This window comes from Myotis lucifugus, unplaced genomic scaffold (assembly GCF_000147115.1).
Source record: "Myotis lucifugus unplaced genomic scaffold, Myoluc2.0 scaffold_10, whole genome shotgun sequence".
Classification (NCBI taxonomy): domain Eukaryota; kingdom Metazoa; phylum Chordata; class Mammalia; order Chiroptera; family Vespertilionidae; genus Myotis; species Myotis lucifugus.
This window is the reverse complement of record NW_005871058.1, coordinates 3058439-3170628: the sequence shown is the minus strand read 5'-3', so window position 1 is coordinate 3170628 and position 112190 is coordinate 3058439. Positions and strand designations below refer to the sequence as shown.

The following is a 112190-nucleotide window of genomic DNA, read 5'->3' as shown; positions in this document are numbered from 1 at the left end:
AACTTGGGGCCGGCCCGGGGGCCTGCGGGCCCGGGGGGGGGGCCCGGGGGAAAGTTTTCCGGGGGGGGCCCTGGGTCCCCAAATTTAAGGGGCCCCCAGGCCGCCGGCTGGGTGGGGGCCCGAACCGGACCCCCCAAAAGGGCCCGCGGGGGGGGCACCCCGCACGCCCCCCCGGGCCGAAGCCCAGCGCCCCACTTTTCCTTCCCAAGGCGCCGGTCCCTGCAAGAAGCTGGGAACCTTTCCAGACTGCCCCTGCGCGGTGGTCCCGGGGTGCGGGGGCGGAACCCAACCCGGACGCAAGCAGGGGCGGGGGCTGGGAGCGCGGGGCCTTGCGCTGCGCAGTGCGCCCTTTCAGAAGTAAAGTGCAGAGGTACTGAGGCGCACGTGGAAGGGCTGGCAACTGAGGACGCGGCGCACGTGGAAAGGGCTGGCAGCTGAGGACGCGGTTGTCTTTTTCAATCAGGAGGGAGTCTCAAGCTCCTGACTGCTCTGAACTCCAGTTCCGGGTAAGTCTCTGGGGACCCAGACTCATATGGCGAGAAACTGGACTGTCTGGCATCGGGCAGAACTTGAGGGTGGCTTTCTCTCAGAGGTGCTTGCAGCGATTACCGGGACAGTGAGACACGGGGCCTCTTAGGGTAGGACTGAGGAGCAGCCATAGCTGCTTGCTCCGCCCTGTTGATCCCCTGAGACCCCACCCCACCCAAGCTGTGCATAGAGGCTTTTGCATATGAAAGGCCTGGCCCTTTGCAACCTGAAAATTACCTAACAAACTGCAGCTGAATCAGAGAGACCCAGAACTTCCAAAAGAAGGTCCAAGGCCCCACAGCAGCTTGCGTTGCTTCACAGCTGGGCCTCATATGGGTACTTCCAAACCCCAAACAAAGAAGAGGAATCTCTCCATAGCTCCTGCTGGGTAGCCTCAGGCAGAGGTTAAATTAGCACCTCCTTAGAGATCCAAGAGCCAGTGTACCCAGTGGTCAGAGTGGGACCATCCAATTACAACTCCTCAGATCCATAAGGGACACACTCAGGGGGCAGACTCAGTGAGCACCAAAGCCCCACTGAAGCAAGTCTTGCCCCATAAGGGTGTCTCCAGCACAAAAGTTCTCCCACCGTAGACAAAGCTGATTCTCACAGCCAATTGGCCTGGAGGTCAATTCCTCCCAGTGATACCTACAACAATCAAGGCTTAACTACAACAAGACTGTGCACAAATCCCACATGGGGTGCACCAAGAATGTCCACCTCAGGTAATTGGGGAGGCAGAGCCACTGGGCACTATAGGACACCTAGCACAGAAAGCCACTCTATCAACACAGGGAAGCATAAAAAATGCAGAGACAAAGAAACAGGTCACAAATGACAGAAATGGAGGAAAGCAAACTACTGGATATAGAGTTCAAAACCACACTTTTAAGGTTTTTCAAGAATTTTCTAGAAACCGCCGATAAATTTAGTGAGACCCTCAAAGTTATGAAAAAGGACCAACTAGAAATTAAGCATACACTGACTGAAATAAAGGATATTATGCAGAGTTCCAACAGCAGACTAGAGGATCGCAAAAATCAAGTCAAAGATTTGAAATACGAAGAAGAAAAAAACACCCAACCGGGAAAACAAAAAGAAAAAAGAATCCAAAAATATGAAGATAGTGTAAGGAGCCTCTGGGACAACTTCAAGTGTACCAACATCCGAATTATGGGGGTGCCAGAAGAAGAGAGAGAGCAAGATATTGAAAACCTATTTGAAGAAATCATGACAGAAAACTTCCCCAACTGGTAGAAGAAATAGACTTACAAGTCCAGGAAGCACAGAGAACCCCAAACAAAAGGAATCCAAAGAGGACCACACCAAGACACATCATAATTAAAATGCCAAGAGCAAAAGACAAAGAGAGAATCTTAAAAGCAGCAAGAGAAAGACAGTCAGTTACCTACAAGGGAGTACCCATACGACTGTCAGCTGATTTCTCAACAGAAACTTTGCAGGCCAGAAGGGAATGGCAAGAAATATTCAAAGTGCTGAATACCAAGAACCTACAACCTAGATTACTTTACCCAGCAAAGCTATCATTCAGATTTGAAGGTCAGATAAAGAGCTTCACAGATAAGAAAAAGCTAAAGGAGTTCATCACCACCAAACCAGTATTATATGAAACGCTGAAAGGTATCCTTTAAGAAGAGAAAGAAGAAGAAAAAGGTAAAGATACAAATTATGAACAAATACACATCTATCAACAATTGAATATAAAAATCAAGTGAATAAATAATCTGATGAACAGAATAAACTGGTGAATATAATAAAATCAGGGACATAGAAAGGGAGTGGACTGACTATTCTCGTGGGGGAAAGGGGTGTGGGGGGTGTGGGAAGAGACTGGACAAAAATTGTACACCTATGGATGAGAACAGTGGGTGGTGGGGGTAAGGGCAGAGGGTGGGGTAGTAACTGGGTGGAGGGGAGCTATGGGGGGGAGGGGGGAAGAGGAACAACTGTAATAATCTGAACAAGAACGATTTAATTTTAAAAAACCCTAAATAAGTAAACCATGGCTTTTTTTTTCATGTCTAGGTATACTTTATGGATCAATGAATAGAAATGGGAATTAGTTGCATGAAACAACATGAAAACAAAGCTAAGCTGAATATGAAAAATTAAATCGTTAATTCTAACTATAACTGTCCAGCTTACATATGCTTTTTAATTCTCTTACGCTAACAAAGAAACATGTGCAACTAATTATTTATTTGCCACAATCCAAAGTCCTCCCACCTTCCATATTCATGGGCCAGCTTCTTCCTGTCACCCAGCTGAGGTCCAAGCCTGCCAACTGGGGGACCAAGCTGGGCTGGATTTGCAGCCAAGAACAGAAGGGGAGTAATTTTTTCCTGGACTCAGTTGCTAACATCATCTGTCTAAATGGATGTGTCATCTTCTACATTGGTATCTAAGTGCTTTCCAAAGCACTCTTTCCATTATACCATAAATTATGGTTTTGTAAAAGAAAAGGCACTAGCATTGTGTTCAGAAGACCTGGTTTGCAATCCTTGTGTGACCTCATTTTAGCTTAGGAAACTTCTAGAAGCCATCAGTGTCAACTCGGAAGTGTAACACACACCTTTATAAGTATATCAGTAACACAGTACCACAGACTGGGTGGCTTCAACAATTAAAATGTATTTCCTCACAGTTCTGGAGGCTGTAAGTCTGACATCAAGGTGTCAGCAGGGTTGTGTTTTTTAAGGCCTCTCTCCTTGGCTTGTAGATGGCCATCTTCTCCCGATGTCCTCACCTAGTCTTAGTCTTTGCTTTATGTGCGTATGTCCTAATTTTCTCTTCTTCTTAGGACATCAGTTACATTGGATTAAGGCCCATTCTAATGACCTCGTTTTAACTTAATTGCCTCTTTAAAGACCTTGTCTCCAAATACAATCACATTCTTAGCTATTAGGGGTAATAAAGGCTAATAACGTCAACATATGTATTGGGGGAGGATACAATTCAGTTCGTAACAACAGGGTTGATTGATGTTTTGAGAATCACATTAAATGAGACTAAAGAAGTGAAGGCATGAAGAGAATAGCTGAAGAACATATCTGCATAGCCCATGGACACAGACAACAGTGTGGTGAAGGCCAGGGGACGGGGAGTGGAGATGGGCAAAGGTGGGGGAAATGGGGACATCTGTAATAGTGTCAACAATTAAAAAAAATAAAAAAAATAAGTGAAGGCATTTGATTTACTAAATTTTAGATAATCATATACTTGACAAAGCGTTCCCTCCAATATTACAAGTACCACATACATAGTAATTACAATATTATTGACTATATTCCCTGTGCTTTGCTTTGTATCACCATGACTATTTTGTAACTACCAATTAGTACTTCTTAATCCCTTCACCTTTTTCACCCAGCCCCTCAAACTCCCTCCCTTCTGGCATCCATTAGTCTGTTCTCTGTATCTATAAGTCTGTTTCTATTTTGTTTGTTCTTTAGATTCCACATACAAGTGAAATCATATGGTATTTGTCTTTTTCTGTTTGGCTTTATTTGTTAATATCTCATAATACCAGGTCCATCCATGCTATTGCAAATGGTAAGATTTTATTTTTTTATGGTCGAGTAATATTCCATTGTATATATGTACAACTTTTTATAGACTTGTCTAGTGATGGGCACTTTGGCTTACTTCCATATCTTGCCTATTGTAAATAATGCTGAATGAATATGAGTGCATATATTTTTTCAAATTAGTGTTCTGGGTTTCTACAGAATATACCCAGAAGTTGGATCACTGGGTCATCAGGCACTTTCATCTTTAATTTTTTTAGGAAACTCCTGTTTTGTAGCTGCACCAATCTGCATTCCCACCAACAGAGCATGAGGGTTCCCTTTTCTCTACATCCTCACCAACACTTGTTTGTTGATTTATTGATGACAGCCATTCTGACAGGTGTGAGGTGATATCTCATTGTGGTTTTAATTTGCATTTCTCTGATGATTAATGATGATGAGCATCTTTTTTCTTTTAGGACAAAAGAGATGTATGTATTTCATCTTCCCAACTTCCTCCCATCATCTTCCTAATTCTTTCTTTGTTTTATACTTTTATTTAGAGACAAATGTCTTCTCTCAAGACAATACTCATAGAAAAAATGACATTTTGAAGGTAAGATTTAACTTCAAATTAATCTGTTATATTTAGTTAAATTGGAGGAAAGGTTTATATATATATAGCTCTGTAATTTGTTATATTAAATCTTAAATTTGTTACTTTCCTCTTCAATGATTGTTACTGTAATAAACTATTATACCAGAAAAACATTTGTGAATTACATTATTGACAGTTGGCAATATGTTCATTTCTTTGTCAACAGAAATGCTATTCTTTTTGACTGCTCCTAAAGTCTTAAGATTAGAAGTTTTGGTCCAAAATCAGAATAAGTAAAAAAAAAAATGTATTCTTCTTCTAATAATAGATTATAAAAGTGGTGGCAAAGATTATGAAAAATAATAAATAGCTAAATATTGATTTATTCATTTATACATTTTTATTCCCTGTGTAAACTGTTCTATTCATTTTTGGCAAATAATATATTTTTCACAGTGACTTGACCAACACTTACCTTTAAAATGTTTAAAATTTATTTATATATATATATATATATATATATATATTTACTTTTATATGGCCTCTGATCATAAATATAGACATTGTGATCTCAAAATCAGCTATAAAATATATTTTTTATTATTTATACATTCCTGAATTTGTTACAGACAGCTGAACTTCAAATAAATGGAGTGTTACTGAAAACTTTACAATTATGTTAAATTTATAATCTCACAATTCTATAACTCAAATCATGATTGCTATCAAATTATTTATAATATGATTAGGATTTTTAAATATTATAACTGTACTGAACAAAGACAATTATGTTTTGTACAAAATGGATTGTTAGGCTTTTTAAACTAATGTTCATCAGCAACAATTTATTTGCTAAATAGAAATCCTTTTTTTATTTTAAGAGAAACCACCTTGCCCGCGGCCACCGTGGCTCAGTGGTTGAGCGTCAACCTATGAACCAAGAGGTCATGGTTTGATTCCCAGTTGGGGCATATGAAATCAATAAAAATATATTTTTTTAAAAGAGAGAGAAACCACCTTCAGGTTTAATGGACACACCTTTAAAACCATTATTGAAGCATACTTATATAACATCAAATTCACCCACTTTAAGTGGTTGTATGAGTTTTAGTAAATATACAAGGTTGTGCAACCACTACTGGAATCATGTCTTAGAATACTTTAATCACACTCAAAATTCCCTGTTTCCCATCAAGCCGCCCTTCATCCGCAGCCACAAAGCAAGCACCGAACTGCTTTCTACTGTTATATTTTTGGGGTTTTTTTCAGAATTTTATATTCATTTCATGTGTTTTGTGTCTGATTTCTTTCACTTACCATTATGCTTTTGAAATTCTTCCTCATTGTTCTGTATACCAATAGTTTACTCTGTTACATTTGCTAGATTGTATTATATTGAATGCATTTGCCACATTTTATTTATACATTGACCAGCTGATGGATATTTGGGTTGTTTCTATTGTTATTATGAATAATGCTGCTATGGATATTTGTGTACAAATCTTTGTGTGGATGTGTATTTTCATTGATGGGTAAACACCTAGGAGTGGCATTGCTGGGTCATGTAGAAGGGGTTTGTTTCCATTTTTAAGACACTGACAAATTGTTATCTCTAAGGATAATACTTAGAGATAAACCACCATGTTGAATGGCTTCCATTGAAGCATACAATTTATCAAAATTTAAATACAGTAATAGGCAAACAAGGATGATTAATATTTCTTAAAATTTATTCTTTACTATACAGTTTAAAGCAAAATAAGATCATTTCAGATTTTTTTAACTGGTTTTGAAAAAAATTCGAAGGAAAAGCCTATTGCTTGAGGTAGTAAACTATTATAAATATTGTGTTGCTTATACTCATTACATTCAAATTTAAGAGGGTTAGTCCTGGCCAGTGTACTCAATGATTAGAGGTTGGCTGCCACATCTTTACCAACACTTGGCATTTCAGTCTTTCTAAGCTATTCTAATAGGTATGTATCTCATTATGGTTTTAATATGCATTTTCCTAATAACCAATGATGTTGAGCTTTTTTTGTTAAATACCAACCAATACAGATATTTTTTCTGTTTCTTCCTATTGAGTTATCTTACTATTATGTTGCAAAAGTTCTTTTGTTGTTGCTAATCCTCACCCGAGGATATTTTTCCATTGATTTTAGAAAGAGTGGAAGGGAAGGGAATAGAGCCAGGGGTGGGCAAACTTTTTGACTCGAGGGCCACAATGGGTTCTTAAACTGGACCGGAGGGCCGGAACAAAAGCATGGATGGAGTGTTTGTGTGAACTAATATAAATTCAAAGTAAACATCATTACATAAAAGGGTACTGTCTTTTTTTTTTTAGTTTTATTCATTTCATCCGGGCCCGGCCTGCGGGCCGTAGTTTGCCCAAGGCTGGAATAGACAGACAGAAAGATCAGCATGAGAGATACACATCACATCAATTGGTTGCCTCCTGCATATGCCCCAACCAGGGCCAGGGATCAAGCCTGCAACTGAGGTACATGCCTTTGACTGAAATCAAACCCGGACTCTTCAGTCCTCGGGCCAACGGTCTATCCACTGAGCCAAACTGGCTAGAGCTGTTGCAAAAGTTCTTAATCACATTTGGATATGTCTTTTGTCAGATATACTATGTTTTGCAAATATTTTTTCCCAAGCTGAAGTTTGTCTTTTCATTTTCTTAATGGTTTCAACAAACAAAAGATTTTAATTTTTTAAAAAACTCTTATCAGTTTTTCCATTCATGGTTCATGCTTTTTCGTATCTTATCCCAGGGTTACAAGGATTTTTCTTCTATGCTTTGTTCCATAGAAAGTACGTGTTTTTGCTCTTGCATTTAGGTCTATGATTGTTTTTGAATTAATTTTAGTGTATTGTATAAAGAAAGATCAAAGTTTATTTTTTTCTATGTGGATAAATGGTATCCCAAAAACATTTCTTGTAAAGACTATACTCTTTTTTAAAAATTCTATAAGTCCTAGCTGGTTTGGCTCGGTGGATAGAGCGTCAGCCTGCGGACTGAAGAGTTCCAGGTTCGATTCTGGTCAAGGGCACATGCCCGGGTTGCAGGCTCTATCCCCAGTGGAGGGCATGCAGGAAGCAGCCAGTCAATGATTCTCTCTCATCATTGATGTTTCTATCTCTCTCTCCCTCTTCCTTCCTCTCTGAAATCAATAAAAATACATTAAAAAAATCTTTTCTATTAAATTTCTGTGACACCTTTACTGAAAATCAATTCACCACATAAGTGTGGATCCATTTCTGGATTCTTAATTCTGTTTCATTGATCTATATGTCTATCCTTATAAATCCTTTCATTTTAATCTTGCATCCCAGGATAACACTTAGGGAAAAATAACCATGTTCACTGCCTTCCATTGAAGCAGACAATTTATCAAAATTTAAATACAGTAATAGGCAAACAAGGATGATTAATATTTCTTAAAATTTATTCTTTACTACACAGTTTAAAGCAAAAGTCATAATTAGATCATTTCAGACATTTTATTTAACTGGTTCTGAAAAAAATTAGAAGGAAAAGCCTATTGCTTGAGGTAGTAAACTATTATTAAATACTGTGTTGCTTATACTCATTACATTCAAATTTAAGAGGGTTAGGCCTGGCCAGTATGCTCAGTGATTAGAACATCAGCCCTTGCACCAAAGGGTCACAGGTTCGATTCCCTGACAAAGGCACATACCTGGGTTGCAGGTGAGGATTAACAACAACAAAAAAAATTTAAGAAGGTTTAAGAAACATGATTATTAGACAACTAAAGCACAGCTTAAGAATACACATAGTTCTGTTAAACTGGTTAAGTGTTCAGCCACAGATGACTTGCATCCATGACTATAAAACATAATAATACTAGGTGATGTAATGATAGAATCATTGTCACTAATTTTGAGAAATGGAGAACGCAAGAGTTCCAGAAGACTGAAGATGGCCCTAGCCGGTTTGGCTCAGTGAGTAGAGCGTCGGCCTGCAAACTGAAGGGTCCCAGGATCGATTCCGGCCAAGGGCACATGCCTGGGTTGCGGGCTCAATCCCCAGTGTGGGGCGTGCAGGAGGCAGCCAATCAATGATTCTCTCTCATCATTGATGTTTCTATCTCTCTCTCCCTCTCCCTTCCTTTCTGAAATCAATAAAAATATATTTTTTTAAAAGACTGAAGCTGCACAGATGTTTACATTTTCAAAACATAAAAAAAACAGATTCCAGAAACTAAATACTAATAAGCATGACATTGAAAGCTGGCAAAATTATAGAACAGATGAAGCACATAAAGCACAGGGTTTATCAAGATCTTTTCAGGTGATCACTAGATGATAGATGTTTTTCACCAAACTAAATTACTTAAATTATACACCTGAAAATGACTAACATAGATCCTGATTTATTGTGAATAATATTTTTTAAATAAAGCAACCTCAAACCTTTCTCTGAGAAACATAATATATAATAGAAAGAAATAAAGAAAATGAAGTAAAAAACAAAGGAAACTAAACAAAATTATTTTTAAAATATCATGTATAATCTACACGTAAAACATAGAAAATTTATAAAATAGACTCATCTCAAACGATTAAAATCGATGCCCCTCCTCTGTGCTTGGCCAGTCTAGTGACACCAAGAATAAACTGAGAAAGACCCAGGTGGGAGTCAAGTATATGAGTTTGAGTCCAAGTAAGGAGTCAGAGCTGAAAATATGAATATGGGAATAGTCAATGTGTCTGTGGGATTTAAAGCGGGACTGGAAGAGATCTCCTAGGAAATAAGTATGGACAGGGAAGAGCCAAACCTGAGTCTTGGGACACTTAGGAATATAAGGAGAACTCATTAAAAAAAGATTGAGGAGGGGCAACCAGTGAGGTAGGGGGAGAACACAGGCTAGTGAGTCCTGAAAACCAAATGAAGCAAGTGTTTCAAAAGCAGGAAATGATCAACTGTGTTGATTGGTCCTGAGAGGTCAGATATGATGAGTACTGAGACCTGAAGCAAAGTGGAGATAGAACAGTTTCAGTGGATAGTAGGGACAAACCTGATTGCAGTTGGTTCAAGAATAAAATGGGGACAAAAGAGAGAGAGGGGCATGGAGGCAGACAGTACTTTGAAGAGCTTTTCTCTAGAGAGGAGCAGAAAAAAATAGAAGCTGAAGGGGAAGGTATGGATGTTTCTAACTCTCTATCTCTCTCCCTTCCTCTCTGTAAAATATCAATAAAATATATTTAAAAAAAAAATACTACTATAGGAAAAGATATATGATGTAGGAGAGAGAGGAAAACAGAGAAGAAAAAGCCTCGAATGATTTAGAAGCAATAATATTCATGCAAAGTGAGGATTTGGCTTGAGTTAGCAGTCCACACATTTCACTTATGCAAGGCACAGACATTGTTAGGCCAATCAATTTAAGGAGTGTTTCAGGTTCAGAGGGTATGTAAGTTTTCCAAGAAGCAGACACTGAGGCAGGGTGAGGAGCCTAAAATGGTGACTGGGAAATGACGCCTATGAAAGGAAAAGACCTGGGTCAGGGGAGCCATCACATTACGACGTAGACTTCTGCAATGCTGTCCTAACAATCTATGCCAGCCCACGTGCAGGGGCAAGACTGCATTATAGCAGCCCCGTCTTGAATGAAAATGGATATATCCTTGCACACCACCTTGCTCTGTCATTGTCTGGGGGCCTTTCAAGAAGCCATGGCTTCAGCTTGAAAGCTGAAGTGGACGCTGAAGGCATTAATAGCTGGAAGCTGTCAGCCAAGCACACACCTAGCAACTGGGCAACCAGTCCTTTCTTGAAGGGGTGTCTGAGTGGGTACACATCTTCATATCTGACACAGGGTAAGAAGATGTAGAAATTCTCTTTTATTTCCATCATCACAGTGAAACAAGCAGTCCTGGACTTGAGTGGGAGAAGAGAAGGAATGTTAAAGGTTTGTGGAAAGAAGAGAAATCATGACATAGTTGACTTGAAGAGGATAACTGAATATAGAGGGAGTATGAGGCAGCCCTGATGATTTAGTAATGCTTGTCATTAATTTAAAGCAAAGTCATCAAAAGAAGGATCAGGAGAAAACAGAATTATTGAAAAAAAATGAAGAAAACTTTTAGTATCTGACTTGAATCTGCAAATTTAAAGGCCAAGAATAAAGAAAAATAGAGACCAACGGTTATACATGCTACAAAGTTTTTTTAAAAAATATATTTTTTAATTGATATCAGAGAGGAAGGGAGAGGGAAAGAGAGATAGAAACATCAATGATGAGAGAGAATCATTGATTGCCTGCCTCCCGCACACCCCACACTGGGAATTAAGCCTGCAACCCGGTCATGTGCCCTGTCTGGGAATTGAACTGTGACCTCCTGGCTCATAGGTTGATGCTCAACCACTAAGCCACCCCAGCTGGGCAAAGATTTATTATTTTATTTTAAATATTTATTTTTAAATATTGCTAGCAATCAGTTGACAAAAACAACTGATATATAAAGGAACAAGAATCATGCTGTCCTTATATTTCCCCAGGGAAGCAAGGAACAACATATAGAATTACAAGTTGTGTACCAGGAGATTTTTAGTTCCAAGAAATAGAAAACCCAGCACAACTATAAGTATAAGCAGTAAAGCAAATTTAGTATCTCACATAAGAACTCCTAAATTGACGCTCAGACTAGTTAAGTTAGTGGCTCAAGGACCTGAGTTCCTTCCATCATTCTGCTTTGCCAAGCTCAGGGGACCAGTCTTGTCCTGAGCTACTCATTAATTTATTCATAAGATGGTACCACAGTTCCAGACATTACAAGTAGACATTATAATATCAAGCAGAAGAAAGATCTCACTGGCCAGGCTTGTGTCACATGCCCATTCTTAAACCAATCACTTTTAAAGAGAATGCAACTGGCTTAGTATAGTGCATGGCTGGGTAGAGAAGGATGGATTATCCAAACAAAACCAGAGTTCTTATAATAAGAATGGGAAGTGGCTGTTGGGTAGGCAACCAACAGTGTTGCTTTCATGAGAGGACATAAATATTGTGACCTGAAAATAAAAAGCCATTAAACTGTTTTGTTTTGTTGTTGTTATTTTAATTAGGACACATTCTTGGACATAAAATGTTTAGAAAAAATATATCACTGCTGGGCCAATGTGGCTCAGTGGTTGAGCATTGATCTATGAACCAGGAGGCCATGGTTTCATTCCCAGTCAAGGCACATGCCCAGGTTGCAGGCTCGATCCCCAGTGTGGGGTGAGTGGGAGGCAGGCGATCAAAGATTCTCATCATTGATGTTTCTCTCCCTTCCTCTCTGGAATCAATATATATCTATATCTATATCTATCTATCTATAGATATAGATATATTAAAGAGCTAGTCTTGAATATATCACCCATTTATCCTTCCTGAAAATTTTTCTTGAAAATATTACAGATGACTGAAAAGAGAATCAAAACAACTCCAAAAGGGGAAGTCATGTTATAAAAGAGCTGGTAGTAATCAATGAATCCAGCAAAACAAAGTAAAGTCTACTTGTCTTTAATAAGTGTATCTGCATATTATATTAAAAGCCAAACACTTAAATGGCATTTAAGTGGGGACTTGAAAACTGAGAAGTAAACTGGTAAAGAAATGGGAAAAGGGCATTACAGACAGAAGGAACAACATGTGAGCATTTCCTTAAGCTGGAGTGGAGATAAGCACAAGATAGATTAGTCAGAAGTCAGATCATGCTGAGCCTTGTGAGACATGTTAGGGATTTGGAGTTCTATTTTAAGTATATTGAAAATCAATGCTGTATTTTGAATAGAGGAGTGATGTATCTGTATTGTTTCAAGATCATTCTGGTTTCTCTTTAAAAAGATAGATGGGAGGTGTGCAAGGATGAAGTTGAGACGATATTGAAGGTAAGAAATTATGTTACTTGGACTGGGAAGGAGTGTGAAAATGGTGAGCAATTCTTATATTGGAAATATGTGTAGAGACTAAACAGGACAAGCTGATGGATTGCATGTATATGAGGAAAAGTTGAGAGAAATTATAGAAACGAAGATCCAAGCTTTTGGCTGTGTGAATGGTAGTGCCATTTACTAAAATGAGAAATATGCAAAGATTCTCATCTTGAATGTTAACATGGGAAGAGGAGAGGGGAAAGTGGGACCAAGAGCTCTATTTTGAACATTTTAAGTGTGAGATTTGTGACACATCTGAGTGAAGATGTTATAAGGAGGCAGTTTGAGTTCAGACAGTAGTCTGAGCTAGAAATATATTTTTGGAAGTCTTGGCACATAGAAGATACCTAGAAACCACAGGAAATGAATAAGATTACCTAAAAAAAAAGAAAAAGGCAGGGAATCCCAGCATATAAAGGTTGGATAGAGAAGAAAATAAAGGGGATGGAAAAGGAATAGGCATGAATTAAGAGGAAAACCAAAAGTGTTGGAATCTTGGAAGCCAAGAACAAGAAGTATTTATTTGTGTCAAAAAACTCCAGAGTCTAGTAAGGTGAGGACATGTGCATTTTCATTAGAAATGGCGACATAAAGGGTGATGGTACAAAAGCAGTTTCAGTTGAATGGTGGTGGTGAGGTGGAACTTCAGACTGCAATGGAACCCTACCCTATATAATAAAAGCCTAATATGCAAATTGTCCCCTTGACCAGGAGTTCCACCAGGGGGTGGGGCAGGCCTGCTGGCAGCAGCGGCAGCAGGCGGCCGGGGGAAGGGAGGCCCCGACCGGCAGCTGGTCACTAGGGACCCTACTCATGCACGAATTTCATGCACTGGGCCTCTAGCTGAGAATAGAGTATGTGAAGATATGGAGACTGTTTTGGATAACTCTTCTGAGTTTGGCCATGAAGATTGGAGCAATATCTGGATAGAAATAAAAACTCAAGGGGAATTTTTTTTATATTGTTATTGATTTCAGAGATAGATGGGGGAGAGAGAGAGAGAGAGAGAGAGAGAGAGAGAGAGAGAGAGAGAGAATTGATTGGCTGCCTGCCTCCTGCATGCCCCACACTGGGGATGGAGCCCCAAACCTGGGCATGTGCCCTGACTGGGAATTGAACTGTGACCTCCTGGTTCATAGGTTGATACTAAAACCACAGAGCCACGCTGGCTGGGCAAATTTGTTTGTTCTTAAAGATGGGAAATATTATATTTGAATGCAGATAAATGATCTGATAGGTTGAAGATAGGGAGATGGAGTTGAAGATTGTACAGTGAGGCCCTCCAGAACTCAAAGTCAGTCATCAGCAAAATCTATTTCCTTAACGTCTCCCTTATTCCTTTTACCTACTTTATCTAACTGAAGCCTGTCTCTCCCCTAAGGGCCTTGCTTCTCCTACAGCTCTCTCAAGGAGTGGCAGTTTTTCCTCCCACATCATTCCTATCACAGGGCCTGAGGTGGGATAGGTGTTTTTCTTGCACTTTATTAATGTTTCAAGAACATTTCCCCTCCCAGGTCTCTTCAAAAACAGTCATCTTTGAATCTTGTACCATCAAACCATAGCACCCATTACTCATTCTTGTTGAAGTTATCTTCCAACACCATAGCTAACTCCTTGGTCCATGAACATTTTACTCTCTGGATCACTTCACTCTCTCTAATACTCCTTTTGTCATTATTCTTGGGGATTTCAAGATCCTCACTGTGGAAGCCATCGACACCCTGGACTCAGTTTTCTTGGTCTCCCTTTCTTCAATGAGGTTGTCCTTCACTCTTTGTTAGCTACTCACTCCTAATGTCATTCTAGATCTTTCACTACCATTAATAACCCTTACATAATCTCAATTTCAAACATCCTATCCTTCAATCTCTACCTTATTTCTAGATTCCCAACTCCAAGCACCCTTCAATACCACTGGGGTCTATAATCTATTGATTCTACCACTATTTCATTATCTCTTATCCCCATCTAGTCCTTCTTTTTAAAAATATTTTTATTGTATTTTTAGAGAGAGAAGAAGGGAAGATAGAAATATCAATCCTGCACAACTACCGGGGATCGAGCCCACAACTTGGGTACGTGCCCTGACCAGGAATTGAACCAGCAACCCTTCAGTGCATGGGATGATGCTCAACCAAGTCACAACTGGCCAGGGCATGCTTACTTCTTTTTACTCAGGTGTTATGAGTTGACCTGTGTCCTCCCATAATATATGTTGAAGTTCTTGTACCTGCATCCAGTATTCCCCAGTACCTATGAATGTGACCTTTGAATATAGGAGCTTTGCAGATGTAGTCAAGATGAGGGTGGGCCTTAATTTGATATGACTGGCATCCTTACAAAAAGAGAAAAAAATGGATAACCATATGAAGACAGGTAAAGATCTGAATTCTGCTACCACAGCCAAGGAATGAATGCTTGGGGTTACTAGAAGCTGGAAGAGGCAAGGAAGGGTCCTCCTCTTAAGCTTCAGAGGGAGCATGGCCCTGCCAGCACCATGACTGCTGACATCTCACCTCCAGACTGTGAAACAAATTCCTATTGTTTTAAACTAGTTTGTGGCACTTTGCTACAGCAGCCCTATGAAACTAATATACCAGGTTAAATTACATATGGCCAAATACAATAATCATTAGTGAAATGATAAAATCATTCCCTTGCATACACTCTGAATCCCCTTGCTTTCTCTTCAATGTACTAAATAAACCCTGATTAAACTCCGTGTTCAGCTCTGACTACACCTGCAGTGAAACCTGGCTTGAAAAACACACACAACCACGTTGATTGGTCTCACTTGAACACATGACTAAATGCAATTGGACTCTAATGGTGCTTGGCAACCATATCGAATCTATCTACTCCATTCATTCACTTCTATAAAACTATTTCATATCTTCTCTTCTAAAACCTTTGGTAACTCCTCCCTAATCCTCACTCTCAGCTAATGACCTCACTACCTATTTCAATGAGAAAATACCTTTCTAAGAAAAGTTCCACGAGCTCCCATGACATCACCTTCCTACCTGCATTTGTCCCCGTATTTTTTGCCTTCTAGCTGTGCCCCTGGCTAACCAGCCATTCCACATGTGCACCATATACTACCCCCTCTTGGTTACTCAAAGACATTGCTACAAACATTGTTCTCCTCCATCATAAATCTTTCCCTCTCTTCCAGAGATCATCCCTATTGCCTGTTATTTCTCCTTTCTTAAAAAAAAGTAACCAATTCATCCAGCGAATCCTCTCTCTTTCATAAAATGACATTTGTTGTGACAGTTAGTTTATACTTGATTAAATTTTGGGTTAATTACTATTTTTAAATGTTTTGTTGATTTTTTACAGAGAGGAAGGGAGAGGGATAGAGAGTCAGAAACATCAATGAGAGAGAAATATCGATCAGCTGCCTCCTGCACGCCTCCCACTAGGGATGTGCCCGCAACCAAGGTACATGCCCTTAACCGGAATTGAACCTGGGACCCTTCAGTCCGCAGGCCGACGCTCTATCCACTGGGCCAAACCAGTCAGGGCAAATTTTAGCTTAATTATTAATGGTGCCCTTTGCAAACATGTTCCAGTTTGGATTGTAAATTATGTGGTTAGCTTACCTTTTAATAGAAAACTCCTTGAAAGTGGTGTCTATGTTCCTTCTCTCCAGTTTTTCACCTTTTATTCTCTCCTGTGCCCCACTTCAAACAGGTCTTGATCCTATTTGCACTGAAACTGTTTTCAAATTCACCAAACACGTCATTATTGTTAAATCTAATTGTCAATTGTCACTCATCTTTTTTTACCTTTGAGCAACATCTGACATAGCCAATCATTTCCCCTTTTAAAACAATTTTCCCGCCCCTCTTTCAGGGCACACACTGTCCTGATTGTCCTCCTGTCACTGCTTCTGGGTATCCTGTCCTGGTTCTTCCTCACCTGTCTGACCTATGAACACTGGAGTGGCAAAGAGGTGTGTCTAAACCTCTTCTGCTTTTTATCTAATTGTTCTACTTAGGGAAGGAGCTAGAATCCATCATACTTACACACATACATAGTTACACAAAAGAGATGTGCTCAAGTAAGAATAGATAGCTCCCAACTTTGTCTAAGAAGTTACCTGCAGGGATTTTGTTTGCTGAAGGCGGTGTGCAATCACTGCACAGTTGCTCAGGTCAGAAACATACATCAATCCTAGTCTTATCTTTTACACAACCAATCCAAATCCTCAACAAATGCACCTTCAAAATGTATCAGGTTCCAACCACTTCTCACTTCTGCTCCTTTAACAGCTCCATCCCTACTCTTTTCAGTTGTTAATGTCACACAAAAGTACATCTTTATATGTTTTGTCCAAAAACATAAACTAGTAATTTTTAATGCCTTAGCCTCTTAAATTATATAGAAAATAAAATATGTAGTTACAAGTAACAATACTAGCTTTCAGACTAGCAGTTTTTAAAAAATGTATCTCAAATCTTGTAGAAGAAGTGGAGTTACACAACCATTGCCACCTATTATAACTGCTTATGCATTTACTGACATTTTTACTTCTTCATATGACTCTGAGTTACTGTCTAATGTCCTTGCATTTCAACCTTTGTTTACTTTGTTCTTATGATGATATTCACTACTGGTGACAGTGCTTCTGAGGATACAAACTTCGCTGAAGCCTTCTGGAAAGCAGTTCCAATCAGGAAATTCATGACCTTTGATGGAGTTATTCTACTTTTGGGAATCTATCTTAATAATCCACCATGTAAATAATCTTTTGGCACAAAAAGTGTTCATTACAGTTATTTGTAATAGTAAAACATTGGGAAATCCCAAATGATTAATACACCAATTATTAAATTTTAGTAATCTACTCAATGAAATATTATACAATAAGATGACAAAGAACTCATAGTGATATGGTGAAGTAAATGTGCATGGTATAGCAACAAGGAAAAGTATTTCATGATTACATAAATGCAAATGCCAAGTAATTTGTATAACTAGAAAATGAGAAGTAACATTAACAACAAAAATACTTAGAATGCTCATGAGATATATTAAGATATTTTAGAACTAGTGGACAATCCAAGCAATTATACTAAGGAAATAAAAAATGGAACCAAGAGTACAAGAAGGTTGTGGTAAGTGGAATAATGGTACCCACCTCCATCCCCAGCACATTCTATGTTGTTTTACATGACAAAAGGGACTTTTGCAGTGTATATTTTTATATTATTTGTGCTTCAGTTTCTAAAATTGGTCACATTATAATGGCCACCAGATATAATGGAACTACACAAAAAGGTAGATCAAAAGGAAGTCAAAGATGAAGCTACTCAGTCAATATATTAACAAGAAACTGAATTCTGAAGGCAAAAGGGAGGGAGGGGACTTATTGAAGACTAGAGACCCGATGCACGAAATTCATGTAAGAGTAGGCGTTCCTTCCCACGGATGCCGGCACCGGCTTCCCTCTGGCACCCGGGACCTGGGCTTCCCTCACAGCCCCGGCTTCATCCAGGTCATCTGGTCTAATTAGCATATTACACTTTTATTATTATAGATACAGGGGGAAATGGCAAAGTATTAACTAGACTCCCACTAGACTACAGATAAGGCTTAAATACATTACAGTAATTCTCAAATATGTATGTTAACACAAGACCCTATCACTTTTAATATACTTGGCTTTTACATGTTTTTATATTGATATGATAATATGGGACTGTCGTTAAGTTCTGGAAATTTATAGAAATAGGATATTAAAAAGTTGCTTTATTTGCTCATTTTTTATCCCTCTTTAAAACTCTTTTGCCTTCAGAGCTCTAATATTTACTATAGAAAAATCTTGTTTGACTGCAAGGAATGGAGAAAGTAAAACCAGAGAAGCACCAAATCATTATCATATCTATGCTAATTATACTAATAAGAGTTATGAGGTAAATATCATGAATTCAGATAAATGCTAAGATGCCACATTAGTTTTATACAAATAAAATGTCTCCAATAGCAATGAGTGCCCTATTAATATCAAAATTGGAATCAAGATTTCAATAAAAAATTTTAAATCTTCACCCAAGGACATTTTTATTGATTCTTAGAGAGAGGGGAAGGGAGATAGTTAGATAGACAGACAGACAGACTGATAAACATCGACTGGTTGCCTCTAGTACATGCCCTGTCCCCAAAAGTTCTGCAATGTTTGGGACCATGCTCCTACCAATTGAGCCACACAGGGCAGAACTCAACAGATATACTTTTTGGGCATATCATTATTTATAAAAATTCTGAATGTGCCCATTTTTGCATATTAAGTTGGAGAATTTCTGTATCTATTTTTTGCTTAAGGCTTTAATTCATTATGATACACCAAGTGAATTTTTTATCATAGATCTTTCTCAAGTGTTTAATTATTATAATTTTGTTGAACATATTTCCTTGCACAAGATTTATTCAGTGGTTACTTTTTAATGTTCCTGCTCTGATTTTACTGTATATCTATTCTAATTGGAGTGATTTTTAAATATTGTGAAAGATGGACTTTGATCATACCCTATAAATTTATTTCACCCATATCCTACAGGGATTCTTTTAATCTCTACTTATTTAAACCTTTATTCACATGCCTGTCTTTAAAAATATTCTCATTTATTCTTGATGACATTTATGATGCAGTATTTGAGTTCTTTATCATACCAACAAAAACAATTCTGCTCAATGATCACAAGAAAAAGTTTAATCACCTCACTGTACTCTCCTAACCACCACCCAGCAAGTATTTCTTCACCTAAACTATCAATTTCTGCACATAAAAATTAATAAAGTCAAGAATGAGAAATTTTACTTACCATTCAACCAGTTAAGTATAACATGTAAAGAATGAATTGACTTTTGATTAGTGATGCAAATTGAAAATAAAATATAATTTATAAGTGTTGCTTTTTTTGTCCAAATATTTTTTCACAAGTTTTTTAAATCCAGATTACTCTTCTTGGTGATTTAGATACCTTTTTTATTCTAAGATCAAAAAATTATCATACATGTTTTATTATATAAATAGAAAAAAAGACATTAAGTTTATTTCATATTTTTCTATTAAAAGAGTTTCAAACTCTGAAACCTGCCAAGACTACGTAGAAGTGTTGGTAATAGATAAGCTGAATTTCAATATTGTAACATGAATTTCCTTCCACTTTATGATAATCCATTAGGTTAATATCTAATGGTTTATAAAAACCATCATGCTTACTTTATTTGCTTCATATTACCATAATTTTTGTACTTCTCAATAAAAACTGAAAAACATTTATAAGAATTTATAATTCAATGAATTAGTGTTTTAAAGGCATTACTATATTAGTGCTTTTATGTCCTGTGTGATTTCAACTTTCAATATCTTATGTATTCTAAAAGGAAACTGAAACAAGTTCAAAATCTACACTTTACTTTAGGCGTAAGCTAAAATGAGATAGTTTGCACTTTAAGGAATTACACACTACAGATCCTGTGTATCAGTCAATTTCTCAAAATCAAAAACTTTCAGCCATTACTCTCTGGGCCTTGTTTCCAATCTGTTTAGCTGATGGGACAGGCACATTTTGACAGCCACAACACCATATGCTACTATCAAAGCCAGATGACATTCTGGCACTGTAGTAGTTTTATCAAGTGATATGCTAATTTTGTTTTGTGATGGCTTGCGATAAATTAACCAGCTATTCAAAATTCTGAAGAACACAATAGGGCAAATTTCTCCATCCCCCACTTTTCCCCCCAAGGACTCAAAGAGACTGTTCCTTTTAATAACCACCACCTACTTTTCTGCCTACGTTCCATCTCCCCTCAGTCCAACTGAGAGGAAGAACTCAATACCTGAAAACATCCTTGATACCTCATCCATTTTATTCAACAAACTTATTGAGCACCTACTATGTGCCAGGCACTGTATGAGGCATAAGGAATACAAAGTTCAACAATGACAACAACAAAAACATAATTTCTGTCCTCACTGAGTTTACAATCTTCTAGAGGATCTACATTAATCAAATACATATAAAATTACAAAAGTGTTCAATGCTAACTGGAGGTATGTGTTCATGTGACAATATGTCCCAGCAGTTTTACTTTGTTATAGAAATTAGGGAATGAGCTGAGATATGAAAGACAAATAGGAGTTACATGAGTAGGGAAAGGTATTTCAAGCCAAAGGAATAGCATGAGCAAAGTTTCCAATGTGGAAGAAGTACTCTATTTTCACTTATCCCAGAGACTTAAGTAGAACACAAAGTAACTGAAACATGGTACACAATGAGGCTAACTAAACAGTAGTAACAATAACTAGCTCCTACTGAGTGCTTTTTAAGGTGACGTGTCAGCCACTGTTTTAATTTTATGAGACATTACCTCTTCTAATGCTCAGAGTTACTCTATAAAGTAAATGATAGACCTAATATATGTGACCTCATAGGTCACAACATATTTTTGTTTTCATCTTAAGAGCAATGAAAAGTCATTGAAGTGGCTTAAGCTGGGGGTAAGAATGAGTAGGTTGCCTTATATCCTGTGTGATTTCAAAAACGAGAACTCTGCCTGGATATAGAGAATGAATCGTAGTAGGTTCAGAGTAGCTGTAAGAAGACCAGTTAGGAGGCCATTCAAGTAATGCAGGCCAAATATGCTGATGGTAGCTTAGATTTAAAAGGTGGTGAGAAGCGAAGACAAGTGGACAAGTTTGAGAGATGTTTGCAAGGTAAAATGACAGGCAATAAATTGACAGGGAGGGAGGGAAGGCGGGGGGGAAGAGAAGAAGGGGGGAGAGAGAGGGAGAAGGGAGAAGGAGGGGGGAGAGAGAGGGAGAGGAGGAAGAGAGAGAGAGAGAGAGAGAGAGAGAGAGAGAGAGAGAGAATATGAATGAATTAGAGAGAAGACAGTGTCTAAGATGAATTCTAGGTTACCAGTTTGGGAACCAGGGTGATGGTGTTGCCATTTACTGAAATAGGATGATGCTTTGAATAAACTGGAAGTTAATAAAAACTTGTTAAAGAGGAAATTATAACTCCTGTATTGGCAAGTATCGAATAATAATAACTACAATAAAAACCCACATATATTTGCCTGCAATCATACACTGCCATACTAACCTGCCTTAAATAAAAAATAATGCTTCAGGCCCTAACTGGTTTGGCTCAGTGGATAAAGCGTCAGCCTGTGGACTCAAGGGTCCCAGGTTCGATTCCGGTAAAGGGCATGTACCTTGGTTGCGGGCACATCCCTAGAAGGGAGTGTGCAGGAGGCAGCTGATCGATGTTTCTCTCTCATTGATGTTTCTAACTCTCTATCCCTCTCCCTTCTTCTCTGTAAAAAATCAATAAAATATATTAAAATTAAAATAAAGTTTCTATCTTAAGCCTGTTTCACTTTATTTAAAAAAAAGGCTCTTATTTAAAAAATAATAATAATAATAATGTTTCAGCCCTGGTCGGTGTGGCTCAGTTAGTTGGAGCATCATCCTGTGCACATAAAGGCTGTGGGTTCGATTCACAGTCAGAGACACATACCTAGGTTGCAAGTTCAATCCCCAAACAGGGCACAAACATGAGGCAACCATCTATGTTTCTCTCTCACATTGAGGTCTCTCTCTCTTCCCCTCTCTCTAAAATCAATAAGCATGTTCTCCAGTGAGAGTTAATAATAATGGTGATGATGCTTTATAGTGTCACGAGGTGGTCTTTTGAAATTCTAGGATAAAATATGAGAAAAGGGAAAAAAAATACAAGACACCAAGAAAATGTTTTTTGACATACACAAAATTAAAATGCAAAACATGATTACAATTTCCTTCCCCTGATCAGTAAAGTCTGACAGAGATTTAGAAAAAATTTTTTTTCAAGATATGGCAACTTTATTTCTAATATGTGGTTTACTTCTATACTTTTCAACCACCAAAAAGGATGGGATTCACTTAATCAATCAAAAATCCTCCCACTATCTTATACATAGTTTGCATAATACATCTCTCTTTCTCTCTCTTCCTCTCTCTCTCTCTCAGACACACACACACACATAATTAAAAGTATTATATTTATCTTTAAAAGAAAAACAGATAAGACAGTGATTCTCCCCACCCCTGGCAAAATCTGCGAATTAATGACCAAAGTAAAATAAAAGCATATAACTGGGATTCAAGTCAAAAGAGCAAGTTATTAACTATGATTTCAGTAAAGTCACTTGTCCCTTCTGAGCCTTAGTGTTTTTATTTAACTTCTAAAATGTGAATAATACTCAGGTTTTCTTGTGGGAATTACATGAGATAGTGAATTTTAAATCTTTATAAAAACACTATTCACTATAAATTTTTTAAAAATCATTGCAAGTAGAATGCTCAGATCCACATTAATTATCATATATACTGTTTGTATGGCTTTCTTAAGATGGCCAATAAAAAGGAATAAGACAAACATTTGGCTTCCATAACACTAAACAACTGTAATATGCCACAAATTTAAAATTTCTATAGAGCAAATCGGTCAATCCTGAGAAACACTATCAGCTCTGAAGAAGTTAATGTCCCATCAAATCTGTTTTTCTATATGAGAGACTGCATTCGTTGAATATATACTTATAAATCAAAAGTACTCTACAAAGGATATTAGCTATAATTTTAAATATTGAATAAGACCTTTGTTTTTAATCTAAGACTATTACATAGTTTTAGATTAACACAGTTTAACATAATTTTTAAATACTTTGAGGTAAAATATTCACAATTTAAATCTATTCTTTGCTGTAGCCTCAGCTCCCAAAACAAGGCCTGTATTAAAGTCATGTCAATGAAAATGGATGTTACAGAAGAAAAGACCAGTACTGTTCTAAATAAAATCCAAGTCACTCCAACACTTAAGTAAATGAAACCTGTATTCTCCTCCAAGTACTCAGACATAGGGATGGCTGTACGTCATGCCAACAAGCAAAGCACCATAAAGTGTCGTAACGTGGTTTAAAATTTTCAAGTACCTTACAGAAAAAGTAGTCCAGCTGTTTCATGTTCTATCTTGGATATATTTATATTTAAGAATGCAAATTTTAAAATAGACTATCTATTTAAGTCTGTCTGTTTAATTATATCACAAATATACTTTAAGTCTTCAAAAGCCTCTCTTGCTTAAACACTAGGAACTTTTATTTCATAATGCATGAAAGAGATTCTCTCTCATGTTGGTTTCAACCTCAACAATTCCTAGAAAATAGAATTCAAAATTTACCAGTCATTCTTATTATAGAAGACAGTATATATATCACAAAGAACTTTAATCAAAACTAGCTATATAAACTGGATATGTGCAAACATCCACCTAATCTGATACTTTAAGAATGGTATGAAATTTTTTTTGTATGTATAAAGAAAATACTCTGAAAATTTTACTCTTAAATAGAGAAAAGATAAAGGTAAAGAAATAATATAAATCGTATTAATTAAAATTCGTAGTTACAAATGCTGCCAAATTTAGCTGGTTACTCTTTTACTTCTAACAAGAAATGTTTCAAAGAATGTACAAGTAATGCTTTTTAAATCAGTTGGCCATATACTCTAATGCAGTGGTTCTCAACCTTCTGGCCCTTTAAATACAGTTCCTCATGTTGTGACCCAACTATAAAATTATTTTCATTGCTACTTTATAACTGTAATGTTGCTACTGTTATGAATCGTAATATAAATATGCAGGATGGTCTTAGGTGACCCCTGTAAAAGGGTCGTTCGACCGCCAAAGGGCTCGCAACCCACAGATTGAGAACCGCTGCTCTAATGTTTTGCTTTTTTATAGTTTGTGCTTTTTATTTTTACACTTGTACCATTTTTTGTTGCAAATTATGCCTCAATTTATACAGTTTACCCATCATTTAAAATGATTTCTTTTTCACATTTCCAAGTTACTTTATAAGTTCAGTAGGGTGATTTGCCAGAATTTTCAAACCCAAAATTATATAATTTATTGTTTGATTGGACTTTTTACAGTAATTAAATACTTATAGATTTAAGTACATTATTTTAAAACATTTAAAATGTAAGCCTTTTATTTTACATTAGCCCTAAAAGTATTTGAATCTTTGTAAATCATAGTAATCATTAACAGAGAGTGATAAATTCAATAATCTGAGGAACACAATAGGTTTTCATTTTTCTTTTTAAAAAAATGCCTATAGTGTGATATCAAAATTAGGAAATGACATCTTCATTAGGCATGAAATTACTTTACAGTATGTGTTGACTTCCCTATATCAGACCAGTTTAAAAGAGGGTTAACAAACACAAAACAACCAAAAGATTGTAATGCCCATACCTAATACTTCCTAAACTGGCTTTGGACTAGTCACCACTTCATCACATACTATTTAATTTTATTGTCTTTTCATTAAAAGGAAATTCTCCCACTCGTTGGTAACATCACATTATAAATATAACCTCCCGACTGCAGAGCTATAATTTGAATTTTGACTGCCACTCCTGCTATTCAACTGTCATCTTCTTTATATGATGAAGAAGAGCATCTTTCTCCAGGTGAGCTTCTGCAAGAGCCATTTTAGCTTTAGCCAATTCCTGCTTAAGAGATTCATTCTCTTCCATGAGCTGAAATGATAAATTTGAAAAATCAGAGAATTTAATCATTTTCAGAAAATATAGACAATTTATATATCAGCTAAAGGTGTGACACTTGGAACAGAAAAATAACCAATGCTGGCAAAGGTACACTTATGCTGAAAACTGCTTTGAGAAGCTATTTGGAAATACATATCAAGCCCTTAAAAATGTTCATAAGTACTGACCCAGCAATTCAAAACACTAATTAAAGCCTACTTTCGAAATCTAGCAGTGAATTAGTCTAACTTTAATTTCCCTGGACCTCTCTGTGGCTTTAGACACTGCGGACCTCTCTTCTCCTTCCTACGTGTCTCTCTTCTCTGCCTTTTCTGCCACAGCTCTTTCATGCTTATCCCTCCCACATATGGACTTTTTATCCTCTCCTCCACTATGTAGGAACCCTTAAATTTTAATGTTCTGTTAGCTTCCATAATTGGTCATCTTCCTTTATCACTGAGTCACTCTCTTAGGTCATCTCATGTACTCCTGTGGCCTGATCCACTATCAACCACTCTTGAGCTTCAGACCCACATTCTGAATATCTTATTAGACATTTTTATCTAGATGGCTAATAGGTCTCCCCTCCTCATTAAGACTCCGTTCAAGTATTTTATCTTCTTAGGACTGTTTCTTAACCCCTACTTATGAAGATTTGATAAAACTAAGTACTTTCTCCCCAGAAAAATGCATTTACTAATATGTGAAAAATTTGCATTTAATTTCAAACAGTTCTCAGATTTCTTTTGATACAGCTTAAGAATTCCTGCCTTATAAACCAAGCTGGGTACTTGACTGTCTATCCTTAATTGCTAGTATAGCATTACACAGTACATGGTAACCAAAATTCGCACACCCCTGTCTTCCCCACTAGTCTTTGAGTTTTTCAATAGAGAAGAGTGGTATACTGTCTAATTCTATATCCTAGCTCAGAGCTGACATCCAACAAATCCTGTTGAACAGATGAAATAGCTCATTCTGTGGTTATATCATAGAAATTAAACTTCTACTGGACATTTTATTTATAGTGGCAAAAAATAAGAAGCGACTCAAATGTTAACAAATGTTAAGAGGAAGGTTTAGAAATGACAGTACATCTGCATCCATATTACTCTGTCATTAAAATAAATATGAAGCATAAGTAGCAATATCCAAAAATAATTGTTAAAAAATGTTAAGTAAAAAAAAATACAATATATACACTAGAATAACAACTGTTTAGGAAAATTATGGAAAAGAACCTAGGAAGAAAATAAAGTAGTATTAATAGCACTGTAGGAGGTTAGAATATATTTAAGTTGTTTTAAATATTTTTATGAAATATTATAACACGTTTGCAACTTAAAAATAAGACATCAAAATGAATACGTCGTCCAGGAAGTGTTCCTGGATTCCAGAAACCAGAACTCTTTCCACATTTACTCCTCTATCTCCCCATTAGACTACAACCCCTCTGAAGGCTGGGCCTGTCCCTATCTTGCTCAACAGTGTAACCCTCACTACATGGGGGTTCATGACAGGTACTCAGTAAACATTACTTAGATAAGTAAATAACTTCTTAATTATTTAGTATCGAACGTTTATTTTAATTACTGACACTGAATGAGAATGAATTAGTTTTCCCCATTACCTGTTCCCGAGTGAAGTTAAAGGAGCGCTCAGGAGAGTGAACTGACTGAGAAGGCCAAGGTGTCTCTGGACTTGTCTGAGTGGCTTGAGTGACACTGTGCTGTTCCTTCAGATCATACTTTCCACTGGAAAGCTGCACTGATTCACTTGTGACATTTTCTTTCAAATCATTCCCAGTGTTAGGCATCTGAGAATCTGAACAAGTAAAATGCTCAGGTAAAACATTTTCAAATACTTGATAAATCTTAATTTTTAATGTGAAAGACGAATTTTAAAATGAATATATATCTATTAGTATGAAGACATTATTATGAAATAGAAAAAACAATAAAGTCAATAAACCAAAAGCTCATTCATTGTAAAGATGAACAAAATTGACAAAACTTTAGTTAGACTGACCATAAAAAGAGAAAAGAAATATTAGAATTAGAAATAAAACATGGGACATTACTACCAGCCTTAATGAAATAAAAATGATTATAAAGGAATACTATGAACAACTGTATTCCAATAAAGATAACTTAGATGAAATAAAAAAATTCCTAGGAAGACAAACTACCAAAATAGACTATAGAAGAACTAGACAATGTGAATAGACATATAACAGTTAGAGATTGGATCAGTGATTTAAAAAAAAAAAAAACTACCGATAAAGAAAAGCTTTCAAGTGAAGTCTACCAGACATTTAAAGAAGAATGAATACCAAATCTTTACAAACTCTACCAAAAAATAGGAGAAACATTTCTCAGTTCATGCTATGAAGCCAGTATTACTGATTGTAAAATCAGACAAAACTAAAATCAAAATGTTCATAAATATAAACACAAAAATCCTCCACAAAATATTAGCAAATCCATATATATAAAAGCCAAGCAACCAGAACGATGGAATGACCAGTTGCTATGACTCTCACTGCAGCGGCCAACCAGTCCTATCAGGGCCCTTCCCCCAAGCCGGCCTGCCCCCGCCCCTCCTTCGCCTCCCCCAGCCCATGGCCCCTCATCCGACCAGCCCTGCCCCCAATCGGCCCCTCCCCAGCCCCCATCGGGGGCAGAGCCGGCTGGCCAACTGCCTGCGGCCCTTCTCCCCCCCAGCCCAGCCCAATCAACCCCCATTGGGGCGGCTGGCCAGACCCCACATGTGCACAAATTCGTGCACCGGGCCGCTAGTATAAAAATAATTGTACACCATGGCCAAGTGGGATTTATCTCAGGAATGCAAGTTTGACTTACTATCCAAAAGCAATTAGCGTAACACATCACATTAATAGAATAAAACAAATCACATGATTATCTCAATAAATGCAGGAAAAACATCTGATAAAATCCAACGCTTTCTCATGATAAAAACACTCAGAACTAGGAATAGAATTTCTCAATCTGATAAAGGCTAGCTACAAAAAACCCACAGCGAATATCCCTCTACTTAATGGTATAAGACTAAATGCTATTCTCCTAAGATCAGAAATAAAACGTTTGCTCTCACCACTTTTATTTAACAACTAGTAGCTCTCACCACTTTTATTTAACAACTAGTAGCCCTGTGCACGAATCTGTGCGCCAGTAGCTCGCTGCCGCCCTCCTGTAGCTCTCTGCCAGCTCCCCTACCCCCACTCATAGCTTGCTGCCCTGCCCACTCCTGTAGCTCTCTGCCTCCCGCTTGTAGCTCGCTGCCCCACCCTCCTGCTGATCTGGTCATGATGCAGTCGGTCATTATGCTTCATAGCATGACGACCATTTGCATATTATATCTTTAATATATAGGATGTCCTAAAGGTTTTAGGTAAGACAATTAGGCAAGAAAAAGAAATAAAAGGCTCTCCCTTCCCCTGTCTAAAATCAATAAAATATAAATAAAATAAAATAAAAAGAATTTCTGACCCACTAATGGTACTTATAGTTCTTTTGCAGTATTGTTATAACTTTATTCTTCTTTTAACATATTTTATGTCATTTGATGAGATTTTGGTAGGCAATGAATGCATGCACATATCAGTCCCTCATATTTCACTCTGAAGTAGCTACTAACAATTAAGGAATAGAACACCTAAGTCTATGGACTCAAGCTCTTTCTACTACTCCACACTACCTTATAAGATATAATCCTTACATTAGAGACCTTAAAAATCTTGCTAGAATGAATATAGACATTAAAGCAGAACTAAACACATGGCAATATACCATAAGTAAAAAGGGAAGCTACAGATAATCTTGGAAGAAAATTAACAGTTCTATTGAGGAATAACAAGCAATAAGATTATAGAGGTGGGAAAGTGGAAGACAAATTCCTATACAGGGAGTATAACAGGTCGGTCGAGCAAATATACAAAAATAGTGGGAAATAAAGCTAGGAAAGAGATCAAATAAGAGACCCAAGCAAGATCAAGAAAGATGTAGGACCATAAAAACTCTCTTGCTTCATTCAAAACACATTTGTAGGATAGGTACTAAATCAACTGTAGATGAGTTATTTCTGAAGTAGAGATCTGCACATAGGTACTATTTTATTACAATGTATGGAAAGTGTCTCTCAATCATCTACTCCTACATATGTGCACACATATAATGGTAGTAGGGGTGAAAAGAAACAATCAGCATGTAAATAATTTAATTCCAAATTTCAGTAGGTATTCACTTAAATTGTTTTTCATATATACCTCTGATATGAAAAGAGCCATCGTCATTTCTCTCTACCACAAGATGATCAATATGAATGGCTACAGGAGCTGGTTCAAGGGGTATTGTACTACTACGAGGACTGTCATCCTATAGGAAAGAAAAATAGTATCAGCATGTTGTTATCAAAGTAAATGATAAAATCAAGATTATCATTTTCTTAACACATATTACTTCAGTCAATATTTTTAATGAGTTAGAAATGTATCTTTTAGTTAATACAGAGAAAACTGCCTATTCTATTTTTATATTTTCTAATTTCTATGAAGGATCTCCACATCATTCACTAAAAACACCAACATATTCATTTCAGTGCTGGTAAAGTATATATTACAGGGAAGGCATATTCTCAGGCATGAATCCAAAAGTTCAGGTAGGCAAAGTTAACATGTATAACATGAAAATGTGAAAATATTTATTGACATACTTTTAAATTTATTTTTGTATTAGAAACTTGTATCTTCATTGGCATCACTGTTGCAACAGTATCATCTTCCAAAAAATGTTGAATATTCATAAGAGAAGATGTAAGAAACTCAGTGCTAAAGTTTTCTATATGGCATTGCAGAAATCCATTTTTTTCTGCAAGCAAAGAGTGCATTACAGCACCAGGCCCACTTTCAAATCTCAGAGTAATCTCAGGAGAGGATTTGGAATGAATAACAGCTTTATGATCAGAACCTACGGAAAAAGAACATGTAAAAATTGTAACTTGCAGTACTACTCAAAAATGTCACTCTCGTATGTCATTAGAGGTTACAATCATTTTGTACAATGGGAAAGCAGTAATCAGGTTTAATAGTCATCCTTAATTTAAGTGATAGTTACAGTACTTATACAACACTAGTGGTCCAGTGCACAGATTCGTGCACATTGAAAGGAAATTAATTAGAAGAAAGATTCGTGCGGTAATTATATTACTGCAAAACGTTACACATCAAAATAGTATATATAATACAGTATTATAAAATTAAAACACGCATGTGATTGGCGCCAGCATGAGCTTTATATGTATCGACGCCGGTCGGTTGATGAATAAATCGTGATGTGGTTCATGTTGAATGTCAACAAAAACAACTAAATTCACAATCAACAATGACAGATTGAAACACATGCGTGCGAATGACGCCAGCGAGAGCTTTATATGTATCACGCATGCACGAGTCAACATTTATTTATTTAGTTAGTTAGTTTTTTAGAAGAAAATGTCTTTATGTCTCCGGAATAGGAAAGTGTTTCTTTTTATTATTATTATTTTTTTCTTTATTGATTAAAGTATTACATATGTGTCCTTATCCCCCCATTAGCCCCTTACCCCCCCTCAACATTTATTTTTAAATTGCCAGTACGCGTCTTATGTACCAGCCAGTTGGTAGGTCCGACGGTCGTACAGTCAGTCATTTAGCCTTTTATATATATAGATACCATATATAACCCTCACATCCTATTTTATAGATAATTTTATACTGCAATAATGTTCATTTGTCTCTATTTTCTACTTTTTGGTAACATGAAACAACATACATATAAATCTGATATCATATAGACATATATAATACTTTCAACAATAAAGATTTCAAAAAAAGAAAAGAAACATAAATCTGGTATCATGCATACCTCAGATACTTAAGAGTGTATCTGGATATGTACCTATCTACAAATTTGTAATATAATGGACGATGGTCATGCAGAAACAGTCATGGCATTTAAAGTAAGTGACTACTAAGACATTTCTCAAGAAGTAACGAAGTGGCTTTGCACCTTCCTCATTAAAACGGGGTATTAAATATTTACATTTATTAAGCCTTGGCCTTATTCAAAAAATTTTTAGGTAGCTTACAGACATATAAATACTTGAGTTCAAAAACAAATTTTAAAACTTTAATAAAGTACATAAACAATATCCAACTTGCCCTAACGGGTTTGGCTCAGTGGATAGAGCGTCAGCCTGCGGACTGAGGGTCCCTAGTTCGATTCCAGTCAGGGGCATGTACCTTGGTTGCGGGCACATCCCCAGTGGGGGGTGTGCAGGAGGCAGCTGATCGATGTTTCTAATTCTCTATCACTCTCCCTTCCTCTCTGTAAAAAATCAATAAAAAAAAAAATATATATATATATATATAAAAAGAATATCCAACTAAAAAAAGAAAAGTTTCTAGTGGAACCACTGAAGTGAATTGACCCTTCTGGTAACTACGTTGTTTATTTTACTTTACCCAGCTCTAAAAAGAACAGGAGGAAACATGCACATGGCATAATCAGATAAAAAGTAAGTGATAAAAAAATAAGAACAGAAGGGAAAAGGAAAAAATAGGTAGGAAAGTTAATAACTCAAAATACATTATTTAAGTTTCTGTATCAAAGGTAGACCAAAAATGAGCTTTCCAGCAACAAAAAGAAAAATAAAATCCATTTCACAATTCATAAAACCCATGAGTTAAAAACAAACTAATTGTTCTGGAAAGGCAAAGAGGTATCAATTGTTGAGGAACCAAAGTTATCTGTACCATGGGTCCGCATAAGAAACTCCACTAATTAAATTCATGAAAATGTTTATTTTCCCTCAGCATAAGTGTGAATATGTACTTAGATATGTTAGTATTTCCTATATCAAGAAAAAATAAGTTAATTAACTTGTCTATTCTATATAATAAAAGCCTAATACGCAAATTGACCAAATGCCATAACGACTGGTGGAATGACCGGTTGCTATGATGTGCACTGACCACCAGGGGGCAGCCACTCAACGCAGGATCTGCCCCCAGCCCACAAGCCCCAGGCCAGTCAAGGTGGGTGCTACTGGGGCCTCCCGATCACCCCGCCGGTCGCCCTTCAGAGGGAGGCGACCGGCAGCAGCGGTGGGGAAATCAAGGTGTGGGGCTGGCTGGCAAGCAGACTGGCGCCAACCCCCAGTCACTCTGTCAGTCGCCCCACAGATCGCCCTGATTGCCAGCCAGGCCTAGTGACCCTACCCATGCATGAATTTCGTGCATCGGGCCTATAGTTTAAAAATAAGAGCAATTAGAAACAACTTGGTATGTGTGATTTCATAGTATATTTTAATGATCTGTACATCTACATATCTATGTCTACACATACACACACACACACCAGATACATACTCCAGGGAGCTGAGAGCTAGAAATAATTATCTTCATTAGTCAAATACCATTCCTCCCTACTATCACTTATGCCATGAAACTATTACAGTAAGGTCTTCCTATTAAAGGAATCCAAAATCCACACATTATAGAAAAACAAAAACAAGCAAACAAAAGCAACCAAATACAATCTTTGTTCATATGTTAATAATGTCTGAAATGTTAAAGCTAATTTTTTTAAAATCTTTTTTAAACCTTTCCCCATCCTTTTCCTCTTTCTCTCTCCTTGATTTGTTTGTTTGTTTGTTTATTTGGTGTGTGTGTGTGTGTGTGTGTGTGTGTGTGTGTGTGTTTATCCTTCTAGCAACCAGCTGAGTGAGACAGTTCAGAAAAATTAAGGTATTAGATAGCACTGACTATATAACCCATACATACAAGGCATTTCAAATGGACTTCTTCATTTAAGAACAACAGGAACAAAAGTAATAAGGTATGATACTAAGTGAAGTATAAGAAAATAATTGTGCAACTGGAAATAATCTATGAATGTACAATTAGAAAAGTGGTTGAGTTCTATATAGAACACGGTCTAGGTTCTGAAATTTTATGTTCAAACTTTTTTTAATTTTTGTCCATTGTAAAACCTTTCCAACAATATACTTAGTTTCTTTCTTTTTGCATGTTATTGGAATTTTACACTTGCTAATATAAAATTCTTGACTTTTTTTTTTTTAGCAGATACATTGTAAACTGCAAGGCGTACACACAGAAAAAAGCCAGGAGCCAATTTTTTCCATAATGGTTTATAGGAAAACTAGAGGCCTGATGCACAAAATTCACACATGGGTAGGGTCCCTAGGCCTGGCCAGCAATCAGGGCTGATCTGTGGGGTGACCGGCAGGGCAACCAGGGGGCCCCCCCGGCACCCGCCCCCAGCAGGGTGATCAGGAGGTGGCGCCAGCCTGCTGTCACCAGTCGCCTCCCTCTGTGGGGCGGCCGGTGGGGTGACCGGGGGGCCCCACTGGCACCTGCCTTGGCTGGCCTGGGGCCTGCGGGCTGGGGGCAGCTCATGCATTGAGTGTCTGCCCCCTGGTGGTCAGTGCACATCACAGCAACCTGTCGTTCCTCCATTCTGTCAATTTGCATATTAGGCTTCTATTATATAGGATGGCAAATTTATCTGCAATTCCCATGATGTGAAGTGATAGCATACTTATTTGATATCATGTAGGACTATATGTATTTCAACATATTATATATCAGATACAGCATTCTATATATATGGCAAAGAAAAACATTACAGGGCTGTGATTTTTTAAAACATTTTAAAACTTAAATATTGTCATTTTAAATTCTTATTATAACTAGTCTATTAAATCATTTCTTCAAATGACTAAAAACCATAAATATCTTTATTTAAACTTTGAAAAAGGGATTGCTTCCTCTTCATACCCTGCATGTTTTTTTGTCTATATCCCTCTATGTCCAAGGGAGAGTGTTGATCTTAGAATACAGAACCACAAGAACAGGATACGTGATTTTTCCAAATACCAAGTATTTGGAAATGTTTGCTTATAAACAAAACTATGGAATATAGAAATTGACATTTATTCTAGTATGGACCTAAATTTGACCTTCTAGGATTACTATATCACTCTTTTCATATAGAAAGAACTCAGTTTTCTCAGACCCTTATATCCTCAACAGATTATATTTCTAAATCAACATGAAAATAAACTGACGTAAAACAAGTCTCTAATGTAAACGTAATTTTTATTGAATTCATTTATATGGTAACTAGTGACCCGGTCCATGGATTTGTGCACATTAAAAAGAAATTAATAAGAAGGTGGCCAGTGGGGCAGTACTTGGTAAGACTTGGTAAGACAGGCCGGACACGCCCTGGAGCCAACCTCCCACAGTCCCTCTCCAGCCGGTCGCACCTGGGGTGGCACTGTGGCTCAAAGGGCGTCTGCAGAGTCAGCAGGGTGGGGTCCCTTGGCCTGGCCTGCAGGGATTGGGCCGAAGCCGGCTCTCCAACATCCCCCAAGGGGTTCTAGAGTGCAGGAGGGCACTCTGCAAAGTTGCTATCGTACAGGGTGTGAAACGCAAATGCAAGTATGCAGTAAACCAGATTCAGGGCCGACAGTGCCCCAGCAACAACATAACCCACGGCTGAAGGTGGAATCACACGGCCCCACGAGGAATCGGGCTCCCTCCTCTCTGGTTTTGGGGTGCATTACCCAAGAACTGCCACTGCAAAGTCACTGCCGCTTGGCAGCTCCTGCATTGAGTGCCTGCCCCCCTGGTGGTCAGTATGCATCATAGCAACCAGTTGGACGGGCAGAGGGACACTTAGCATATTAACCTTTTATATATATAGATGAGTCACAGGTATTAAAAAAAAAAAGTTTAAGTCATATTAAAATCTCACCTACTGAACGATTGGAAAGGTAATTCCGAACACTGATATTGCCTAATTGATCCGGTGTCACTTGGTCCACTTGAAGACAGATTTCTGTATCTTCCCCTCGGATGTGAATTTCCCCATTAACACCAGTAATTTTAAACATCACGACTGACATCTAACAATGATTACATAAATAATATTAGTATACCAAGTAATTAAAACAAAAATTTTAAAAAATAACTCAGGAAACTACAATCTCTAAAAATACAACTTAGGCCTAATAAACCAAATATATACTTGTGATCAAAAGAATGTGGTTACTACATTATTGTCATAAATTTCAGCCCCCTTTCTTCTTACTCAGTCAAGAGAAGAATTTTTTGAACACAAAGACTAATTACATGACATTTCCATGTGAAATTATTTTCATTAAAAGCTGAACGTATTTTCCAAATCATCCACAGAATATCTCACTGGGTGAAGAGGCTTAAATAAACCAGTAATATATTTCTTTTGTAGAAAGCCCCTCATAGGAACTATCAACCTTATCATCAAACTATTTCAAAGTATATTTAAATTGAAACTAAAATAAAGGTGAAAAATAAAAGATGAAAAAATATAGAACCTCCCCTCAATACAAAAAAACAAAATTTTTAAGTGAAATTCAGAGAAAAACAATTCAGTAAGATGAATTTTCAAGAACAGAAAATGAGTTTTCAAGAGAGAACAAAGTGAATCACCCACAATCTAATCATTTTATATATTAATGTCTTAACATGTGAACACATTAAGTTGGCATTTCTCTTCATAGAATCTCTGAAATGATTACCAGGTCATTATGGTTTTCTTGAGCACCCTCTGAATTCGTACTGATGGCATCTGGAGAGGTTTCACCATAATTCTGTAGGTTTGCAGTCGCATTTGCACTATTTGCTGGGTTCTGATCATTCGTACTTGAGTTCTTTTTAATAACTGAAATAATACAAAATAAACTAATAAAATCAGTTTTACCAATAATCCAAAAATGTTATATTTATCTAACCAAAATGGGCTATCCCTTTAACTTTTTCCTAAGCATAGCCTTGTTTAAAAGACAATAAACAAAGAAAAATTAAATTGTGATTAGTTAGGAAATAATAACTTCTCACAATAAAATGTTAGAGATACTTAAGCCCTAAACTTAGTCTGAAATCTACCACAGCTGACTTCAGCTTGTGTTCTCCATGCAGGCACGGTGCTTCTGTAACTAGCAGGTTCGTGGTCAGCCAGCGTGGCCCGCTTTACTCTGTTCTACATTGGATAATTCCAGTCTGACCACTTAATTTTTCTTTTTAGTACCCTACAGTAGCCTCTAATGATCACTACCATCAATGTAATCATTCTCCACTCTTATCTACCTGCCATACTTTCTCAATGTGCTGTATTATTTCCATATTTCTCAAATTCTCTGAGGTAAAAGACAATTTTTTTAAGTGTCTGTCACAGATCAATTATTAGAAAATTACTAGAAAAATTAGTAAATTACTAGAAAGATTAGAAAAGTCAAAGACATACAAAACATGGTCTCAATGTTTTTATTATATTTACTACCATATAATAAGCTTCCATGAGCAAATCCTGCTATGGGACTAAGTAGATACAGTCTGGACTCCTGTCCTAGGACCACATACTTAAGAATCATCATGCTAATTAAGGTCACCTAATCAACATTTCACATATAGAAGTCTCTGTAAGAGCGCTAGTAGCCTTAATGCTATTCTGCTTTATGATCTACTAGAGGCCCGGTGCATGAATTCATGCATGGGTGGGGTCGAGCCAGCCCGCCTGATCGAGGCTGATCAGGCAGGACCAGTCGGGGGGAGGGGATGCGGCCGGCCGGGAGGGGCCGCAGGCAGTTGGCCGGCCAGCCCTGCCCCCTGGTCGAACTCCGGGTTGAGGGGACAATTTGCATATTAGCCTTTCATTATATAGGACATACAAATAAATGCTAGATGTCAGCCACACAAAAAAAGAGAAATACCTGGTTAAAAGAAGCACATATAAGATACATATATATAATATAAATGCTTTATTGTGTTGTTTTACCTTTTTCCAAAAAACTATCACTTCCATCACTTTCTAACAACTGTTCTTCCAATATCATGCTGTCAAGTGAAATGGTATCCAATGAGGTTTGTGAGGAGCTTCTTTTTATGTTCTTATAAGATGTACAGTGTGGAACCAGGTTCGGTGGGCAGTGTTCCTTAGGCTTCCCACTGTTAACAAACAAAATTATTAGAAGATCATCACATATTAGGTAAAAAAGTCTTTCTAAAAAATACCTCTAACAAAATAAAAATATGTATACAGTATCCACAAATTTATAATTTATATTTTATAAATATAACCTTAAAGTATTTTCATGTTTTGAAAAACCTGCTCTTCCATGTGTTAACTCTAACAATGCCATATTTTGCCATGCGATTTCAGGTCCAAAATCAAAATACGCTCATATACAAACTCCCCGGCCCCCTCCCAATAGCACACTGTTACCTTAAAGATGACTGTGATTTAAGTGTTCTCACTGTGGGTGCTTCTTCTTTACTGAATTCCAGGTTCTCAGTGAGCGAAGCTGTTTCTGGCAACAAATCTTCAGCTTTAAAGATCGACTTTATGGTTTCATTTCTTTTACTAGTTAAACTACTTGAAAGCACATTTTGATTACCATCATTATCAAATGACAGCATGTCTGAATGTTCTCTGTAGTTTAAGACACTATTTGAATCTGTATGAGATAAATTCCTTTTGTCCCTTGTTTCTAATCCAATTTCTTCTGAGCCACTTTTGCAAAGAATTCCACTACTTTCATCTTCACTTATTCTCTCTAAATTTTTATCTGACAAATAATCCAGAAAAGAAATGCCTTTTTGCAGATTTGTATCACTAGCTGATTTAAAAAGCAAAGGATCCTTCAAAGAGACATGGCTAAGGTCAACACTCATAGATCTGTTCTCTGACATATGATTAACAGTTACACTTCTAATTTGATTGATACCATTACTAACTTGTTTCCTTTTTGAAGATAAGAATTCTCTGTTTTCTGTAGGCAAATAATCAGGAACTATTGGGTTGACACCTCCAGAAATAGGAGACTTAAGAGTATTTGCTTGTTCTACTGGATGTAGTAAAAGAGCCACTTCTGCACTTTTAAGTAAAATTCCAATGCAAACGGATGTCTGACTAGCAGGACTGCCAGTCACCGCTTCTACATCATTCCTTAAGTTCTCTGAAAGCAGGATAAGTGATTCATGAAGGAAAAGCAAGAAGAGATACTGGTAGTGATTGATCTGCATACTGACATGTTTATGAACATGAACCAGGACGTGAATATCTGCATCTGATGAAGAGGAAAATCTTAAAAATGTATCGGAAGATTTCTGCCTACCGTTTGTTAAGGGCTCAGACTCTGTACTGTAATACTCCTTCAAGAGCTTTTTCCGCTTCAATCGGCCAGTCAGATCACTAGATTCACTTTGTGATGTATTTAGAGATATTTGATTACAAGTCTGAAGCTCTTTTTGAGACAGTGCATACCTTGTTGGCTGACAAATCCAGAAGGAAAGAGGGAAAGAGTCTACAAAACTTAGTGGTCGTCCTTTTCCGCTTTTCATCCCTTCATAATCTATCCAAAATTGAGAAAAGTACACAGCCCAAACATCTGTGGCAGCAGAAGTTTTAAGAGTGTGTTTATTCAACTTGGGAGTAATATTTCCTTTATAAACTTCATGCATTTTGGTATCTTGTTCATGAGCATGTCTCTGGAAGATTGGATGTAGAAGATTAAAACTGTCACCTGACTTGGGGAAGCTAGTATATGTCTTACTGAAAAAGTCACAATCTTTAAAGTCTTGAAACAAGGCTTCTAGGTCAGAATGTCGACAGTTTGGACAGTGCCTTGTATTTGTGGCAATCATTTCAGAACTCTGAATAGAAATTGCATGTGGTTGATCTTGATGACATTCAGATTTCATTTCAGAAGGAATAACAACCTAGAAAAGAGAAAATATTTAAAAAAATAAAAATATATTACAAATCCATATAAGATAAAATAATCAAGAACATGACTTAGCTCAGGAATTCTTTTTGATATTACCCCTCAAAATACTAGTTTCCTATCCAGACATAAAATACTCTCCCCCCCAAAATCTTTTTATTAAACTGAGTAAAAAAGATTTAAGTGATTTACCACTAAGAAACGCTTGAAAAACAAACATAAGTAATGAATAATGTGCATAGCATACAAATATATTTGCATATAACATATCACAAAGTTAAAAATTTTTAAATTAAATCAGTACTATTAAATGCTTACTATGCCCTGTGTACATATAAGAAAGTGCCAAGTTTAAAAAAGGAAAAATTTTAAAGATATTTGAGGTTCAAGGAATTTGGAGGATGGATAGATGAGTACATGAAATGACTTGATAGATGTTAATCACTTTTCTGGGAGAAAACAATTAAGAAAATAAACTTAAGTGTATAGGTGCAACTATTTACTAAAATAATTTTCCAGAGATGATTAATCCCAGTGCTTAAAATACATCAAAAAATTCAAAGTGATTGTTTTTAAAACTTTTCATACTCAGAAAATGTAAAGATCATTATATAATTGTATCTTAAATTATAAATATCACAAAATGTGTTTCTTTATATTGAATATTATAAGATCTTTGAAACATTTCTGCACTGTAATTGTTAAGTATTATTAACCTCATTTTACAGAGAATTAAAGGTACATAAATTTAGTCTTCCATCAACACTGAAATTTTCATCCATGCCCAAGTCTTATTCTATTTACTATACTAAACTGTTATTCTTTTTTTAATTTTCCTTCCTTTAAAGTTTAAATATCCATGGAATTCAGACTACCAGTTACCTGGCTATAATATAAAGCAACTTTCTATTACCTTTGGTATTCATAATAGAATAAGTATGAATAAATAATACTTAGATATAATTTTAAAGCTTCATTGTATTATTCACTCTCCTTAAAACAAAATTTTATCAGCTCTGGTGAGAAGTATGAAAAAAATGACTGACTTAAACTTCTACTGATTACCTCCAAATGGATAAGCAATGAAAAATAAATAAAAGAAAGATAAAGAAGCAGGAAAAAGTCTCTTAAAGCTTCTATAACAAAATCAAAATTAAAACAAATTTCAAAATCAAAATTAAGATCGCAATGAAGCTGATTTAAATTGAGCACCCCTCTTAAATTCTGGAAATTAAAATGGTGTTAACTTTTCTTCTATAAGAATGGTTATGTTCTCATAGCCACTTGTTTATATGGTACCTTTAGCATTAAGCCATCAACTCGAATATCAACATGCTCATCAGATTTTGAATTGTCATTCAACTTGTATATAGCCATAAATTGACTAAGGCTCTGTTTTAAATCCAATAGAAATTGATTTAACCACAGAATACTTCTTTCATCCACAGTAAACTGTAGTGCATTCAGCTGGCTATAAAGGTTGGGAGATGGAACTGTGGAGAAAAAAAATTTTTAAAGATTTTTAATAAACAGATAGTTCTTAACCTTCCCTGAGAACAGAAAAGACATTTTTAACAAGTTTTATTCTTTTTCAATTTAGGTAAAAAGATTTTCAGATGTTCTTTCCAAAATTGAAGTGACACGTGTGGACTGATAGCAAACACGTTTAGATAGATAAAAACAATTTTTTGTTTCACTAACTAAAAAATATGTAATTTAATCTAAAACTAGCTATATAAATGGGAAATACTGTTTACATCTATTTTCCTAATGTGATAGTACCAATTAGCAAACTTCAAAAAACCTTACCTTTTTAATGAATTATGACACCAAAGTTGTGATCATTAATCCCTTATTTCTATAAGGACTTTTACTACCTGAATCTGAATATGAATCCTCCACTATGAAAGAACCAAGTCTTAATGATTAATCTCATGAAAGTGGTAAACCAGGCGAATCTTTTTGACAGGAGGGACCACGTGCAGTTTTACTCTCCCCTTAATCCTAAACCTACCATAGTGCTTGGTGCAAAGTGAAAACTCAATTATCCCTTAAATGATCAAATGAATACTCTTTTTCATAGCTTCCCAAAATAGAAGAATGCCTAGGAGTTGATAAATGTTTTAGTGCCAATATATGTTCAAGTAATATTTATAATTAGAGTGTATAGCACTTCCTGAAATCCACATATATTTGCATCATAAAAGCCAATATTATTTTCAGATCATTTTGATGAAGATATTTTATTCTCAATATTCAGACCTATTTAATATATATATATATATATATATATATATAAATTTTAAACTATATTAACTTAAGGAAAATAGGCTCAAGTGGTGGGATACCAGTAAAGATAGCATTATAACAATGTCCTGAATAGGATTTATTTGCCTGCTTTCCTTCCTCCCTCCCTCCCTCCCTCCCTCCCTCCCTCCCTCCCTCCCTCCCTCCTTCCTTCCCTCTCTCTTCTCTCTCTCTCTCTCTCTCTCATTTACTTTCTTTTAGCAAAGATTCACTGAATGGTAACTAATTTTGTGAATTGTGTTAACACAAAGAATTAATTTTTAAAAATAGGGCATGGTCCCTTTCTTAAAAAGTTCATAGACTATTACACGAGACAGACATGAAAAAAGCAAAATTATAATTCAAGTCCAACAGAGACATTCAATTGGGATGTAGAGGTGCTTGTCATTAGAAATAGCAAGGAAGTGGGATGCTGAGAAAGGGAAGAAAGGAGAAGGAATCTCAAGTATATATTAAGTGATGATGACAGCCACAGAAAAGACTAGACAGCAAATGTGGTCCTCAAGGCTAGAGCACAAAAGGAAATGACCCTGACTGAGATCTGGGACAGAGGAAGAAACCTGGTGCTCTAAGCAGCAGAAAAATCTACATGCAGTTTCTAATGGGGGTCTACTTCGGAAATAGATTATTATATACCTATTAAAGTATTTAAAATGAACTTGGAGAAACCTGGGATATGCTCATATAATTAAGAGAAATGAACAGGATGTAAATCAAATATGTAAAAGAAGCATGCATTAAAAACAGAACAATACTCTACTTCTTGTTATGGTTTGAACTATGTCCCCTCAAAATTGATATGCTGAAGTTCTAATCTCCAGTACCTCAGAATATGAATGTATATGTAGATAAGGCTTTTAAAGAGACAATCCTATATAATAAAAGGCTAATATGCAAATAGACCGAACAGCAGAACAACCAAACAACTGGTCACTATGACATGCGCTGACCACCAGGGACCAGACCAAGGCAGGGCGCCAGTTGCTGTCATTGGGGCAAGCCTCTGGTGGTTACTGAAAATTCTTTGCTCCCGCACACCGTGGTCCCACCCGGCACTCACACCCACTGCCAGCGCCAGAGCCTCTGCTCTGTTGTTTAAACCACTCAGTGTGTGCTTCTTTGTTATGGCAGTGCTATCACACTAATACGCTTAGGTATTAGAAGAAGTTGCTCTAAATTGTAGGCTATTTTTTAAATTTTGGCAGTTTATAAATATATAATAAACATATTATTTATAATTATTTTAAAAGTTGTATGTTTTTTTTGTTGTTTTTTAAATATATTTTATTGATTTTTTACAGAGAGGAAGGGAGAGGGATAGAGAGTTAGAAACATCAATGAGAGAGAAACATCGATTGGAGATATGCCCGCAACCAAGGCACACGCCCTTGACCGGAATCGAACCTGGGACCTTTGAGTCCGCAGGTCGACGCTCTATCAACCAAGCCAAACCGGTTAGGGCAAAAGTTGTATGTTTTTAAAGTTAGATAGCTTATCAGAGAAATGAAACATAAGGAATGAAAGTGGATCCCTATACATGGGAATTCAGTATACTACCCTCTTAACATTTAAGTGTGTTTGAAAATTTTCCATAATAAAAACAGTTAAAACATAACCTAGCAATTCCACTACTACATATCTAGGGGTCTAGGATTTAAATTGCTGGGGGAAAATTTATACTTGTATCAGAAAAAATGTATAGGTTACAGAATGAGATTTTAATTCCTTTGGCACATGTTAATAAAACTGATAGAAATAAATCTAGATTAGAAGCTAGAAATCCTGGAAACTAGCCTTCACTCTGAAGAAAAATTACTAGTTCAATGATGCATTACTTAAGGAAAACAATTTTGGGAGGTGTGGGAGAGGGCTGGAAACAATAGGATTACCCAATAATAGACAAATGGCTGTGAATGCCTGGGGAAACCAGTGGGGAGAAACGAATTTCGATTTAGAAGACCCATGCTTGAGTTTCAGCTATGCCACTCTACTGTTTATAAGGTGCTGAGCAAATATCTTTATCTTAATTTTCTCATCATTTTAGTCAGGAAGGTAGAAGAAACAAACAAATGAAAAACACACAAGACTGTTGAAAAACATAAAGCGGTGAGGATTAGATCCCAAAATCTGGCACAAACAAAAATTAAAGTGATAAAATAGTTCTGTTTGTTTCTCCAAAGTAATTTCCAGGCTACCCCCTTTTGTTTTTAAATATTTTCAAGGAAGTGGGATGCTGAGAAAGGGAAGAAAGGAGAAGGAATCTCAAGTATATATTAAGTGATGATGACAGCCACAGAAAAGACTAGACAGCAAATGTGGTCCTCAAGGCTAGAGCACAAAAGGAAAGGACCCTGACTGAGATCTGGGACAGAGGAAGAAACCTGGTGCTCTAAGCAGCAGAAAGATCTACATGCAGTTTCTAATGGGGGTCTACTTCTGAAATAGATTATTATGTACCTATTAAAGTACATAATACTTTTTTAAATTGATTTTTAGAGAGAGAAATATTGATGTGAAAGCAAAACACTGATCAGCTGCCTCCTGCACACCCCCAGCCAGGAATCTAGCCCACAACCAGGGCATGTGCCCTGACTGGGAATTGAACCAGCAACCTTTCGTGGCACGGAATGATGCCCAGCTGAGCCACACTGCCCAGGGCAGGCTACCTTCCTTTTATGTAACAACAAAGGCATGAGATCAGAAATCCCCTTTGAAACTAAGAACCTATATTAAGTCAATATTAAACAAATGGGCAAAGTAGGTCAAACTATTTTGGAATCCCACTTTTAAAGAGAGGACGTAAAAAAAATTTTCCCCAATAACATAACCTATTTCATTTAAACGCTTCTATTCAACTACAATTTTTAACTGTAATAATGAAAAAGGTACCACATAAACAAGGCAAAGTTTAGTTTGAAGGACTCCTAGATCAATGGAGACAAACAAAACAGAATTTTAACATTCAAAGAACACAAATGTAGAATCATTTTAACTTTAAGCAGCGAAAGTAGGTTACAAATAAAAATTCATGTAATATATGTTTAACTAAAGACAAATGCCAAAAGTTGTCCAAGGTGTGTGTGTGTATGTATGTGTGTGTGTGTGTGTGTGTGTGTGTGTGTGTGTGTAACACATTAAAACCAGGCCAAAAAATTCTGTGTAACTAAAAGGATAACTTCATTATTTATTTTTTCCAATTAAATACAGTTTTATATTTATGTAGCAGAAATATCAATGGAGTTTGACTAAAGGGAAAAAATCATCTTATTCTATAAATAGCCTAACTGTCATTAAACAGTCACCAAGTATAAAAATAAGTAAAAATTAAAGGATAAAATGAAGCACGAATACTACATAATTCCTGACATCAAGTATCCTACAAGCTAGTGAGGGAAAAGAACATATGAACAAATAATAATATATAAAAAGGCTATACTAGAATCGTATACTACACACAATGATAACAAGATTAAAGAACAATGGACCTTTGCTTCTTTTTTCACATTTATAAAACTAAAAAACTTAGCAAGAAAAAAAACAACTTCCCAAGTCTTGAACAAATGATAACAAAATAGGAAACCCTCTTACTTGGAAAATCCTTTCCATCTGGATAGTAATATTCTGTGAATTCTATATAGACAGCTGACATTTCTTGTGGAAGATACAGGGATTTTTTATTGCAAGAAATCATACTTTTGGGGGAAGAACGACATTGTTCTGCTGTAGAGACCTAAAAAAATAATTAAATTTCCTAAAGTAACACTGAATATCAAAGCCCTTATGCAGCATAAACATCACTTCAAACTCTTAAAACTGCTTCCAATAATTTATGAATGGTTAATTTCCAAAGAAAATTTTATTATATAATTAACTTCACATTAAGTTATTTTAAAATCAACTATTCAGAAAACTATAATCTCTTTGGAATATTATCAATTACAAAATCAACTTGTACAACATTCCTTGCAAACTTATTATTTTGAGCCTTAAGATAACAGACAGAATATTTCTACAAGATAATACAAATAAGTCAATGGCAGGGTCTGGACATAGTTCTAAGTCCACAAGATTAAAAAGCTTCTCTAATATATACTTTATAATAATTCTCTACTCAAATTTCTTTATTAAGAAAAGTATTATATACAGTTTTAGTTTGAGATGATAAAAAATTATGAAGATAAACAGTGGTGATAGTTGTACAACAATGTGAATATACTTAATGCCAATGAACTCCACACTTAAAAATGATTAAGATGATAATTTTTATGTTACATATATTTTACAATAAAAATAATACAACTATGCTTCTCAAATCCTTTAAATTATTAAAAATACACTATTAGTTTTAAGGTTCTCATTATACTCACCCCAAAACTGATGATTTATAATTATATTAAAAATGAATATACTAATTTCCCCAAAGTTCAACCAATAGAGTTTTATCAATTTCACTTATTTATGCTTACTTAGTATACTAGAGATGTATCTACAAGTAATTTTTTTCATTCATTCAACAAACATGTATATTTCTCACAACGTGAAATGCTTTTTCAATAGTTTTCTCCTATGTAAGTTACTAATCAATCCTTTTGATTATTTGTAGTCTATAAATTTAAGTCAGTTCTTTATATGATCTAATTAAGAAGCTTTTCTCTGCATATATGAAAATAAATCCTTTTCAAGTCAAAGTGTCAAGTTATTTTATAGTCAATGGTTTATTCCCCCTTTTCCTTTAATAGTTAGAAAGTTATTAAAAATGGAATGAACATTCCATTTTATTTTCTTCCAGTTGCTGTTGTTTTGTTTTCATGTATTTGTATTTGTATATGTGGAATTTCTTTACCATATTTCACCTTCAACCATTTGAGATTATGGATAATTCATTACCATTTAAATTTATCAAATCTCCTTCCTACTTTAAAGTCTGTTTCAAATGAAATGCACTATATATAGAATGTAAAGAAAGAAGCAATTGCACAATAAAAAAAAAAAAACACAACTCTTAAATCAAGATTTCCCAAAATTAGCACCATTTAGGGCCAGATAATTCTTTGTTGTGGGGGCCATCCAGTACATTGTACAATGTTAAGCAGAATCACTGGTCTCTACCCACTAATGTCAGTAGCAACCTCCTCCTCCAACTGTAACAACCAAAAATGTCCTCAGGCAATGCCAAATATCCCCTAGGGAGCAAAATTGGCCTCAACTAAAAACCAATGAGTGAAATGAAAACTTTTCAGATAAAACTAAGTTCAAAGTCATAGGCTTATCAAAATAAATGAGAACATTTCATAATTGCTAATACACATCTGAAATACTTCCTTTTATTTTTAAAAAATACATCACATATTCTATTGTGTTGGTCTCAAGGACTGTGAAGTTAGACCATGTTGTGAGATCATAGCCCGAATAATATTTTTAGTGGAAATAGGATATAGAGTTCTTAGCTATAAAATTATGTGCACTATATAGATAATACTTGATAGTTCAATAAAGCAAAAAGGTATTTTAGTTTCTTCCACTAAGACAATTGTGTAATAAGGAACCTGGACTACAGAGAAAGGTCTGGCCTCTGTCCCTGCCCCTGGGAGACAATTCTAAGCTACTGGAATTTCCTATTCATGGTGGATGACCCCGGGACCACAACATGATAGTTTATGCCCACAAGATGTCTCAGAGTAGGACTGGCCACATTTTGATTGCCTTAGTAGTGCCTAGAGGGTGGACACCTTGGGTCACGGGGTATCAGTATACCTAGAGACTGAATTCAACTACGAGGGCAATATTTCATGCATACTGGTACATGTCCATGTCAGGAGGCTAAGGTGTCCTGAGGAAAAAAGCAAGTTCTGAATTTAGAACCGTCCCAGGCTCCATGTTATGCTTCTCGTATGGCTGATTCTAATTTGTATTCTTTCCCCTGTAATAAATGTGACTCTGACTATAGTAATTGATTTCAGCAAGTTCTGTGAATTTTTCCAGTGAATTCTCCAATCAGTGGGCAGTTTATTGAAACTCCTGAACTTGCAGTTGCTATCAGAAGTCTGGTGCAGAGTTGGCAATTTAAAGGACTTCAAGCTTAACCACACACTGTGCCTAACCCTGGGAAACTATACACACAGAAATTAATGAACTAATATTTTCTATCCTATCTAATTTAGTCACTTCACAAAACTAGTCAAGATGTTTTAAAACAAAATGGTGGCATTAGTTTAGAAAAGTTGCTTGCAGAAGATACTAAACGTATTTATTAGAAGATTTAATTTAAAAAGTGAAACATACCTGATATATATTGAAATCTGCAAGTCTAACCACAACAGAACTAGACATTAACTTAGCTTTGGACTGTTGAGAAAATACTGAAGGTATTCTGGAAGTCCCTTTCACAGCTGAGTCTTTCTCTGTGGGAAAAAAAATCCTTTCAGTTTACTGCAAATTTTTTTTCTAACAGTCACTCTTTTACTGTTATGAAAGCTACTAGAAATAAAGGTAAACTCTGATTTCTCAAATGAGATAATATATGTGGAAATACTTTACTAGTATATGTAAATTGATATAAAAATGTTAAGTTATTGTGATTATTTTTTCATGTTGATTAGCCCTTAACTAGGAATCACATCACATTTAAGGTACTCTCATGTGATAACTTTTGGCTGAAGTATTTATTAAGAGAAGTCTAAACATTTAAGAGTCAAATATTCTATCTGGGTATTAGCCTTATATATTTTTTAAAAGTGCTTTGTTCCATACACCTATGGTCTGAATGAGATGCAGGATATTCATACACTAATTAAACACAATACTTATTCAAAGAAACCATCATTTTATGAAAACACACGCACACACACACACACATAACAGGGTAATGCCATAAATACAATATCAGGGGAATGCCATAATGTTGTTATAAGTAAAATACCTGTTTGTGTGTGCTGGGGAGAGGCATGTGTTGGGGATTTAGGAGGTGAACCTACATTATGATCCTTTATAGCCTGTTTAAGCATTTCGACGTTGCACTTAAATTCATGTAACAACTCGTCGGCCCATCCATTTTTTGTCTTGGTTGCATCACTAAAATACATCCAATGATTACAACTATCTCCTGAAAAATGAATAACAAGAAATTGCACTGAAAAGTTCACCATTTTCATTTATTCTCGTATGCTTTTAGTGAGATTTATTCATATTCAAGGGATTCTTCAATTTCCCAATAAATTGATAGCCTTTGCCTACTATAGATTTTAATATTCCTAGAAAATATGAGCAAACAGTTGGAATAGAGGGAAAGAAGATCAAAAGGAAATAATCTAGGAGGGTTTCCACCTAGAAGTAACCCTTGCTAAAATGTCACTCAAAGTTTCCAATGGAAGCAGCACTGCTGGTGTACCTGCACTGAATGCTCCACCACCTGGCATAGCTCCACCAGACAGAATCCCAGAGAACAACAGCAAAGAAAATAGTCGTTTCATCAAAGATCCGTTGAAAAGTGATTAACAAAAACTTATCCATAAAAATGATGAGGATTATTAAAAAACTGAAGAAACTGATAAAAATTCCCAAGATAGACATCAGTCATAAAGATATCTATACTAATAAAAGGATAATATGCTAATTACACCGGACGTCTTCCAGACCACCTTCCGGATGTCCTTCCTGACACAGCCAGCCAGGGCAAAGCCGCCCATGGTCCCAGGTGCCTGTGCCTGGCCAGAAGCAAACCCACCCACCCCTGGTCCCAGGTGCCAGTCCGAGAAGGGGAGCCTGGGTCCCGGGTGCGGGGCCAAGGAAGAGGCAGTTAGGGGTGATCAGGCCGGCAGGGGAGCAATTAGGGGCGATCAGGCTGGCAGGGGAGCAGATAGGAATGATCAGGCAGGAAGGCAGAGGTGGTTAGGGGCGATCAGGCAGGCAAGCAGAGGGGTTAGGGGCGATCAGGCAGGCAAGCAGAGGGGTTAGGGGCGATCAGGCAGGCAAGCAGTTAGGAGCCAGCGGTCCCAAATGTGAGAGGGATGTCCCAAATTGGAGAGGGTGCAGGCCAGGCTGAGAGACAATACCACCACCACCCCCCACACACACAACCCCCGGCCGTGCACGAATTTCTAGTATCTATATAGAAGTTTTTTACAGAAATAATTTAAAAATCGGGATTATGTTTCTCTGTAGCAACTAATGAAAGAAATCTACACTAATAAAAGACAAAGATGCTAATTGACCATACCTTCGCTATGCCCAAGCCACACCCAACAACCAGTCAGAGCGACTATATGCAAATTAACCCAACCAAGATGGCGGCCGGCAGCCACGGAGCTGGAGCAAGCCAGAGGTTTGGTTGCCCTGGCGATGGAGGAAGCTAAGCTTCCCGCCTGCCCTGGCCGGCTGTGGCCTCCGCAAAGGCAACAAAGTTTCAATTATAGAAGCTAAATAAATCCCAGATACCTGCTTCCAGCCAGCCTCCACTGGGAACGTGGGTGGCTGTGGGCTGTGGCCAGCCAGCAAACAGCCATCAGCCCCTCACCCAGGATGGCCACACCCTCATGGGGTGAGGGTCCCTGGTCGGGGGCTTGGCCAGCCTGCAAATAGCCATCAGCCCCTCACTCAGGCTGGCCAGGCACCCCAGCAGGACCCCCCACCCTGAATGGGGTGTGGCCAGCCTGAAAATAGCCCTCAGCCCCTAACCCAGGCTGGCCAGGCACCCCAGCAAGACTCACACCCTGATCCGGAACACCCTTCAGGGCAAACTAGCCAGTCCCCATCCATGTACCAGGCCTCTATCCTATATAGTAAAAGGGTAATATGCAAACTGACACTAACAGCAGAGCAACTGGGAATCATTGGTCACTATGACACACACTGACCACCAGGGGGCAGACGCTCAATGCAGGAGCTGCCCTCTGGTGGTCAGTGTGCTCCCACAGGGGGAGCTCTGCTCAGCCACAAACCAGGCTGATGGCTGCCAGCACAGCGGTGGTGGTGGGAGCCTCTCCTGCCTCCTCAGCAGCGCTAAGGATGTCCGACTGCAGCTAGGCCTGCTCCCCGCTGGCAAGTGGACATCCCCTGAGGGCTCCAGGTATGCCAGAGGGATGTCTGACTGCCAGCTTAGGCCCAATCCCCCGGGGAGCGGGCCTAAGCCAACAGGTGGTCATCCCCCGAGGGGTCCCAGACTGTGAGAGGGCACAGGCTGGGCTGAGGGACCTTCCCGAGTGCTCAAATTTTTGTGCACCGGGCCTCTAGTATGTATATAAAAGGGTTAAGAAAATAAAATCTACATTATAACTAAAAGTTTTACCTCAGAATATGAATGATTTCTACTGTTAAAAATATTTTAGGTATATGTAGCTAACTTATGAATCTGGAGAAATAAAATATTAGAAAAAGCCCCTCTAACAAAAATCAAAACAAATAGTACAATCTTTAAAAGCTGTCAGGTAGTGATATAGAAAGGACAAACAATGGGAGATAACAAACTGTAAACAGAAAAATGTTATCACTTTTTAAAATCCTAGAAAACTCAGTTATTTGTGTGAATTAAAAACAACAAACCACATACCACCAAAATGCAGAGATGTGCATAAGGTCAAATTACTTAATTTGGCCATAAACATACATTCTTTTGCTTTTATAAATTATTTGAGGTGAGGAACCTATCAATATTTGATTATTAAGGAACCTAATTAACTCTTATTTACTAACAAAATTTCAAAAACAGAGAAATATTTTTTGTAATGTACCTGGACTTCTATGACTTAGCTAAAATCTTTGTTATCCTTTTGCTTTAAATTCTTTTTTTGATTTTTTAAATACAGTGGGGCCTTGACTTACAAGTTTAGTTCGTTCCGTGATGGAGCTCGTAACTCAAATTACTCATATGTCAAATCAACAGTGAACGAGTGAGACACGTGATGCTGGGCTGATGTTGTGGCGTTCACTGTGACGTTCGCTGCACCAACTAGCGGTGGGGTATCTGAAGCTGGCTCGTAACCCGAATTTTAGCTCGCAACTTAAAGCAAAAAATCGGCTGAGAGACGGCTCGTATCTCAAAAAACTCATTAGTCGGGACACTCGTAAGTCAAGGCCCCACTGTATGTAAAAATATCATTAAAAAATTCAAACATATTGATTAATAAACTTTTTGTGTAACAACAGAATAGCACAAATATGTATCCTCTGTATTATGATTTTTTTAAAAGTTTTAAATTAGTTATTTAGATTATTGCCAATGTCTAATAATTATACTTTCTAATAATCTACATAAACCTCAATATAAAATGCATGAATATTTCCTATGGCAATTATATTTTCTTGGTAGGATACTATAGAGGGAAAAAAAAACAAATGCCTTGATTTCCTTTTGCTTTAAAAATTACATTAGCTCTCTAAGTGTGAAGAAGAGAGCACTCCATCAGCAGAGGCCCTGCCACACAAGGAGGAATGAAAGGGCGGACTTTGTTTTTCTAGTGCAGTTTGGAGAAAAATAGATAGGATGGAGCTCAGTCTGAAAAGAGCAGAAACATGAATAAGCAAATTTAGGCCTTTGTCTTCATTTGAATTCTAAAGAAAAGAATGCAATGAAGAGTTCTATCAGGGGAGAGGAATAAACTGGAATTACAACTGAAATACGGAAAGGCTTCCTGAATAATCAACGGAAAACTCACAGGAGAGAACCCTGATACCCAAGGACCAAAGGTGGAGACCACATAGAAACTGGTAGGAGGGGCGGAGGTGCCAAAGGGCCGGGCAGGCACCCACAGATGGCAAGTGAAGTCCCAGAGAGATATCTCAGCTGTGGTGGGGGGAAGTGGGGGGAGTGCCACTGAGAACTCTGGTATCTAATCCAGAAGCTGGGCTCCCAAGCAGAGAACACCAAACTGCGGAAGGTAGCCAGATAACATCTAGCTGTGAAAAGCAGTGGGGTGCTTTCTGCCAGGGAGTGGCAGATGGAAGTTCGGGCACCCTCTTAAAGGGCCAATGCACAAAATTTCCCTGTGGAGCCACCCACCTTGTGCTCTGGCAGAGGGAGGGTGAAGTGGACTGGAGCTGTGAGAGCAGAACCCAGGACAGGGGACTCGGAGGACAGAGCTCAGAAGGCAGACACCCCAAGTTTCCTGGGCTGAATCATTTCCTCACACAGCAGAGGACACCTTTCCCACATAGACATCCGCCTTGCCTGGGAAAAGACAGTTGACACATCCTATTGGAAAACATCTTGCCCTGGGGCCACTTAAGAGATAAAAAATAACAATTAGCTTCCAGGCAGAAGCAACTATTCCACCCTGCTGAAAAAACTCTCCCTACACCTGAGGATGATTGCCTCGGGGCAATTCAAGTCAGAATCCTATTAGTCTGTAGACAGAGGCGGCATCTGGTGGCTTTGAGTCTTTGCCTGATCCAAGTAGTCAGAAACAGCCTTTAACACTGCCCTGCTCTAGAGATTGAGAGGTGAGGAGGATCTACCTAATACATAGTCACAAACTCAAACAGACAACCAAAATGAGGAAATAAAAACAACCCCCAAATGAAAGAACTAGTGAATTCTCCAGAAGAGATAAATGAAGCAGAGATAAGAAATTTATCTGAAACAGAGTTCAGAGTAATCATGTTAAAAACACTCAACAGGAGAAATCAAGATGGCGGCATAGGTAAACAACTGAAATTGCTGCCTCGCACAACCACTTCAAAAATACAACTAAAAGACAAAACGGACATCATCCAGAACCACAGGAAGGCTGGGTGAGTGGAAATTCTACAACTAGAAGGAAAGAGAAAAGCACACTGAGACTCAGAGGAGGTGCGGAAGTAAAGTGCAGAGGTACGGAGGCGCACGTGGAAAGGGCTGGCAACTGAGTTGTCTTTTTCAATTGGGAGGGAGTCACAAGCTCCCAACGGCTCTGAACTCCAGTTCTGGGTGAGACTCTGGGGACCCAGACTCATATGGGGAGAAACTGGACTGTCTGGCATCGGGCAGAACTCGAGGGCGGCTTTCTCTCAGAGGTACTTGCAGTGATTACCGGGGGACACTGAGACCCGGGGCCTCTTAGGGCACGGCTGAGGATCAGCCATAGCTGTTGCTCTGCCCTATTGATTCCCTGAGACCCCAACCCACCCAAGCTGTGCGCAAAGGCTTTTAAAATTACCTAACAAACTGCAACTGGGTCAGAGAGACCCAGAACATCCAAAAGAAGGCCCAAGGCCCCGCAGCAGATTGCATTGCTTCACAGCTGGGCCTCATCTGGGCACCTCCAAAACCCAAACAAAGAAGAGGAATCTGCAGATCTCTCTGTAGCTCCTGCTGGGTAGCCTCAGGTAGAGGTTAAATTAGCACCTCCTTAGAGATCCAAGAGCCAGTGTACCCAGTGGTCAGAGTGGGACCATCCTATTACAACTCCTCAGATCCATAAGGGACACACTCAGGGGGCAGACTCAGTGAGCACCAAAGCCCCACTGAAGCAAGTCTTGCCCCAGAAGGGTGTCTCCAGCACAGAAGTTCTCCCACCGTAGACACAGCTGATTCTCACAGCCAATTGGCCTGGAGGTCAATTCCTCCCAGTGATACCTACAACAATCAAGGCTTAACTACAACAAGACTGTGCACAAATCCCACATGGGGTGCACCAAGAATGTCCACCTCAGGTGATTGGGGAGGCTGAGCCACTGGACCCTATAGGACACCTTGCATAGAAAGTCACTCTAGCAACACAGGGAAGCAGCCAAAATGCAGAGACAAAGAAACAGGTCACAAATGACAGAAATGGAGGAAAGCAAACGACTGGATATAGAGTTCAAAACCACACTTTTAAGGTTTTTCAAGAACTTTCTAGAAACCACCGATAAATTTAGTGAGACCCTCAAGAAATCTAGTGAGACCCTCGAAGTTATGAAAAAGGACCAACTAGAAATTAAGCATACACTGACTGAAATAAAGGATATTATGCAGAGTTCCAACAGCAAACTAGAGGATCGCAAGAATCAAGTCAAAGATTTGAAATACGAAGAAGAAAAAAACACCCAACTGGAAAAGCAAAAAGAAAAAAGAATCCAAAAATATGAAGATAGTGTAAGGAGCCTCTGGGACAACTTCAAGCGCACCAACATCCGAATGATGGGGGTGCCAGAAGAAGAGAGAGAGCAAGATATTGAAAACCTATTTGAAGAAATAATGACAGAAAACTTCCCCTACCTGGTAGAAGAAATAGACTTACAAGTCCAGGAAGCGCAGAGAACCCCAAACAAAAGAAATCCAAAGAGGACCACACCAAGACACATCATAATTAAAATGCCAAGAGCAAAAGACAAAGAAAGAATCTTAAAAGCAGCAAGAGAAAAACAGTCAGTTACCTACAAGGGAGTACCCATAGGACTGTCAGCTGATTTCTCAACAGAAACTATGCAGGCCAGAAGGAAGTGGCAAGAAATATTCAAAGTGATGAATAGCAAGAACCTACAACCAAGATTACTTTACCCAGCAAAGCTATCATCCAAAATAGACAGTCAAATAAAGAGCTTCCCAGTCAAAAAAAAAAAAAAGGCTAAAGGAGTTCATCACCAACAAGCCAGCATTATAAGAAATGCTAAAGGGATTTGTTGTAAGGGATTGCCGAGAAGAAACAGAGAAACCTAGCCATACAGAATTGAAATAGCTATAAATAAATACCTCTCAATAATAATTCTAAATATAAATGGATTAAATGCTCCAATCAAAAGGTGTAGGGTAGCTGAATGGATACAAAAACAAGACCCAGCTATATGCTGTCTACAAGAGACCCACCTCAAAACAAAAGACACACACAGGATGAAAGTGAAAGGATGGGAAAAAATTTTCCATGCAAATGGAAAAGAAAAAAAGCTGGAGTAGCAATACTGATATCCAACAAAACAGACTTTAAAAGCATCATACTAAGCGAAATAAGCCAATCGGAGAGAGATAAATATCATATGATCTCACTCATTTGTGGAATATAATGAACAACATAAACTGATGAACAAAAAGAGAGCCAGAGGGGGGAAAAATATTCCTGTTATTTGCAGATTTTTAATATTTCCTACAACTTTCGTGATATCATACTATGTTAGTACAGTTTTGGTAATATTATTATACTTAAAATCCTTTTATTCTTGAAATATTATTGTATACTGCATGTAATATTATTATATGTAAGATCGTCTTGAATAATTGGTGTTTATTGCATAAAACATTATTATATTTAAGATCGTTTTTCTTGAAATATTAAGGTTTATTGCATATAACATTCTATTTAAAATAATTTTTCTTGAAATAAAAAAACAAAAAAATTACATCAAAATAAAATAAATTGGTTTTATAATATAATGCAAGATTTATGTCATTTAGAGAATTTGTTATACATACCTGCTTTGTGATACGGATAATAATCTATAGTCAATTTTGTAAAAGACAGTTGCATAGCCCCTCCAGTAATACGTCTATTTGACTCTGGGAAAAGAAAAAAATGGATTTGAGAGAAAGTGAAAAGAATATTAAGCAAATATCAGAAACACTTAATTTACCACACCTACAGTACAAGCAGTAATAACTGTCTCTCTGTTATCATGAATAATACGTTAAGGATTTTAGGAAATGCAATTCAATCTAATAAGTATTAAGCCTCAATCACTTGCAAGGTAATAGGATTAAAAATGAGGATGCAATCTACTTTTATATTTATAGCCCTAACCACATGTCAAGCATTGTTTTAAATACTTTAGGTATACTTACTCATTTGCTATTCATAACAACCCTATAAGATAGGTACTATTATTAGTAGTATGCCCATTTTTTAAATAAAGAAATTAAGACACAAGTTAAGTAAAATAGGCCAATGTCATACAGCCAATAAGTGTAGAGTTGGTTTTGAACCCAGAAAATATTTACTACTACACTATATCATCTTTTCTCTTACTGAAGAGGAAACTGAGTCTATTAGGTTGGGGAAGCTGTCTAAGATCACATGGCTAAATTAAGGTCAGAAGTACCTAAGTTAGTGTAACTCCAACATAAAAATCAAATTTTAAAATAGCATGGACAAATCAAATACAAATTAAGACAAAAGCTATGTACACACTCTCTACATTCATTTGATAACTCTAATTTATTTCAACTAGCAGAATTTCTAGTACAGTGGGGCCTTGACTTACAAGTGTCCTGACTAATGAGTTTTTTGAGATACCAGCTGTCTCTCGGCGGATTTTTTGCATTGAATTGATAGAGTAATTTGAGTTAACACGAGCTCCATCTTAACGAGCTCAGTCTCGGAACGAATTAAACTCGTAAGTCAAGGCCCCACTGTACAGACTTACAACCACTCATTTAAAACTCCTGGCCAAATATTTCAGAATTCAGTGGTTTTTTCTTAATATTTTATGAAAGTAATATGGTATCTATATATGCAAGGCACATCATATTCTAAGCAGATTCGAAGGCAGCACCAAGTAATAAATAGTAATTATGCAGCAAAACTCAAATATTTACACTAAGTGAATAAAATAAAGATGATAAATAGCAATGTGTTTAGTTTTTCGAGCAAGTTTTTCACAAACCTAAGAAGAAACATTTCAGAACTTTCTGGATTTTAGAATAGCAGAGAACTAATTACACATCTGTACAACAGAAATACTGTGTTTTGGTAGAGGGGCTTTCCATTTAGTAACGTCATTCAGCTTATTCTCTGAGGGAATATATAAAGTAAGGAATGAAAGAGCTTAGAAAACACTTTTCTCTGTTCTTTTGCTTATTATTTAACTTTGACCCCTCTTGTTATTTTGGTTTGTTTTAATTTTTTTGGATTTTCCTTCCAAATCACTAAAACAGAAGATACCAACTATGCCAAATGACACAACGGACGGACAACAAACCTTCTCCAAATTCCAAATATCCCTCACCTTTTATGCTCCACCCTTTGATCATATTATATATGATGAAGGCAAGATGTTTTCTACTGCTAAGTAGCCAGTATCAGTCTGAATATTCACTCTCATAGCCTTAAAAATCCAGAGCAGCAATTGTCATAGCTATCATTCTGATTCAGGTCTGAGGGACAGAGGTCAGATATCCCCATTTTTTAAAAATCCTCAGCTTGATTCTCATGCTCGACAAAGTTTTGAGAACCACTGTCCAAGAGATAGGACCACCTGCTGAACCCTTTCAACACTATGGGCCAGGGACACACTCTGACAGAGAAATGCCCCAGAATCTAGATTAGGGAACCACAGTTTTTCAATGTGACCAAGAACCTTTGTCTACTAAATAAGAAAAAATAAAAGAAACAAAAGCTAAAAAGGGGGAAAAAACCTTCTTAACTGAAATTTAGCTTCCTAACTAAATCTAGAATATTGGAAGAGACACAAGAAGTATTAAACATCACACAATTGTATTTACATGCACATGGGGGTCAGAAAAATATAAACCACCAAGCTGACAACACATGTGCAAATTATATGTTGAGTATGGACAATAATTTAATTTATGGACAATTCAAAATTATAAAAAAGTTAATTCACAGGTAAGTCTAATATTTCATCCTCCTCCAAGGATGTCATCTACTAAGTCTTTCATTTTATTTAAACTTAATTTTATTAGCATTGATAGCTAACAATTATGCTGAAGTACTAAATACTAAAGCAAAATAACATTTCATACCAATATGTAATGTTTGTTTATTTTTTAATTAAAATATTGTATTTACTTAGAGGCATACAGAATGTCAACAAAACAGCTGCAACTTTTTTTTCAATTACAGAGTGACATTCAGTTACAAAACAACCATTATTTCGTATTAGCGGCATCAGAGACAACTGAAGATGAAAATACTACCATCCCCACATAAACTAAGTTGTGCTGTGCACCAAGAACCTGCTTTAAATGTCCATGCTAATTTACAACCCCCATACTGTATAGCAGGCAAGGTTAGTGGCTACTGAAAATACCACCAAGACAGGGCTATCTAACGTCACATTCAGGAGTATGTTAACTATATAAAAAAAAAGACTCTGTACAGTTTTAAAACAAATCTTACTCAACCTTACATTTCAATTTTTTTTTCTCTAAAATGAGTGAGTTGTGTACAGGGCAGTTAACTACTTTATAGATAAGGAAAAAAACCTGTGCTAGAACCAACTTATTCATCTTCTTCTTCTTCTCCTTCTTTCTCCTGATCATCATCCTCTACCTCCCTCCTCTTCCTTCTTTTTCTTACTTTTTTCAGCCGTGATGACACCCTTCTATGCCACATCAGGCTCTCCCCATAGCTGGGTATGCAGCAATCTCCTTTCCATATTTCTCCTTCAGCTTAGCAGCCTTCTTTTCATCAGGCTGTTTGTCATCTGCAGCAGTGTGATTCCATATCTCTCCCAGCTTTTTTGCAGCATCACCAATGGATAGGCCAGAATGCTCATTTTACTTTGATTTTTGGGTGATACTCAGAACAAAACAAAAAAAAAGCTGAAGGTGGCCTCTTGGGTGCATTGAGATCCTTGAAATTCTTTTGTTTCCCCTTTAGGAGGGCTGTAAGTTTTCATTTCTCTATCATTTAACAAGCCTTGTCCACCTTTGCCATGTCTGCAAGTTTTCCTTTCTCTTTAGCAGACATGGTCTTCTACCTCTCTGAGCACTTCTTAGAAAACTCTTGAGAAGTTTATAATATTGGTAACTGACTGTTTTCTCTTGCTGCTTTTAAGATTCTTTCTTTGTCTTTTGCTCTTGGCATTTTAATTATGATGTGTCTTGGTGTGGTCCTCTTTGGATTTCTTTTGTTTGGGGTTCTCTGCGCTTCCTGGACTTGTAAGTCTATTTCTTCCACCAGGTAGGGGAAGTTTTCTGTCATTATTTCTTCAAATAGGTTTTCAATATCTTGCTCTCTCTCTTCTTCTGGCACCCCCATCATTCGGATGTTGGTGCGCTTGAAGTTGTCCCAGAGGCTCCTTACACTATCTTCATATTTTTGGATTCTTTTTTCTTTTTGTTTTTCCGGTTGGGTGTTTTCTTCTTCTTCGTATTTCAAATCTTTGACTTGATTCTTGCGATCCTCTAGTTTGCTGTTGGATCTCTGTATAATATTCTTGACTGAAGCACCTGGAGGTTTCTCCTTGTGCTCCTCCCGGCAAGTTTGCACAAAGAAAGCATATGATGACATTTTGCCTCTCAGCTTCTTAGGATCTCCTTTTCCTCAGCAAGCACAGTCACCCAGTGCCCGCCAACTCCCACTTGCCCGAGTGTGTTTCTATGGAGCTCAATGTACTGCAATCTATAATGTTTAGCATTACACCTTTCATGCATGTATCTCTTATGAATGATAAAGTTATGACCAGTTATCTTATGTACATACTACAAAATAAACATGATAAACAATCCATTTTTATAGTAAATTCTAGGAAAACCAAAATAGTTTAAAATAAGCAGCTTTAGTTACCTTTTTCTTTAGCATGAATATCATCACATATGTGTAGGTCTAGATGAGAAATCACTAAATGATGGGAAGTTTCTTTGACATCGAAGTCATTGAACAGTTTCACGATTGCATCATTTAGATCAGGAGCATTTGAAGCCTGGGGTGACTTCACTTGCTGCGTAGATGGGGCTGCTGTGGAGCTCTAAAAGGTTCAATACTGCCTTAGCACTGCAGGTTAAACACTTGTAATTCCCACACAAGAAAACATAAATATTCTTAGGAATAGCGATGAAAAATAAGCTAATACATTTTCTTTTGTATCAACTATACACAATTTGAATATGAACCCAATATGTTCTGGTAAATAATTGAATAGTTATATTCACATATTTGTAGCCTTTCTTGTCTTAGAAAACATACTTATTAACTACTAAAGGCAGTTTATTTATTTATTTGACTATTATTAGTTCTATCTATTAAAGAGAAAAGAAATGTGAGCCCTGTATATATCAACTGTATACACTATTATATATCCTGTAGAAATTAATCATTTCTTTGTAAAAGCACTTGTGTAAGTGCTCTAGTGCCTCTTATAAGATGTGGTGTGTCTTTGAACTTGGATATATAAAGAAGCTAGAAAGCAGAAGAGACATAAGAGATTTTAAGTTCAAAGTCCTTTCTCCCCCAAGAGAAAAAACACAGAATAGTGAAGTGTATAGATATATGTGTACCTCTAATAGCCTAAAACAATTCTGCATACATATTCTGATGATATATTAGCCTTAGAACTGTACGTGAAACACCAATGGATGTTTCTCTCTCACATCAATGTTTATCTTTCTCTCCCTTCCTCTTTCTCTATTATAATCTATTTCACATAAACAAAACAACTAACCATTCTGATTTTTAAACCATTTACAGGTAAAGTAGAGTTTTTGTTCTTGTTAACTTAGTAGCATACCTGTGTAGGTTCAGAAGCCATACTCTTCCTTTGGTCTGTTGATTTTTCTATTGCTTCACTAAGAGATTTTGCATATTGTACCATAGCCTTCAACTGAGAATCCGTTAAAACCCATAACAAGTCATCCAATATTAGAACTAACTTTGTTGCAATGACGTTGCAGTCCTTTAACTGTCAAAAAAAATTGATTCATAAAATGAAGCCAAGAAATAGAACTTATAATGTACTTTTATTTTTTAATTTAATTTTTGAATAGAAATATGGATCCTCCATTATTCATCAAATATTTAATGAGTTCCAAAGTATGGAAAGAATATTTCTTAGTATTAGCAATACAGTGGTAAAAAAAGACTGACAAATTCCTGTACGTAAATAGGTAAAAGCTATATAGGTACGAGTACCTAAATAATTTAATTTTGCATTTAAAGGTAATAAATCATTTAATTACCTATGTTCATTTTAATTCTAGTATAAAAAGGGGCATTAAAATTCATTAAAAACTAAAAAGCTATTTTAACCACATATTCTAAAAAAATTCTTTTCCAACTTAATTTAGTATAGTAATTTATGTCTGGTGATACAAAACATGTTATTGAGACTTTAAGCCATGGTTAAAATAAGTCATTACTCTGTCATTAGATTTCATCATAATCCATAGTGGACTTTCAACTACTTACATCCTTTAGTGCCTATCTTCCCTATTTATCTTAGTTACCAGTCAATATCTTAATAACCTTCAAAAGCTAGTAGTTTTGGTTACTGTTTACTTACTCTTGAGCGATTCAACAGGAGAAATAAAATGTTAAAACTGTTAATGCTCAACAGTTATTTGGCAACTGAGAAATCTATTCAATCATAAGAAACAAAAATCTAAGTATTAAATCCAGAGGATTGAAAAATGTTATTATATGGTTTAGGCACTATATTTTATTTTGCATTCTTTTAATATGCCAATATTTTGCTTAAAAATTATTTTAAATTTCCCGTCAATTCTAATAGTTATCACATGAATCACAAAGGAAACCCTGTTAACTTACTCTTCTTTTAAGTGTAACTCTGATTTTTGATTGGTTAGTTATTAATCGAACAGGAGCGCACATAATTTCAAGATGTGAACTTTGGGTAGCATCTGCCTCTATTCGAATCATCTGCCAATTTATTTCTTTAAATGTCAAAACCTAAAGAGAACACAGAGATTGGCTTCACTTATACAAAACAGAATGCGAAAAATGTAGATTAAAAAAAAAAGAAATAGAAATGTATCTTCACTAATTTTCATGACATTCTAGATAGTCACTATGATTTTATTTTTTGAAATTGTATACTTCCAGCAAGTTCAGTAACACATCTTCATAATTATAGTCCTCATCTGTAAAGCTGTTAATACTTTTATTCTAAGTAATTTAATTTTACTATAAAGTACAAAGATCATTTGAATCATGGGACCAAGAATTTAAATGACATATTTTAGTTTGGTAAATGTAAACTTCAATTCTGAGTAGCTGAGAAGTTAAAATAGATTAGCTCTGATTTGAAAGATTACAATAAAGATATTAAAATATGCATATTTAATAATGAGTAAGATTAAAACAGAGATATAGTTAAAAAGCAAATCCAGTAGTATGTGAATCTAAGTTACCATAAGAAGTAATTATTTTAAACATCCTCTTTTATTTATCAGTGACTAAAATAATTTTTAAGCCAACAACAACAAAAAAACTTTACCTCTCCTCTCTGTGGATCTTGGATACGAGTAAATCTTAAATCTCCATGCTCCCAGTTTGCATTCACGCTATAGATCCGCAGCTGGGAAAGTTCAAAGGATGCATTGAAGGCTTTTGCTCCAATGCGGATGACAATAGAATTTACAGAAACAGTGATTCCCTCAACTACTTTTTCAGCAAAGCTGTATTCACTGGAAAACAAAATATAATGTGCTGAAGCCAAAAAATCATTTAAAAAATTATCTGTTAATATTCTCAAACATGTACACAAACTATCATAATATTAATTCATTTTGGCTTAAAAGAACAAATTTTTGTTAAAACAATAGCCTAGCCTGGTCACATGTAAGTTATAAAAATGCTCTTCTCAAAATGATAAAAAGATTTTTTAAATTGGAGGTTATTTCCTAAATTAAATTATTAATATCAGTATCTCAAAAATTATCAGTCCAGACAGCAGGCATCTATAACAAATAAGAGAGCTGAATTCTTGACACAAAGAAGGATGAAGGAACCAGTGAAATATAATTTCATCATTTCGGAATAAGGTTAAAAAAATTTACATTCTCTAATTCAATTCAGCAAATACTTATTGAACATCTACTATATGACATAAGGAAAACTAAAATATAGTTATGGCATTATAGGGCTCATAAGTTACTTGGGGAGGAAATAAAACACCCTAGTAACCCTAGTAACTAAAACATGAGGCAATCTGTAATTGTTTTTTAAAAGGGGCATCATCAGTACATTTGGTAGAGGAAGAAATTAGGAAGATATATATCCAGGAAAAAAAGATGAAGTTTCCGAAGGGAGAAATAGGAAGGAAGGGAAACCCTGGAATGGAGAAAGCATAAGCAAAGGCACAGATAATAATGATAAGTAGTACAGTATCTATAATAATAAAAGCATAATATGCTAATTAGACCAGACAAAGCCAGAAGGTAGAAGCTGCGGCGGCACGAATTTCGTGCATCAGGCCTCTAGTAACTAGAATATAAACTATCAATATATTTTGGCAGGAGGGAAGGTAAAAGTTTGCCCAACTAGTATATTACTTCTATGATCATCAATCAATATGACCATTATTCCTAAATCTATGTCTTCATCCAGATCTGGAACTTCAGACTATAAACTTCAAATGTCCCCTGGGGAGCAAAATTGGCCTCAACTGAAAACCAATGAGTAAAATGAAAACTTTTCTGATAAAATGAAGTCTCAAAATCATAGGCTTTTATCTATCAAAATCCAATTTGCAAGCATTCTTTACTTAATGAATTTTATAATAAACCAAAAGGTCTAAAATTTTTTAGGCATCAATTTAACTCTTAAGAATCATAAAATCTCCTTTGATGCATAGAATAAATGATATCCATCTGATTTATAGAATGCCTAAGCTGTGCTGCTTTCATTTTCTGCTACTGCTCTGCCTTTGGTTGATCGTTACTATTTAAATATCAAGAAAAACAAGATGAATAAAAGAGGCTAAAATCAATTCTGCTACTTTTGTAATGTATATACTAAAACTGTACAATGTGTGTTGGAAAAGGTGACTGAAATAGAGACTGTCTGAGGTTAGTGGATTTTATTTTATGTTCCCTTACTACAAAAAATAGAGATGACTATCGGTAAAAATAAAGGGAAAAAAACACACAAAACAATGAATGCATAAATCAACCAATGATTCAACCAATGGAACAATAAATCAACAAGAAAAAAAAGAGAGATGACTCTAGGAAAGAATTCCCTTTGCCAGTCATACAGATTAATGGAAATAGCTTACCTCTGTCCTGAAGCAGTTGCAATTGGTGATGGGCCATTAGGATTTCGAGGTTCTTCACATGTACTCATTTCCATTATTACTTTATCTAAGGACTAATAAAAATGCATTAAAACTGTAAGCAATTAGATATTTTATTTTATGTATATTATAAAAATACTAGTGGCCCGGTGCATGTAATTTGTACACATTAAAAGGGAATTAATTAGAGGAAATATTTTAATATTGCTATTTGCCCTTTCTCTATCAATAGAAGTGTCAGAGATGAAAGAAAATTAGTAAAATGCATAAGAAAATCTCCCTCCTGTCAGAGTCTGGGGCGCGCCGCAGGACCCAGAGTCAAGTCCCCGCATACCTGTGCACACTGAGAAATCACTTGAGACCCAGACCCGCCAGCCCCACCCCCACTGAGCAAGACCCAGAGCCAGCCGACCGCACATCTGTCAAGCCCCCCCCCAACCCCCCCGCAGCGTCACGTCAGCGCTGGGTGGGGACATACCACGTCCCCAGCAGGGGACACAGGCAGGCAGTGTCATGTTAGCACTGGGCAGGGACGCACAGGCAGCGTCATGTTAGCACTGGGCAGGCCTCCGCACGCCTCCACTGGGGGCCGCCCTGGGCCAGGCCGGACCGCGCAGAGGCCCTCCTGGTGATAGCAGTCCCTGCCCACCCACTCCTGCTGTGCATGCCGCCTGCTGAGCGGTCGTGACATGACAGCGTCCCAGATAATTTGCATATTCCTCTATTATTAGTATAGATTTAAGACTATATCCTCTTTCATTTCTTTATGAGCTAAGTAAACATTAAGTGAACAGAGTCATTTTAAGTGCCTCTCTAAAGGCCTAAAGAGACTAGTATCAAAACAGAAAACAATGTATTCAGTCCTTTCTCAAGGCATTTACTATATGGTGGGAAAATTGTGTGTTTTATAGGAGTATAACAGAAAAACAGTAAGAAGTAGTCATATACTGCTGAGAAAATCATATTTTATACAAGTGCAATTTCTAATCCTAGAGTGTGTTAATATTAAAAGTTAGATGCTTAGATAAATGTTTATTTCTGAAGCAATTCAGAACTCACCAAACAGATGGGATGTGTTTTCAGTTTTGTCCATGGGATCTGAAAAAAAGAAGTTTCTTTCTTTAAAATGAATCATTAAAAAGATGTAAAACAGTAACCAACACAGTTCTTTCTTAATATAGTGACAGATATATCAAATTGTATCAGATGACTTCTTCCTTAAATTGCAAAATAATAAAATAAGCAATTCATTCATACTCTTAAAATTAGATGTGCCTATTTACATAAAAGACTACTCATATGTTTGGTCATCATTTTAAATAAAAATTTCAGGTTGCCTTAAATATCTTCTTTTCCCAGCCCTTAAAACACATTTTAATTTCATAATTTAGTTAAGACTTCCCAGAAAGCATAATCAGTGTTTTGTTCACTTAACAATTTTTTATATTCTATAATTCTGACCAATCTTTTTAAAGATATTCAAGATAAATACAGAAGTGAGGCCATTGCTATAAAATGTAGGCAATGTCAAATAAATATTATTCAAACATAACCTGCACTAAAATACCATGTCATTGGAGATATTTGTGTTTAAGGAGGTTAAAAGAAAAAATTAAAGGAGATTATCTTTTTTCCTACAATCTTCTCTTTGGTGCCCAATTTTAATTTTATGAAACAAATTAGCATTCACTATTTCCACTGGGCAGACTTTAAAATTAGGTCTAGTCTTTAAGATCAAGAAGTGATAGGACATTAGTGTCAAAGTAAGTAGAAATAAGTTTTAATTAGTAGTAATAATAACAAAAGACAACTTTAAAATCCTCAAAATAAGAAACAAATGAGAAGAGATTAAACTTCAAATAAAAATATACAGATTAAGATAACTTATCAGTCCTCATGTCTTCATTTAAAATAAAGTGTTTACTTATCACAAATTTAAACTGTCACATTTGACAAATCCTATAAAAACTTTGAATATTTTACTAATAAATTCCCAATAATTTTATTTAAATGATATTAAATGTTTTAAAAATTAGAATCTATAATTTAGTAATTAATATATTAGTATATGACTAAATTCATAAGGCACATATTCATGTAATTATTTAGACTAGGGCGTGGGGAACATCCTGCCGGCGGGCTGTGTAGTAAGGCACGCAAAATCATTTGGTCTGGCCCTGCCAAGGCATTAGGGGTGAGTTAACTAAATGTTTGACCAAATATAGGAGGCTAATTTTTGATCATTTTGTATGACCCTCAAATAATGTTATAAATATGTAAACGGCCCTTGGCAGAAAAAAGTTCCCCACCCCTGATTTAGACAAAGGTATTTGTCTTTTTAAATTATGTTAATAAAAATGCTTCTTTATAGAATTATCTAAAACAAAGTATTTATTTTAAAATATAGAGATGAAATAAAAAATAAAAAACAGAAAATGCTTTTCACACATATCAAAATCTCACCCTAATAGATGCCTTATTACAAAAAACTTTGTTGATAGCAAGCCATGTTGGCAAATCCAACATATTCTGGAGCACCTCTTCATCCAACTCCAAATTCTTCAGTTCACCTTCTCCTTTAAGAGTACTTAAATTTATCTTGTCAGGAGATAAATTTTTAGTAAATCTGAAAGAGAATATATATTGACATTTATTTTAGCATCAGTTATGGTAGAGTCATTCTTGCAAATACACAGAGCATTAAAAATGTAATAGCAGCACTAAGAAACCCAAAACTGTGTGACAGTCTCTACTTTAATCCATATTTTTCAACATGGTTTTATTTTTTGTTTTCATCTCTTTTGTCCGTAGCTCTATTACAGAAAACCTAGTATTTTTGTCATACATTTAAATCATATTCCCATATGTAATCAAGCTCTGGTTCTCACTGTCTTGCAAATTTATGAGTATTTACTGAGTATCCACTGTTTCCCAGGCACTATGAAAGGCAGTGCATATCATATTTTGTTCACTATGCTATACACTACATCACAAGAGGGGATATTCCTATTCTATTAACCAACCTACAAGGAAGGTTAGGAAAAATGAGACCCTTTAGAAGTAGGAACAACAGCAGTAATTACCACCATTCCTTTTCTTTTTTTCTAATTTATTTTTTAAGTAATTTTTCATTTTCAATTACAGTTGATATACAATATTATATTAGTTTCAGATGTGCAACCCAGTGACTAGACATTTATATAACTTACAAAATGGTCACCCTGATAAATCTAGTACCCATCTGACACCATACATAGTTATTAAAAAATTATTGATTATATTCCCTATGCTGTAATTTACAAGACAGGCCGTTTGTATGGAAAATCCACTGGAAACAGCTTGGGTGGGCCAGCAAGTTGGATGGCGTGGGGGAAACAGTGTTAGTCAGATTGATGGAAACTCAAATATGGCTCCCCTCTGCTGGCTCTGTGGGGGGAGGACTCAGCAAAGAAACAATGGGCTCTGCCAGCACTTCTGTAGGTGGGGGAGAAAGCTACAATGTCCCTGGTGCTTTTGGAGCTACTGCCCCAGCACTAGTGCTCAGAGCAAGTGAGTACAAGTAAGTCCACGTTAGCACTCCTTTTATTTTTATTGATTGATTAATTTTAGGGAAAGAGGAAAAGAAAAAAACATCAATTTGTTGTTCCACTTCTTTATGCATTAACTGGTTAATTCTTATATGCCCTGGGTGATCACCCAGGGTGATCACTTTATAAGTTATATAAAGTTTGGCGTTTCAGGGCCACACTCTAACCAACTGAGCTTCCCGGCCAGGGCTGGCACTCCTTTTAAAATCATCCAGTGCTTCCCAGCTTTAGAAACTGACCCAGATCATTCTAGGGATAAATTATAGTACACACTAGAGACCCGATGCATGACATTCCTGCACTGGGGCGGCAGGGAAGGGTCCCTCAGCCCGGCCTGTGCCATGTCGCAGTCCAGGACCCCTCAGGGGATGTCTGCCTGCCAGCTTAGAAGCCGGTAGTCAAATATCCCTCTTACAGTCCAGGGCTCTCCCAGTCCGGGACCCCTCGCTCCTTACCGCCCACCTACAGAGGAGGCGGGAGAGGCTCCAGCCACCACTGCTGAGCTTGCCAGCCGTGAACCTGGCTTCTGGCTGAGTGGCGCTCCCCGGCTGAGTGGTGCTCCCCGTGGGAGTGCACTGACCACCAGGGGGCAGCTCCTGTGCTGAGTGTCTGCCCCCAGGTGGTCAGTGCACATCATAGCAACCAATCGTTCTGCCATTCGGTCGTTTTGCATATTAGGGTTTTATTATATAGACTAGAGGCCCGGTGCACAAAAATTTGTGCACTCGGGGGGGAGGGGTCCCTCAGCCCGGCCTGTGCCCTCTCGCTGTCTGGGACCCCTCAGGGGATGACCACCTGCTGGCTTAGGCCTGTTCCCTGGGGGGATTGGGCCTAAGCTGGCAATCAGACATCCCTCTGGCAGCCTGGCAGCCCTCGGGGGATGTCCACTTGCCAGCGGGGAGCAGACCTAAGCTGCAGGCGGACATCCTTTGCACTGCTGAGGAGGCGGGAGAGGCTCCCACCACCACTGCTGTACTGGCAGCCGTCAGCCTGGCTTGTGGCTGAGCAGAGCTCCCCCTGTGGGAGCACACTGACCACCAGGGGGCAGCTCCTGCATTGAGTGTCTGCCCCCTGGTGGTCAGTGTGTGTCACAGTGACCAGTCATTCCCAGTCTTTCTGCTGTTAGTGTCAGTTTGCATATTACCCTTTTACTATATAGGATAGAGGCCTGGTGCATGGGTGGGGGCCGGCTGGTTTGCCCTGAAGGGTGTCCCGGATCAGGGTGGGGGTCCCGCTTGGATGCCTGGCCAGCGTGGGTGAGGGGCTGATGGCTATTTGCAGCTGGTCACACCCCCTTCAGGGTGGGATCCCCACTGGGGTGCCTGGCCAGTCTGGGTGATGGGCTGAGGGCCATTTTCAGGCTGGCCGGCAACTAAAGCTCCCAGCCTCTCCTTTTTTTTCTATTTATTTTTTTATTCTGGGATTTATTTAACTTCTATAATTGAAACTTTGTTGCCGCCCTGCTCGCTCCAGCTCTGAGGCCGCGGCTGGCTGAAAGCAGGTATCTGGGGTTTGTTTGGCTTCTATAATTGAAACTTTGTTGCTTTTGGGGCTGTTGCTTTCGGAGCTTAGAGCAGGCCGCAGCAGGCGGGGAACTTTGGCTTCCTCCATCACTGGAGCAAGAAAGCCTCCTGCTCGCTTCAGCTGCATGGCTGCCGGCCGCCATCTTTGTTGGCAGTTAATTTGCATATCTCGCTGATTAGCCAATGGGAAGTGTAACGGAGGTACAGTTAATTACCCTTTTTGTCTTTTATTAGATAGGATTACATAGGCTATTATGTTCTAAAAGGTCTCTGAGGTAGGGACTTATGCAACTCTATTTAGCAAACGATGTTGATGTTCTCTATGTGAGACTCGAGTTTACTGTACACCAGGCTCTTTGTTAGCATGCACTACTACCTCATCTAACTCCCAAAATTACCCATTAGGGTCAATACTACTTTTATCCCCACTTTTTACATGAATAAACATAATGCATAACTTATTTTCCTAATGGCCCAAATAAATGATAATAACAGTAATAACAATAAATTTCACACATTTTAAAGTACTTTCATATACATTACTTTAATGCTTAAAGCAACTCTAAAATATATAAAATTGCTAATTTCACACAGCAATTACTTTTTTAAAGTGAAACTACATACAAAATTTACTGGCTAACAAGAGTTACTAGCTAGTCTTTTACCTTTTCCTGAAATTAAATAAAGTAGCAAAATGTACCAGGTTTTCACATGCCCTACACATCAACAAGAATATCAATGAACTAGAGGCCCGGTGCAAGAAAATTGTGCACTGGGGGGGGGGGGGGGAGTTCAGGGGGTCAGTTCCCTCTGCCAGCCTGCACCCTCTCGCAGTCTGGGAGCCTTTGGGAGATGTCCGACTGACAGCTTAGGCCTGCTCCCTATAGCGGGCCTAAGCCATCAGTCGGACATCCTTAGTGCTGCCGCGGAGGTGGGAGAGGCTCCTGCCACCGCCACTGCACTTGCCAGCCATGAGCCTGGCTTCTAGCTGAGCAGCTCCCCCCTGTGGGAGGGCACTGACCACCAGGGGGCAGCTCCTGCATTGAGTGTCTGCCCCCTGGTGGTCAGTGTGTGTCATAGCAACCAGTCATTCCGCCTTCAGGCCGAAACTGGCTCTCTGACATCCCCTGAGGGGTCCCAGATTGCGAGAGGGCACAGGCCAGGCCGAGGGACCCCACTGGTGCATGATTGGTGCAGGGGAGGGACATGGGAGGTTGGCCAGCCGGGGAGGGGCTGCGGGAGGGCTTCAGGGTGTGTCCAGCCCGTCTTGCTCAGTCCCAATCAGCCGGGCCCCAGCAGTAAGCTAACCTACCGGTCGGAGAGTCTGCCCCATGCTGGTCAGTGCACATCACAGTGACTGGTCGACCAGTCAACTGTCTGCTCCCTGGTGGTCAGTGCACATCATAGCAAGCAGTTGAGTGGCCTTAGCATATCATTAGCATATTACACTTTGATTGGTTGAACGGCCAACTGGACGACCAGACACAGCATATTAGGCTTTTATTATATAGGATATGCACATGCTTCTCAATTTATGCTAAACCAGAATTCTTGAGCCATATTTTATTTATATTCATATCTTCTCATGGAATGTCAACTGAGAAATACAAAGTTCATATCTAACCCATATTTGACCAATAATGCTGGGTTATAATACTTAACTATCAATCATGTTTAGTTTAATACTATGAAGTTTCCTGATAGCCCACCATTCCTAATTATATAGAAATGACCTACCACTTCCTTAAGGCAGGACATTAGAGCTAGAAGGGAACATTCAATAAGAACTAATTGAGGATTCACTATTCATACATATACAGTGGCAAGCAGAACACTCAAGGTCCCTACTTTTGTGCAGGTTTCAGTTTAGTTGGAAAGATGGAAGATCAAATAGTATGACTGAGAGAGCATATAGTAGGGAGTCTTAATCCAGAGCTTCTTTAAAACAAGAAATTTTGAGTTGACATCTAAAGGATGAGTAGTAGACACCAACTACAGAAGGAAAAGAAGGTGGCAGGGCAAGAAAGAGTATTCCAAGCAGAGGAAATAAAGCATCTAAAAGTTCTGAGGCCAGAGGGAGCGTGGTATAAAATAGAACAAACAAAAGATCAGCGTCTGGAATGTAGCAAGAAGGACAGGACAGTAGAAGATAAATCTAGAAGGACAAAGAGGAGACCAATTATCCAAGGCCCTGACCATTTTGTTCATTAACTCATTCATTCAATTAATTTTAATTGATACAGCAGGTCCTCAAATAATGTCATTCTGTTAGAACATTGATGAGACACCACAGGAACTTAAGTCTTGTTTATATTCATTAGCCTATGAAAAATTGGTTTCATTATACATTCTTTTGCCACAGTTCCAAGAACCTGTTGACAACATTAAGTGAGGTCTTACTGTTCCTATAATTTAATAGGCACTGGGAATTTTAACAATTAACAAGATAAAAAAATCTCTGTATTCATGGAGCTTAATGGGGGCGGGAAGGGGGGAGAATTAAAAAATACAGAGAACTAAAAAATAAATTAAATATATAGTAAGCCAGGTTCTGATATATATGGAGATAAAAAATAAAGCAAAACAGTAATATAGGAGGTATAAACAGAGGACCTTTTAATTTTTTTAAGGGTGGGCAGGACAAGCCTCATTGAAAATTTGACATTTGGGCAAAGAGCTGAAGGAAGGTGCTAGCTATGCAAATAATGCCCCAGGCAGAGGCAAAGCAAGGACAAAAACTTGAGGTGGAAACATGCTTAGCATGTCTAAGGAACAACAAGAATGCCAATGTGACCGGAGGACATGAACAAGGGCAAGAGTAAAAGGAAATAAGGTTAGAGAAATAACAGGGGCTAGATCATGCAGGATCTTTTAAGCCACTCTAAAGACTCTGGCTTTTGCTCTTAGTAAAAATGAGATTAGAGATGGTTTTAACTAGAACAGGAGACTCTCATTTTTGAAGAATCACTCCACTGAAAAGATATAACAGGAAGACATGGGCAGAAACAGGGAGCCCAAACAGGAGGTTATTGCAACAATCCAGTTAAGAGAAGCTACTGCCTTGGATCAAGTAGGAAGTGGTGAGAAGTTTAGATATATTCTGAACATAAAGCCAACAGAACTTGATTATATAGACCAGTGGTTCTCAACCTTCCTAATGCCGTGACCCTTTAATACAGTTCCTCATGTTGTGGTGACCCCCAACCATAAAATTATTTTCATTGCTACTTCATAACGGTAATTTTGCTACTGTTATGAATCATAATGTAAATATCTGATATGCAGGATATATTTTCATTGTTACAAATTGAACATAATTAAAGCATAGTGATTAATCACAAAAACAATATGTAATTATATATGTGTTTTCCGATGGTCTTAGGTGACCCTATGAAAGAGTCGTTCACCCCCCCGCAAAGGGGTCGCGACCCACAGGTTGAGAACCGCTAATATAGACTGAATTCAAGGATGACTCCAAGGTTTTTGGTCTAAGTAAATGGAAGAATAAAATTGCCATTTATTGGGGTAAAGAGGTAGAAATAAATCGAAATTCAGGATTAGAATTTAGGCTTTATAAAGGTTAGTAGTTAGATATACAAATCTCATTCAGTAACTACAGATAGAAATTTTGTAATCACCAGTGTTATAGATAGTATTCATGGTTGCAAGATGGAGATGGAAAATGAAATGGCTCAAAGACTGTGGCCAGGGATCATTAAGAAGCCAAGGCAACGTATAAGAAACCAATGAAGGAGATTAAGAAGAAGGGCCAATGAGAAAGGAGAGAAACCAGGTCTGGTTTGGTTTTCAAGTGAGAAGTCAGCGGGCTTATATGCTGATGACAATCATGCAGGAAAAGAAAGCTACTCTTGATGATACCAGAAGGACAGACAATCCTTGATCAGGAGACAGCAGATAAAGTATACAAGAGAAGGGGTTGGCTTTAAATAGTTCTGACTTTGGAAAGCATGTTAATGTTCTACATATGTAAAAAATAAAATAAAATGAGAAAACTAAAACTGAAAGACAAACAAACAAAAAAACCTAAAACTGAAAGCAACTGAAACAATTGAACCTAATTGTACTTCAAAAATACTATAACCACACTCAAGGAGAAAACAGAAAGAAAGGAAGGAAGGATAGACAAAGGGACAGATGTACAAAGAGTAATTAACCTAAATGACTCATGAACACAACATTGACTGGTTATGTACAAGAATATTCATCTCAATGATATTTACAAAGGGAAAAAAATGAAAGCAACTAAATGTCCAAAAAGGAATAAACCATTTAATTATGATACATTATGTTATATACATATCAAGTACTATATTTTGACAATATTATAAAGAAATGCTTATATTATAATGTCTGGTGAAAATTCAAGATTCAAAATTATACCGTGATTTCAATTATGTAAAAATGCATTATAAAATCTCAAATTCCAAGAATACCTATGTTGTGGGCGAGATTTTAGGTTTACTTCTTCTTTATACCTTTCTGTATGTTTAAAATATATACGGAGCATATGTCACTATTATAAAGACAAAAGTTCAACCAAAACCCCAAAAGACAGGCCTGGCAACAGTAAAAGTGAAAGATGAAAAGATTAAAATACATGTAATTCGCAAGAAATTCTATCTTCTAATTAGTTCGTAACAAAGAGATAACATCTGCAAAGATCATGGGCCTTAAAGTCAGACAAAAGGTTTGAATTTTAGTTTAGCCACTTACTGTGATAGCTCTCTAACTCAATTTGTTCATCTGTAAAATGGGGAAAATAATACTAACCTCAAAATATTTTAGTGAGGATTAAAGATAATATGTAAACCATCTGATAGAAAATAGATCTTCAACTGAATTCTCTTTTTCCTTCCCTCTTTCTATTTAGTTTAAGTTATTAACACACTGATTTTAGTTTTAACTGGAGCAATATAAGAAAAATCATGCTTATCCAAATAGGATTTTTAAATGACTGAGCTATAGAGCTAATTTTGAAAACACCTGATAGTAAGATATTTTTTAATTAAAAACATTTTAAAAGGGTGGGGGTGGCCAGGGAGAGGTCAATGGGGGGGAAAGGAGACATATGTAATACTATATGTAATACTTTAAACAATAAAAAATTTTAAAAAAGAGAAACAATAAAAAAAACATTTTAAATAGAAAGCTGAAAATATATTGGTAACTCTCACATCCACAGCTATTAGAAAGCTGGTTTCTTATATTGGGTAGGCAATGTATATATCAAATTATTTATCTTCTATTACTCATATGCTAGACTTTAATTTGCCTATGTTTAAATCTGGCACAAATGTTTCCCAATCAGTTATTAATATAAATTATGCTTTTTCCAAAATCAGAAAGTAGCGAATGGTTCTGTGTAGCCACAGGTGTTATAATTTAACTAGAGGCCCGGTGCACAAAAATTTGTGCACTGGGGGGGGGGGGGGTCCTCAGCCCGGCCTATGCCCTCTTGCAGTCTGGGACCCCTCGGAGGATGTCCACCTGCTTGCTTAGGCCCGTTCCCTGGGGGGATCGGGCCCAAGCTGGCAGTCAGACATCCCTCTGGCAGCCTGGCAGCCCTTGGGGGATGTCCACTTACCAGCAGGGAGCAGACCTAAGCTGCAGTCGGACATCCTTAGTGCTGCTGAGGAGGTGGGAGAGGCTCCCGCCACCACTGCTGTGCTGGCAGCCATCAGCCTGGCTTGTGGCTGAGCAGAGCTCCCCCTGTGGGATCGCACTGACCACCAGGGGACAGCTCCTGCATTGAGCATCTGCCCACTGGTGGTCAGTGTGTGTCACAGTGACCAGTCATTCCCAGTCGTTCTATTGTTAGGACTAATTTGCATATTACCCTTTTATTATATAGGATTGATATAGAAAAAGCAGTCTTTCATGAAGTATATACTAGGCAAACAAAGTGAATAATATACACAAAAGAGCATTAAGGCATAAAAGAGAAATGTGTCTACCTATGCTTTTTCCAAGTGTTGCTGCCAGCTCTTTGGACTAAATTGCCACTTGAATTCCCCAGATAACTAGCTGTATTACTCTTCTAAACATTATAACTGAGAAGTGTTATAACACTAGGCCTTATCCTAAAAAGAATAAATTATATCTTAAATAAACCATTCCAGCTGACTAAAGAATCATTTAAAGCTGTAAAAAGGTATATAAACATTTTAAAGTGAACTTTTAAAAAATGGTAGAAATTTAGGTCAATTAATTAAACTCTGAATAACTACTTACTTGGTGGAGATGGGGGTGGGGGTGGGGAATGGAAGCATGAAATCTATAGAAAACCAAAGTAGTTATGTTAACAAAGGCTCAAAACAAAGATAAGAGAAAGATGATTGACCTAAATATGTCAACGTTATAACTGCACAGAAGAAAGTCATACCACATAAGAAAGATAAAAATGGCACAACTCTTACTGACATTTTAAAAATTCAGAATGCACACGACAGTTTTATTACTATGTACATTATGGCATGCAAAGAGGTTTTAAAATAAACGTGGCTCTGATTCTAACATTAGTATTATACAAAATAAACTTCAATGTGAATGTATACATTTTGTTGGTTAACTTTTTCATATTTTAAACAATGTAACAACTTAAAAGCATACGTAGTATATGAAAACATGCTTCCATTTTATCCAAAACCTTCTTTAATTACACATAATAAAAGAAATGTACTGGGGTTTTTTTTCAGTATTAACAATAAAAATAGCTAACTAAAATTCTCAGGCAAATAAAAAATATATGGGTTTGATTTATATATATAATTTACAATCAATACATATTATTAGAGTATAAATTAAGTGCTATGCTAATAAACATTTAGGGCAAAAGCAAGAGCAGGGGTACTCAAACTTTTTAAACAGGGGGCCAGTTCACTGTCCCTCAGACCGTTGGAGGACCAGACTATAGTTAAAAAAAAAAAAACTATGAACAAATTCCTATGCACACTGCACATATCTTATTTTGAAGTAAAAAAAACAAAACGGGAACAAATACAATATTTGTATTTGCATGTGGCCCGCGGGCCGTAGTTTGAGGACCCCTGAGCAAGAGAGTAAATCCACATAATCAAGGTTCATAATTTAAGTGAGCACAGCATAAATGCATGAGTACTCAAGAAACCCAGTTCTCCAGCGGTGGGGGGTGGGAGTGGACTAGAAGGGGTCAATGGGGGGGAAAAACGTATTACATATTACATATGTAATACTTTTAACAATAAAGATTTAAAAGAAAAAAATAAACAATTCCAGCTCTGCAAGAAGACAAATACCACTAACTAAACATCTCGATATTTCAGTTTCCTGATCTGTAAAATGGGGGTAATAATAGTACCTGCCTCGTGGTGCTGTTTTGAGCATTAACTGAGTTAGAACACTTAAAATGCTAGGAAGTGTACCTAACACACAGGAAAACTCAGTGTTAACTACTATTAATATTAAGATACAGGTTAAATAGGAATATCAACAATACAGGGACAGACATTACATAACTAGTGATCACAATTTTCTTTAAAAAATTTTTACTTTGCCCTGGCCAGTTTGGCTCAGTGGATAGAGCGTCAGCCTACGGCTTGAAGAGTCCTATGTTAAATTCCGGCCAAGGGCATATGCACAGGTTGTGGGCTTGATCCCAAGTAGGGGGTGTGCAGGAGGCAGCCGATCAATGATTCTTTCTTATCATTGATGTTTCTATCTCTCTCTCCCTCTCCCTTCCTCTCTGAGATCAATAAAGATATATTTTTTTAAAAAATTTTTTTTACTTTATCAAACATTAAGTATGGCCCGGCCAGTGTGACTCAGTGGATTGAGCATCATCCCATGCACCAGGAGGTTGCTGGTTTGGTTGCTGGTCAGGATACATGCCTACTGGGCTCAATCTCCAGTAGGCGGCGTGCAGGAAGCAACCGATCCATGTTTCTCTCTCATCATAGCTGTTTCTATCTCTACCTCTCCCATCCTCTTCCTGAAGTGAAATAAGCCAGTCAATGAAGGAAAAATACCACATGATCTCACTCATTCATGGATAATAAAGACCATTACAAACTTTTGAACAATAATAGATACAGAGGCAGAGCTGCCTCAAACTGATTGTCAAACTGCAGTGGGAAGGCCAGAGAGGGTTGGGGGGCAGAAGGGAGGGGAGTAAGAGATCAACCGAAGGACTTGTATGCATCCATATAAGCATAACTAATGGACATAAGACACTGGGGGGTAAGGGAGGGCAGGGATTGTCAAGGGCGGGGGGTGGGGGAAGGACACATATGTAATACCCTTTGTAATACTTATTATAATATTTTTTTTAAAATAAAAAATAAATAAAATAAAATAAAAATATCAAAAAAAAATTCATTTACAATTATGGAATTACTAATCAAACCTAAATATGAAATAATAAAGTAAAAAATAAAAAGAAAAAGAAAAAATAAAAACAACCCTTATCTGACGTTCTTCCACACTTACCTCTTTGCATCATATAATAAATTTCTTGATCTACCTTATCCTGAAATTGTTTTTGGATTCTATTATTGTGTATGTTGTTAGAGATTCGTATCAAGACCTACTATTTTCCTAAACTTAAGAATTAGCTCTGCCACTTGATAATATTTTCTCAAATAATAGTTGTAATTAGAAATAATCATTTCTATTCTATGACATTTCATGCTATAGCAACTAGATTTTAGAGAGTTTAACAATGCATGTTTAAATTGTTTAATTAAAAAATTTAAAGTAGGCACTTTTTTAGATAGTAATTTTGCCTATGGTTTTATTTTTAATTTTTTTTTAATTTTTATTGTTGAATGTATTACATTATGTCCCCTTTTTTCTCCCATTATTAGCTTCTTCTAGCCAGCCCCCGCCCCCACCCCAGGCCTTTAATCTGAAGTTCGTGGATGGGATTCAAGGGATTCAGGATATTTTATTATATTTTCAAAAGGGTTTTTGGACACCAAAAAGGCCAAGAACTATTGCCTTAAAGAAAGAAAATTAATTTTAACTACTATCCAGAAAATAAATGATTTCAACCTCATAATTTGATTTTTTAATATCATTAAATTAAATTAACATTAATTAACAAACACTTCTTAGGGTGGTTGCCCGCTATAAGTGATTTCATCTTCCCAAAGCAAGGCTACAGACAGGGAAAGTTGCAAATCTAAGACAGTTTAACATACTTCCTTGGTTACAACTGATCTAGAGTTTGACAACTTCTGCTTGATTTTATTCAAAACAATATTTCAAGAAGAGAAAAGTACCTTACAACCACATGTTAAAGTCATACAAGAGAGGATGTTCTTGGAGACACTCCCCAAAATCTGATAGCCTGCCAAGTCCTTTGGCTAGGAACATCAAGTTATTAATCTGCAACTAATTACACCCTTTCACAGTCCAGGGACTTCAACATGCAGCCATAAAAATCCCTCCAATCAAAACTAAGAAACAAAGAAGGCTTTTCTAAAGAAACCCACATGTCTCATTTTCTCCCTTACCCAACACCATTTTTTTCAACCAAGTTGTATTTCCTTTAATCTGGCATCCTCCTCTTATGGCTAGCTGCTTTCTTGCCCTACTTTATGCCTCATTATCTTCAGGCTCAAAAGTGAATTAATTATTTTTAAATTTAAAAATATGAGCTAGGTCAAGAAATACACTGTTACAATCTAATACACATAGATAATTGAAAAAAATTTCACAAAATAGTTTCATACAGTCTGACATTTTCTATTCTATTTCATTCTTTTGAAATGGTGATCACAACCTACTACAATAATTTCACAAGGCAAGCTATGACCCGCAGTTTAACAAATAATATATAAGTACAATACAACCCTGACAGATGTCGCCCAGTGGTTAGAGCATGGCCTCTCACACTGAAGGTCGCAGGTTCAATTTCTTGGCTCAGTAGTGAGTACAGACCTATGAAACAGGATTTCATGATCGATCCTGTAGGCACATGCCCGGGTTGCGGGTTCCATCCCAGTGTGGGGCATGCAGGAGGCAGTTGATCAATGATTCTCGCCCATCATTGATGTTTCTATCTCTCCCTCTCACTTCCTCTTGAAATCAATTAAATATATATGTATACATATTTAAGCTATTGGAACTAATAAATGAGTTCAGCAGGTTACAGGGTATAAGACCAGTATAAAAAATAAAATAGACTGAAGAGACACAGGAGCCACATAAAAGATCTCCCAAAAGCCAAGGCTAGAACAATTTGAGCAACAAAATGAAACATTATTGGATTATAACCCAAACTGTAAAATAAGTATACATGCGTCTAAACAGATATAAACACATGATTAAATAAACAAATAAATGGGAGAGAACATATAAATCTCCCATGCAGAAAATTTCCAAATTACTTATTTAGATATTCAGGGATATAGAGCACAATTCCTCACTCCTTCGGTGTGGGCTGCATATAGCACTTCCTTCCAAAGCATACAGTATGAAAGTGGGGTAAAGAATAACTTTACAGTGGAGAACCTGACAAACACGACATCAGTCAGGTGATCAAGGTCAACATCAACAACACTAAGACACGTTGATACTATGTCCCACTGATACGACATAATAAAAATGCACTTAACCTCTGTGGTCTTCCTGCCAAAAATTCATAATCCCATTCTAATCATGAAAAGAAAATAGACAAATCTTGACTGAGAGACACTAAACAAAACATCTAATACTAAGCAAAACTCTCAAGGTCATCAAAAGCAAGAAAGGTCTGAGAAACTGTCATAGCCAGTAGAAGTCTAAAAAGACATGAGGATAAAATATAATATGGTATTCACAATGGAATCTTGGAGCAGAAAAAGGACACTGGGCAAAAAACTATGGCAAAATGAATAAGCATGGGGTATAGTTAATAATAATTTATAAATATTGGTTCACAACTGTGACAAATGTACCATATTAATAATGCTAGTAATAGGGGTGATGGGATGCATGGTATATGAAAACTCTGTGTACTATCTTTAAAATTTTTCTGTAAATCTAAAAGTATTCTAAAATAAAAATATTACTTAAAAAATAATTTAGCTGCATAGAAAGATATATATATATAAATTTTACTCAATAAAAAGTTAGTGTAATAAAAGTATCAGCTGTGTTTCCATATCCTAGCAACAAACAACTGAAATGTTAAAGTACCATTTACATTAGCATTAACAAGGATGAAATTTTTAGGGATAAGTCTGACAAAATGTGTACAACACCTATATACTGAAAACAACAAAATGTTGCTGAGAGAAATTATACAAGACATAAATAAATAGAAAAATAAAACTATAGGTAGATCAGAAAACTTAATATTAACATGTCAAATCTCCCTAAAAATGATTTATAGATTCCAAGCAAAACACCAAGAAGGCTTTTGGGTAGAAATGACAAGATGATTCTAAAGTTTATACAAAAATGCAAAAGACTTAGTATATCAAAATAACTCTGAACAGAGTTGGGTGCCTTATAAAACCAATTTTAAGACTTATGGTTAATGGAACAAAATAGAGTCCCGAAACAGGCCCAAACATATCGTCAGCTAATTTTCAACAAAGGCACAAAAGCAATTCAATGAGAAAAAGGTAGTATTTCAATAAATTGTGTTGGAACAATTATATAGCCATATGTTAAAAAAAAAAAAAGGGGTGGGGTGGGGGGTTGGGGAGAGGTCAATGGAGGGAAAAAGGAGGCATATGTAATACTTTAAACAATAAAGAATTTAAGTTGAAAATAAAGGGGAACCGTGACACCTCACACCAAAAACAAAAAATCAACTCTAAATGGATCACAGACTGAACTCTAAAAACTAAAATTTCTGAAAAAAAAAATACATAGGAGAAAATCTTGAAAATCTCGAGCTTGGCCAAGATTTCTCTAACATAACAAAAAAAAATGTGCGAACAATAAAAGAAAAATATCAATACAATATACTTTATCAAAATGAAATACTGTGCCCATCAACAGACACTGTCACTAAAGGACAAACCACAGACTAGGAGAAAATATTTATAAATCTTGTTTGAAAAAGCACTTGAATCTACAATATAAAAAGAAGTCTTACAACTCAAAAATAAGACAACCCATTAATAAAATAGACAATAGATTTAAAAAGACCTTCAACCAAAGAAGACATACTAATGGCAGATGTACAACATCACCAATCAACAGGAAACTGCAAATTAAAAACCACACTAAGATACCACTACTTATCCCATCGGTTCTCAACCTGTGGGTCGCAACCCCTTTGGGAGTCGAACGACCCTTTCACAGGGGTCGTCTAAGACCATCGGAAAACATATTTTTGATGGTCTTAGGAACCGAGACACTGCTCCTCTATCCGTCTCCAGGCGGGTCTGCCCACATGCAGATACGCCCACATACGAGTACCCGGCGTGATGACATCATCGCACCAACCCCATCACATACACCCCGTACAAATACAGGTGTATGTGACAGGGTTGTCGCCATAATGTACTTATTCAGACCAGTCACATATGTGTAGAGAGCAGCTACTGTGTAGAAAGCAGCTACTGTGTTGAAAGCAGCAGTATTGGAGGTAAAATGACACTTCATGAATTATAATTACTGGGTAAATGTAAAATCATGTACTGTAAAATCAAATATCTGTACCATGGGAACTTAATCTGGAAGCTGATAGGTCTTTTTATATTCAGCTGTGGTTGATGTGAATACTGCCCCTTTGTGATAGTAACAGGTATGTAAAAAAAACAACAGAGAATGGTAAATCATAGGAAACTTTAATGAACTGTATTGACTGAACTATGCCATGTATCATCTTTTGTATTAGTAAAGCTATTATTATATATTATTTTCATTAGCAAACCATCCCATGACAATGGATCTTGTAGAGAAGAACATTAAGAAAACATAGTGACGATTTTTTACAGTATGGTTTTACCTCAATAATTACAGCAGGAATTGAGAAACCGCAATGTGTTATTTGTTGTGAAGTTCTATCAGCCGAATCTATGAAGCCGAACAAACTAAAACGCCATTTTGATAGCAAGCATCCAAGCTTTGCCGGCAAGGATACCAACTATTTTAGAAGCAAAGCTGATGGACTCAAGAAAGCCAGACTTGACACTGGTGGCAAGTACCACAAACAAAACGTAGCAGCCGTTGAAGCTTCATATTTGGTGGCACTCAGAATCACCAGAGCTATGAAATCTCACACCATTGCTAAGGATTTACTGTTGCCAGCGGCCAAAGACATTGTTCGAGTTATGATCGGAGATGAATTTGTTACGAAATTGAGTGCAATTTCCTTATCTAACGACACTGTCCACAGAAGAATAGATGACATGTCTGCTGATATCTTGATCAGGTAATCCAGGAAATTAAATCTGCTCCACTTCCAATATTTAGTATCCAGCTTGATGAATCTACATATGTTGCAAACTGTTCACAGTTACTGGTTTACGTGAGATATATTAATGATGGCGACTTTAAAGATGAGTTTCTTTTTTTTGCAAACCTCTTGAAACGACAACTACTGCACGTGATGCATTTGACACAGTTGGTTCATTTCTGAAAGAGCATAAGATCTCTTGGGAAAAAGTTTGTGGTGTTTGCACAGATGGTGCTCCAGCAATGCTAGGATGTCGATCTGGATTTCAACATTTGGTACTGAATGAGTCACCAAAAGTCATCGGAACTCACTGTATGATTTATCGGCAAATATTAGCAACGAAGACGCTGCCACAAGAGTTACAAGAAGTAATGAAAAGCGTCATAAGTTGTGTCAATTTTGTAAAGGCAAGCACTTTAAACAGTCGACTGTTTTTGCAACTGTGTAACGAGTTGGATGTGCCAAACAATGCTCTGCTATTTCACACTGAAGCGAGATGGTTGTCGAGAGGAAAAATTTTAAAACGTGTTTTTGAGCTTCGTGATGAACTCAAAACGTTTTTTAATCAGAAAGCAAGACCACAGTTCGAAGCACTTTTTGGCAATAAAAGTGAACTGCAGTAAATAGCTTACTTGGTTGACATCTTTGCCATCTTGAATGAGTTAAATTTATCACTGCAAGGACCAAATGCAACATGCCTCGATTTGTCTGAAAAGATCCAATCATTCCAAATGAAACTTCAGCTTTGACAAAAAAAAAAAATTGGATGAAAATAAAATTTACATGTTGCCTACCTTATCTGCTTTCTTTGAGGAATATGACATTGAACCAGACAAAAGGATTACGATGATAATTTCTGTGAAAGAACACTTGCACATGCTTGCAGATGAAATTTCATCGTACTTTCCAAATCTACCTGACACCCCATTTGCACTTGCCAGAAGCCCATTCACAGTCAAAGTTGAAGATGTTCCTGAGACAGCACAAGAGGAGTTCATTGAACTTATTAACAACGATGCAGCGAGAACTGTTTTCTCTACAATGCCAGTTACAAAATTCTGGATCAAGTGTTTGCAGTCATATCCTGTTCTGTCTGAGACTGTGTTGTGCCTTCTTCCATTTCCAACAACTTATCTTTGTGAGACAGGGTTTTCCAGCTTGTTGGTTATCAAGTCTAAATACAGAAGTAGACTTGTTGTGGAAGATGATCTTCGCTGTGCTCTTGCAAAGACTGCCCTGAGAATTTCTGAACTGGTGAGAAAGAAGCAATCTCAACCTTCACACTGACGTTGGCTTTTTACACATACTGTCGTAAAATGTAGCAATGTAGTTTACTGTTGTTATATTAAGACTGTTACCCATGCTATACCATGCTTCAAGACAAAATTTCATTTATTTGTAATTAGAAATAAATATTTCACAATATATAATTACATATTGTTTTTGTGATTAATCACTATGCTTTAATTATGTTCAATTTTTAACAATGAAAATACATCCTGCATATCAGATATTTACGTTATGATTCATAACAGTAGCAAAATTACAGTTATGAAGTGGCAACGAAAATAATTTTATGGTTGGGGGTCACCACAACATGAGGAACTGTATTAAAGGGTCACGGCATTAGGAAGGTTGAGAACCACTGACTTATCCACTAAAATGAGTAAAATTAAAAAGACTGACCATACAGCTCAGCCTGGTGACTCAGTTGGTTGGAGCTTCATCCCATATACCAAAAGGTTGTGGGTTCAATCCCTGGTTGGGATGAATGGTATGGGAGGCAACCAATCAATGTTTCTCTCTCACATCTATGTATCTTCTCTGTCTCTCTCCCTTCCTCTTTCTCTAAAATCAATGAACAAATCATCAGAAGAGGGGGTAGGGGGAGGAAGGAATGATACTGACTGTTGTTAAAGATATGAAGCAAGTGGAATTCTCATATACTTGCTAGTGAGAATATAAAATGTACACTGGAGTCACTCTGAAAAGCTGTTTGTAGTTTCTTAAAAAGTTATTTATATGTACCCACACATAACCCAACCATTCTACTAGATATTTACCCAAGAGAAATGAAAAGCATACGTCCTCACTAAGACTTACACACGATTGTTCACAGCAGCTTTATTTTAATAGCTACAAACTGGAAATAATCCAAATGACGGTCAACAGGTGAGCAGCAACAAGTTATGGTATATCCACAGTGGAATATAAACAGCAATAATATATAATGCATAAAACCAAAATAGATTAATTGTAAAATAATTATGCTGCAGGGAAGAGGCTGGGGGGAAAAAGTATACTATGTGATCATTTATATAAAATTCTGGAAAATGCAAACTAATCTAAGCAAAATAAAATATATTATATAATAATGAAAGACAAAGCAGGAGAGAAGGAAGATTACAAAGAAGTATGAAAAAACTTGAGGGCATATGTCAAAATGTCATCAAATTGTACATCTTAAATATGTGCAGTTGATTGTTTATAAATCAATTATATTTCAATAAAGCTGTTTAATAAGACATATATAGATGTAGCTATATATACTAGTTATACAAGTTTGGATTAGTTTCTTTATTTACATATAATTAAGCCAAATAAATTCTGTATATTGGGTCCTGGGAATACTCAGAAAAGGGTAATTTATCCTAAGTACATCCTGATATAGGTAGAGTCATAGGTAGTGTTCATACTAGCAAAAAAATATCAAATAATTTTATAATTGGAGCACCTAAATAGTTCCTCTAATCTAAAGTCCTCATTTTATAGTAAAGAATTATAAGCAAATTTGTACAATTTTAACTTAAAAGGTATCTTAGTTAAATTCCATTATCATACTGACCAATTTTCAATTCAACAATATTTTAGGATCAATTACCCTTCCATTATCATACTGATCAAATTTCAATGCAACTGAACATTTACTAGGCACTATAGGAGTACATGGCAATTTTCACCCTCGATCTCAATTTGTGAGGCTTATTAAATATTTAAGGCATAAGTATTATTACTATGAAACCTACAATGTCAATAATGGAACAAGGATCAAGGAAGGTACACACATAATAAATTACCTTTCTTTTAACATCCTCAATTTACAGACTTTGTTTGGCTTGGGTAGTTTTGTAATATGCATGTAAAGAATCAATCTTATCTAACCAGTTTTTCCACAAAAACATATAAAGAATGGAAGAGGTTGAAAATTGGTAGGCTGTGAGCTATGCTTTACCCAGAGATATGTTTTGTCTGGCCTGCATAGTGTGTTTTAAAAAACCTGATTTTGTGGCTAACATTTAAAATGGGTGGACCTTTGCTCTGGCCAATGTGACTCATTTGGTTGAGCGTCATCCCATGCACCGAAAAGTTGCTGGTTTGATTCCTGATCAGGGCACATACCCAGGTGGCATGTTTGATCCCTGGTCAGGGTGCATGTGGGAGGCAACTGATCGATATATCTCTCTCGTAGTGATATTTCTCTCTCTCTCCCTCTCTCTCTCTCTCTCTCTGAAATCAATAAAAACATTTATTTTTTAAAAAATGGGTGAACCTTATATTGAAATCTGGGTTTCTGAATTTTTGAAACATTGGAAGATCTGACACATACATCCTTCATGGCAAAAACTGAGTGTTGATTAGGCTCTTGGGCAACTTAGATAAATAAGGCGTAATTAACTGCTTTCAAAGACATCAGAGTTTATCACTAGAGACAAGCACACAAACAAATCATCGCAGTACATTAAGTTCTTACTATGTGCCAGGTACTGTGTGACAGATATTACCATAAAAATGAAATAGGATAAGAAGTAGGTACAAGGGAAGAGGTGATCAATTATGTTAGAAAGAATACTGCTTTGCGCCCGGCCGGCATGGCTCAGTGGTTGAGTGATGACCTATAAATCAGGAGGTCATGATTCAATTCCTAGGCAGGGCACATGCCCAAGTTGTAGACTTAATCCCGTGGGAGGTGTGCAGGAGGCAGCCGATCAATGATTCTCCCATCATTTATGTTCCTATCTCTCTCTCCCTCTTCCTTTCTCTCTGAAATCAATAAAAATATATATATTTTTAAAAAAGAATACTGTTTTAGGAAGGCTTCAAGGATGAGGCAGCACTTGAGCTGTTTTAAGAGTAAGAGTTTTTAAGAATAAGAGTAAGGACATTTCAAGTAAAGCAGCAGCACATTCAAGGCTCACATACAGTAAGCAAAGATGAAGTACAAGGCATCAGGTAGTTTGGAAAGAAATGATAAGCCTTGAAAGATGGACTGAAGCCAGATCATGAAGGACTCTTTGTTATCCCATGTCAAGAAATGTGTGTTTCATCCTACACTTTAGTATTGTTCCCAAAGTGCCACTTCAGAAAATTGCTCATGATTCAACGCAGGTGGAAGAAGTAAAAAGGGAAAGGCTATGACAGCTGACCCAATTACTAACTCAACTAGAGGGACTCTACTTTTGTCTATTTTATGCAGTGACATTCTATTTTAATATGTTTTGGACAAAAATCCTAGTTTTTATCAGGAAATAAGATTAGCATTTTGGAAAGATCTCTCTGGTAACTGCCAAGGATGAAAAATGAAATACGAGACCAGAAGGGAACGAGAATACTTAGTTGCAATAACTGATGCAAGAAATTATGAGTTAAATCTGAGTAGTGACAACAGAGATATTCAAATATTACTGATATCTACTTTATGCCAAGAAGTCAGCTATGTGCTAGGTTCAGGAGAAAGAACATAAATTCAAGAATTATTTAAGTATAAAGGAATCATAACTGATTAAAATGAGAAGGTAAAAAAATTACCAAGTACTTAAGCTTGGTAGGTAACTTGAATAGCTGTGGTTTAAACTCAGAAAGAAATCATAACACCACATCTCAACAGGCTTAGTACAAGCCAGGCCAAAAAAGATAGGTAAAGGAGGTGCAATCTAGAAAAAGCAGAGGATTACAGTTATGACTATACTTCAGGAGCAAAGGTCCCAGTGGATTTGCTAGAGGTATATACAAAATCAGAACTATCTTTGAATGCCATTATAAACAAGTTCTTAACCATCAATATCCTAGAGAGAATCTCAAAGGTTTCACTAATGGTCTACCTAAGTAAGGTTAAAGCATGGCATCTCTCTCTTGGCAATTATGAGACCCAGATACCGAAACGATAGTATGGAATCAAGGCAGACAAGAATATTGAAAAACAGTACTTATCATCATACCTCTACAATTGCTAGCTAACATATGGCCACAAGTTTATCAACTGTCCCATTACTAATAGGGTATGTATATAATGAGTTGCACAATTCCACACATGGCTATTCTTTAAGTATCAATTTCTTACTAGACTTTTAGAATAGGTTCAAAATATTTATGTGGATATATTTTCCAAGCATTAGAAGTAGTCATTGATATTGAGTTTCTAGGATTTTCATAGAACCCTAAATTGAAAGAAATTCAGCGCCATTTCCACATGAATCTGGTTTTATAACCTAATTGCTTTCTCTGATAATGAATTTTTTAAAAGGAACAGGGTGGAGGAGAAAAAGAATGGGGTGGGGAGCCCTTATATTCTTCAAAAATGAAACCTGTTTTCACTGCTGCTCATGAGTTATTTCAATCTCCTTAATAAAGAATATAATGAACATTAAGTAGACAAAATAAACTCTTAAATCCTTCAGTAAGAGAATTGATCAAAACATTTTCTTTATCAAAAGAGCCTTCATACCTCATTAATTAAACAGACTATGAAGACTTACCCATTAAAGAATGCTAATTGCTATTTCCAAGTATCTGACTCTAAATTATAAAACTCTTCTTTTGGCAACATCAGAAAGAGCCGATTATAAGTGCATTGCCAAACCTAATATATTAGAAAAGATATTCTAAGAGAGGAATTGCACGAGCCTGTAGCTACATCGCTGCTGTGTTTTGGGGTTTTTTTTTAATGCAATTGGTATCTGACTAAAATAATAAGAATTAGAAATTGCTCTCTAAGTATCTTTGAGATGGGCATAAGTGCTCACATTTATAGAAAGAAAACAAAACCGTGGGGAATAGAATTATTACCTGAGGGCAGGAAATTTCAGACAAAAGGTCCCTATTCCTGGTGAAAGCAAGTAGCCAGTTGCCAAGGTTTCTTAGATTCCTCTGGTACTCATTTGGGTGATTATGAAATTCACAGCACATCAATCTCCACCACAGCCAGCAGGGATCGCTGCAGGGAATGGGTACACAGGGGACACAGAAGGGAGCAAGTTTAAGGGAAGAAAGAGGAAAGGAATGATATGATAAAAATATTTAGCTGTGATTCATTTCGAGAAAATACAGTTGTATTTCACACTGGATTAACTAAAGACAAATACTGCTAAAACTCTGAGATAAACTAACTATTTATGATTTCTTCATTCTCCTTACCAGTGGAATTACTACTATGCTATTAAATTAATATGTATTTTTTAAATTTTATATTAAAATTCTAATTAACAAAAATGAGATGGCTATATTGTACAAAAGTTATACAAAGACTGAACTGTATAATTCAACATTAAATGAAACCAATTAGGACAAGCACTCTAAAAAATACAAATAGTCAAGTTAACTGTCAAAAGGCCCAGTTAAAACTAATAATCCTCACTTCATTTCATAGAGAATACTAAAGTTACCTATGAAAAATAACAAAACAAAAAAGAAAGGAAAATCCAGCAATAAACGACATCTGTATATTCAAAAATAAATAGGAGAAATACAGTATTTATCAGGAAAAAAGTTTTGAGTCTAATTTTTTTGGATATGAATCAACTTTTTAAACCAGCCAAAAATGGATTCAGGGTAACTAATTCATGCTCTATGTATCCTATGAAGACCAATGTATTATAGTTATTTCTCCAGTCAGCTAAATATGTTTCTGAATAACTGCTATTTATCACAGTACTATGGCAGGTGTTAAAGATACAATGGAGAACAAGACAAGCATAGTCACTGTCCTCAGAATTCAGAGCCTATCAGGATGATTCTGCCCTTTAAAGAGATGACAATCTGCAGAATTAACAAATAAAACAAACAATATATTTTAAGACCTAAAACATTTCAAAATGAAGATGAACAGTGAAGACTAGCCTAGTTAAAGTTGCCTATGAAGATGTACAAGTATAAAATGAAGCCTGAGAGGATGTCCTTCCTGAAGGGACACAATTTGGCTGTAGGAAAAAACAAAAGGTGGGTGGAAAAGTGGGGATGGGGAAAGAAATGTAGCATTGGGAAACAATGAAAAATAAAATTGCAGCCAAATTTGGAGGACCTAAGTCATCCTTGACGTCTCTACATACTTGCCTTAAATACTCTCGTGGTATGCATGCTGTAGTCAGATAAAATAGATTTAATAATTATCCATTTTATATCACCAAGCTGTCATTTATGTGCTTTATTTCATTACTGCTTTACAATTTTCTCTGACACTTGGACTACCTCCATCTCATTGTCTCTAATTCTTTAAAAGTTGCAGATAGTACACTGTGCCTCTCTCAAAAAACTAATATTTTACCTTAAATTCTATTTATTCACTCATCTACCATATTGTTTCCAGAAGACATTCCTAAGTCTTAGTTTTATTTATATCTTACAGAACCTTCTTTAAATACTGGTAGGAAAAATAAATGAATGACTTATCAATGAGGATATTTATAGTATTTCTTAAAGATAAATCTTACATATTATGAATGCCCCTTATTTTTTTTTTTAAATATATTTTATTGATTTTCTACAGAGAGGAAGGGAGAGAGACAGAGAGCTAGAAACATTGATGAGAGAGGAACATCGATCAGCTGCCTCCTGCACATCTCCTACTGGGGATGTGCCCGCAACCCAGGTACATGCCCTTGACCGGAATCGAACCTGGGACCTTTCAGTCCGCAAGCCGACCCTCTATCCACTGAGCCAAACCGGTTTCGGCTGAATGCCCCTTTTTATAGTGTATTTCATTTATATATAAAGCATCAGAGCAGAAGAAAAATTTGGAGCAGAAACCCAATTTAATATCTAAAAACATACTGTTACCAAATTTTAATATCTCTAAATTTTCTGGTACTTACTACATTTATTCCTAAATATTAATTCCTAACAATAAAATTACAAAAGGTTTACAAATACACAACAGCAGACAAAAACAACACTTGATGCTAATAGAGTAGGGACAAAAGAAGCCAGATAATGCTTCTATTAATAGTATTTTGGGGTAGAAAAAGTATATATACATGAAATTAAGCCTTAAAAGACAAACTAATATGGAATTAAAAATTAATACACTACATTCATTTTGTCTGGGAGAAGTCTCAAAATAAGTCAGTGAATTATCAGACAGACCAGTAGTAAAAATAATTCCTGAAAAAATCAAACAATAAATTACTATATCCTGAATCATATTTGCTTCAGCTCTCAATTTTGTTTTAATAACTTGGTCTTGATATAACTGTTCATATTTCACTCATAGAAATAGTCATTAAATCTTCTATTTGTAACTTACATTCAATCTGAGCTCCAACCATTAATATCAACTGACTAAATACCAATATTAAATAGAAATAGTAAATTACTCATCCTAAATATTATAACATGCAGAATTTAAAACATGTATGTATAACTGATAAGAGGTCAACTTATTCAGAAAATGTTTACACTGGAAACTGTAGTATTAAGATAAAGTGCAATATTGTAAAAAGTAATATTGCAAAAAAATTATGCAAGTAAAAAGAAATGGTGGAGAAATTTGTTGGGGAGCATAAGAGACTTGGTTGGAAAGTTGTAAGGAGGACATTCTGATAAAATGGAAGTGTGTGGAAGGCCGCCTGCCCTGTTTATCGGAATTCCAACTTAGGGAAGTGTCAAAGGTGGCGACCCTAATTATTCCTTGACCTTCCAAACAAGCCTGCGCATATGCAGACCTCCGGGTGTTTACTGGAATCCTTATGCTTAATCCCTGGATGCCCTTGCCTAGAGGACAATATAAACATGTGTCCTCCCAAGATTACTCACCCTACTGATTGTATCTAAAGATAAAAATTCCAAGAAAGGTGTAACAAGGCAGGCAATAGAGGCTGTTCTGGCTACTAAAGCCAGGGGCCCCTTAGCCCTCTCTTGCACAGTCAAACTGTGTCTGAGTAATCTGTTCATCCATCGTTTAGGGGCTGCTTGTCAGCCCCAGCAGAAATTATGCTTCCACAACTTCAAAGAACTGTTGAGTCAAAGAATTCCCAAGTTATAAAAGAATCTCCTAAGGGATATTGCAGCAGTATGGTGAAACACCATGAGAGTACTAAAAGAAATGCTGAAAATGGAGTAAAAGAAAATCAAACTATTAGGTGGGAACAACGGCCTGAGCAGGCGGCATAGAAAAATCAAATTAAAAAGGTGCTGGATCAGTGACGCAACCACTCAACACCTGTCAAACTTTAACCTTAGGCAGATGACACATTTCAATCTATATATATAAAAGCCTAAGTGACTGGAACACCGAAACGACAGGTCGCTATGATGCACATTGACCACCAGGGGGCAGGGGCTCAACATAGGAGCTGCCTCCTGGTGGTCAGTGCGCTCCCACAGCCAACCTCCTGTGGCTGGCCAACCTCCCCTGGTCCCTCCCCATTTCAGCCAACCTCCTGTGGTCCCTTCCCCCCTCCAGCAGGCCCTGGCCGGCAGCTGGCAACTGGCAGGAAGGTGGGGCCAGCCGGAGGAGGGTCAAGGGAGGAAGGCTCCGGCCAGCCCTAATTGCCGGCCAGGCCTAGGGACCCCACCTGTGCACGAATTTCATGCACCAGGCCTCTAGTGTTTTAATAATTACCTTCTCACAGACTGCAACAAATCCCTTCTGATTCTAGAATGGTGATATTACAACATTCAGTGGACCAAGCATCAATCCCCTCTTCACCTAAAGTTTTCAAATTAATCTCCTGAAAGTAACTTTTGCAAGAATCAATCTGTTTTTATGTGAAAATTAATGTGAAATAAACAGGCACCTGCTCGCTTTCAGATACTTCTATATAATGCAGTTAATAGCCTAAATAAATAAATAAATAATCCACCCTTAAAATTCTGTATTGCATAAACCAAAGGATAACCACACAAAAAACATTGGTGCCATACTAAAACACGTAGTGTAAATTAGTTCACAAATAAAAGGGATCTTCATAGATAACTGAAAGGTATCCAAATTAATGTGTTCAAACTCCTGATCTTCCATAAGCCTGTGTCCTCCAACTTAGTGAACAGCAACTCCACCTTGTCAGCTGCTTATGTCAAAAACTCCTGAGTCATCCATGACTGCTCTCTTTCTTTCTCAATCACATTTTATGTCAACAAAATCCTGTAGTTCTACCTTCAAAATACATCTAAAACCTGATATCTCAACAACTTCACTGCATCCACCAGGTCCAAGCCAGTGTCTTTCTCATCTGGAGAGCTAACACTAACTGAGCTCCCATCTGCCCTTGCCCTCCATTACTTTTTTTCCACTTGAGTGCAGAGCGATCCTTGGTTCCAAGCTTTCCAGTGGATTCCAATCTCACTCAGTTAAAAGCCAACTCATTACAAGGCCCCACAAGACCTGGACTTTGATTTCATCTTCCTCTCCTCACTCCACGTCACCTGTCACCTGTATTCCTGGCCGAGATAGATATCAAAATAACAAGCAAGCTTCCACTTCTGGATCTTTGCATTTGCTTCCACCTCTTTCAGATCTCTTCTCTAGAATCAACAGATTTAAAACTGCAAACCCCATCCCTACCTCCACGCACTTCTTATCCCCTTTCCTGCCCCACCCCGAACCCCAGCACATACCACAAACTGATAAAATGTACTTCACTTACTTATTTATTATCGGCATCCTCTGATTAAAATGTAAACTCCATTGCCCTGGCCAGTGTGGATCAGTTGGTTGGAGTGTCCTTGACCTGTGCACCTGAAGGGTCATAGGTTTGAGTGCCAATCAGGGCACATACCCAAGTTTTGGGCTCAATCCCTGGTAGGGGCAAGTACAGGAGGCAACCTATTGATGTTTCTTTATCTTGTTATCTCTCTCTCTCATCAATAAAAGAACATTTTTTTAAAAAACAAAAAGAATACTGTCAATTTAAGTAACTAAAAGTTACCTTAAAAATCCCCAAATTTAGCCCTAGCTGGTTTGGCTCAGGGGATAGAGCATCCACCTGCAGACTGAAGGGTCCTGGGTTCGATTCCGATCAAGGGCACATGCCTGGGATACTCGCTCGATTCCCAGTAGGAGGCGTGCAGGAGGCGGTTGATCGGTGATTCTCATCATTGAAGTTTCTATATTTCCCTCTCTCTTCCTCTCTGAAATCAATAAAAATATAGAAAGAAAAAAAAATCCCCAAATTTAGCCCTGGCCAGTGTGGTTCAATTGGTTGGGCATCGTCCTATGCACTGAAAGGTTGCTGGTTCAATTCCCAGTCAGGGCACATGCCTCAGGGTTGATTCCCTGGTAGCCGGGAGGAAGCCAGTAGATGTCTGGCTCTCACATTGGTGTTTCTCTCTCCCCCTACCTTCCTCTCTCTCACAAAAACTTTTAAAAATAATCCCTAAATTTATAAAGGTACATTTATTAATCCTAAAAGGGAACATTAACTCAAGTTTTCCCAGTTGCCTAATCCAAGTAAAACAAATCTCATTAATTTCAATGGCAGTATAGTCTATAAATAGGTTACATTTAGTTATGCTTATTATGCCAGAATGAGAATTACTGAAGTTTTCCAAGAACTGAGACCATATCTTACCCATCTTTGTCTCTCTAATACCAAGTACTCAAGACCTAGTATACATAAACTTTCAAAAATTATTGAGCTTTGCCATAAAAGTGGAAGATGTAAATAATTAGCCTATCAATAATTATATAAAATTATTAAAGAAAATAATTTGGCAGTCTAAATAATCTATGTTGTATTTCCTTTTAAGAATGTCCAGAGGAACGATTATAGATTTAACAGTATTCATCTCCAATTACATGCACCTTAACTTCTTCAGCAATTAATTTCCACAGCCTTATCTGAAACCATGTACTAAATTAGGCCCATTCCACCTCTAAAATCTTGAACTTTAACATAACCCTTTCAGACAAAACCTCCAAATCTTCCAGTTCTTTTATTTGTTTTTCTCAACTGCTCTTCCACCTAGATAAAATCTCCAACCCTTGGACGGTTCTTTCCTTTTCTCAACAGGCTATCAGCTGCTGCCCTCCTCCTTCCTTCCTTTCTTATGCAACCTAAACCAGCCCATCAATACACTGTGAGGCAATCTAAACTCTATTACTTTGCCAATCCGTCACAATATTCTGCCAAATACTCACTCTTTAACATATATTCCAAATACTCGGCAATCTTGTCAGGCCACCCTCCCTTTCTACTTGTTCCTTTCCCTTAGTTCAGGAAACATGTCTTGTAGAGATGTCAGGTAGTTTCTCCTACCTAGATGCTTGGAGCTAGCCTGGATCCAGTCCCTTTCCAAATCTGGTTCTCTAACTTTCCCATAAATTCTGTGAGATACTGACATCCTTCCAATACATTTCTATTCTATTTAAATTAACCAGAGACCGTCTGCAGATTCTTTATTTCCACCCCAGACAACTGCTCCTGAACCCTGGACTTCAGAAACCAAACTGATAACCAGGCTTTTTAATGATCATGTCCTTCTTTTGTCTGGAATTCCTTATTAAGTCACCTCCTGGGATGAAGTTAAATTTGAGGCCCTTTGTCATGTAATTTAGTTTAGTGCCTATTAAAGACAACAAGCCTGACTCAAAATACTAGTTCTTCCCATGACCATATCTTTACTGTACCTATAATTCTTTGCCATTGCTAACTGACCAATGGATAAATAGAGCTGAGCCATACAGATTCTCTCTCCCAGGAATCTGAAACTTGACAGGAAAGATCACAGATTGGGAGTTGTGAGAGATGGGATAGCACCCCAAAGCAGTGGTTCTCAACCAAGAGCCTTTTTGCCCCCAGGGGACATTTAGCAATGTGTGGAGACATTTTTCATTGTCAAGACTGTGGGGGTGGCTATGGGCATCTAGTGGGTGGATATTAGATATATTGCTCAACATTCTACAATGTTCAGAGCAGCCCTTCACAATAATTATCTTGTCCAAAATGTCAACAGTGCTGAAGTCCAAGATCTCTTTCATGAGGTTCGAGGAGCTGGCTAGTTCTTGACCTTCCCCTTATTCCGTGACCTACCTCAACAGCTTTTGGTTACATTTAACTTTTTACCTAAGTTAAACAGAGCAAGGTTTTGTTGTTTACAGACAAAATAACTTTCACTAGCACAGTAACTCTAGTTGAATCACCTGACATACATGTGTACAATTTAAACCAGTTTCTCAACCTCAAAACTATTAACATTTGGACCAAATACTTTATTGTGAGGAGATATGCTGTGCATTGTAGGATGTTTAATAGCATACCTGGCCTTTAACCCATAGACGTTAGTACCCTTAGCCAACCCCCCTTCCCAATGCCCCAGTTGTGACATTTAGAAATGTCTCCAGACATTGCCAAATTTCCCCAGAGGGGCAAAATCACCTCTGGTTGAGAACTACACAAAGGCTCCACTCAGGTGCAGTGTATGTCTGTCCTGCCAACTCCCACTCACCAGTAAACCTTGTGCCCATTACAGTGTGCCTGGAGCCAGAGGGGAAAGGGAAGCATTTGTATCTGAATCTTCCCTACCCTCTTTAGGTCTTGGCTTAAATCTACCCCATCTTCCAGCTTCTCTCCCCCTACCTCTCGCCTTTGCTCAAGCACTCACTTACATACACAGTAAAAGATAATGAGGCCTTGAGCTGAAAGGTAGCTCCTGCTCTTATTTCCTTTCTGATACTTGTTATAACTTTCTTTAGAACTTTCCATTCCCTTGTGAAAAAGGACACCCCTAGGAAAGCTTCCAAAGCATATTTTGTGCCAATTACAGTCTGAAAGATCGGAGTAATTTCTCCTTCAAAGACTTCCTGTTTCACTTCTTTTAATACTTAAGGACTCCAACCCCCACCTCACCACATACAAATGGCATTCTCTCTCTCTCTCCCACCTTCTCTCCCCGCCCAGTATCTGTCAGTTTCAGATCAGTTCCAAGTATACAAACATGCTTAGGACAGAAATAAACAATTAGGCAAGGAACAAGTGTATAGATTTAAACATCTCAAATAGTTCAGCATTTACTCAAAGCCAGTTTCTCGGGTGCCTCTATTAAGGTAAGACTGGTTTTGAGCTTATAATTTCACCATACTTCAATCTCAAGGCTCAGAGTAAGCATCATCTTTCTCCTGTTGGTTCCCAGATCGCCTTCTTCCTTATTGGAAGACACCCTATATATAAAGTCACTTTCCTAGTCCTTCCTTTCTAGGACAACATAAACATCACATTTATTCAATGATTTAATGACCTGGTGCTTCCTAAAAACCAAGGTAAAGTACCATAACATTGGTGGCATAGAGTTTTGCCTCAGTTAAAAAAAAAAAAGGCAATGTGAGGGAGAGTCAGTTGATTGGTTGATTGGTGCCATTCATCCATTCATTCAAAAAATAGTTGTTGCCCTGGCCAGTGTGGCTCAATTGGCTGGAGCATCGTGGGATGCATGGAAGGATGGTGGCTTTGTTTCTGGGTCAGGGCACATACCTGGGTTCCCCCAGTTGGAGTACCTACAGGAGGCAACCGATTGATATTTATGTTTCTCTCTCTCTCTCTCTCTCTCTCTATCTATCTCTCCCTCCCTCCCTCCTTCCCTTCCTCTCTCTTAAATCAATAAAAAGCATATCCTTGGTGAGGATTTTTAAAAAATAGTTGTTGAGTGTACATTACGCTAGCTAGACTCAAAACAAAAATCCCTGCCATCATGGAGTTTGCATTCAAGTGCAGAAGACAGACAAACAGCAAAGATACAGCGTGACAGATAAGGATGAATGCTATAGAAAAGCGTGGTCAGTCTAAGGCCTCCTTGGAGAAGGTGCCATGGTTGCATGCACGGGCCGTATGAAATGTCTATTATTGGAAGGTAATGTGTTTTAAGCATTTGCTGTTAAACTGTATTGAACTGTATGCCAGATAATCACATCAATATAGTGACATCTTCATTGCCAGATAATTTGTAAAATTAAGCTTGACCCAGGTAATTTCGAAGTTCATCACTACTTAAATAACTATTATTTATCATCTTATTTTATCTATCGTCATCCTTTAGATTTATAAATAACATCATAATGATGACAGCAGTACCAGTAAGATTATCCAAGAATATAAATTTGCTATTCTTCAGTCACCTAAGTTGTTTTGAAATATGAAATAAAAACTCACGTGTTTCAAAAACTCATCTCTGAGAAAAAAAAATCCTCACTATTATTTACAACACAGATATTAGAGATCATACAAATAACGAATATGTGGGTGTTGTCTATTTTGTGAAGTAAGCCATTACCTTGGCTATTAATTTTTTAAGAGCCCTTCTCAACTGTTCTGCAAGAGAATGAAACTCTTAAGGCACTCCCTGATTGAGTGAACTTTCCTCCCTTGCATCTAGAATGGAACTGCGTACTAACACCCTTGGGAGGGTGAGAAAAGAGAACTGAAATCATTTTTCTGTAGCTCTGAATATTCTTGTGGATGGAAGTATAAGAGAGACTGAAGGACATCTGATAAGTCAGACATTACCTAACTAATGAAAAATAAAGTTAAAACCTTCTTCCAAAATAAGTTGTTCATATGGGCCATACGTACAATTTTAAAAAGAAACTTTTTAATTAGTGGTAATATTGAGAAATGTATATTCATAAACGCTACTATAATTTGTTACTTTAAAAAAAAAACGTATCTTATTTAATGTGACAAGGAAAAGATTTGCTGAATCACAGAAATATCGTTGTGCCCCTACATATAACCTGTGGTATACCAGGATTTGTAGAATCAAGCCGTCGTACCCACGCCTTTCCCTACAATGAGCTCCAAGTAATCACTAAGTTGCAGACAAATAACGGAGAAAAGGATCCTAACCAAGCGCTTCGGGTTCGCGGTTAACAACTTGGACACCAGATCCCACGTTCAGCCTCCGTCTGGAGACAAGTATGGAGAAGCCAGGAGCAACAAACAAACTGCCAGCGTGACTGAGTCATGTTTCCGACTAAACCCGCTTATGAAATGGAAAGAACGACAAGTCTTGGGTTTATGGCCACAGATGCTGGCTGACACTCCGTGACATTTATGGGTCTCGGGTTTTCAAAAAGCAAAAAAAAAACTCTTTTGCAAGAACGACGTGGGGCTAAACGCCTCCAGAAAGAGCTTGTCGTCAAAGCTGCGAACTCTGGCTGTTTCCCTACAGCAAATCCGAACTGTGCAAACAGGCACACCCGCTACGGCATCGGAGCGGAACAATAACAAGGTTAACGTTTCCCGGAGAAGACGAGCCTCGGCCCTGAGAGTCCGGGCTGCGCCGGGCGCCCGGGGTTAACGGACCCGCTCTGCTCCGAGGGGACGCGAGCCCGAGCCCGAGCCCGGGTTCAGGCCACCGCGGCCCCCGCACCTGGGTGACGCGGGCATCTCCCCTCTCCGCCGGGACCGCCAAGAGGTGTCCCCGGACGCCCCCGGACGCTGTGCCGGGACCACCCCACCGCCGCCTCCGCCGGCCGCCCTCCGCCACGAGTCGGCCGGCTCTCCCCCGTCTGGGGTCTCACTCGGGAAGCCACCCCGGGCGCCGCGGCCGGCGAGAGATGCGGGGCCCGACGGGAGCGGGGCGTCCCGGGGTCGCCTCCGCACGGCGGCCAGTCCCCGGCGTCCCCGAGGGCGCAGGCTGCCCCGGCAGGGGGGGGCGCACCGGCCCCCGCGCCCGCGGCTCCCACTGACCTGGAGAGGTGCTTCAGAATCTGTTTCTTGATGAGCCCAGCCATGGTGCCGAGGCGGGAGGCGCCGCGCTCTCCTCTCGGTTCCTCGCTGCCCCCTCTCTTCGGGGCCGTCGCTCCTCTTTGTCCGGGTTAACCCGGCAGAAGGAGAGGCGCCTGAGTGCTCGCGCCCGGGAGAGACCCAAGGCCCTGGCCGAGGCCGCCGCCGCCGCCGCTGCCGCCGAGGACCGAGAGCATCTCGCTCAAAGCACCGCAGCCACCGCCGGCGCCATCTTGCTGCAGCATCACCTAAGAGACCGGGGGAGGGCGGGGGCGAGCCGGGCTCGGGGCGGGGCGAGCGGATGGGGGCGGGGTCTGGTGCGATGGGGCGGGGCCAAAGCGGGGAGGGGCGGGGCAACTCAGGTTCCAGACAGGCGCGGAAGGTGTGCTGCCCTGCCACCCCTATCCTTAACCCAGCGCCCTGCTGCTATTGGGTGCTTTGACTCCCAATCCAAAACCTTCGCCTCCTCTGTTCTTGTTCTTGACTCCATCACTGAGTCTCCTGCCTCGTCCGACTTCTCTTTTTCATTTCCTAAGAATTTGTTCCACAAACTTCTCAGCTTATTTTGCTCTGTTTACCTACTCAGCTTTATATATATATATATATTATATATATAATATATATTAATATATTCCCATTGATTTCAGAGAGGAAGTGAGGGGGAAAGAGAGAAACATCAATGAATGTCTTCTATTGGGGATCAAGCCCCCAACCCAGCCATGTGCCCTTGACCAGAATCGAACCTGGGACCCTTCAGTCCACAGGCTGACGCTCTATCCACTGAGCCAAACCAGCTAGGGCTCTTTATATTCTTGCCTCAGTTTCTTTTCCTTTGCTAAGCTAGTCTGCTTTCCTGACTAAGTGCTGTAATGTTTCATCTGGTGATTTCCAATCCTAAGGGAAGTAGAAGTTGACAACATGCTCTAATGGAGTCAAGGACCTGGGAATTAAAAGGCCTAAATTCAAGTTCTGGCTCTAGTATTTTCTAGCTGAGTTAATCTGAAGAAATTAATATTCTTATTTTTAGCCTCCGTTTAATCATCTATAAAATGAGTGAATAATATCAGCCTTACCTCATTAGGGTGTTGTATCCAAAGAAATAAAGATGTAAAATCTCACTTGAAAATTTCTGTAAAAAGGAAGGAAATTGTTGAAATAGCAGGGGGAACTATTACAGCTCTGCACCTCTACTCCACCCAACCCCAAACCAACATTTTTCAGATGTGAAAATGACCGCCCAGTGATGTCTAAAAAAGGAAAAGAAATTACACTACCTCTGAGGGATGTATCAGGAAGACATGGAGGGAAGAGGGTGTAGTTTACACATAGGCCAACACCTGTCCCTTTCTGAAGAAGTGAAAGGAGATATATATGGGTTGACTACTTAATTAACATTTATCATGTACTATAAGCCAGGCATTATTCAGATAGCTAGGGATCTCTAAATAAAAACAAAAGTTCCTGCGATCAAAGAGTTAACAGCCTTGTGTAGAAGGTCACTTACTAGTGCTAAGACCTGGAGCTCTATCATTAGACTAGTTCAAATGCAGGCTCCGCCACATTGTAGCTGTGTAAACTTGGACAAGTTATTTATATCTCTCAGCCTCAGTTAGCACATATGACTACTGGAGTAATGATATCTAACTCAGAATTTTGTGAGGATTAAATGAGATTATGCATATAAAGTGAGTGTCTCAGAGAGCCCAGTGAACGTCCACCCTGCCCCCTCCTGCTCCCTGCAGATCCAGATTTGGGGGCCTGGCACCTTGGGTGCCCCTTCAATCCAGACCATGGAGGAAGAAGATTGCGGCCAGCAAGTGCAGACCATTGGCAGTCAAGCAGTTCCATAACTCCAAGATCAAGTTCCCGCTGCCCTACCGGTCCTTAGTCCGTAGCACAAACCACCCTTCACTACCAAGAGATCCAACATCTTCTTTCAGATGCAAGGCCTCCCTGACCCCTGGCCTGCCCAAGTAAACTACTTGGGGGGAAAAAGGAAAATACAAAATTAAGTGATATTAATAAATGCTATTATCATTAGCATAATTGAAAACAGAAACAAAGTACTATGAGAACACAGAAGAGGGAGTGATTCATTTCTATCTGGTTAAGTCAGAGACAGATTTACAATGAATGGAGATATTATTTAAAAGATGAGTATGTAGCTTAATGTGTTGAAAGAACTGGCTCTGAGATCAGACTTGCATTTTAAACCTAGTCCTGTAGGTTTTTAGGTATGTGATCATAGGAAAAGAACCTCTGAGCTTCATGGTGCTATTTATCTTCATTAAGTTGTTGGGAGGATTAACCAAGCTGATGAAAGTAAAATACTTAGAGAATCCCAGATACAATAGAATGGTAGCTGTTGTTATTAATTCACGAAGCTGGAAAAGATGTTTCACACAAGGGAAACACAATTATGAAAAAAGACAAGTGTCACAGTTCATGGCTTCTAAATGGCAAGTGGCCTAATGCTTTGGCAAGAACAAAATATAGATTTCTTTTCAAAGTAATAAGTATCAACAAACCCCACAGGTTAATAATAGTAGTTAACGTATCTTGTTATTGAGAAAATACATGGTAATAATTTTAATTTTACTCTCCTTGGATTGAGAGAACACATAATATCACAAAACCATCATAAATTCAGTATTTTAAATTAATTTACATTTTTGTTGACATTTAATTATCAAATCTTCAAAAACTTAATATCATGACTGTCATACAAATATATAATGCATCAAAGATTTATTAACTCATATTGATAACCCGAATGGTGAGCCGAGGTGTTTTTCCGGGGTCGTGTCTCCCGACGCCGAAGAATGAGCTCCGTGGACCAGAAGATTTAAGCAAAAGTGTGGAAAATTTATTACAAGCAGATTCAGACTCCCGCAGAGGAGAGGGACCCAATAGTGGGCTGCCCCTTAAAGCCTTGTAGTCCTGGGGTATATATTTGCTACAAGCCTGCTCTGTGTCTACCTGTGTCATCACCTGATTGATTCCTTCAGTTGTTTTTGCCAAGCAGTGGACCTGAACTTTCCCTGTTCTATGTGTTCTTTCTCTGTTCCTGTGCTGAACGTTTTCTATTTCTGTGTGTTCGTACATCTTGTTGCTACAGGCCCTCCCTTGTTTTTCCATGCCTCCGGCTTTCAGTCCAGGAACATTTATTATTTCTGCTTGGTTGGTTCCTGTGGTTAGGCTGGCTCAAACTACCATGTCTGCCCCAGCCTATGTTCCACCTGCCTTTGTTTTCCATTGGACCCTTCCCTTATCTGCCTGTGTTTCAAGTTAACCCTCTCAATATTAATGTAAGAACCAACAAGACAGGGCATAAAGCTATTCACTAAGCCCTTGCTGGGTAGCTCAGTTGGTTAGAGCATTGTCCTGGTACCCCAAGGTTGTGGGTGTCCTGGTATACCAGTCCCTGATCAGGGCACATACAAGAATCAACCAATGAATGAATCAATAAGTATAACAACAAATTGATGTTTCTCTCTCTCTGTCTCACTCCCTCTCTCTAAAATCAATACATTAAAAAAATTTTTAACTCATTATTATAACAAATAAATATGTTGCACATGTTTATTACATATTTATAGGAAAGACATGTTTTTAATTGTTTTAAAATTATACATTGCCAAAATATATATTTGTGCTAAAACTTGGGATGAGAGAGTGAATAATGTGAAGGTGGATAGGTCAGAGCTTTTACTGAACAGTCTGTGCTGAAGCTGGCTTATACCAGCTCATGAGAACCAACTGTGTGCATTTCTTCCTGACTCTGTGTTTGGTGTTTGATGACTTCAAGATAGCATGTAAATATCCATTGCGATGGTGTTTGTTCAGCACACAGTGATAAACTCTACAAATCAGGATTTCATTTTCTGAAGATCTGGTTGTTCAACATTTTCTAGCATACACTGTAAGATGGGTTGAAGGGGGATGAGATTGCAAATGCATGCATATTATTACATAGGCAATGTCAAGCCATGGAAGACTCCTACAGAGAGTGAATTTGGGGAAGAGGATTGGATTTCTGTTTTAGAAAACACTTGCTGATAACTATGCTGGCAGTACAGAGGATAGAACATGATGATAAAAGAATGGAGGGAGGAAGGGCATTGAAGATGCAGAGGCATTATTTCAGGTGAGAGATAAGGCAATATTAGTAGAGATGAAAGAAGGTCAAGGACAGATTCCAGAGATTAAATCAAAGATTAGAGCTGAAAATAGTTGAAGTTTCTAACATGGGGCACACCAATCTATATATATAAAAGGTTAATACGCAAAGTGTCCCCTCAGGAGTTCGACCAGGAGACCGGGAGTTCAATCACTCCCTATGATGTGACCATCAGGGGGTGGAGTGGAATGAAGGAAGGTCCCGGCCAGCAGCCGGAAGGCCTCCATCAGCCCTGATTGCCAGCCAGGCCTAGAGACCCTGCCCATGCACAAATTTTGTGCACTGGGTCTCTAGTAATTGAGATAAAGTAATGTAGGTGGAATAGGCGTTTTGGAGATAAGATTGCATTTGGTTTTGTTGCCTTTAAGATTATTTTAAGGATATGTGGGTAGAAACATTCAGGTTACAGTTGGGGGTGAAATTCAGCTTTCAGATTTATCAGTCTTTAATTATTGCTGAAGCCAAGAACAAAAATGCTCCAGATCAAGGAGCATGCAAAGGAAAGCAAAAAGAGAAGCTTAAATGTGAAAGGGCTTATAATCAAGAGAGACTGAAGTAAAAGAATATATTTTAAAAGGTAAGAGATGAATAGGAATGATGGCTGCTCTATGAGGTAAGATTTATAAAATATTCTTTACATGTATGTAGTAAGGAATTTTATCAATTTAATATCAGAGAAAATAGAATGACTAAAATTTGATGTAATTAATTTTGTATGTTCAATGATTTTTTTTTAATACAAAGGGATATAGACACCAATGGAATAGAGTGCTGGACTTCATGGAGTTTGTCATCTATGCAAGTCAACAGAGAATGAACATATGCTAAAAGGAAGAAAGAGAATAAGAATAATGTTGTTAGGGGCAAAAGGAATATTGGGGATTAGTTATGGTATTGGGAAATATTGATCATACTCTGTTAACCACGATTGCCTTGTTCTGGTTAAAGAAAGGACATTCTAACCTGGCTGGGAGTTGTTTGCCCCCAGGACCTGGGAGTCCATCTTAGACAGTCAACCTTGGAATGTGGTCCATTCTCATTCAAGAACTGCCTATTATCATGGAAAGATTAAGAACCTTGTTGCCCAAACAGTGGAGTCCTCCCCCCCCCCCAGCCTGCATTGCCTACTTCCCCATGCCTATAATCCCTACTTCCCCATGCAATCCTTGTCCTACCCTATATAAGCAGCTGGTTTATGGGGGTGAGGGGGCTGCAGAGCAGATTTTTGTGGATGACTTGCTGCTCTCCCATACTGCTGGCGTTATTGGAATAAACGATTCAACCCTGTCTCTGAGTAATTGGCACAAGTAGTGACTAGCAGCACAGACCCATTGACTGTCTAGTTACAATGTGGTGATAACTATTACCAGGTACTTGACGTTTATCATTTATTTTTCATAAACAATTCTGCAAAGGCGTGTTATTACTTGATTATACAGATGAGGAAACTAAGGCTTAGAGACATTAACTAACCTGTCTCAGCCATCTAGTGGCAGAGCCAGAATTTGAGTAGGAGTTTGAATTCAGAGACTGCACTCTTAACCATCTCTTTGATTTCAATAATAGTACCTAATTCAGAAATTTTAAAGATTAAATTAGCTAACACATGTAAAGCTTAGAACAGTTTGCCCATGCACATTAAGCGATGTGTATTAATCATCACCTTCATTGCCCAAGGTCACACAGCTATTTTATGGCAGAGTCCAGATTCCAATTCAAAATTCGTTCTCTTAGCCATTATTGAAGTATGGTAGCAATCATCTCAGGTAGAAGCTATAGTTTAACTTTAACCCTGCTCTTTGGTTTCTGTACTTATTTGCTTGCTAAAATAATAGAAAAGTTATTTTGATTTTCTGAATTATATAAATCATCTCATTTGATTAAATATCCTATTGATTGTAATGTGAATATCCCATTGGTTGTGGTCATACTGGTCTTAGAAAGCACATTCTTCTGTACCTGGGAAGGAGAGCACAATTATCCCAAGGTCAGAGGGCTCCAGATAACGTGTCCCTGTCGACTCAGTGGTCCCAAGACCCAAGGGCCCTAGATAATGTGTTTCTGTCAATTCAGTGATCCAGAGACCCAAAACTATAATTTAGTAAAACTGCTTCTGCTTCTGTAAACTGCTTTTTTGCAAACCAGGTTCCTCATTCCAAACCTTGGGATGTAATCAATACCTTTGTGATCTTTGCCTATATAAATCTGGTGTTGGGGCTGGGGCGGGCACTATGAGATCTGGGAGAGTGAAATGCCCCTCATAGTCCTGGATTTGCAATAAATGTGACTCTTTAATTCGACTTCTTGAGGTGTTCTTGTGTGATTTGCGGGTTACATTACAACATTATGATATACAGGAATTAGCCGAGAACATTACAGGAACACACAGGAGGAGCACCTCATTTTAAGAAGGAGGACAGAGAGGAGGTATGTCAAATGTCAGGAAGGTTTTTTAGATAAAGATACAGAGCTCTGTTCTGAAGAACAAGTAGACAGGGGAAGTGTGTGAATGTGGGTAAAAAAGCAAGGCCATTGACGAAGAGGATATTTCTATTTCAGGGTAGTTGGATCCTACAGTAGGGTGGGCAATGGATGAGAATGAGACTGAAGAGATCTCATACCTATACCATGCTGAGTATGGTTTTGCACTTTATTCTACATCAGCGGTTCTCAACCTGTGGGTTGAGACCCCTTTTGGGGGTCGAACGACCCTTTCACAGGAGTCGCCTAAGACCATCAGAAAACACACATATAATTTTTTTCCCTCATGAAACACACATATAATTACATATTGTTTTTGTGATTAATCACTATGCTTTAATTATGTTCAATTTGTACCAATGAAAATACATCCTGCATATCAGATATTTACATTACGATTCATAACAGTAGCAAAATTACAGTTATGAAGTAGCAATGAAAATAATTTTATGGTTGGGGGTCACCACAACAGGAGGAACTGTATTAAAGGGTCGCGGCATTAGGAAGGTTGAGAACCACTGTAGAATCTACATAATTGTCACTGTTTGAACACTATCCTAACACACACACACACACACACACACACACACACGCACACACGGCTGGTTTGCAACAGGGATTAGAAGAAGGTTGCAGTAGCGAGTCAAACTTTGAAGTAAAGGACAAATTCGAAGTGGGCGAAAAGCATTTAGCAGCTTCCACTCTTGGATCTCGCCACGACTTTCCTAAACGGGTTAGGGCTAGGCTGGAACGCCCAGTACTGACGCTGGCTAAAGAGCCAGTGGCTGGGCTGTCTCCCGCTTCCGGCGTCCTCCGTTGCTAAGGGATACAGGAAGCGCGCCCTTAAGCTCCACCCATGCGAGCCGTAGAGTGCCGGAAGAAAATGTGAGAAGGGTCGGAAAGAGAAAGAAAAGGCATTGTGTTTCGTGCTAAAATGACGACGTTAGTGTTGGATAACGGAGCCTACAACGCCAAAATCGGTTACAGCCACGAGAATGTCTCGTAAGTGTTGGTTTTTACCAAGGAACAAGGCACTTACGCCTGGTAGTTTCACATACTGCGCTTCACCTTTGGGACGTCAGTGCAGGGCCCCCGCCCCCGCGCGGCCTTACGCTGAGCCCCAGGGATGCTCTCATGGGAACTAGGTGGTTGGGAAGCTTTGAACTGGAATTTAGATTTTAATTTTGGGCTGTGCGGCCCCGGAAGTGGGACGTGTGTTTTGTTTTGTAGCCGGAAATTGCTCTGTAAAAAAGGGTTCCAGAGAAGCGGTTCCTAATTGGGGGAGCGAGGGTGGGGTCCGAATACACAAATCTGCAGGAGTCGGGGGGCAAATGCGTTTTCTTGGAGACGCGATTATATCTTTCTTCAGATCCTCAGAGGGTTTTAGGACCTCCCCAAAATGTAAAAACCACGGTCTTCGTAGCTGGAGAATTCGAAAGCTTGTGTCTAAGCCCTTCGAAGTGCTCATTGGCTGACCTGCTCCATTACAGAGTCAATTAAAGAAATACTGCCATAGCATTTATCAAATATATGTGTTGGCATAAAGAATAAACAGATTTAAAGACACGCTATTCTTCTGTCATTCACAGAAGGGTGTGTTTTTCTTTTCCTCTCCGTTTTCTTTTGAAAGAGGACAATTGAACTGCTCAGGAATGTAAATTGTTAGTCTTCTGGAAAATGTTTAGACCTGTGTATCATTGTTTTTATTCTCTGACTCAGCAGTTCTGTTACCAGTTACCTAAGGAATCAATTAGAGGTGCTTGAGAAGCGTAAAATACAGGATGCTCTGAATTATTTATAGCCACTGTGTGCGGTAGCAAAAATTAAGGAAGGATGCTAAATAATCAAGAATACCAGATATATTAAAATTGTAATACAACCATACGATTGATTACGATGCAGCTTTAAAAAATCATGTATTTAAACATAGAGAAAGACCTGTACTGATAATGGACCTAGTTTGTCTTCCTAAACAGATTGTAAGCTCATGGTGGACACAACCACATTTAAAAGTACCACTTCCTACTTCTGTACCCAAAGCATCTTACTGATGGAAAATTTTGACTTTATGGTAACTTGATTTTATGGCCAGAATTTTGAACTTGTAAACCTTTTACCAGAATTTTATTAAAAATTTATCAATTAAAGCCAGAAAGACCAGGAACTTTACCTAGGTCTCCTGTTATCTGTGTGGTGGTAGGACCAATACCCACCTGTAAGAGTCTCTTGAGGAGTATTTGAGAAAGAAAAAGGGTCCAGTACATAACCTGGTATGTACTAGAGCCCTTTGGGGGGAAAAAAGGCACTTTTTATTATGTGAAGACAATGAGAAACACTGGTTTTGGATATTTTTCTGGCATCCAGGGTGGTGGTTAAGTAAAAGTATTTATAGCAACTAAGTATTTAGGGAATAATTATATTATTTGATTCTTTGTTTATAGGGTTATTCCTAACTGTCAGTTCAGGTCAAAAACAGCACGTCTTAAAACTTTTACTGCTAACCAGATAGAAGAAATAAAGGACCCTTCTGGACTCTTCTACATCCTTCCTTTTCAGAAGGTAATTCAATTATATGCCATTTCTAGCATTATAGACCCAAATTTAAAGATGACTTTAAATGTATATCTAAGATTTTAAATGTACATATAAGAAAATGTATGGAAATATTTTTAGATTTCTAAAAAATGTCATGTAGGTGCTCTCCCTCCTGGGGCACGCCCAGGCCTTCCCCGTCCCCTTCCTATTTCTGGGCTAGGCATGTTACCATTAGCTTCCTCACTTCCAAGCTCTGAGGGCCCTTCCTTTACTTCCATAACTTGTTTCTTAAGCCATTACTTCTAGGAATTACTTTTTTCTACCCTTTTGTAATTTACTTAATAAATGTTCTTTTACAAAAATTAAAAATGCCATTTAAAATTTCTTTTAAAAAAATGTTTTTATTGATTTTTTTAGAAAGAGAGGAAGGGAGAGGGAAAGAAACTTCAATGTGAGAGCAAAACCTGATCTGCTGCCTTCTGCACGCCCCCTACTGGGGATTGAGCCTGTAACCATGTGCCATGACCAGGAATGAACTGGCATGACCAGGAATGAACTGGCAACCTTTTTTTTTTTGTGTGTGCACTGGCTGTTGCCCAACCAACTGGGCTACACTGGCCAGGGCTAAATTTTAAATAAGATCTTATTAAAACCAAAACTTGAAATTAAAGTGTCCTATTAAAATAAATGACCGCCCTGGCCAGTGTGTCTAAGTGGTTAGAGCATCGGCCCTCACATTGAAGGGTCTCGGGTTCGATTCTCAGTCAAGAGCATGTACCTGGATTTCAGATTCTGTCCCCTCCTACCCCAGTTGAGGCGTGTGCAGGAGGAAACTAATTAATGTTTCTCTCTCACTCTCCCCCTCCTTCCCTTGCACTCTCTAAAAATCAATGGGAAAAATATGCTGGGGTGAGGATTAACAAAATAAAAATAAAATAAATGACCATGCCTTGGCTGAGTAGCTCAGTTTGTTAGTATTGTCTCAATATGCCAATGTGGTAGGTTTGATCCCCGGTGAGGGCACATGCAAGAATCAACCAATGAATGCATAAATAAATGGAACAGCAAATCACTGTTTCCTTTTCCCTCTCTCATCTCTCTTTCCCTCAAATAAAAAAAAATAAAAATAAATGAATAAATAACCAACCATAATTTAGTTACTGAATGTGGGTATGGGTACTGAATTTTACTTGTTTGTGTTAAAGCTAAATGAGATGAACACATTAAAGAAAAGCACAGAGAAGCATCCGTACTTATTGTTACATCTTTTGAACCCTTGACACTTTGGTTAGTGTTAATTTGTAGTTTTTTGAACTTTTAAAAGGAGAAAAACATAATTAGTTTGAAATTCAAACATTAGAGTGGTGAAGGTAACCATAAAGAGATAGAAATCAGCAATTTAGAATATATTAATCTGACTTTTTTTAATTGTTCAAATATTTTTGATGATTAAATTTATTTAAAATTTTTTTAGGGTTACTTGGTGAATTGGGATGTTCAAAGACAAGTTTGGGATTACCTTTTTGAAAAGAAATGTATCAGGTAACAAACTGGAGTATGTATTCAGATTTATTTCCAAGTCTTATTCGAATGAAAAATTAGTATTTATATTTTAAGGTTTATTAACTTTTGAATATGCTTCAGATACGTGTTTAAGTCACTTAATATTCTGTGCGTGGCTTTGATTTTCTAAATAATAAGTAAGTGTAAGTGAACAGAATTTCTGTATTGAAGTGAAATATGAGGTTGATAAGAGATAGTCTGTATGAAACTCAAGATTAAAAGTTTACTTTAGATTTCTACTATTATTAGACCAATTCAGTATCTTATTTTTATTTTCACAATAAAATATTTTTGCCTAAATATTTGAATGTGTGAATATTACAATATGAGAAATTTGTGCTTGTAATGTCTATAGTGTGACTTTAAGTATACAGAAAAATGTTCAAATGTTAATGCTACTTAAGAATGGGTGGTAGAGAATTATGTACATATTAAATATCCTCAAGCTTCTCGCCTCAACATTTAAAAGCAAAATAACAATAGCCCAATGCTTATAGTTATTCATTACTTTTGCATAATTATATTTAAACAATTTGATAGTACCATTTTGTTAATGCTACTATTAAGACAGCTAAAATTGAATAATAGTTAAAGAGCATGAATTCTGTTACCAGACTTCCTGTGTTCAAAACCTAGGTCACTAACTAGTTATATGAACCTTGGTAATTTATTCAACTCTCTCAGATGCCTCGGTTTACTCACCTAATAACTGGGTATAATAAGACCTGTCTCCTAAGATTATTGTGAGTTTAAAGTAAGTCTCATTATACATGTGAAATATGTTTATAATTATAACACAAAGTTATGAAACTTTTGGGATTTTTTTTCTCTTTTAGGTTGATTTTTTAGATACTAATATTATTATCACAGAACCATATTTTAACTTTACTTCTATTCAAGAATCAATGAATGAGATCCTATTTGAAGAATACCAGTTCCAAGCAGTATTAAGAGTAAATGGTGAGTTAATGTTTTGGTTGGAATTGAGTTATGTGAATATGGATATGAATAGGGTAAATGAACACTTAAAATCCAAGAATATGCTCTGGCTGGTTTGGCTCAGTGGATAGAGCGTCGGCCTGCAGACCGATGGGTCCCGGGTTCGGTTCTGGTCAAAGGTATGTACCTTGGTTGCAAGCACATCTCCTGTGGCGGGTGTGCAGGAGGCAGCTGATCAATGTTTCTCTCTCATCGATGTTTCTAACTCTATCCCTCTCCCTTCCTCTCTGTAAAAAAAAATCAATAAAATATATTTTTTAAAAATCCAAGAATATTCTTTTAGATTTGAAAGAAATAAAACATGGAATTTAAAAACTAGATTGGCCCTTAGAGATTAGTTAGTCAGACTTCTCTCATTTTATCTTTTACTCATATAATATTTCACCCTAATGAAGCTACTAGCCACATATGTCTAATCTCTGAAAGATTATTATTTCTGAGGTAGTTATCTTTTCTGTTACAGATATGCTTGCTATTATAATTGATTGAAAAAATGTTAATAGTCAGACTGTCAATATAGGATCTATCAATATCATCCAGGAGTAAATTTATTAAAGGCTAGAATTACATTACATGGCTGTACAATGAATGTACTAAGATATTTAGCTTTCAGAATTAAAGTCTGTATAAAGCAACAATCTATATATATCACAGCCTACACGACTGATTGACGAGTCGACCAGATGCTATGATGCGCACTGACCTCCAGTAGGCAGACACTTAACGCAGGAGCTGCCCCCTG

The 112190-nt window shown here is 37.6% G+C and overlaps 2 protein-coding genes and 1 pseudogene across 12 annotated transcripts in view; 1 reads left to right on the top strand and 2 right to left on the bottom strand.

The window, feature by feature from the left end:
- Positions 1-24395: 24395 nt before the first annotated feature.
- Positions 24396-99939, bottom strand: UHRF1BP1L (UHRF1 binding protein 1 like). Of its 11 annotated transcripts, XM_014451542.2 has the most exons (22): positions 99655-99889; positions 88826-88973; positions 66720-66882; positions 65316-65354; positions 64239-64330; positions 62457-62646; positions 61769-61909; positions 60732-60902; positions 59792-59972; positions 55738-55821; positions 48298-48480; positions 47661-47779; positions 44967-45108; positions 40371-40564; positions 37571-39066; positions 37124-37293; positions 35868-36010; positions 35063-35213; positions 29955-30208; positions 29509-29617; positions 26854-27047; positions 24396-25214 (listed from the first exon to the last, which is right to left on the bottom strand). In XM_014451542.2, the coding sequence occupies exons 3-22, from the start codon at positions 66780-66782 to the stop codon at positions 25095-25097; spliced, it is 4236 nt and encodes a 1411-aa protein (XP_014307028.1). In that variant the 5' UTR covers positions 66783-66882; positions 88826-88973; positions 99655-99889; the 3' UTR covers positions 24396-25094. The 11 variants fall into 11 exon arrangements, with proteins under 11 accessions (XP_014307028.1, XP_006084162.1, XP_023605646.1 ...); XM_006084100.3 differs by lacking the exon at positions 88826-88973 and having other exon boundaries at positions 99655-99939; XM_023749878.1 differs by lacking the exons at positions 88826-88973; positions 99655-99889 and adding an exon at positions 93619-93748.
- LOC106696255 lies at positions 58180-59642 on the bottom strand (annotated as a pseudogene).
- A 7290-nt stretch (positions 99940-107229) lies between the features above and the next one.
- The window catches only part of ACTR6 (ARP6 actin related protein 6 homolog), a 17617-nt gene continuing 12656 nt past the window's right edge, over positions 107230-112190 (top strand). The window contains 5 exon segments of the mRNA XM_006084099.3: positions 107230-107353; positions 108793-108910; positions 110361-110409; positions 110412-110428; positions 111286-111409. Coding sequence (XP_006084161.1) covers positions 107286-107353; positions 108793-108910; positions 110361-110409; positions 110412-110428; positions 111286-111409 — 376 coding nt within the window. The 5' untranslated portion in view covers positions 107230-107285.

Bases quoted from the DNA above. Each gene is read 5' to 3' on its own strand.
- UHRF1BP1L (XM_023749878.1), bottom strand. From the start codon at position 93,722: ATGACCCTTCAGGTGCACAGGTCAAGGACACTCCAACCAACTGATCCA. The intron at 64,331-65,315 runs GTGAGTTCTGAA...CATTTTTATTAG, and splicing joins AAACACATCCCATCTGTTTG to TCCTTAGATAAAGTAATAAT. The intron at 37,294-37,570 runs GTAACAGTGTGC...GTTTGTTAACAG, and splicing joins AAATCACAGTCATCTTTAAG to TGGGAAGCCTAAGGAACACT.